At 39.1% G+C, this 121896-nt stretch overlaps 1 protein-coding gene across 1 annotated transcript; it reads right to left on the reverse strand.

Moving 5' to 3' along the window:
• Window positions 1–25512: 25512 nt before the first annotated feature.
• DTWD2 (DTW domain containing 2) lies at window positions 25513–120965 on the reverse strand. Its single transcript, XM_082497940.1, has 6 exons — window positions 120813–120965; window positions 92764–92854; window positions 84348–84442; window positions 63248–63437; window positions 31145–31273; window positions 25513–26757 (listed from the first exon to the last, which is right to left on the reverse strand). Exons 1-6 carry the CDS (start codon window positions 120938–120940, stop codon window positions 26587–26589), a joined length of 804 nt encoding a protein of 267 aa, XP_082354066.1. The 5' UTR covers window positions 120941–120965; the 3' UTR covers window positions 25513–26586.
• Window positions 120966–121896: the final 931 nt, after the last annotated feature.

The following is a 121896-nucleotide window of genomic DNA, read 5'->3' on the forward strand; positions in this document are numbered from 1 at the left end:
AGCTGTTGCATTGCAGGACAATGCATTGCATCATAAATGTCTACTTTAGCCTCTAAAATAGTAAATTCATGTTGCTACTCAGAAACTAGGTCATTTTCTTAACTAATCTCACACTACTTTTGCTCTGGGAACAAGACTTGTAAACACATATATGTATATATATTACTAAAACACAAAGTAGGATGTTGTAATTCCTCATCTTTTATTGAAACTAACACTCACGCTTCATCAGATGCAGGCTATTTACTATTTAGTCTAATTTTAAGTTCCTTTTCACGATTCTTGCTGTGGAATTACAGTCGTGCCTTACACTTGGATGTCTGAGCTTCAGAGTGGAAGTCAGACATGTGCACCAGCACATGAGCGTTTCAAAGCATCCCTATCAAAACTTGATTTTGGAACAGTCTCCTAGAATTGGTCATTCCCCCCAGCAACCACATTTATAACTTGGCATCAACCATAAGGCTGAGACTGATAAATATGCTGAAAAGGTCATGTCATGTAGCAGTTGCTAAAAGGATACTACAAAAGGACACAAGTAATAAGTCATGCAGGAAAAATTTACTCACTAATCTTAACACTCTTATGGTCTTTCTTTGCAGAAACACAAAATTTCTTGCTGGAACAGAGGATGCCCCTGTCTAGCTAACACTTTCAGCACCTTCCTTTTTAAAGTCTTCTACTGAGAGATACCATTTGATACACTTTCACTAAGTTGGGGCTTTTACAACTACAGAAGAAAAGAGGATGAGAATTGGTATAATGTGTTATACAGGTCCATTTCAGCACAATAATTACCTGGCTTTTCCAAATATAAATTGTGCATAAATTACCAGTGACACAATTCCAATGACTCTGACAATCTTCTCAGCATATGGGATGTCACAAATATACATGGCTTTGTTTTGTCAACAGTTCTAATTTATCCGTTTACTATTTTATTGCAACCCTATCACAGCACACGTAATGTCACAAACATCACAACTGTTTTTCTTTGTATTTCCCCTGACCTACTACAAAATAAAACTAAACAGAGATACCCCTCTTTCATATAAGGGTTAACCCAGAAATGAGTGCAATAGGCACTCTCAAAACATTTTTGTCTCTTGCAGCAAGGCAAGGCTATTGGAAACTCATCTTGGATACAGACTGTCTTTTTATGATAGAAAGAGTATTTAGAAACACAGTATATGGAACATCAGCTTACCTCACAAGATAAAATTATGGGAATATTTTTTTTGGCAGAACTCATAGGGAAATGGTTACTGTTTTGTAGGAAATTTTAAAAGATAAAATAAGGCTTGGCTCATCAAAAAAGTAAACTAAATTTCAACAGCAAGCAACCCAGGAAACTAAGTTTCTTCTTTTTTTTTTTTTTTTTGCTGTTGTTTTTCCACTCAGTGGCACAGATCATTTGAAATGATAACCAGTAGTTGAGCTAAAAGAAAGCTCCTGATAAAGAGCAGCTTTAGGACGGAAGGAAACTTTACGAGAAATATATTCTGCTGCTATAACCTTTCAAATGTAAATGACACGAAATCTGAGTATCTGGCTACAATAGTGCCCCCAGGTGACGTGCCCGTTTCTATCAGTTATTCCTGTGTGCTAATGCTCTAACAGCACTGAAAGGGACTCACTTGTATCAAGCTATTTAGGACACGTGTTTCCAGTGCTTTGGAGCTACAGCTCGCCCCATGACGCACATACAAATTCCACTTCGGCACCAGAAAAAAGCAGACTACAGAGGTTGTGAAGATCAGCCCAGGATTGTCTCTTACCCAGTCCAACAGCCTCGACGGGAAGGAAATCAGCTTCTATGTAAAGCACAGCTGACAGATGCTGCAGTGAGGCCTCATCCTGCTGGGACATCAGGACAGTTCCAGCAGCAAGGGGCAAGGATGGTGTTTGTGAAGGGGGCTTTTTTGTTTGTTTTACTGTTAGCCAGGAGAGTGGAGGAAACAAGGGATGAGTTTAGTGGAGAGGAAGACACTTCAAAGAAAGATCTGCTGAAAGTAAGTTTCGTGAATTTGCTAGAGTATAACACAGGTGCTCTTCTGTACATCTTCAATAGGTGTTTCACATAAAAGCATTTATTCTGCTACCAATATTTGCCAAGTAGAAAAATACTAAAAAAAAAAGTATGCTGGGAAGTGAATGGGAATTTGTAAGTGAGCAAGATGAACCAGGCTATTAGGCTGCAGATTGACTAGGTGTTTCTCAGCCTTTATTCTGAACCCTTGCATATCCTGGAGAAGAGCCAGACCTCTCTTTTGACCCAAAGAAAGGTTTAATCTAAGGCTGGAGATATACATGATGTTTCTGGCTCCATCACTCAGAGCCAAACAAGTCTACTCTTAGGCAGTGATAACAAGGATGGAGCACAGAAGACATAATCCCTCAGCTTCCCCGTAAATCCACCCTTGAAGTGCAGTCTTTGAAGTCACATAGCATCTAGGAGTAGACTCCACCCATTTCTGGTATCTATCTGCCAGGGGTCTCCCAAATCTGACCTAACAACGTACGTAAAGCCTAGGGAGGTCAGCAGGCATGCCTTGCACCCATGCTGTCTCTCCTGAACTGGCATCCAGAGTCTCACTTAAAGCCCATTTACACTGCTGCAGGCCCAGGTGTAACCAGGCCTTCATTGTATCTTTCACTGTAAGGGAAACCAAGAGGCATTTAAGGACTACTGTTCTCCCAAAGGTAGAGACTGTTCTTTAAAAATTAGCTATAAAGAGCTCTGAAAATTTAATAAAAGCTTGGCTGTCAAACCATCTGTTCTGGACCATGGATCATTCCCAGTTAGTTCATAAGGGTTTCTCTAAAAACACATGTAAATATCTGAGGTCAAGACAAGCATATCCTGCTCAGAACTGACTAAGAAACTTGGTGTGGAATGATTTACGTATTTGCTATTCATCCACCACTTCCTTTTAAGTACTAAAACAATACTGTTGTTGCCACCAAGACTTTGCTATTAAGAGATGCCTGACTGAGTACTACAGCTCTCCAAGTGCACACTGCTGTTTGTGCATCCGTTGCAGTGAAGTTATCACCCCATACAACAAGGCAGCTCAGATATGTCCCTGATGTGCAAGTATATGAGGCAGACACCTTATTCCACTCTAGACAATATTTAAACACATCTCTAGGCCTGTGTTCAAGGGCAGGCCTTGAAGCTTCAAGTGCTCAGGACCTTATAGGATAGAAGCCCTCTTCCCTAGAAGCTGTGTGATATCTTTGAGGCTGGTGAAGAAGTACAGATTCTACTTCAGACAGCAGTGTTTGGGTTTGTCTGGTTTTGCGTTTGGTTTTTTGGTGCTTTTGTTTTTTGGGTTGTTTTTTCTTTTTTTTTTTTTTTTTGTTGGTTTGAATTTAATAGGGAATACAAGTGTATTTTCACTTGCTGCCTGAGGGAGAAAAATAAACACCTGCCATTTTGGAAATTGTACAGTTGAAGTGCTGGCTGATCCAAATATTTAATCAAAAGCTAGGAATCACTAGCTAGCTGTTCCAGCTTATTAAGGGTGCAAATGTTTTAAACACCTACGTTTCTGGCTGTCTGTGCAATTTCTTTTCATACAAAGATGTCAGGCCAGCTGTAGCTTATTGTTTTGCAACCACTTAATGCAAGTGGCTGAAAGAGCCCCCTTCTTCATGACATTAATAGGCCAGTTGACAATGCCCTTTGCTATAAAGCTTCTGCTCAGTAAGGGATAACATAGTCAGGGGTTACCCACAGAGCTGTGCTTTGATTTCTCCTTACTCATGTTACCTTGCAGACTTAATAGGCATTTCCAGTCTATTTATTTATATACAGACTAGATTGTTAGTCAGTTGAAAGCTGTGTTGACACTACTTAAAACCAAATGGCAAGATTAAAGTCATTCCTATGATGAAAATTATATTCTGACTGCCTATGGGACTCCAAGTACAACAAGTTTGGACATTAGTCTCTGGAAAGAACACAGAAAAAAATGTACCAAAGAAATCTAAAACATGCTTCCCCCGCCCCCTGTCCAAAAAAAAAAACCAAACCCAACCAACGGCCAGAATTTATCTAGTGATTTTCAAGTCAGTCAAAAAAGAAAAGGCACAGGCATAAAACGGCAAACAAGCACTTTTTTCCTTTTTTCTAAGCTTTGAATTAATTCTGCGTATCACTGCACAATAATACCCAGAATTAATTCAAAGGCTGGGGTAGGTGCTTGAGGTGATAGGATAAAAGCACACATCCATTACGTCTTTTCTTTTTAGCACAGTGTTAACGAAGTACAGCCTTTTCGCTTGCAAAGAGGCAGAACCTGCGTCAGTTACAGGCTGGTTTTGTTTTTTGCTCTTACTGCAACGGAATAATTCAGCTGCCACCTCCTGGATAATCAACCCTACTGCACTGCATTGGGCTTGTTTCCCATCTGCTTTCCTAAACCCTGTGAATGCAAATGAAACTGGTTCTCTTTTAAGTGTATTCTTATCCCAATCCAAAGAGGTGCTTTACTTACTGTATTTTTCACCAGTAGTAAAGTGTGATAAACAACACTATTTTTTCAGCCTTGATCACAAGGCTGCATGCAGAAGACTAGAAAAGACTAGGAATTTGGATATAACATAGAAGGAAAGTGATAAGTCTAGTTGATGATGGGATAGGTACCACAGACCCACCTACCCAATAAGACAGCAGTACTGAACTAGAGGGATCTCTGTTCTGCCCAGATCTGCCAAGCCCTGTCAAGTCTAGTCTTCACGGGGATAATCAAGAAGCTAAAAGGAGAAATCCTTGATGATCAGTAGCAGCGCATCAGAGATTTTACCAGCCCAATAGGGTAAAACTGGTCATTAAACAACTAAGGTCAAATACAGGTTTGTGGTGAGAAAGAGAAAGATATTTACACATGTATTTCTTAATTTGATCACTATCATGACATCAGCTACCACATAAGTCAATGTAGCTTGGTCACGGGTGATATCTGAGCAGTGAATGACGTGAATGTCTCTGGGTGATCAGTGCATTACGGCACAGGAGCTGCAGCCTTTGAAATTCTGCATCTTGATCAAATGGGGATACCACACCAAAGTAAATATAAAAGAAGAGGAATTTGGGCCTCTTTGAACAGGAATTTTTAAGCTTGTTGCGTCTACCTATCTATCTGCTGCAATGCCCAAACTGAACTACAGAGAAAATGCTTCTGATTAATACAGGTACTTCATGCTGGTGACTCAGGCTAAAACTAAGAATTTTAAGATTCTACTCAGAAATCTGAAAAAAAGAGAGAAAAGCCATTCTGGACCTCTTAGACATTATGTCTCAGGGCACCCTTGTACTACAAGTCAACAGAAACTGTGAGAACATGACAACATACCTCCATACTCCTCAGCCCCATTTGACTCCGTTGGACAAGGCACAGGTCATAGTTGAACATTTGACCTAAACCAATCATCACACTTAGTTAAAAACAGGCCCACAGAGAGTGGAAAGTCACAGGTACAACAACCCCAGTAACCACAGCCATCAGCAGCATCCAGTTTCTCTCATCTCAGACTACCTTGCTTCCAGTGGTGTTCCACAGTCCCTGTTGGCTTTATTTCCTTAGTACAAGTCTCCAGCAGCTCGGGGTATTCTGACACTGTGAAACAAGTATATCACATGCTCAGGAAATGTGAGTTCTTCAGGAAAGGCCATGGCTGGATGCTCTATTCAAAACCTGTGTTCATGGATGAGAAGGCCAGAGAAACAGAGCAGTAGACTTAATCCCCAGGTTTATAAAGCAGCAGCACTATTTCATTGTACCATAACATATCACGTTTACTTCCAGCCAAGCAAGACACTTACATAAAAAAGGCCCTCTACAACAAAAATTGCTTGTATATTTGAAGTTTTCCTTTTACTCTTATAGTCTCCCTGCACGTTTTCAGTTGTTGGGCTTTTTTCTTTTCCAAAGTATGGTATTGACAGTGCTCTGCCTCAGTGTTTGTCTATATGTAAAAGAGGTTGATGATACCTGACATAGAAGCATAAAGATTATTAAAATACTAATTGTCTCCTGAAATTCCTAATAATCTAGACAATGAGAAAAGGTGGGGAATCAGCATAATCAACGTATCAACATAATGAGAATCAGAAAAGCAGGCTTAGGACATTTCTCTGTTTTGTGATTACTCTCTAATGGGATCTAGCAGCCTAATTATCAGGTTCTTCAAATAAGACAGTTTTTGCCCTTTTACTTGTAAATCTCAGAGAGGTTCTCCATGAACCTGCTAACACAATTTCCCACTTTTTTTTCATCCCATAATGCAGGACAGTGAATTCTTTCCCAGTGTTAAACAGCCCTGTTCACATGAAAGGAGCGCAGTGACTTACTCACACTAATATCACATCCTCTGGTGTTTCTAACACTAAATACCAGCTATTCATTCCTGATCAGTATTTCTTACCCACTAGTCCCCGTTCATAGACTTCTTCCTCCCAGTCCTGATGCCAGCCTCTCAAGAACCTCCTGAGTCCCAACTTCCAGCTGAGCTCTTCCCCTGGCCACTGCTGCCTTTGCCCCATGACCTAATAAAGCCAATTTTGCTTATCAGCAATTTCAAAGTAATTTTCTAAGATGGGCATTACACTCTTTTGGCCTCTGCTGTTCACTGCATAAGTTTATATATAAGCCACAGTCATTTGCAAAGCACTTTGAATTTATTCTTGATGAAAGGCACTGCATAAATAATGTATTATTTATTTACAATCTGTATCAATGTTATGCCCAGATCTCACACAACATTTCATAAGTTTAGGGGGTTGTGACAATTTTTACAAGCTGTAATTAGTCTTTTTTAAAAACGAAACAAAACTAAACAACACAACAAACCAACTCCCCTCAAATTATTTAGTCAGTCTTTGATCAAATCTTGGAAATATAGGCCAAATGGAATTAATCCAATTATCCCTCCCTCTCTCTCTTCTTCACCCTGTGTTTCAGTCACTTGTCACTAAGATGAAGCACGATTTAAAGGAAAAAAAGCTTTCCCTTCTGCCTGGGAATAAAGGGCTTGTTGAAACAGAATGCTTTTTCATTTTGGGGGCTGACTCTGCCTTCATTTCCCTTCACTCTTCATCTGCACATCACCACAACAATGTTACTGAGTCAGGGAGATAGATGTCATCTGGCTGGTGTAGGAAAATAGCATCCAAGAAAGTATGTGCAATTTATATATAACTGTTAGGACACAAACTTTTTGAGGATTTTCCTTCTTCCTACTAGCTGTACAAGGAAGTTACATCCTTCATGGCTGACCTTACCCCATCTCCTTGGCCTGCAGAGAACTGTGGGACACTTGCTTTTCTTTAGCACTCTTATAATGTGCAAATTTGGCACAGGACAGTATTTTACTGCAGTTTCCCAAGGGCACCAATTAGTTTCCTTTCTTTCATCTACAGTTTCCTGGTCGGCAGGACTGACGCTTTGTCACACTGAAGAGGAGATATCACCATTAGGGCTCTTAAACACACAAACAGTACTGTTCTCAAGAAAGCGATGCAAGGAATAAACACAAGCTTGAGCTCAAGGAAATGCAGTGTAACACAGCTGCAGGGTTAAATATGTGCACAGGTTTTTTTTCTGCTTCATCATCCAGATCTGCAAGTAAACCAGCTCAGAACTGATGTTGCGTCACCTTGAGGAATTCGCAGCTACGCAACATCAGTCAGAGCCAGATCAAAGATCCACTGCTAGAGGCAATAACTTTTTGGTCTCAGCTTGCCACATTTCAGAAATGCGGTTTCTCTGCAATAGCCAGACAAGTGAACTAGAAAATTCATCAAGCTGTTTCTTTCAATTAGTCATCACGACGTGCGGAATGAGTTTTAGCGCTGCTCAGCATTCTGTACAGGTTAGCACTGGTTTCTGAACATCATTTTGAAGTAGCAAGGCTGGAGGGAGGATCAGGTAGGTCACTGTCATTAAAAACACTTTCATCAGCTTTTGCCAAAGTGAAATTGCTGATCATCCATTAATACACTCACCATCTTTCCATACATTCAAGACTGCTTCACAACCAGACCTTGAAGCATCTATTCCCTTTGGTTTTTTACTTCTTGCTCAAATTAGAGTAAGAGAAAACACACTTACTTAGTATTCCCATTCACAAATTTTAGTAGGAAGAAAATGTGTCGATTTTATTCCTGATTGGTACTATGTCGATAGGGGTTATGAATGTGTACATGTATTGTTTTGAAAACAAGGAAGCTTTGGAATACAAACAACATACATTACAAATCAACCTGAAAAAAAAGTCAGACTAGAACCTCTGCATGCAAAATACTTCACAATACTGATACTTTAATGAAGCTGACTTTCACTTGGGACAACTCACTAGGTTATAGAGTAGGGGTGTAAAAAATTGTTTGGGTCCTCCACCTCATTACAGGACAGAGAAGAAGCAGTAATTCGCTAGCAAAGTGATAGCACCAAGACTTCTGGATATTCTTCTAGACAACTTACTGAAAAGCTTCAGACTGAGCAATATCAGCACAAGAGGCTACCAGACAAATTTTGGAAAAACTCTTAAAAGACTATCAATCATGTATGCCAGCTTAGCCAAGGTGAGGTAAGGGGAAAATAAATTAAGTGGATGCCAATACCCAACGGGAAGAAACATCAAAGGAAGTCTATAATCATTTGCTGAAACAGAAAGCTTGCTATGTTGAAAAAAGAGATTAAATTAAAATAAGGACATTTAATTTGGTTATTGCCAAAAATAGTTTGTGCTAAAATACATCAGGCTATGTTAAATATCACAAACAGAACTGAAACTTCATAAATATTTAGAGTAAGAAAAAAGCAATATTTTTATATACAATCATTCTGCAACAGAAATGAGATGATATAGAAACTACCAATTGACAGTGATCCTTCAGTACTTTTGTCACAATGTTTCTAACTAACAGAACTGCCAACTTGTTCAAAACCCACAAACGTTTAAATGATGCATTGGTGATAACACTAAATAACTATTTTCTTAAAACGTTGGAATCTTGGCAGGCCCTTGCAAACACTGATACATTTTTCCACTTCATGTAGACATATCCAAAACATTGAGAAACACAACTCCAGGGTATGTATGCAAACTCTCGGCGTAAAAGTTTCGGGCAGTCTTCTCTGGGTTTCAGCCTCCCCGCTGACACGCCAAAGGGAGAGAGTCCCACAGCAACCACAACAACAGGGTGTACACCTCCTGTGACACACCACCACACCACCCAGGGCAAACCCGTGCACCCTATATATTGAAGCACAGCCGCTTCCCCGGCGATGCCGCCCCCCTGCAGCGCTGTCGCAGCGTGGGGACTGTACCAGAAGAAACTCGCAAAGTTTTTAAATGATGCATAGCTATTTTCATTACTCGTTTCATTATTATTAAAACAGTGACAGTGTGACAAAGGCTGCAGATTTTCAGACAGATCTGCAGAACCACATGACAGAAAGCCCACAGCCTGGCTGTACGCACAATTAAAATGAACAGGCTACAGAGACAGATGCAGTCCCCCCTGACCTTAACGATGTTGATGTTTACATATGAACCTCCCCACTCGGCTGCAGATAAGGAATGACAGACAATACTACAAATTAGTGAAGGTCAATAGAGCAGGAGGCAGCAGTTAGTCAATTACAAAGGCAAACCCTCTGCTAAAGCACCAAGTCCTGTGTTTTCTCAGTATAATCAACTGCCTGAGACATGGAGTCTAATAAAATTGACCTGTTTTTCCTTTGTGTAATTGACTGATGCCTGGAATTGCATGAACTTTAGGTGTGCTAGAATTTAAGTCTTAATATCACATAGCAAAAGGCAGACATCTAATTAGTCTGTCTTCAGGTCTAATGGCTGCTTCCGCAATGTGCAGTTCCATCCGACCATAACAAAATCTTTGCTTTGAAAGTGTTTACAAAGACAAAAAAAATGTTTACAAGCTATGTATGAACTCTACTGGGTGCTAGTAAAGTTGCTATAGCAAACAGTTCTTGTGTGAAGAAGAAGGATTGAATTATAAACAAAAGAAAAAAAAAAAAACCAAACCCAAAACACTTTCCTCAGATGAGATGTGCTCTTTCTGTCAGAGAGATGAAGAAAATCATGAAGTTAGTTTTCTTGATATAGCAAGGTGTAATAATTCTCTTGATTCATTCCCCAGAACAAGTTGTTCAAAATCCTAAATAGCCTTACAGATCTGTTTTATCTCCTTAGCTCTGTGGGTCATCTACATAACTATTCAAGCCTTTTAAAAAGCTATATACAGCGTCAAGATTTTCACGTTTTATTTTGTTTTGTTTTCCACACAATGCCTATATATAGTGAGCTTAACTTAAAATGGTCTTCAGATGAAAAGTCTCAAAGCTTTTTCACTAGTGATAAGTAGCCACAACCGCTATTGCTGCTTCATGGCTCCTCCTTTAGCCAAGATACTTGTGTGTGTACTTGAGTTTAGACACCATTGCTGAGCTTTAACTGAAACAAAGTTGGACACTGGTCTCAAGCAGTATTTGACGCTTGGATTTTCAAAGGAATCCAAGGACACCCAAATCTCATTGCATGAATTGGTGTCCAACAAAATCTCAACCCAAATGAGAAGATATCTTACTGGTTTTTGGTGATGTCCCTGAGTAAAAAAGTAGTTGGACATGGAATGCCCACTAGGTTTACTTTTACTCAAGGCTCTGCGACGCTCGTCCCCTTGAACTACATTCACTGAAGCTAGAAACTGTAAAGGAGCTGTAAAATTCTGCTACTATGTCATTTGCAGTATGAGAAGACATGTATTGTTAAAAGTAACAATTAAAAAAAATATATATTGACACAAACTCCGAAAATGTACTTTCTGTGTACAATCCCCTATGCATTCACAACAATATCATGTAGTTTCTGCTTTGGACAAAGCAGTTGCCTAAAATTGTCTAACAACATTTTTCAACAGTCCATCTCTTTTGGCTGGGAAATTTCCTAGTTATTTTCCTTCTCTCCCAGCTGCACAGTTACCGATGCCTCCCTAACACATTTTCTTTGAACTAATATTGCTTGTCAACCATGTCTATGTTCCCCAGTGTCGTACTGCTATTTCTGGACTAAACAATGCATTCTATCACTACACAAGAGTCATTCCCTAAGAGGCAAATCAATTTATTTGCTATTACTCATTTCTTTTACCAAGGGGCTACTTAGTTGAAAAATCACTTTTTTTTTAACATTCTTAAAAACTGTAGAATTAAAACGCACACCATGAAACTCGAGTGTTTTAAACAACAACTTCGGTGCTTACACATGTTCAGAAGCAAATATCCAATGCTTCCAAAAAGTATTAAAACAATACTTCATATTGCCACACAAGGCTATCTAGATCTACGATAAAAGGCCAGGGAAAATGGAATCCCTTTAGTCACGGGCGTGAGCCTGTTACATTCATGAACTGCCACAGATAGATAGAAACATTGTAGAAACAGACAGAGAAAAGCGGAAAATAAGTAGACTTTACATCTCTTGTTTTCAGATTTAGTACTTTGTGTAGGTCCATTCAGTTCCAGCCACTTCCACTGACAAGTCTTAGAAACCTTTACAAATTTTAAAGGTTATCTTGAACTAACCCTCACGTAGCTTAAGGGAGTTCACAACAGCCACTGGTCTGACAATACTAGCATTGTCATAGATAGTCACCTTTTACATAAATATTTCCATTCCACTAAAAAATTGCTTATACAATAACATCAACAAAAACTGAGTAAACATCAGAAGCATATGCGCTTATTACCCACAGCCCCAAATTAAAACAAATGACTAGTATAAATGACTTTTAGCAGAATGAGAGCTCAAAAGTATGAGATTCTCTTGGGATCTTTGAGAAATCAGAGCCCAAAGTTTCATTTAATGAAACATGGTACTTAGGTACGAGACAGAATGTTAGCAAACAGTAAGGCAAAATTCGGAAGCGTTAAAAAAAAAAAATCCAGCTTCATTAATTACTAAATATTTACTGTGTTTAAACTCCTTCCCAAGGAAGGAATAACCTTGTTTTTGTGATATTTCAGTCACTTCTGATGCAGTAAAATTTTATGCAAAGTAAAATTTTGTTCAAGAGAGTGCCTTAACATGTCTTTCCTTTGGCCATCACAGTTTTTGTCGCATTGTCTAAAGAGGGATGGCAAAGGTACAGGGGGAAAGTTAATGGAAGATGAGAAACAAGTGTTCTCACACATCATCTGTGCCTTAAGGTACCTGGGTCCTGTGGCACATGTTGGCAGGATCAAGTATTTCCTACTCTACTGGGCACATGCATGCTCACTGAGTCCAGAGATGCAACACCAGGAGGGCTTATGCTTACACTGACCGCACTGAACAGACACAAATACTACCTTTAAAAGCCTTTGGTAAATATCTACACCTCTGTGCCTCAATTCACTGAGCACTGTGCATACCAGTTGCATCTCCATCACAATAGACTTGAGCCCCTTTTCGAGCACACCAGTCGTGTCCGCACTGGAAAAGGGAGGGCTTATTTCCAGTCTGTCTAGAGCTTGTGTCTACAAGATTCAGGGCACCTGTGGCATCTTCATGCTGCAAGGTCAGTGGGCAGGCACTCAGCCAAAATGGCACAGAGAAGCCCAGGCAAGGGACTGTGCTCAGTGTGGCCAAGGAAGGCAAAAAAAAAAACCCAGGAACCAGTGCCAGTCTGCCGGGGGGGAGGGGGAGGGGAAATTCCTGACCCCAGCCCAGGACACCAGTGGTATCTTCATGCTGCAAGAGCACTACAGACTCCTCACAAAGGGAAGTAGACTCAAACCAAAGCCAAGGCCTGATGACTCAAACCAAAGCCAATATACAGATGACCGAGAGTTTAAGTGAGAAGACAAAAGAGCACCAACATGACCTTACAAACTCAACCACAAGCATCTCCTACAACACAGTTAACAAATCTTGAGCTGGCTCTTGTATTTTATAGCAGAGTAAGTGCTCTATAGTAAGTTACGATCTGATAAAACGTCAGTTAACATACATGAAGGCCAAAGAGGTCCCAAATGGGAAAATTAGTGAGATCTTCCTGAAAAGCAAATTTAAAACATAAAAGCTTATAAAAAACAGATGCCATGGCAGCACACAATTGTATGTTGCAGTTTTAGTTTAAGATACAGCTTTATGAACCATAAAATGTTGTAATCTCATATTCAGATATGAGATCCTTGGAGCAAAGAAAATGGATTTTTGAAAGCAATGTTAATAGAAAGCCGTTAGCACACTACAGCAAATGAAAGAACTAATTTACATGCAATTAAACGCCACAGACTTGGAGAAGCAATTCTCAAGTCCGCCCAATCAAAACCTAGGCATATAAAAATAAGAGGAAAGGATCTGATAACTTATTCATTGGGATAACTGGTATTCTGGTTTTTAGCAACTTGTCAGACAAAAGCCAAAGGAAAGATATTTAAACACAGCCTTTCAGAGAGGTGGGTCAGCATACGCCCTAATTTAAGAAGAGGGCATGTCAAGAGAGACACCAAGGAGGTTAGAATATAATTCCTACCATAAATGAGGTGTTGAAAATCAAGGAAAAGACAACAGAGGAATTTGAAAGGCTCAGGAAACCGAAGCAGTCCTGAAGGGGTATCCACAGTATCTCATGGTTTTGTAAAGCATTAACTATGTTTGCAATTCATGAGAACTACAGTTTTGCTATGGATAAATTGTGGCTTGAGTGAGAAACCTGTAGCAAGGCTACAGACCTGATTTCTGTTTCAGAGAGAGAACAGAAAAAGGCACCAGTAAAAGATATGTTTTTAATGCTGAAGTTAGTTTGTTGTGGTTTTTTTCTTCCCTGAGTATTTTTGCGGCAACAAGCTTAAAGGTTAGTATGACCTACACTGCTCCACTGAGCATTTGTAGATAACTGGATAGATCACCAGCTTGAAAAACATGATCACATGATGCTAACATCATAACCGTGTTTAAATTTAACTTTAAAGTTAACTCTACATTGCAGCTTGTCTGAAGAACTCACAAGACCAGTTACCACATCTCACCCACCAAAAATACTATTAGTCTACAACACTATCTGAAATCTTTTTGCCCATATAATTAACTAAAAATCATGCTCAACCATGTACAGTCTGAGATTTAAGGACTAAAATATACTGACATATTTTGGTTTAGCCCATATTTCCTAGGTTTTATTTGCTGAAGTTGAACCTGACCTGTTATGTGGAATTAATATTTTTGAAGTTAATTTCCTGAAAGGAAATCAAAAGCTATAGGGAGTCTGAATTACTGTGACTCTTGCTAAAAATGTCAGTCATTACATTTCAGTGGGATCATATCTACTTTCCTGAAATCATGCCATACTGTTCCCTGCAGCCTTAAGAATCAATGACCTAGGTATCACAGCATCACAAATACTGTGTCATTTTCCATTAAAAGAGGCTTTTGATTCAAGGAACACTGGAATATAAACATGTCACAACAGTTCCATGTGTCGATGTGCTCTAAGTGCCATTAAATGTAAAATCTCTGGCATTACAGAGCACCATTAAAATAATTTTTGTCAAATTGAGTAGGTTTAGTTAAAACCTATTATATCCTGGAAGGCACACTACAAAAGACAAGGATAGTATGCAAGAACACAATTATTTCTATTCCTAACGAAAGTTGCCAAGAAGAAATTATCAGCTTGTTTAAAAATAGCAAGCTGTTAAGACTCCAAGTAACGGGGAAATAGTGCACAGTGGCATTTCAACCAGTTACCTTAGATGTGTAGCAGAAACATTGAATATCTCAAGTTTGAAGGGACCCATAAGGACCATCGAGTCCAACTCCCTGATCCTCGCAGGACTACCTAACATGAGACCACATGACTAAGAGCGTCGTCCAGACACTCCTGGACACTCCAGACATGGCTTGGTGCCATGACCACTTTCCTGGGGAGCCTGTTCTGATGACCGACCACCCTCTCAGTGAAGAACCTTTCTCTAGTGTACAATCTGAACTTCCCCTGATGCAGCTTCATGCCACTCCTTGTGTCCTATTGCTGGTCACCAGAGAGAGGAGATCAGCACCTCCCCCTCTATTGTCCCTCTTAAGGAAGTTGTAGACTGTGATGGGGTCACCCCTCAGCCTTCTCTTCTCCAAGCTGAACAAATCAAGTGACCTCAGCTGCTCCTCCTAAGTCTTGCCCTTGAGACCTTTCACTATCTTGGTCTCCCTGCTCTGGATGCACTCTAATAGTTTGATGTCCTTCTTATATTAAGGTGCCCAAAACTGCACACAGTGCTCAAGGAGAGGCCACACCAGTGCAGTGAGGAGTGTGACAATCACCTTCCTTGACCGCCTAACTATGTTGTGCTTGATGCACCCCAATACACAGATGGCCCTTTTGACTGCCAGGGTATAGTGTTGACTCATATACTTGCCTTAGTTACATACATTGATGAGATCCCTACTGAGCCTTCTCTTCTCTAGGTGGAACAGTTCCATCTCTCTCTGCCTTTCCTCACAGGAGAGATGCTCCAGTCCCAGACAGACTTCTCCAAGGGGCACCCCAGAGTTGGAGGACAGCTGTGAACTCAAAAAAGCTTAAAGAAAACCACTGCAGGCATGAAACAGGCTTTTCTAACTTCAGTGGACGACAGACTCTACTCCCAGAAGGAACAACTTGGCCTATCATACAATCTTCAAAGTCCGCTGCAAGGCAAAGTTGGCAAAGGGGCTGGCCTGCTTTCTTAGGCTGGCTTGTCCAAGTTATTGCCTGCTGCTCTTGCAGCATGAAGATGCCACTTGTGCCCTGGGTCTCGGGTCAGAAAGAACATTTTTCCTTGTGTGATTTTCACCTTCCTTGGACATATTAAGCAGAGCCCCTTGCCAGGGTTCCTCTGGGCCATTTTGGATAAGTTCTTGCCCGCTGCTCTTGCAGCAAGTAGATGCTGCTCTTGCAGCATGAAGATACCACTGGTGTTCTGGGCTGGGGTCAGGAAGGAATTTTTTCCCCTGGGCAGACTGGCACTGGTTCCTGGGGGGGGGGGGGGGGGGGGGGAGCCTTCCTTGGCCACACTGAGCACAGTCCCTTGCCTGGGCTTCTCTGTGCCATTTTGGCTGAGTGCCTGCCCACTGACCTTGCAGCATGAAGATGCCACAGGTGCCCTGAATCTCTCAGGATCTGCCACTTCTCAGCTGTCCCTGCATTCAATAAAAGTGCAGTTTTGTCCTTGATCTGCTGTTTGTGTCTTGGTCTGGGAACCTTGCCCAGCAGCTGTGCTGCCAGCAATGCACACACACCGTACCGAGTTTATGTGGCAAGTTTTGGGAGCCGGTGGTGATGGTGGTTGGGGAGTAAGGCTGCAGGGGTGGCTTCTGTGAGAAGATGCCAGAAGCTTCCCCCACATCTGATGTGGCAAATGCCAGCCAGCTCCAAGACGGACCAGCTGCTGGCCAAAGCTGAGCTCATCAGCGACAGTGGTAGCGCCCCTGTGAAAACATATGTAAGAAGGGGAAAAAAATGCTGCAGTAGTTATCCAGGTACTGCATTGAGCTTTGGAATGCCACTGTGCATTCACACACTTTTTCAGCTCTGGGATGTTGAAACAAATTTTACACGCTGCAGTGAAGTCCTTATGCCAGTGTACAAAGCCATGATGAAGGTAAGGCAGAAGCAAAAGTAGCAGCATCTAGCTGTACCTAAGAGGACGAATTCTAGCCTTACCAAACGGCACTAATGAAACAGATAAATAGAAACAGCATAATCGACCCATCAACTTTTCAAAAACTCCTTTCAAGCATAAAGCAAGCACGTTAGTGGGTTTTGGCACCACAATGAAAATACAGAAATTACACAACCTCTTTAAATTCCTCAAAGATTCTCAGATGACAGTTATTATCCTCCGTATAGCTCCAGCATCTACAGGCTGCACTCACCACTGGGGTATATTTGCACAACAAATGTATTTGTTTAATAAATATGGAAATTAAAATACAACAGTTGGTATTTACTGTGCATTTCTTACGTGAGCTACCATAGTTCATTTTTAAAAGCTACTAGATTTCTGTTAAAGCTTGCTTGTGTTCCTGATTAGACTATTTACACAAAGAAGTTTAACCATTCAGGAAGCAGAGCAACATAGAGTGGAGTACTGGCTTCTTCCCTATAGTTATTCCATACCCATCTGTAAAACTTTTTCACCATGTGCACTTTTAAAAGCCAGTTCAGCTTGACCTGAGAACTGAAGCCTGGTGCTACCTTAGGCAAGTGACCATTCACTTGGTTCCATATTAAAACAGAGCATTTGTTACAGTTTCAGAAGTGATATACACACTTGGGGTTTGGGGTTCAACCCTACTGCACCTCTGTCTATTCTACAGGACAAAACTTATTAATACTTAAACATCAGCATTAAGACTATCATGCATTTTACATAGGATGCTTCAGTTCTAACATGATTTCTTCATTGAGTCATTGGCCAGCAAGGCACTTGCTTCCATCTTACCTGAATTATTCATGAGGCATTCCCCTGTAGAAATCATCAACTTAACTGGAAGAATCATTCAACAGAACACTCCTGTCATATTTTATTTTTTCCCCTTTATTAAGTCCCAATGTTAATCAAAAGCACTACTTTTGTTTTTATTCCCCAAGAAAGAAACATTGTATGAAGCATTTATTCATGAACATCTATTACCTGCACACATCAGAAACAGCACCTTGGACTAAAAGGTAGGAAATCTGTTGTGTAGATGACAACGTTCCTAAAAATTACTGAATAAATACAAATAGGTAGATACTGATGACATTTTGATATAAACACAATTTGATATAAGTAACTACTTGCCAAACTTGTAGAAACTAATAGTTTTCTCAAATTAAAGGAACTAGTATGACTGTAACTTTGGATGTTGCCATTGAATAGACACAATTCATACAATTATTTCAGAAGGACATGTTCCATCATGAAAGCTGAAGACATATACAAGGTGCAACTAGGTTTCCATCTTCTATGGTTGCTTCAGTAATTTTAGAGGCAGAATATAGGCAGTATTTTACAGGCAAAAAATCAAAGCTAACTATAAAATTTGCAATGAATTCAATCCAAATCACCAAAATTTAATCCAAAGCTTCTCAAGGGTGAACTTCATACCTCTGCAAAGGGAAGCACAGGACCTTTTTATTATTATTTCAACAGAATATAAAGATGTAGACTGAGCTAGTTCTCTGAAACCTTATAGCATTCAGATTACATTTTTTTTCTGACTTGAAAGTGCTAGGAAGTCAGAGCGTATGCAAATTACAGGGTCTAAAGTCTCCTATTCTGTAACTCATACATCTCTCCACATCCAATCCAATTCCTCCAGCAATTTCTTCCACGATCCTGAATTTTAGAGCTACCTCAAAAAAAAACAACCAAACAACCAAACAACCAAAAAAAAAAAACCAAACAACCCCACAAACAAAACCAGAACCAACCAATTCCCTGTCCCCAAATTTTGTTATCACTTTGCATTAGGTATCATTTTCTCATATACACACTGGAAAACAACAGCAGTAATTCAGATCAGCTTATGTCTGAGGTAAACAGTGCTGCCAGGTAGGTGAATGTTTCTTGTTTGATTTTTAAAGACGTTTAACTTCCTCTTGATGTAAAGCCCTTAAAAACTTAAAAGAGTACATATCCTAAAGAAGAGACTGCATTCACCCACAGTTTCACTTTTATAGCAGCAATATACAGTGTTACAATTCTGAGCTACACAATAGCCATGCCCCTTTCCCTCTGTCTTTGAAGAGATACATGCCTCCAGAGATAGAAAGAAGGAACTGTTCTTCTATTCCCTTGAACAGAAGGGCTGCGATTTTCCTTGTGTCTGATGAAGGGCACATAAGCGAGGACCTCCCGTCACCTGCTCCTAGGCAAGGTGTAAAATCTGGTCCTTAAAAGTTTGCTTTCATATTTTGTCCTTTATATTTGGGCAAATATTGCCTTTTAATTTTTTTTTCCACGTCAGACAAACCCCTAGTAAACAGTAACTGCAACAGAAATTGATGTTCACACTGTGTTTCCCTTCCTCATATCAAAAGCACATAATGCCCCAACAGTGCCAGAACAGCTCTGCAAAACATCATCCGCAACTCCACAGCGACGATGGGGTCGAAAAGGAAACATGACTGATGGCTAAACAGAGAGGCAGGGATGAATTAGTTTTGCAACCAGAGGTGTAAGTTCAGCCTGCACGGCTAAAGAATGCGAAACTCTCGCTGATCACAGGGAGAGCAGCGGCACGATTCCCGGAGGGGCAAACTGCTGCTGCCTGTATAGGGGGAGACAGGTGAACAAAGCCAAGCAGAACAAGAATCTCACAACTGTTTCAAGATCAACTGAAGTATATGTTTGGTCTACTACAAAGGCCTGCTCAAAATAAAAAGAAAAAGAAAGTGTCTTTGAATAAGGCAAGGGTCACGAATTGTAAGTGTTCGATCGTTTTTGGCTAATACCTGACTACCAGCACTTTCCATTAACAAATCCATTATTTACACAATCCAGCATGAAACAAAATGACCAGTAAGATTCCAGCTCTGCATAACTCTATGACATTAAATCAGAAAAAACAAAAAAAAAAAAACAACCAAAAAAACCCCACACATCTCCATAGATACTCTCAGTGAAAAAGAAAATCCAGATAACCTTTCTAGTGAAAATTATATAAATTATCTTTTCATCTAAACTTAGTATTCCTCACAATACTAATTCCACATTTGGCACAGACCAGCACATCTAGCACTGACTCAAGACATCCTGTCTAATCCCTGAAAAGAATAGGGAACTCGATTTTGTGTAACGTTACAATCCCTTAGAGGACTACTTCAAGTATATTAAAGTACCGTAAGTTGATAAATTAATATACTACAACATCACTTCTTACTCACTACCTTCTGCTAGTAATTATGGAAGAGATTCAAATGTCATGTAAATGACCTCAATTCTGCAAAAGCTTAATCACAATCAGTATATGGCCCATTTCTCAACACATCCATTTAAAAATGTAAAAAAAAAAAGTATATAAAAAAAATCCACTGGAAATTTACTATTACTTTTATCTACACATCTGCTATACATATATATGACCCTTTTTGCAACAAAAGGAAAACAAGGAACTAGAGCCACTGGCATTTTTTATATAGAAATTTAATTTTACTTTTAAAACCTACTTAGAAGATGGTGATAACTTATAATAATTACTTCTGTATTTTGTAAACACACGGTATATATTTACATGCATGTATATAGGCAAATGGTTTATATATTAATTTACTAAATATTCTATGTTGCTCTGTTCCACTAACACAGAGTAAATATGTCTTTATATTTTTTAAATCTTTTTTTATACTCTTCGATACATCTCTTTATTGAGAGTGAATCCTAGTATTCCAGTGCAAAAGAGCATTTCATATGCCAGGTAAAAGTCCCAGTTTCAGTTCAGCTATAAAAGCTAAAATATGTTACCTGTCCTTACAGACACAGTAGGGCACAGTGTAGCATATGCTCTGTTACAGCTCCTGAGGTTTTTAATTATTACTTACATGGGCAAAGCTACTTCCAACTGAGCATCTGCTGCCTCTTACATCCACGACAGAAGATGTGCAGTATGCATGGTCCAACCAGATCCAGTGCTGTATATACATCAACTTAAGCCATAACCGTGCTGCAAGCATTGCTGCCCCATAGGTACAGCAAATTCTCTGTTGCTTAATGATAAAAGTACCTTCTCACACAGAAAACTAGTTAACATATTTTAGGAAACACAAAGTATCCAAAGAAATATTTAGTGAGTCTTAAACCAGCAAAATAAAGCAGCTGCTCCAGGATATACCTCACAAACAAGTCAAACAGGACAGTCCTGGTATTAAGCTAACACTAAGCCATCGTGACAAGTATTAAGCTTTATAGCAGCCGCACCGTAGCAACAGAAGCAACATTTATCCACGCCTTTTATTCAATATCTTAAATTGCAGACCTTTCTCTCCCTCTCCCCTCTTTACTTCCCCCTTTCACCTGCCCCCCACCACAAACGCAGCAGCCCTCGGGACATGAAGTGCTGGGGCTTTGGAGGCACTTGTGTCCCTTTGGACACAAGGAACAAGCCTGGTACCTAAGGGTGTATGGAAGTCCCTACAGCGCAGGTTTCGTAACAGGGAGATGAGGAATGGCTACATGAGAACAGAGCCAGCTTTTAACTTGTGTACAACAATTTGGGGAATGAAAAAATCTGGGTGAGATACAGGATGTTCACGTCATTACTGCTAGTAGGGCACTGAGCTGGAGATGCAGCGCTTGGGGGATGCCAGAGTGTGGGAAGATGTGCATGTTTGTGGGGTTGCGAACAGGAGTCGGCCGCTACTGCAGAAAGCGAGAAGAGAGCTCTGAATCTGAAATGCTTCAGAAACTGCCACAGCAATTTAGACTCCATGGAGGTTTCAGTGTATAACAAAGGAAACTTTTTCTTCAAATGGCACAGGAAAAGCCACATCTCTTCATTAATTGACTGAACGGTGTTAAAAAGGCACGAAGAAGGACAAGACATACCTCTTTGTGATACCAGCACATGCGAACAAATTCAGCTCTGTAGAAATGAAGTGATCACCGTAAATTAGATCTTTTATTGCTTCGAAGCAGAAACAGATATATAATTTACGTGCTTTCACATATGTAGGCATAATAAATACAAACCTCAGGAGGAATGCACAAACTACTATCCCTTTTAAAAAGTTCATTTTTTAATTAAATTTCAAAACAATCAGGGAAGTTGTAGAAAATCATAGAATCATAGAATGGTTTAGGCTGGAAAGGACCTTGAAGACCATCGAGTTCCAACCCCCCTGCCATAGGCAGGAACACCTCCCACTAGAACAGGTTGCCCAAGGCTACGTCCAGCCTGGCCTTGAACACCTCCAGGGATGGGGCCTCAACAACTTCTCTGAGCAACCTGTTCCAGTGCCTTGCCACCCTCACAGTGAAAACTTCTTCCTAATGTTCAATCTGAACCTGCCCTCTTCCAGTTTAAAGCCATTCCCCCTCGTCCTATCACTACATGCCCTTGTAAAAAGTCCTTCCCCAGCTCTCCTGTAGGCCCCTTTTAGGGACTGGAAGGCCGCAATAAGATCTCCCTGGAGCCTTCTCTTCTCCAGGCTGAACAGCCACAACTCTTGCAAACTCTCCTCAGGAGAGGTGCTCCAGCCCTCGGATCATCCTTGTGGCTCTCCTCTGGACATGCTCCAGCAGGTCCATGTCCTTCTTATGTTGGGAACTCCAGAGCTGGATGCAGTACTCCAAGTTGGGTCTCACAAGAGTGGAGTAGAGGGGCAGAATCACCCTGCTTGACCTGCTGGCCACACTTCTTTTGACGCAGCCCAGGATACGGTTGGCCTTCTGGGCTGCGATCACACACTGCTGGCTCATGTTGAGCTTCTCATCAGTCAGCACCCCCAGGTCCTTCTCCTCAGGGCTGCTCTCCAGCCATTCCCCGCTGCGCTTGTATTTGTGCTTGGGATTGCCTCCACCCAGATGTAGGACCTTGCACCTGGCCTTGTTGAACTGCGTGAGGTTGGCTTGGGCCCACCTCTGCAGCCTGTCCAGGTCCCTCTGGATGGCATCCCTCCCCTCCAGCGTGTCTACCTTGCCAAACAGCTTGGTATCATCAGCAACTTGCTGAGGGTGCACTCAACCCCACTGTCCATGTCGCCAACAACGACATTGAACAGTACAGGCCCCAGTACCGACCCCTGAGGAACGTCACTTGTCACTGCTCTCCACTTGGACATGGAGCCGTTGACTGCAACTCTTTGAGTGCGACCTTCCAGCCAGTTCTTTATCCACTGAGTGGTCCATTTGTCGAATCCATGTCTCTTCAATTTAGAGACCAGGAAATTGTGTGGGACAGCATCAAAATACTGCAGCATAAGCAATTTTTTATATAATGTAACAGTTGAGAAGAAAACACTGGGTCTTAAAAAAAATTTGCCCCTTTTGAAGTCAGTTAGAAAGTTTTCTTTTCATTTAAAGAAAAACTAATAAGTAGTTTATGGTAACACCATATGTATAGTATGGTAACACCATAGTATGGTAACACCATATACCAGAATTCCAATGGGGTTATGAGGCAATGAAAGTAAAATCTTGAAGAAAAATAAATTTATGTTTTTTCCTGAGTGTGCCAGGGGAGGTTTAAATTGTTTATTAGGAAAAAATTCTTCACTGAAAGGGTTATCAAGCACTGGAACAGGCTGCCAAGGGAACTGGTGGAGTGACCATCCCTGGAGATACTTAACAAACGTGCAGATGTGGCACTTAAGGACATGGTTTAGTGGTAACTTGGCAGTGCTAGGTTTATGGTTGGACTTGATGATCTTAAAGGTCTCTTCCAACCAAAACGATTCTATGATTCTACAGTTCTATGATTCTACTTCTAATTTGAAAGCTTTCTAAAAAAAAGGTGTGGTGGGGTTGTGTTCTTAATTTGAAAAATTTCTAGATTTGTCTTTTTTATTAAACTTTGTTTTACAGATTATGAAAATATGGAGACTTAACAGTGACCACCTTTGTAAAACTTTTACATGGGTTCATGTGTTCAAAAGCATGCTATCCATGTCACCAGCTCCCCAAAGCACGACATAGTGGCACACAGAAGGCAGATTTCATTTTGGTAGCAATATTTGGAAGTACAAAGTGGACAAGGACAAAGGACCAAACATTAGAAGCAAACACATTCCTTTCTTTTTAATCAATACCTTGTTAAACTGCTGTGTTTCACTCATTAATCTTTTGGTAAGTGAAAAATGAAACAGATTGACCATTAAAGCAAAAAATAAAATTGCAAATTAAACTCATTCTAATGAAATTGCTTGCAGAGAGTGCTACTGCATCACGCACAACTTCCATCAAAAGAGCTTGGACTTTGGAGTACCCATTTCTTTGAGGTATTTAGAGGTAAATTCTGAATCCAAAAGACCTGAAAACAAACTTTCTAAAGTCTTTCTCTTACATTGTGTATATTTTTAAAGCCATGCAAGTTCCACCAAAATATTTTTTTAAAGTACTGTATTTTGTGTTTAATAGCTTCAAACAAATCTGAAATTGAACTTCATGTGACTGCTGTGTTGCATCTAAGTGATCACTGTATCACTTAGACTGCTGAGATGGGGCATGCAAAAGCCTCAAAAATAAAATGCCTGGAGGTTTGCAATGAATTGTTTTTCATTTCTTCAGCAACTGCTGTATAGCGATTGATCTAGTATTGTACAACACAGGAAATCAGCAATTAAAGGCTTTCATTCATCCAGCATTAGATCCTACAAATCCTGTTAACCACAGAAGCAAAATTAAAAGAACAAGAGGAATGAACAAAACTAAAAAGTGCTTATTGTAAGCTGTGTGGAATTTGTCCTTTGCTGAAAAACATGAGAACTCTGCACAGACTGCACGCACAAGCGTATTTAATGTAGGATTATAACTCAATTAAAACAACTATTTCTCTGATCCTGTAATTCTAAGGCATTTTGCAGATGTCTGTGAATCCCAGGCTGTAACACAAATTTCTTTCTGTTCTCCATAATATAAACTCATATTTTATGAAAAGACACATTTAGTCCTCTGTCTAGGAAAACAATCTTCACAACGTAGGTCAAAAGATACACTACTGTTCTAGATGAATGTAAAATAAGATAAACTAAATGAACACATACAACATTAAATGTGAACATCATCCATATATATAAATATGGCATTAAACAACAAAGCCTAAATGATTCCCTTGTTTCCTTAAGGAATGCTTGGACCATGTCCCAGAGCATGGGGGAACCAGATTCCCAGCCCAGCACAAGCCATGCCAACCCCAGAATTGGAGGCAGCGTCACGCACAAGGCTGTGCACACAAGTTGCACAAGACTGCAACTTCAGACCCCAAGCTAGCCTGGAGATTGCTGCGCTGTGCTTTGCCATAGGAATAAACATGCCCTTTCTCTGTTCCAACATGAACAAAAGTGCATCTACACTATCATTAATCATATGAGACTGTTTTGCTTCAGATTTGTCAAAACTAATTCAGGTTTGCTGAATTTCATGACAGATACAGGATTTATCTATACCGGGACAAGAGAAAAAGGTTATATAAACTTTGCTAACATAGCCGGCCAATTAAATTGTTAATCCATGCCTAAACAAAAGGTCACCATTAGCTCAGGGTTAACTAAAACTTCTTAGGTAATCTCTGACCTAATTTTGACCTCTCTTGTTAATTGCAGATATGCTTTCAGTTAATATATTGGTTAGCTGAGTTTACACTCCCCACTTCTGTAGTTTCTTGCCTTGAAGCCCATAAATTAAAGACAAAATATCTTTTTCTAAGACTAATTAGTACCCAATTAGCTCCATGTTGTTATCTAGAGTAGAACCTATAGTAAAAACAAGAGTTAAGCATTTTAATCTATTTCATGAAGGAGGCAATTATGAACATGAAGAAAGGAACATCAAAACCTTTATTTCACTTTTCTTTCCTCCAGATCATAAAATATTAGTTCACAAAGCTTGTAAAAATACCCAATTCTTCCGCTTCTAGCGATTCCCATTAGAAAGAGATACAGTTATATCACTGTTAGAAAATGTAATTAAAGAACGCATGTAAATCTAACGAATCTGAAATCACTTTAGTAGGTTGCATCCAGACACAGTCATTTGTCATCGCATCATAATTCTGTACATAGGGCTTGTTTCATTCCTTTAGTATCAAAACCATTGTACATCAGGTATGATGCATCCATATCCATAAAATGTTCCCTTCTTCAGAAGAGTAGTTTTTGCTCAAGTAAAAGTGAAGCACCTGAGTTATAATTCCAAAAATCATTTCTCTACATTCACTTTTTTTTTAAAAAAATTGGAAGTGTTCAGGTTCTGGTAAAAACATAAGTGGGCTTAATTTACAATTAAGTCTGAGAGACGAACTAAACACTACTGCATTGTAAAATGTATGTACATTTATGAAAAGGAATTCTAATAACGTAAGAAATAAAAATCTCAAAGTTAAAAAGAACTATACAAACAGCATGCCTTATGTTCACCTGAACTAAGCAATATAGGAATTAGTTTGAAAACCTACTGTAATTAGATACTAAAGTTAAAATACTCAGCAGAAATTCAATATACTTCTAAATGCTGAAGCCTTACTGTTCCATCACATTCATATATCCCTGTCTTTTCGTACTGATAAAAGCTTCTCCAAAGTAAATTTATCCAGTCATATTGAGGATCATACTTGTCACCCAAGAGATAATATAACTCTAAATTATGCTCATAATTTTCTTCTTTTCTATAGGAAATGAGAATGATCTTCTATCATCTGAACAAAGGCACCTGGCCTACTGCAAAAATGAAAAAGTTTGATCATTATTGTTTGTCACATCGGTAGATAAAGTCTTGCCTATGAAGGGCCTAAAAGTTGTTTTATTACAGTACAGTCAACCGTTTGGATCAAATCCAGATTCATATTCATTTGTTAGCAGCAAATACATCCCACTGTACTGTCAGTACAGTTTTCTTATATTTTAACATTATTCACCAAAAGCTCCATTCTTCTGAGTTTGCGCTTATTCTTTGGCATTGGCTTGTCATATAAGCCATTTTTGAGAAGATGTTCCTTGCTGTGATGGATCTGGGCACCATGCTGAAGCTGGAAAGCGCATAAAGCTTGAAGTGGACGGAGTACAGTCTGCAGAAAGATGACAGGGTGGGGGGAGAGAAAAACCCAACCTTTTAGTAAGCTATTTTAGAGACATCAATTATTCCGGGTTTCATATTCAAGGACTACTTAAAAACGCTGACAAAATATAATTTGGATGATAAATTCTGATAAAATACAACCTTTGGAGACACAGAGGGCACAGCTGTATCAGGGATGTTCTAAAAAGCAGCCATATAACAGACATAGCCACATAGCACATAGCCACATATACATCCACCTGCGTGCTGCCATCCCTTACTCCTTCCTTGGACCCACTCAATCCTGACTTCAGCCCCAGCTACATTACTGCAAGTTATAGCTTGGACTTGACCGTAGCAATTAATTACTAGAATTAATTACTGTGGCTCTGCCAACAAGCTGTAATAAAATAAGTAACAATAACTAAGCTGTTTGTGCTTGCATGAAAATACCTTGAGGCAGGGCTTTAGAAAGAGAGGAGGGACTCATGATCAAGGCAGCTGGACTGCTGTCCTGGAGACTGGACTGTATTCCTGCTTCTTCCCAGCGATATTATGTAGGACTAATGAAGCCACACAAAACAAATTCATCTCAAGTGGTTCCTAATTGTAGGGTTTTCATTTTCCGGTTGCCTGACTCAGTATCACAGGGCCTTATGTGCAGATGTATAAAGCAATCACAAATGTAACTGCAGTCAGCAGGATCTGAGTTTCTACCAAGTGAAATGTGACTCTTCTGAGCACACAGGACAATCAAGTGACTTATACTGGACATCAAACGAAGTGCCCGTTTTTAACTTCCACGACTCTCGACTTCAGTTCACCATCTTATATGCTGGGAGTAGCACTCACTTAATTCAGAGAGGGTATAAAAAAGTGCATGAATGTTATGAACATCTTGGCTACCGCAACATTTATAGAAGCACCTTTGAGAAACCGGTAATTTTTTCTTTGAAAAGTAGTCTGGGCTAATTCTGAGCAGTAGGGATGAAACAATACAGGACTGGGAATTGTAGATACTAACAAAACACTCGCCCTGGATTTGATTAAGTCAGAAGTCCTAATGAAAGAAAAATGTGCCTACATTGTCCTAGCACACCAAAGGGTAAAGCAAATATACAAACCCACTTTAATTTAAGTATTTCTGATTATTCATGGGTTTAATTTCTACAACAAATAAGTACCTTCTTTTAGTATAAAAGCATATGACAGCCACACTGTCATAAAAGATAAACAAGTTTCTAGAAGAGTTTCTTCATGCAGAGTTCATATTTCTGAGCCGTATGTTTTTGTGTGGCAGCATACTTTGTCCTAGTCTGGTTCTGAATGCAATTGATTTAATGTCTAGTGTCACAGAAGTAGACACAGGGTTGGCATACTCTACACTATGCCAATTGCAGAAGGAATTTTTGGCCTGGGAATCCTTTTTAGTAGTTGTAGGTCAGGTACCAAAATATTCATTATCTGATAGAGAGCCCAGGGTGGACACTAGAATGTAGTGAATACATGGATGGATGAGCTTTAAATCTTTTTTCACACACCCTTCTGTACTACATTCTGGGCACACAATCAGATTGCAGACCTGGGTCTATGGTGAGACACTACTCGTAGGTCTTTTTCAAAAGGCTTATTAAATTGGTATCACTAATGTCAGCAACAAAAGATTAAGAACGACATTATCTTATAACCTCTTCCATCACAGACTAGTGGGATCACAAGATGCAAGGAAAAGGCTAATGTCCAATTAGTATTCTTTGACCTGGGATAAACTTAAATTCAAGATCTGTTAAGTCCCAAATTTCTCCAATGACACATAAGAGTTGTGAGCTGGCTGGCAGGAAGACATCACCCAGTGGGTTGCATTCCACTGCTGCAGGAGCGCGGGAGGTCAGTGGGACAGGCTCGCAAAAGCATTTTATCTTTGAGCTAGCTGTGAGAGGGCATTCAGATCATCTCTGCCATCTAGTTTTTGCAGAAAACAACTTACTACTTTCCATGCAATAATATACTCAATTGCTTGTCTCAAACTGGATCAGCTTTTGGGTTTTTGAGGGTCAAAGATCACCTTGATGTGCTTTCACTTCAGAGGATCATTTGAAAATACTGATATATTAAAAGAAGGATAACGGTTATTTGACTCCAGTAAATATTCCGAGACTAACACATGCTAAAAAGGAAGTTAATCCTACCTGACTGCTAACTAAATGAAACTTTTTAGAGTCTAGGATCAGTTATTCTGGATGACATTTGTCAACCCAGTAATTTTAAATTCAGACCCTAACTGAAGAAGTCAACCATAAATTTAAAGGTAGTTAAATATTTTATCATCCTATGTAAGAGAGACAGAAACTTTACTGATAATAATCTCCAAATTTTCTCAAGTTTTTCACATCTTGGAAATACTTCTCATTTTTAACAAGTTGTATCCAAAGGTATTTTACAAATTCCCAGAATCTTAGCCAAGAGTGCCTGAAGTAATACTATTACCCACTACTAGAATATGAAGAGACTGGTGAAAATATTGGAATGTTTCAATGACAACTGTGTTCTCAATTGAAGTAAATAAACATTTTCAGGCGTATATACACATACACTGCCTCCTAACTTCTATTATAGGACGTACAATTTAAAATTAATAAACTCTCCTGTTGTTAAGCAGCTTCAGGTTTTATCTGCTATCAGGAAAAGGCACAAGAAAGTCATGGGCACAAAGCCTTCAAGGCCCAGCACAAAAATTTAATTCCAAACACTGCTTGCCACATTATTCAGTACCAATGAATCACTAATCAACTAAATAATCATCATGCTTCTCTGGCTTCATGAAAATGAGACATCAGAGTGATTATAGGCTATAATCTCTGCCAAGTTTACTAATATCTTCCTTTGCTACAAAACACTGATCATACTTTAGAGTGAGTATAACTTTGCCAACATAAGAGTGCAACATGTAAATTCCATACATTACAGCAACTGAACAGTTATTAACAGTTAACTGTTAATTACAGTTATTGAACACAGTACATAAATAAAGTAGTTTTCAATACGCTATAGTTAAGAAATACCCAAAATAAAACTGTTTTTAAAATAATAAATCAATCTAGTATGTTACATTTTTACAATTTAGTACCCTACATGTGCCTGGTACACAGTCTATGTTTTGAAGGTTTGCAGTAAGAAATGCCAAGTGAACTCAGAAAAAGATCACAGGAAGCGATAACTACAACAGTCATCTCCGCACTATTTTCCCTGCAATATACACAGTAGTACTTCTATTCGTTTTGGGCTAAATCCACAACTGTCATCTCTACAGATTTTTATTCTGTATTTTGGCAAGCACAACATGTAGGCCTTATAAACCAGCTTTTTAAAGAAGTACAGGTGAAGATAATCTGAGTCACTCATCATATTTAGAATTACAGGAAGAAGTGTGCAATAAAGTAGTACAGGATGAAAGAATGTGATGGGAAAGAAGAATGAGGTAGAAGGAAAGAAAGAACTGGAAGACACGAGGGCTGATGAGTTAAAAATGCATAAAAGGTACAAGAGAGAAAGAGTAAACAGAAAAGACAAATGGACAAAAGAGGGAAGAAGAAAAGCTAGATGTTTGAGTAACAAATACAGGAAAAATTTCAAATCCTGAGACAAATTAACCTGAACACTGCCCAGTGAAAAATTGTAAGAGTGCAAGTACCTGCAGAAAGCACTATACAACTTAAGAAAAAGAAAAAGAACAAAAAAAAAAAAAAAACAAGGAAAAAAGAGAATTTGAGTACATGGGCTGGGAAGGTTGCAGTTGTTTTCAATAACCAATCTATTACTCCATAGACAAATGGGTGGCCGCTGTACAACTGGTCTGTAACATATGCAGTCCGCGTTCAGCCTTGAGGGACATTGCAACACCAAATAGAATCCGTTACAGTTCCAGTACTAACTGGTACTTTCAACATAATCAGAGCAAAATTTTTAGCCCTGAATCTTGCCCAGGTTTATCTTCAGAAAACTCTTTGTGGCAAATAAGCCAAGCTAATTCCATTATGGGGTAGAACAAAAAATACCGTACTAGAATTTAACATACTGAAAAGAGGAATAGCAAAACAATCATTCAAGACCTTCGCAACATAACAAGTACCCTCAGCAATCTGACAGCAATGTTGAATAAAGAACAGGAAAACTATAGAGACAAGAAAGAGTCACCGTAATCTGAACGTACTAGAGTTAATAAATATCTGAAGAAAAATAGTTTATATTGGTACATTCTTGTTTTAGTTTGCTATGCAACAAAACCATTACAATGTCGTTAAGATTTTTTACTGTCAAATTTGACATTACAAGCTAAGTACGTTCGCTGCCCCTCTACTGTTCATAAAAGAAAAACTCAGGTGTTTAAAATTACATACCTCTTGTATACTCTTATTTTTTTCCATGATAGTAAGAGCAACAGCTGCACATTCAAGTGTAGACAGACAGGTGTTTGTTGGCTGTGTACGAATTACGTATTGACTTGAAATGTTGGTTTTTAACTGCACCTGAAAAATAGCAAACTCTACTAAAATAAACAGGTCAGTATAGCAAACAAGATACTTCTTCCCTACACTAAGTAAAACACAGCCCCTTCCCCTCTGTGGTCAGTTGCCTTTTTCTCTTTTTGCTGTTTTGTCTCACAGTATCTAATGACCTTATGCTACTGTTAAGCATAATACTATCATACCTGTGAGTCACCATCAGAGACTGCACATTAGTTACTGTACAGACACGTAAAGAAAATACAATTATTTGTGAGAGAAAGACTGAGTGAAATTTTAGCAACCAATTTCAGTTGCCAAAGGTATCCTGTAAGAAAAATAAAATTATTCACCTATGCCTGTTTTATTACACACTCTAAACACACACACAATCCCAAACAATGTACAGTGACTGTATAGTCACTGACCCTATTTACCTTGGTTAAATATTATTTGTCGAATTCTGAATGAAAGAATTCTAGAAACTACTCTTATTCATATAATGTACTAGGTCACCGATTAGAAATATTTGCTTACCTAAACCATGTTTGAAAATGACTTATTGGTTGTGTCTCAAGTAATAACCACTCTATATTATGTCACAAGTTAAAGTTTTTTAAGAAAAAGAAATTTAATTCATCCACTACACTGCCTGTTTTATCAGCTCCAAAACCTTTTACTGAGTCTATAAAAAGCAGCTGAAACATCATAGAATTTACATTATTAGACTTTGTGTGAAAATTCAGATTTTATTCCTTTATTCCTAAAATTTCTATCTCATGTTTAAGATATAATTTGCAAGTTAATGTTTTAGCCAAAAACATTTGGTTTGTTCTTAACCAAAAACTATCAGTTCCTTTTCCAAAAAAAAATGTAGGACAGTGCAATAAACCCTAAGGAATTATTATAAAAAGAGGAATATTATTATAAAAGAGCAATTAATTTATTTATTTTTTTTAATCTCATCCCAACAATTGTCTTTTTATTTTTCCTTCTTCTCAAAAAAATGAGTGACCGTTCCCCATGGCGATCATAATATTGGTCCCATTCTGCTTGCCAAAGATTTTTCAGCATTCCTTACTTCATTCAGTATTTTCCCTTTTCACTTCTCCCATTTTTGCTTTTATTTGTAACGCTTCATTTTCCTTCATCTCCTTTACATGCAATCACCCATTCTTAAAAGCTCAAGATGCTCCCAATGTAGTGGGAATTAAAAATAAATAAATAAAAAGAAGAAGCACAAGAGAAGAGGAAAGCCGTGCTGGAGAGGATAAATAAATTAGCTATAAAAGCTCAATATACTCAAACATTGGAAAAGACCTATTGTACCTTTGTGACAGAAAGTCCTAATTTGTTTATTAAAGGAAACTTTTTTTTTTCAATGCTAATCCTGTTATTGGGTAAGCTTGAAGGACCAAAACATGCACATTTCAGAATGTTTTAAAAGTTTCCATCAATGATTGTTTAGATAGTTTGGAGAGATCACTTTCAACAGCCAAAGAATACATGCTTGGGTTGAGAAACTGAGAACATGAATGCATGTTAGTTATGTACAGAATACAGCATACCAGCATTATGATTTTTGCATTATATAAAAATACATTTGTATGCTTTTCACAACTGTAATATTGGAGGTGTCGTTTTAATCAACTAATTTTAAAATCACATCTTCCAAAATCCATTTTGCCCCCTTCAGTGAAGATCGATGCTTTTACTATTTTAAGGCTGCTTACCACAATAATTACCTGGAATGCATTGTATTTTTAATCAGGTCATAAAACTACCAACTGTCAATTGAACTGAAAATGCACTAGTGGTCTCAAAGCACATATAAATGTATCTTTCCTAAACATACTATTCTTAGATATTTGAAATTAATGGTTACGGGTGATGATACACAGAGTTATTTCCTGCAAATTCAATGGTCATCTCCACTTAAAACTCATTTTCATTTTCTGCAGCTATTCAGCATATTTCTGCAAATGAATTGGCATGATGTATGACAAATTATTCAATGAATGCCTATTACTTACTATAAAGTCGAACCTGATATTTTATATTTAAAGCTAAGATAGCTGAAGTAGTTGATTATTCCATGTCTGCAAACTCAGGGTCTTTAGTCTCTAGCTCTGTACTTTGACTGTCAAAAAAAAAAAAAAAAAATTATACCTAGCACCTCATTAGCAGATTATGCTTGCTATTACGCTATACTGGAAGCCTATCATACAATCCTTAATTTATAGTCATGCTGTAAAATTTTTATCTACTGTATGAAAGATGTTAACAGTTACTTGGATATTCAACAGCAAATTCAGTCCACATGCTGGGGAACAGATCCAGGGTAGATGCAAGAATGAAGCTAGTGGGTACATACTGGCCTTTATCAATTAGCTTTTTCAATTTATATTGAAAAATCAAAAGAGAATAAATTGATTTAGGAGAGAAAATGTAGAATTTGGACATCAGTGTATGTAATGAAATACAAAAGAAAATTAAAATTAAATTAGGATTTTCATTTTTTGTTCCTCAAGGTTTGCTTTGTTTTTATGCTCCCTTCACTGAGACTATTTATGGATCCACCTTAATGAGAGTAGGAAGGCGAGTTATTTCGAGCATACAGAGATCTATGCTGGAGGGAGCTTTTAGTCCCTACTTAGAAACTCCTAGGTATTAAAAACCAGGGTAAACTCAGTCCATTGATTCTCCAGCACGCATCCTGAGCAGCAGAGCAGGCACATATCCACACTTTTTCTCAACAGCGACAGCTACATACTTCACGGAGTCTCTCCACAGAGGCCAAAAGAAACCACCTCATGGACTACCTGCAGGGACACTGGCTTCCCCTTCCTCAGACACAGACACCACTGCCTGGAGACTGTTTTTTTTTTTAAGAGCTTGGAATAGTTCTGTCTATTGGTTTCTACACTTCAATTAGTGGGGCTCATGCTGAAAAGGTTTTAAGATCATCAGCATTCCAGAAAAAGGAAAATTATTCATGATCGCAAGACAACTTCTACAGAAGAAAAGCTGCCGGCACTCCACCTTACCCTGTGGAGCCAAGAAGTCTGTAAGCACAGCTCTCAAATGGCTGACAATGTACGAAAGGGCAACTCTCTATTTCTAACACCAACAGCAGCAGCAGCCAAATTTCTTCTTTCCTGGGAAGAGTGAGAGAGGATGGAAACAAGTGGTTCCCATCCATTTTTCTGAAAAATTACATATTGCCTGGGGTGAGATGACAATATGGACAGACAGCACAGTGCTGGGCATCACAGGAAGAACACCTGACCAGGACAACACCCTACTACAGTTTGTCTCTTAGGCTGCTTTCAACAACCATGCATTTTACCCTACTCTTTACTCCAGAGCAGCGCAGTATCTAAATAAGTGATCCTTAGTCACCTGAAATACAGTCAGGGTAGCCTTTGTCTGTCACAGATTGCATAGACTCACCAAAGGACTAATGGGCTATCAGAAAATAGGTACGCTCACTGACTGCATAAAAAACACAATAAGGAGTTTGTACCACCTTAGAGCTTAAACTGAATGGTAAGACAAAGCCAAAACAATATAGAAAACAAAACAAATTAATATAGTTAATATATACTTCAGACACAGGAAGAATATCTTCTTGAAAAAAAATTGCCTAGATATATGAAATATTTACTGTTCTCAAACATGATTGGGTAGGAGGATGACTTCTCTCATTTTCAGCCAACTGGTCTAAAACTTGCCTTACCTTTTGTGGAGTTAATAGTTTCAGGTAGGGTATCGCACCAGTCTTATCAAAGCTTCTCCACTACCTAGATAGATTCATTCTTTGTCTGTCACTTGCGTATCTCAAATCCAGCTGAACAAGCTTAATTCAAAATTACGGAAATGTTCCTCCCCAGTTAATGTAAACAAAATTAGATCGTCTACCCCTTACAGTACACTTTAAAAACTCAGAATGACTATACATAAATACCCTACTTAAGTACATTTCAAAACAGCAATCATGATATTTTATAACCACTTCTCCATAAAATGGTAAAGATACCATGATACAACAATTTGCGGGTTTTTTTAAGCTGTCAAAGTAATTTGCAAATCATATGCTTACTTTGGTATAATTTCAGTTACTAACAAAATACAGCAATGACAAGCTGAAAAAACAGCAGCCTATTTAACACCCCTCACCAGAATAAACAATAGCGTAAGACAGATGATGGAAACTACCTCAACCAATTCAAACTAGAGAGAGGAACTCAGATAAACTGACCACAATTACTCACTGGAAATTAGCCAAGACACTTAAATTAGTGTGTACGGGAGTTTGGGGACTTAGTCTCCAAGCTATCAGGAGCATTAAGCAACACATACAGTCAAGTTTCATTTCTATGTATAACTCAAGACGCAGGGTTTCCGAAAGCCTGAGTGTCAGCAATTCTCACAAACGGTTACACTAGCTAATAAACACTGACTTCTCTGCCAACACACCACCCTTTGAGCCTTTGAGCATTTACAAAGGATTTGAACCACAGTAAAAATAGTGACACTCCAGTATTTCTCAGGGCTGAGTTCTTCCTCCATCGCCCTCTTTGGAGATGCCCCAGGGAAGTGACAACCCAGCTGATCCTGTTCAGCTGTTCAGAACTGAGGGAAGCAAAATTGTTTCCTTGATGGGGTCAAAGACCTGCTGTTTGAAGTTTTAAAAGTTTAAGTCAGTAAAGACAGGCAACTGTTTTCTGCTCTTATTTTAAATACTGGGACTGGAGCTCTTGCAGAAAGCTCCAAGTGCCATCCTCAGTCCACTCCTCAATGTCAATATCTTTATCTTTTTACCTTTTCTATGCCAATTTCTTCATTATTACTCGTACTATCTTTACTCTCCAACTAAAATCCGGTATTATGCAAAATTATATTTGGAAAATAGTGCATCCCCAAGAACACAGAAAGGCTATAAAATTAGTACACTTTTCTCACAGGGCACACTCAACAACTCTTGGGTTTGTCTGTCCTAATTTCTGCAATTAAGACTACAGGCACCTCAAAACAGACATATGAACAACATATACTTCTGTGGCTTCTATGAAAAAAATAGTACTTATCTTAAGATGATCCCCTCCTCTTTTACTTATGTTGATAGTGTCCTTATAAAATATGAATATCTGTTTGGGAATTAATTTGCTCAACTCTCAAAGAATGAAGTACGCAAGTACCATCCATCATTCTGCTTAACATAGGCAGTAGTTATTGTACATAGTATTACTTTAATATCTTCCAGAAAAAAAATACCCTAAGGAACTCAAAAGGCAGAAAAAAACCCAGAAAGAGTATAACCACATCCTGCCATCTCATCCATCATTCTAGACACTAAGAAAAAAATTGCTTTTAAGGTACTGAAGAGGAATAGCGTTCTCTGTGTGCTACTACACCAACAACCTCAGACAGAAAAGGGAGAAAGCACAGGAAAACTCTTTCACTCAGTATCCAGTTGGCATAAGCACCTTTTACCTGTAAGCCAAAACAAACTATTTTCTATCATCTCTTATAGAAATTTCATGCAGTTAAATGAAATTACCGTTGTGACAGAGAAGATAGCCCGAGTAAATTAGTCTCAGCATGCTACTGAAATTTAAATCAAGAATATAAATAAATGATTTTGTTCAAAATCTTGGCTTTAATTTAAAGTGACATCTTAAGAGCACACTCTTCCTAAATACTGGAGGGAATAACTGCCATGCAACTGTCACAAATGGACAGCCTGAAAAAGTACATAGATGTCAAAAAACCCTCTGTCCACTTTGCATGTTTTTTGATCGAATATTTAGGCATATCCATGACATTCCTGTGTATGTTCCATGTAAAATAGTGAAACAAGCCATAGATTTTATTCCAACTTTCAGGGAAACTTGAAGAAATTTGTTCAATTTATATAAATTAGAGAATATTTTGCACATTGTCTTCAACAATTTCCAATGAATTCCAAAACCTTTCTCCTTGGGTATCCCACAAACCCTTCTTCTCAGGCAATTTATGGTGTCAGGTTAGACTCCAGCCTCAGGGTATCTCACTGCTGCTGTAATAGGAACTGTGGTAAATATATAATATTCCGTCTTTGCAAAAGAAGCATAATTGCTTCTGCTGAACAGTGGCAGTATGTAGTCCTACCTCAGACTGTGCAGAAGAATTTGTATTCAGACTTGCAGTTCAGATTAGCCCTTTTGCAGGTCAAAACCAGCAGCTTTCTTACACCCTTATAAAACATCCCTGTGTAAGAGCAGTGCCCAGAATTTCTTTCAACAAATATGTTATTAATGTATGAAAATCCATTAAACTTCTGTGGACTTTCAAGAATGCCCTTTCTTTGCTTTCTGGAACCAAAACAATTTAAGAACCAGATTTTATTGCTGTGGGGTATTATACGCTAAAGATAAATTGTCCAGAAGAAATCAGTAGAGCTACTCACTGAACAACTTAAAGCTCATCATCTGAATGTAGTCCTACACGATGTATCTTTGTTCCACGACTATGTCAAATGACACCTCTTTTAAAAACATTACCTCTGTATTTCTTTATGTCTCTTTCCTGTTATTGTATAAACAAGTTTGAAAGACAATAAATATACTGTAATTTGGTATATAGAAAAATATTTAAGAATGCCACAAGTATATTCTGGCAAAAAAAAATTTTTAGTGTTTCACAATATTCTGACCTTTCTTTTAAAAGAACTTTTTAATGAGGATAACTCAGATTGTAGAGTTTTTCTCTACTGTGTTCCTTGCTTTCATTTTTAGACATTTTAGACATAGCTGACTGACAAGAAGAGAAATTAAATTGCAAAAGGAATGTGTGCTTCACAGACAGAGATACTTACATCCCATTCCTACAGATTTGGGGGGCGGGGGGGAGGAGAAATTTAGAAAAAAAAACCCACAAGTATATTCACTTTCTCCATTCTACCCTTGCCAAACTCTTAAGTTTTTAGAGTGCTCTTACAGTGTTTCAGCCAAATTTGTTCAATAGATTCTTTCCCAAGAGCTGAACATAAAAAGGAAATACTGCCTTTAAAAAGTAAATCAGGATAAATGCAAAACTCTTATGACCGTGCAAGATAACATTACATTTTCCACACATAAGGAATTGTGCTAAATGAACCAGGGCAGAAAAAGCACTGTAAACCAAAAACATTACTGATAGCATCATTTAACTGTGTAAGACAAGTTTCTTACATAGCAAGCAACTTTGTAATTTAACAAATAAGCACTTTGTAATTTAGCTTGAGTAAAGACTGAAGAATTTGATACATAAACATGAAACTTCCATTTAACAGATAGTTGGAAGAACTGCAAGGTAAATACCTACTAAAGTTTAAAAAGAGCAACGAAAATAGATACCTCACTTTTCTAAATATATCCGTAATCTAATTTATATATCTATATTGATCATCTTTACACATGATACTGTACAAAGTTAAGGTAAAACTCAGGTTTCAAAGCACAGTTTTCTTGCAGGAGAACCTGGTAATTCAAAATACTTAGTAACATGTATGCAGATTGTTTTGAGAAAGTCCAACAACTACCTAATAATTCCTTAGGCTACATATTTCTCTCTTTAATGCACTATGAAATCAACAATCTGCACAAAAACATGGAATAGTTTGCCGTGGCCTCCTTAGCACTTCATTTGTTTTACAAAACTACTTACAACAGGCCCTTCTTCTGCTTATGCAATCATTTTTGAAGTGTTTTTACCATGATCCTGTTGATACAGCTTTTGTAAGAACTCAAGTTTTTAGCATGTTCTCAAAGACACTAAGACAATTCAACAGCTTAGCACTTGTCATAACTTCCAAAGCCAAATAAAATTGTCTCCTCTTTAGATTGCCAGATAAGGTAGCAGGAACACGTGTGAACTTTAGTAGGTTAAAAGTATTGCCAAAATAAATGATGGTTTTCGAAGTTTCCGATGTTTACGCCCATCTGCATATTTTGAAGCCTTGATGTTGCATACAATACGGAAGGGGTAAAATTACAGAATCACAATGTTTCAAACTACTTCCCATGATCTTTGTCATCACTTACACTAGGCGTGGAAAATGTATAGTATGAAATAAGTCTACATCCCAAAAGAATTTTGGAAAAGAAATCTATGCCTACCCAAGGACCTCTTTGTTTTCAAAGAAGTAAACAGGATATTCTGGCCTACACTTAAACAAATAAGATGTAAACAGTAAGTAAATATAAAAAAATAAGTCATCTCTTCAGTATTGCTGCTCTGCAGAAAGTATGTAACTTACTAGAAAAGTAACACGAGCTTTTGCATCAATTAAAATCTTCGTCATTAGAAGTTATCTAAAATGGCACTTTTTAAGGCGTCGAGACCAGGCTGCTGACAATGACAGGAAAGTATCAGCCTCCAGTGCTGGAAGGAGACTGAAGGAAGTTTGTATGCACGTCTCCTGCTTCTCTGGAAGACAAGACATCAGACTTGATGTCAAGGAACAGCCTGAGCTCACTAAATCACAGTGCAACTTTAGGGAAGCCACCTTCCTTCTCTGAGCTCCAAGGTCTCTGTCTGTAAGATGATATTTACCCAATGCTGTAAAGCACTTTGAAGGCTGAGGGAAGGAATAATGGAGAAGTCGGAGACAAATCAGAAACAGTAAGTGCTGTTACTGGAGATAAGAGCATCTTCCTTCTGATATTTTTGTGCAATATACTTCTAAAAAAAAGCTATGGCTATGGCAAGGAGAAAAAAGCAAACAAAAATTATGCCAATCTTTCTTACATACAGGGATAAAAGAAATTGAAGGTTCAATTCACTATTTCCCCTGTGTTTCTTGTATGCATATTTACAAGCACAAGAAGCACTGAAAAAAAAACCAAACCAAAAAAAACCAAACAAACAAACAAAAACAAACCCAGAAGGCCTTGCTATCCTTAAAGAAAGCAAAATAGTATGGGCTTCAGTTAAAACAGATAACTGAAATAAAGTCCAAGTTCAGGCAAGCTCTAGTAGTAATTTAAAAGTAATAGTTCAAATTCGTGTAAAAGGTGGCAGCCTGAGGCTGACCCAAATGGCTTACACAAAATTAAGAGCTAACAGACAGTGAAGTTGTAAGGAAAGGAAATTCCTCACAGCTAAGGCAAAACAGAAGATATGATTGAGCTAGTAGTATTTGGACTATATATTTTCAACAAATAACTGAAATCCCATCTGGTTATGGTCTCGGGTTCTGAAACTGCAGGTTTTACCTATCACTATGGAATGGAATAACTTAATACTGTCATTATGTTATGTAAAAATAATTATATTTAAGTGCAAGTCATACAGGGCATGCCTGGCATTTCATAAAATGACTATGCATTTTTAGTTAATTTCCATGCACTGTAATTTTTTGTATTTAGAGAAAGAAAGATCCAGAAATTATTTCTGGTAATATCTCTCTTGCTCTGCTTACATTTAAAAAATTAATGTCAGGCAACAGATCAATATTTTATGCAGCGCTATTCTTTTAATAATTAATACAACAGGAAAGTGCTGCAAGTAAATTCAGTCAGTGAGCAGAGTACAGATCTAGAGAATGGGGTCATGAAACGAAGGAAGAAAATTTAATTACATGTATTGTCACAGCCATTTAACTTTAATTACCTGCAAATATCAGAAAATTGAAAAGGAAAATTAAATACCTCAGTGTCAAAAAGTAGCATCAATGCAATGACATTGTTCTTTGGAATGTACTAATTACTTTTGCTTTCTCTGATTTCTTTTTTTCTTATTATAGCTGAATAATAATAAGCAATTCCTTGGACAGGGAAAAAGCAGTCAAAGAAGCTCCTGAGAAGAACTTTGGCAAGGGCACAAGGGAACATGTAAAGACTAAAAGAAGGAAAAAGCCTTCAATTAATCTAGTTATTTGAAAGCAAGCTCAATCAAAACAAAAATATTTCTAGATTCCTTTTTACAAAGTGTTCATATGCCAAGAGAACTTCAGCATGGGTACTATGGTACAAAACCTGCAATTGCTCCTGAATTGTTCTAGCAGCAGGATATTCAGATATTCAGCTAACAGTTCAATAATAATTACGAAAGAAATGGCAAAGAAATAAATTAAAAGCAAAGTTTCTGCCCAAGAGTGAAAATAGCGTACACTTCTGACATCTGGAAAATTACCTGAGACCTTGGAGTCACAAAGAAAATGTCACTGTACTGAGAGGTAATAAATACATACTTATGACCAGAAAAATGTCAAAGTGGACCAATGTCATTCAAATTAACGTAAATATCAAAAGTACAGATTCCTGTTGATTGCTAAGCATCATATCTCAACTGTGCATGAAGTCGTGACCCAAAGTAATTCCCAGTTCTCTCCCTCTGATCTCCGTCTTCTCAAACAGCAATTTCTGACAGTCCTAGCATAAAACACTTTGTTCTTTAGGGTCCAAAATATTTTTCTGAATGTTTCAGTTGTAATTAGACAGCAGCTAAAACCTGAGCACTTCAAACATTTCAGAATACGTAACAAATTTTAATGATTACCTTTGAAGTAAGATACGAGCTACTTACTTAATGGAAACAAGTTTTCTTACTGCATCAAAAATTAAACAATTTAAAAACAGCAACATAACTCACAAACAAAAACTTAGTATCAGAGCTCACAGACTTTTACAGTCTCCAGATAACTAGGCTTTCCCGTGAGATTATCAGTAAAATCACCAGTGTCACACACATGTAGATAAAAAATGTTTCTAGAACACATCAGTGAAAACAAGGTATTTTTATTCCATTAGTATGAGGATGCATGGATGAATGCATACCACTTTCTGGGACCTACATTACTACAGTTTTCCCCACTGCAACCATTGTTGACTACTATTGTTGCCTTGGGTTCTGATCTGCCTCCTGCACCTGCACCCCTTATTCTTCACCATACCTCTTTCCCTTGCAGAATTAAACTGGGCATTGTCTATTTACTTAGGTTCTATGGCAAAATTTGGTATTTAATATCTCTGTCTTGTGCAAACTGGAAATTGTGACAAATGAAAACAGAGATAGGAAAACTGAAATCTAAAAGGGAGGATAAAAGGGCACTGTATTAAAATGTATTTACTACCTGGCACTATTTATTATTTGGTCCTCATATATTCACTTGCCCAAGTCCCATAACTGTGGGGGATGAAAGAGCATATTTTTCTCTGCATCTCTGCAGCTCAGTGAATAGGAGATTTTATAACAATAATTCAGAGAGCAAACACTAGAAAAGGCATAAACTAAGATATAGCCAGATGACAATAGTGATTCTTGCTGTTTTGCTTCTCTTTTGTTCTGGGTGTTTTCTGCATGCAATGAATGGATGTTTTTATACTTCTATTTTTACATTAAATGTAATCTTCTCTCAAGGTGTTCAGAAAGTTGCTTATACATCTTAAACTGTATTACACTCATGTCTGTGAGTACTAACCATATTAGAAGGAAGTGTTTAACGTGCTTTAGAAGGAATTTATCTAAATGCAGATTACATTTTAGAATAGCTGCTTGACCCAGAAGATAAATTCTTCTGATTTTCGGACATGCTTTCAGAAACAGACTGCTACTCTTTCTTTAATCCTCTAGGCTTGAAAATGCAAATCCCCAAATAAAGTTTTATTATCTAAACATACCAGAAGGCTAGATGACAAAAAACACTTTCTGTTAAAAAACACATCAATATAACTATTCACACACCTTTAACCATTACACTTTGTCTATCAACTCATTCGTGACTTTACCCATCATTACTGGAAAAATAACATAATTAATTTCAGCTTTTGCTCAACTATGCATGCTGCCTATTTTGTATTGACAATTCTGGCATTGCTGCAAGTTGAATTGCTGGAAGAAGACCCTACTGCCAACTACGATTCGATGTCCTACACCTGTTGACACTTTTGTATTTTATCCTATCTGCCACACACTTTGCCTTAAACCAGATGGCATTTCATGACTTTCTGTCTAGCATTTAATTCCTTATTTTTCTGCATGGGCTTCTCCTACCTAGTAACTCCAGTGGCACCACTAGAATTGAAAAGCAGGTGGATCCCTATAGGAAAAGATGTTTTAACTTTGTTTTTCTTTTCTTTTAAACAAAAAGAGTGGCAAGAGTGTTTTGAGCCAGATTGTTTGAATGAAGATCCTTCAGCTTGCTTTCCATACTCCAAGCGCGGTGTCTTTATTTCTTACTGCTGATACAGTGCGCAGTGAGGTCCTGCTTCACTTTGAGCATCCCTTGAGCATCCCTTCACTGACTCCTACAGAAGAAGGATGAAAATGCTTTTCTGTAGAGTCCCTAGCATGAGAGCATTTCAAGTAAGCTGCTTGATAAGGCTTACTCTGAGGCACCCCTAAGCAGCTGTGAACCAGTGCCCACCCAGCAGAGGCAGCACAGAAACCGTGAAGTCAATCCATTATTAAGTGCTATTCACTTTGCACAGCATGAAGTTTTGACGTGAGCAACAGGTAAACTGGCAAAGAATTCTTAAAGCAGATGTTGATGTGACTGACTTCGGTGAAAGATCAAAACTCTGGAAACTCGGGCAGCAGTCTGTGTTGGCAACTGCCCAGGCATCTTACAAGATGGTCAGTGAACAATGGGAAAGAAACAGAAATGCACAAGTGTTCAATAAATACTTCATCACATTGTCTTCCAAATTGTAACATACAGATGTGGGTCATGTTTCTCAGAACTTGAGAGTAAGGAAAAGTTCCCCCTGCCCGATACATGGCCAAAATTCTCCTTCATTGACTGGAGTTCAAGATAGCATATAACCTTGACATTGCAATTTTCTGGGGCCTTTTTAGAAGACAGCACATTAACTATGAACTGGAAGTAACACTTTTAATTAACCAGTTTATGAGGTCAAAGATCATAGGTTCCTGTCATTGGTAACACCTTTTGTAAACCGCTCCTTTCTATTGAAGACAACGAAGTATTTTGAAGGGTTTTTTTGAGTCCTATAGTATTTTAAATTACCAACAAGCATTCTTAACAACCTGATTATATTGCTTGCAAATTAAAGCATGTTTAGCAGACGGTGCCCATCTTGTGCATGGTGTGGGAATGTTACACAAAGGTCACACAGAAGGGAGTAAACAAACTCAGCAGGAATGATCCTTTTATAAATGCAGTGCTGAGTAAGAATATTTGTGTGGTACCTTGAAACTTTGTGGCTTATTGCCAAAAAACAAGTTCCTAAACAAATTGCCCTGAAGGTCTTGACGCAAAACCATTATGTTTACCTAAAAATGTGCAACCTATTTTAATAGCATCATGATGATGCATTTTACCACAGGATTCCTAAGATCTCATATGAATAACTGGCTATAAAAAAATAAGGTTTAAAAAAGAAAGCATATGTTAGCATTTACCTCACCTTCTAGTAGGTCACTTTCTTTCCTAGTTCATTTAACAGTTCATTTCAAGCCCATAAAGCTGTGTAACAAAGAACACTTAATTCAATTGGAAAAATGGGGAAAATTGAATTTAAGAGAATGTTTAATTACTCTGGGAAGAATTTGGCTAGGATGCCTGAGCTGACAGCCCATCACTTGTGGGAAGACATCATAAAAACCGCAGAGGTTGTTTTTGTTTTGTTTAAATGAAAGCACTTCAGCAAAACAGCATTTCCAGCAACAGGGGCTCCCTAAACTCATCTTCCCTTGTACAGAAGTGAGAATGTGTGCATGGAACTAAAAACCTGGATGATTTGACAGCAACCTGCTGACTGTTCCCATGCAGTCAGCACCGGCCATTTGGAACATCCTTTCTCAAAGGGAAAACCTTATGCCCCACAGCTTGCCACCTGTCTCAGGTGTCTCCTCAGTCATTCCCACCTTAGTTGCCTGGAGCAGTCCAATGAAGTCGGGAAGGCACCTTCCTGCTTCACCCACAGGACAAAGGGACACCCTTGCACTGCTCCCTCAGCCTTTCTGAGCCTGTCCAGGAGTCCTTACAAGGTGAGGTCCCAGCACAGAGATGAAGACCTAGGACTTGTGCATTGTGCATTAATTGCTAGGGTTTTGGTAGTGGGGGACAGCAGGGCAGACCTTGGTGGAACAAGGTGCCTTGTGCCAGACACAGACGATTCCAGACAGCTCCACAGTGGATAGGTCCTGCTTCAAGCCCATACCCTGGTGGTGGCTTGGAGCCTGGACCATCACTATAGGAAGACCAAGACTGTTTAGGAGAGCTGGGGAGTCCAATCAACACTCTGTATTGGAACAGCAGGGCACTAGCGAGTGCTCAGTTCAGAAGGGAGCCAGGAGCCAGCGGTGCTGAGGTGCCTGTGTGGGAAGCTGCTGCCCAGGCTGTGGAGGGAGGGAGCACATTGCCAGAGAGTAGGGAGCGACTGTCCCAGATGGGCATTCCAACATCTGGGCCAGGAAAACAGAGGAGCCCAACATGATGAATTAACAACACAGACCGATCAGACCATTCCAGTTACAGTTCTTCCTCAGAAGAGTGAAATTATCTAAATGAGGGAGGCCCACAGCCATTGCCCCAGTGAGACGCCTCTACAATGGTGTATTGGGTTTCCATGACTAGGTTTGGGGTTTTTTTTGTGGTCAGAGAGGGCTGCAGGGGTGGCTTCAGTGAGAAGACACTGGGAGCTGCTCCCATGTTGGACAGAGCCAGTTCCACCCGGCTCCAAGACAGACCTGCTGCTGGACAAAGCTGAGACTGTCAGTGATGTTGGTAGAACCTCTGGGATAACCTATTTAAGAAGGGGTGAAAAAACCCGCGCAACAGCAGCTGGGAGAGAGGAGTGAAAGTATGTGAAAGAAACAGCCCTGCAGACATCAAGGTCAGCGAAGAAAGATGGGGAGGAGGTGCTCCAAGTACTGGAGTAGATTCCCCTGCAGCCTGTGGTGAAGACCACGGTGATGTAGGTTGTCACCGTGCAGCCCGTGGAGAACCACAGTGGAGCATATCTCCATGCAGCCCCTGGAGGACATCCACTGCACCAGGTGGATGTGCTCTGAAGGAAGCTGTGACCCTTCTGCACAGGAGCAGGAATTGAAGCTTGTGGATAAGAGTCCATGCAGGATCAGGTCTTCTGGCAGAACCTGTGACCCCATGGGGGACCCATGCTGGAGCAGTCTGTTCCTGGACATGGAAAAGACCCATGAAGAACTGCAGCCTGTGAGAATGACCCACATTGGAGAAGTTTGTGAAAAACTGTATCCCATGGGTGGGACACCACACTGGAGCAGGGGAAGAGCATGAGGAGGAAACAGCAGCAGAGATAAAGCATTAGGAACTGACCACAACCCCTGTCCCCCATCCTCCTGCACTGCTTCAGAGGGAGAAGGCAGAAGAATTGGGAGCATAGTTCAGCCTGGGAAAGAGGGGTGGGCATTATCTAAAAATAAATTAATGGCAATCGACCTGCAGTTCATATCAGGGTCATTGAAACGAAGTTGGAAACTATTTTAAAATCCTTTTTTTTTTTTGAGTTTAAATTATAAGAGGTTCCTTTTATTAGTAGTATGGTTCTGTATTTTAGTGAAGAAATCTGTATTAAGAAAAATTACTTTTCCAAGACAACAAAACCTTCTAGACAACCACAGACCACCAAATAGTTTTTTTCTTTCGATCCCATATGCACCTGTCTATTAGGACTTATGAAAATCTGCTGTAATAAAAATAAAATTCCCCATACATAATTTTGTGTACATACTAAAGAAAGAAAACACTAGTGATAGTCACTTACTCCCTTTTTCAGAACTATAAGCACTTCTTGTCCAATGGACTTCAGCATTTCAGCTCCAAATTTATCTGTTTCACTCACAATTAAGTGTATATCTAGCTGTAAAAAATGCTTCTATAAAAATGCAAATGCTTAACTAATGGCAAACAATGAAGCTGAGAGATGTATGAATTGACAGATGGATAAAACATAAGATTTACAAAGTTCTTCAATCCAGTTTATCCACTCCTCTGCTTTCTTCTGACCTTGCTTAAGGTCAGAAGAATGTAAGTCCCTTACATTCCATATAATTTTTTTCCCCAGCCTATGCAGTGACACTGTCTCCCTCCTACTTAGAAACAATGAGCTGTTTGGACAGAAAGCAATGTCTGGAAGCTCACAGGCAATGTAGGACCTGATCCTCTGTAACAAGAATTTTGCTTTGGGGTTCAGGACTTAATCACATCTTCTCCCACTGCCTTTGGCACAAAAAACTAAGAATTGTTGCTGCCCCTAAATTCATGCATCATCACAAAAAACATTATGTTTCAGGATTTGCAAGAGAAATTTTTGTATATGTTGTAGAAGACCTGGAACTAGTTACCAAGGCTGTAAAATGCAAACAGGTAAGATTTATAGCTGAGCAGGATAAAGGGACCATTCAGCTGGAACAGACTCAAGTACAAATAAATGCTGGACAGGATATTACATTACATGTCATGGAAGTACGTCTACAAAGACTGCATGTTAAGAGCCTTGTATAAAGTTCATCTATCATTGCATTTGATTGCTACTACTTAACAGAATGTCAACTAATTGAAATCCCACTACTAATTAACTTCAAAAGGGGTAAAATCTAGGATTTTTGCACTGGACCTACAAACATTTTTTTTTTTTTTTTAATTTGTAGTAAAGAAGTGTTCCAGATGTCTTTGGTGAAAAGATTTCAAAGCAGAAAATATCTCATTCACAATGGTATTGCCCAGGGACGTGTCAATTTAACCGTTCCAAATCTGGTCCTGAATTTGGTAAAGTCCAAAACATATGCAGATAATGTAGTTAGATACTTGGGTTCTGCCCTTAAATAAGAATACCTTTTTTAGTAAATGACAGAATTACAATTAAATGCTCAAGTTCACAGGCTCAAGGACTGGAAGAAGCTAATATTACACTACTGAGCAGTTTCTCACATGAATATTTAGTAATTGCTCAGTGGTGTGAGAAAGACTGTGGAATGAAATTTTAAAACTAAGGACTAAATTCTGCTATTCTTTATTTGCACAGTAAAATACTAAGTACACTCAAATTAATATAACTGATTTGTCATATGAATAAGAGAAGCAAACTCTGGTCCTAATTTTTGTTCTTAAATGTGGACACCTAATTTTAAAATTTTACTTTTAAAAATAAAGCACATCTAGTTTCCCCACTGATTCATAATTAACCCTGCAGAACCACCACTACTTCAGAATGGCTGCAAAGTGTCTTTAGCAATAGCAATAGCTTTCATGAAAACATGTGAAACAAAAAAAAAATCTGTAAAAGATATTGGCCTTATAAACTTTCAGGTAATGAGGTTAAAAATAGTTGGCTTCAGCTTTCTCATAAGCTGAAGATAAAAGACTTTAATAAAAGAAATAGTTATTTTAAAAATAAAGTGATATGGAGAAAGCTGGTGAAACATAGTTTGCACTGGAGTGGAAATCTAAAAAAGAGGAATGTGATGAAGTACAGAATTTGGGAAATCACAGAAATTACTTTTTAAGTCAAATAGTAATCAAATAGTAATCAAATCAAAACAAAACATCAAAAAAAAAAAAAACCCCACACACAAAAAAGCCAGGAGACCAAATAATGCAAAAGACCACTGAGAAGGTTAAAAAAAAGAAAGCCTGATTAAGAAAAGTCAAAAGCAGCTGTACAGATAGGAAACTAAAAAGAGCAAAATACTGGCTTTCTGTCTTTTTCGAAGTAGTTTATACCAAACATATCAGGAAAACGATAAAACAGAAACACGACAGAAGCTGCAAGTAAATCAGTGAATCTGCAGAAGAGAGGTGAGCATTACTATGCAGAAAATAACTAAAAACAAATAAAAAATGACAACAGTGTCAATTTTAACAAGTTTTAATAGTGAAGGAACCAAGTTACATTAGCATGCCAAAAATTATGTGATTGGAGGCTCCTGGAAAAATGACTTCTTGTCTCTCCAACAAGTCCAATGACTTCTTGTCTCTCTCAACAGGTTTGGGTTGTACTGTTCTCACTATCAGTTGCTGCTTCTTATTTTTACTGCCACCACTCACTTAAGGCCCCATCAACTTTCAGGGCCTCAGTGTGAATCTCCTCCTGGCTCACTGTCCCCAGCATTATTTCATCCTTTTACCCTATTTGTTTTTTCTACTTCCTCTTTTGGGGGAGGGACAGGGCAACAGGACATTTAATTTGCCAAGTCTGGGTTTATATCTCCCCCTAATGGGAAAAAAACAACACGAACAGCAGAAGCCTATAATAACGCACACATAGAAATACTTCCTCTGAATGTTTTTCTAGCCTCCAACAGCTCAACCATGTCACAGGCGGGAAGCAATGCCTTGGCATTTAACAACAATTTAGTCCTTAATGGATTTTTCTTCTGTGGTTTAGTCCAGTTACTTTCCAAACTTTGAAAATACACAAATTCCCACTGTAAAGAATTCCACTGCTTTGACACACATGTCGAACTACCAAACTACCAAAAGCTATCATTTTTTCATCTGAATTTCTCACTGCTTATTTCTTTTGATGCCTTTTATTTATTTGCAAGAATAGTCAACAATTGATGCATATTTACCCTTTGTGTGTAACTTGTGCATTTAGATCTCTTTACCATGCTGGACCAGTTGTCTTTCCAGCTAAATAGCCCATTTTGCTGTTTCTTATATGCAACCCATCCTATAATTTGATCACTTGTTAGCTTTTTTTGAGTATCTTCTAGGTGTTTGTGAATTTTTAAACAGGAAGTCTGTGGGCCTGAAGGAGACAGCATACATGCAAGCAAGCAAATGCGCATCTAACACTAAACTTAACTTTTCAATGTTTTGGGGCACTGAACTGAGGTTTTCATGGAACTTGTCATTATAATCTCAAAATCTCATTGCTGATGAGTAAAGTGCCCAGTTAAGAGCTTGTTTATTTTTTAAAGTAAAGTTAGGATAATTTTTGGTGTATGCTTTCATTACCATTTATCTAAAGTGAATTTCCTGCCCTATGTTAATATCCAGTTACTGAGTTTCATAGTCCTTCTACAACTATTCACAGCTGTCCCTTCTCATTGCCACTCTAAACTTAGTATCATGACAAAATTTTATCACTCAACTAGTAAACACTCCTCTGTATTACTTCAGAATATGCTGCATAGCATGGATTCACTGGGGGCTCCACTGACGACATCTGTACAAACCATAAAATAAAAGAACAATCACTATGAAAACAGGCCCGTTACTGCTACCCTGTTTAATAGTTTTACATGACACGGTTTTTCTTCTTATGACACACAGTTTTATTGAGGGTATTTGGTGAGGGCACCTGCCAAAAGTGACATACACACGCTGCTTCAGTCAGACTGCTTCTGGAGAAGCCATGAAGCAGGTGAGTAAGGAGTTCCAGTAACTTGTGCGGTATGTAATCTTTTTTCAAAAGCTGCATTGGGCTAGCCCCATACTGCATATTTATCCATGGATCTTCTAATTCTATTTTTTATCATCTCTTCCATTAATTTATTTGGTACAGGTATTACTGCAGCCTCCCTAGATATGTGGAAGGATAAGCAGAAACACAGCCAATGGCATGCAGTACTAGACAAATAATCAGGGACTGTGATAATCAGACTGTGGAGACTTCCTGACATCTACACTCTCCGAGTCTTCACTGTTGACTGGGTGAGATGGTAATGAGGCACGATTGTCCTCAGAAAATTAATGACTCTAGAGCTGAACATGAATTTTGTGGCCAAAGCATCATTCTGGGATACTTCACCTTTCTTTCGAGAACTTCCTTTCCACCAAAAGGGCCCTAGAAGATTAAAGCACCAGTGGGAATGACTTTGGGTCCTTAGAAGGAGCTGCATGTCCTTATATCCACATCACTATGCCCAAACACACAGGAGATTAGCACCTTTTCTGACACATATTTTATTTGTGTGCCAAATGTTGATAGGCATATAGATCAATTAAATTATAATTAGGATTTTAAATTACATTGGCCATTAACAAAAATGCTCATACAGAGAGTCTATTTTGTGTCAGTGGAAATAACTTCTAACTATTAAATGTTGTTCTTTGTCAAGGGTTACTGCAGATGCTCTCAAGACTGATCAAAAACTCCAGCCTCCAAAATCCCTATAAATATTCACTAAAATTACTGCAGACAGTGTTTGCCAAAACCTCTGAATAACAATCAAAGTCTGTACACATACATTCTTACCATTTCTGGGTGCTTCTGCCATATATTCTCAAGCTGGGTTTGGTACTCTCACTTCTCTTGCAGAAGAAGAAATACATAAATCATTTTCAGCTGTTAAAATACTAGTTAAAATAAGTCAGAATTACTGATGATTCCCTGACCTCAAAGCTACCTCTCATTTTTTAAAACCTCAAGCAACACTACATGCAGATCTGTTAAAAGTCTTTAAAAGTAACATCCTGGGCTCCAAGGAAGCTGGTTAGGAAAATAAATCCCATCTCAGGGATGGAAGGGTGAAGAGGGAGAGAGAAGAACAGCAAGAGAGATCACAACCATAATCTTAACTCAGACGTCAAAATATCAGCTCACTTGAGGACTAGTGCTTGGATCAGTACAAGCATATGCTCACAAATGCTAGTCAAGCAGATTTAAGCATACCGTGCAAGATGAATTGAACAGTAACCTCAAGGGTTAAAAATCTGCTGTAAGAAACCAGATTTTAGCTGATAATACCAATTTTCATATAACAAAGGAGGCATAAGGAAAACAAAATAGATGTGTCAGAAATTGTGAAGGCATGATGGGAAAAGAAAATAAGGTGTTGAATATTTGAATAACAGCAATGCTGCGATGAATGTATAAATAGACAGGATGATTTGTTGCCATTATGCAGCTGACATTATTATGCCCATTAAGTAGCAGAGGAGTGCATCAACAAAGAATTATAGAGTCAAAGTGAATATGAAGCTACCCGCTGCCTCAAACCATGCCCACTCACGCACAAGAAGGCACACCATCCAGATTTACAGTGAATTAAGCTAGAAGCAAAAAGTCACACAACCTGTGCAAATGGTAACACTACAACTGGAATACTCTAATTTGTAACATGAAAACATACTGTGCTCTTCTGAGATGTTTAGAAGTACTTTGTGACTACAAAATGTCAAGGAATTACAGATTCTTAAATATTAATGTTACACATAACAACACAGGAAGAAAAAGCAAAGTAATTAAAAGTGAACTACACTTTACACCCCTTTCCTGACTGTCTGAAATCATATTTCTATTGACTGTTGGCTAGATTAATGTCAACTTAAAATTACAGGGAAATACTCACAGTTTTCATACATCATTGTACAATCATATGGTTTACATATTTTTTGATACCTGAATACCAGTATATAAATTCCTCCCCCACCCCAATTCTCAAAATCAAGCATGTAGCTCTTTTCAACATTTTTAAGGCATGGATAATTCTTTTTTTTTTCTACAACTATACAGCATAAGCTTAATGATCTCAAAGAGATTTTCATTGGCTGTTTAAAAAAGGAAACTAAGGAATCAGGTAATAGAAATAATCCATTCAGGTTTTGGATAGCAGATGCTTGGATTTACGAGCGGCCTAGAAACACTTACACATAAATAAAACTGATTCATGTATTACCTACTTCTGATAAGACAGTAAGTACTTGGAATAGCCTGCCTATATTTTTATACGTGTGCTTGTCACTAGGTTAATTTTCCAGCCTTTTTTTTGGTGCTGAAGGAGTAGAAGGTCAAATGGGTTTTTTTAGCCATCTGTTCCCACTATGCTATGCTTATCTCCTCATAAACAGAAGCAGCTTCCCCCACAGTGCTCTGTGATTGCTTTGCATAATATACCACCAGCCTAACTGTGCCAAGCATGCCTGCTGTGCAAACCAGCTCGTTCTTCCCACTGAACTAATTGCATCCACTGGTCCAAGTTAACAGAATACTTTTTCTGTATCACCTTTGCAAACCACAACAGCTGTTGCAAGAAAGCCTGCAGTGCATTACTCTAACGCTTGTGGCCTCTTCCTCGGTTGTGGCTATGCAAAACATCCTGGGATAATGTGCTTCTCTAGAGGGTGCCAGCTCATGTAGTACAAGACACAATCAATGTAATCATATTAAAAACTAAAAAAGTCACCTTAAGCCATGCATCTCATAAGTTTCTGCTATAAAGTTTGTCCAAGCTCACTCTGATAAAGTTAAATATGTTAGATTCACAAATATATCTCCTCTGGGACTGTCTGGAAGAGCTCAATTGAAATTTCTTCAAAGATTCTTTACAAAGAAAAAACCTCTGTTGACTAAGCTGTTCATTAAAAGAACTTTTCATTGGAGATCTTTAGATTTTAAGACTAATTTAAAACAACAACAAAGTCTATTAAAGTATCCTACAGTATCTTTAAAATCATTCAATATAGTAATCCGTATGACCCAAAATCAGTGAAGCTCTGAAGGAACACAATTAAATGTGATCTTCTAATGCCTTCAATTTATTGTCTTAGTAGCATATCTTGCAATTAGGAATTGTTAATCTCTTCCATTACTAAAATAGCTCTTTCCTACCTACAGAACATTGATTAAAAGCTCAAATCACCATTTGTTGAATAATTTTAGTTAAAACAGTTTCTTTTTCATTTACAGATAATGCCTGCAGGAATCTTATCCTCTTTACCTTTCTTTAGATATTGTCAAATCTACCTCATTCTCATTCTGGGACAAAAACCTGCCTTCTTAAATTCCAAATATAATGATATTCTACTCATTTTAATCTTGCAAAACTGCATTATCAACCCAAAGTTTCAAAACACGAAACAAAAACTCCTTCTTCAGATACAGAACCATTTACAGAGTACATAAATACACAAATACAGCAAGTACAGCACCAGGAACAGAAGTTCATAGGAAAATCATGCTTAGAGTTAGAGAAGACCTTGAAGATCATCCAGTTCCAATCCCCCTGCCACAGGCAAGGACAATTCCCACTAGAGCAGGTTGCTCAAAGCCCCGTCCAACCTGGCCCTGAACACCTCCAGGGATGAGGCATCCACAACTTCTCTGGGAACCCTGTGCCAGTAGCTCACCACCCTCAGAGTAAAGAATTTCTTCCTAATATCCAAGCTAAATCTACCCTCTTTTAGTTTAAAATTATTAGCCCTTGTCCCATCGCTACACTCCCTAATAAAGAGTCCCTCTCCAGCTTTCCTGAAGGCCCCCTTTAGGTATTGGAAGGCCGCAATAAGGTCTCCCCAGGAGTCTTCTCTTCTCCAGGCTGAAAAACCCCAGTTCTCTCAGCCTGTCCACACAGGACAGGTGCTCCAGCCCTAGCTTTGTGGCCCTCTTCTGGACTTGGCCCAACAGGTCCATGCACTTCTTATGTTGAGGGCTCCAGCGATGGATGCAGTACTCCAGGTGGGGTCTCACAAAAGCAGAGGGGCAGAAACACCTCCCTTGACCTGCTGGCCACACTACTTTTGATGCAGCTCAGGATGTGATTGGCTTTCTGGGCTGCGAGCACACATTGACAGCTCCTCTTGAGCTTCTCATCAACCAAACCCCCAAGTCCTTCTCCTCAGGGCTGCTCTCAATCCATTCTCCACCCAGCCTGTGTTTGTGCATGGAATTGCCCTGACCCACATGCAGGACCTTGCACTTGGCCTAGTTGAACTTCACGAGGTTTGCACAAGCCCACCTCTCAAGCCTGTTCAGGTCCCTCTGGATGGCAGCACTTCCCTCCAGCATGTCGACCGCTCCACACAGCTTGGTGTCATTGGTAAACATGCTGAGGGTGCACTCAATCCCACTCTCCATGTCACCAACAAAGATGTTAAACAGCACTGGTCCCAGTACCAACCCCTGAGGAACACCACTCATCACTGGTTGCCACTTGGACATGGAGCTGTTGACCACAACTCTTTCAGTGTGAGCATCCAGCCGGTTCCTTATCCAACGAGTGGTCCGTCCATCAAATCCATGTCTCTCCAATTTAGAGACAAGGATGTTGTGTGGGACAGCATCAAATGCTTTGCACAAGTCCAGGCTGATGATGTCAGTTGCTCTTACCCTACATTTCCATAATGTAGGAAAACAGGAAACAATGTAGAAATAAGAAAAAGCCAGAAAAAACCCTACCGTGTTCACCATGGTGTTTAGCTCAATAAGAAGGATGAAACAGAACACAGTCAGAGGGTGAACAAAATTTAATCCATAAGAGTGCTGGTGTTTGCTTACAGACAGTTTTATTATAATCTTTTACCACCTTACTGCTAATTTTATCTATTTAGGAGTTATAGTGGATTGCACAAGTACCTCTAGTTCATTTCAGCACAAAACGCACAAACTTAGTTTAATACACAGTTGTGTACACAACACTTACATGTAGCCTTTGCACTGGTACATGCTCAACTGGTGTCTTCACTGAGCACTACCTGTCTTATAGATGACTGCTGCAATTACAGCTCAAATTCTGAATCAGCACTGTACTACCAGGACAGCACAAGCAAAGCTGAAATAACACTCAAACCACTGAATACAACCTTTAAACTTGACCTAAGAGACTAAAGCCAGTTAGGTCACACTTCAACATGGGAAAACATTTTTTTTTTCCTGCAGGAAGCTATTTCTGCATTTGAGAACTCCAACAATGTCAATAAAACAGTTCTATGTGATTTGAATAATAGCAAGTATCAGCTAGCATATAAAATAAAAATCAATTCAAATATTGATTTTACCTCTGATATATTTAGTAACAATCAAACTATCCATCATAGTTTAAAAAAATATTTAATACACTTATTAACATAATACTTCAAGAGCCGTATTTTTCATTTTCACTAAGAATATTTAAACCCATTAAAACAAATGTTGCAATGCAATTCCAATGGAAAGAAGGCGAGGGACAGCAGAATATTCTTTTCCTTTAAAAAAGATCAGATTAAAAGTAGAGAGTGTTAATTCAGACAGTCTGTAACTGCAACTGTTAAAGGCTATGATCCATGCAATGCAGAATTGAAGTATGCACAAAGAAGCAAATCTGCTAGGCACGTTTTTGATATTCCTGCTGTCTGCTCATATTTTTCCCCAAGAGCTTAGAGTACAATCATTTGCATCATTGCTCCATAAGTCAGTGCCTAGGAACTTTGTCAGAAAGAAAGTCTGTGACTCAGTCCAGTGATAAACCATATCCATTAGTTCACTTCTGCAAAGTCTTAAGCCCTCTATATAGGTGCACACTACAAGGGAGTGAAGGTACACAGTACCCTGGTAACAATTAGCATCTGAAGACTGATTCTTGAACTTTCAGGGCTATCACATAGCTCCACGTTTTTATCCATGTTCATGTACAGAGCACTCCAGATTAACACTGCCACACCTACTTTTGCTCCTACATCTATACAATTTTGTACAAAACAAAACATCTTAAAATCCAGAAAACTGGTACAGGCAAATTAAGTTTCTACAAAAGTCACATGTAGATGTGATTTATACCTAGTCTTTCCGGTGTAATAACCTCCTACAGTAAGAGCAGATTTGTTTGTAAACAGCCAATGTTTTTTCATTTCCTGTAGTACACAAACACATTTTAATATCTTAGTGAAATCTAAAGTAATAGTAAAGTAAATCTAAAATAAAGTAAGAAAGTGGTTCCTAGTGGATTTTTTTTAATACTTATTAAATATCACTAGTTCTTATGAAATTATGAACATTTTGGAAAAACACATTTCACTCAAAATCACAGAACCAAAGAAGAAAGCTTAAGAAGAATATTAATTCTAATTGGACTTTTTCAGAATACCAATTCTAAGCATATAAAATACTAACTGTCTCTCTCTGCCTGTCATTTAATATCACTCCATCCTTAAAAAGCTATTTGTAGTATTTAACGAAGAAATACTATTATTATGTATCACTGTTTTAGAAAAAAATATGTATCCAGACAGATTTGTAGAGACAAGTATAAGTATCAACTGCAGTCGGAACAATCCGAATATCCAGCAAATGCTTAGTATTTTGGTTTTGCATAATGAAACTCATCTCTATCACCATTTAGTGGTACTATCTCAAAAAAAGAAAAACATTTTGTGCAGCTTAGTCAATATTTTTCCAAGAGTTTCTTGGCATAGTATCTTATTTCACTTTCATTAAATTATTTTTATTCGTCCTACTACTTCAAAGTCTTTTTCAGTTCCATTTTACATTAGGCAGGATTTCAAAATTTTAAACCAATCACTTGTATGTTAAACGATCCATAATTTTTCTGTCCATTATTTTAACAAAGCAAACATTTTTACAGCCTCAAGAATAATTATATTTTATGCTCCACTACAATGACTAAAAAAATTTAGGCTGGTAAAATGCCAAAATACAGATGTGTTTAGTCCACATCCCTTTGACTTTCAGTAAATGCTGAGACCAGATAAGCATTTATAAAGCTAGGTTCAATTCAGCTAGTACTTAACAGCATTGGCTTAAGCCACTGTTTACCAGGATCATAACCACACTTATACAGCACATCCTGCGACCACACACTGCTGTGGTAAGATTGCTACTGTGATCTATATAAACCAGATGAGTTTAAACGAATTGCTTCAAAACTATCTCAAGGACACATGCACAATCAGGAAAACAACCCTCTCAAGTGTAATGAAGATATAATTCTAAGACTCAAAGTGTCAACACTTGAAGATGGAATTAAACACTGGAGTCTCTTCAGACTTGAAGGGTGCATCATCTTCAATATTTGACTGCTATCTCACCTAGCACTGCAATAGTTCTTGTCTCTTTTCCCTGGAGAAGAGAAGGCTTAGGGGGGACCTCATCACAGTATTCCAGTACTTAAAGGGCAGCTACATAGAGGACAGAGGCTCTCTCTTCACAAGGAGCCACATGGAGCCACCAAGGGCAACAGGTACAAGTTGCACTGGGAGGGCTTTCATCTCAATAAAATTTTTTACAGTGAGGACAAACAAGCACTGGAACAACCTCCCCAGGGACACGTTGAAGTCCCTGTCATTGGAGGTTTTCAAGATGTCACCAGACTAGGTGCTAGACAATCTGATCCAGGCTTCCTTTCCCACCAGGCTGGACCAGATGATCTTTGGAGGTTCCTTCCAACCTGGGCCGTTCTATGACTCTATGATTCTGGTCCAGTAGACTTTTGCAGGGGGTCTTGTGTGAACAAAAAAAACACGTAGCATGAAGAAGTGGTCCCACATAGAGAACTGAAGAAGTTAATTATAAAACATAAGAAAAAGTCTGAAAGGAACACAATAAATTCTAAAATGTAAGGCAAGGCCTGAGTATTAGAGACGTGGTCATTTTCAGAGTCTCTGTGGACCTCTGCTCTCAATAATTATCTTTTACAACCCCTAAAATTTCACCCATAGATTCTTGCCATAAGATCAAATCACTCAGATAACCCAAAAGGCCCAACAGAACATTCTGTACTTCTGACAAAAATCAGTAAGTTGAAACCATTTGGATTTTGAAAAGAAAATAATTTTAAGGAATTTATTTTTAAGATTGAGTTCTTCCATAATGGTAATATACGGACCTGATTAATAACTTCACTCCTGTCCTCTCAGACATTTGCTGCAATCAGAAATAGGTGAGACAGAATTTGGATGATTAGTACATCAGCAGGTTGTACTTTTTTCATAGATATGTTTCTTGTCAGGTGTTTCTGACAGGTACCTCAGGTGATGGTCTAGTTACATCAGTGTGACCAAATTAATTTATTTGTAATACAGAAGGTTAAGTAAAAGAAGAACTTATCCTGAGGTATTATTCATTTTCTGCACCTTATTTACTCAATGCAATGCGTGGCAAGTTTAAATAAATATTTTAGTTCTATGCATAATACAGATTCTTTTTATGCCCTTGCATTTACATTATGAATACATAAAATTTTACTCTTTAGAACAGTGCAGGTTAGAGCTTAAAGAACTTTTCATCTATTGGACAAAACTGGATCAACTGTCTCTCTTTTCATTTTTTTACTGCTCAATGAATTCTGCTGGTTTGTGCATGACTGACTATCTTCTTAACACTCATTTAAATAAGAGTATGGTTCATAGGCAAAAAACTGTAACACATGGAACAAAATTCCAGAATAAAGTTGTTTAAAGAAGGTATCTGGAAAATACTTTATTTCCAATATCTTGCCTGTGGAAATAGGACTTCACCCCATGTTACCTAGCTGCATTGATTATTCTCAAGAGTTATCTGTTGTAATCAACAATTGTTTCACTAGCTGGTTAACTCCTGATTTGTTTTTCTCAGCAATACCATGCAAGAGTGAAGCAGAGAGAAATAAGTGTTAATAAAGAATACAGTGAAATGAGTCAAACATCATTACCAAAAAAATCCAGGTAGTACAGTAAAATTATATGCAAAATACTAGCTTTTTTCAAAACAAAGAAATATTGTCAATTTCTTTCAAGTTCAGCTATTTTTATTTCAATAGGTCATTAGAATCTAAATTTAGCTTACATGTTAACAATTGATTAGAGAAAAATCATATCTTATAGGTTACAATAAAGGATAAGAAACAGGTTCTACCACAGCAATTACTATCATGAAATAGCAGTACTCTAAGGTCAGTAAGTAGCAGCTGAGAAGCTGCTCTCAACACCATAATGAAAGAGAAATTGAAGACAATGCTGTCTTGAAGAGACAGTTAACAAAATAGATTATCTACACACAGTCCTCTCTTATATCATAATGCTCCTATGGATCGGACCTGCCAAAAACACTGACTGTGGGCAGACAGAGGTAGTAGTTATGTACCACAAAGCAGAAATCACCTGGGATATGCTCAAATAACTGACCTTCCAAAACTCAAAATTCACTACTGAAGAAAAAAACAAAAAACCCAAAACAAAAAACCTACAACAATTATCAGGTTTCAGCTTTATAGAGGAAGGTAGCATGAACTTCAAACAAAGCTGAATTACACACAACAGAAGTATATAACATAAGTCAGTTTTAAAATGACTGGACAAAAAAACACCTTTAGAAAACGTGCAACACACTTCTCTTTGTTCCAGGTTTTGCAGACATTACCTGTCTTACATGTAGCCAGGCAGAGGAAGTTCTGTCAGTAGCAAGTACATAAGAGAACTGAAGCAAAAAGGAAAGCCATTTAGAACACCTAAGCTACTCCTCAAGCTACTTTTCAAGAGAGGAACGCTAATCACAGGACAAATTAATAGAAAAGGGCTGCTGTGGAATAGTGGGCTGTAGTTTAGCTGCAAACATTGGATTTTAACTTTATTAATCTGTTTCTCCCAGTCAAAAAACCAAACCAAAACAACAACAACAAAAAAACCCCAACCAACAAAACCAAAGGGAAGCTGCAAAAGAACAGGAATAATTAGTGGCTTTGGCAAACAAAGCTAAAACTACTTTTGCAAGTTTTCAAAGGAACAGACAAAAATGATGACCAATTCTTTTCCTTTATCAACCCCTCCCTCTAAGTGAATAGATTAGGAAAGAGTGTTTTCTTCTGCTTTTTATAACTCAGGAATACACTCTGCAACTAAAAATAGTTAGTTTACAGAATTTGTGATTTTTTACTTTTGCTGGCAAATTTGGTAGGGCTCAACTAAACAGATTATGAATGTAAACACTTTTTCACTTAAGGGCAAGTCATGTATCGGTGGTCAGGTGCCTCAGCGTATGGCAAATGTTCTGCAGAATTTGAAATGGATTGCAGTGAAATAAAGTCCATAAAATCTATTCAGAAAGTTGCAGTTAAATTGAAATACATTGAAATGAATCTCATAAGTTCCTAGATGCAAATTTCATCTGTTTCACTATCTTTCTCTGAAGGCCAAAATAATTTGACTAAAACCGAGAATCTACTCTTCCATTTCACCAATATAACCTAATTGCTATACTATCATAAGAGCCTAAAAGCAACTCCCAGTTTTGACACAAAACAGGTTTCATCCCCCTAATGCAAATTACTTATAAGACTTACAGTAGCTCTTTTTCTGAATTAGCAGCATGGTGACTAACAGTACTCAATTGAAACTATTCTACCATCATAGTCATAAGGGTTTGGTTTTTAACTTTGCAAATCACCATCTCCTTTCCCCTCCTGAAGGGGCAGTCATCTTTTCACTGATCAAAAGATGACCCAACGATAAAGAGCAGTTTTTCTGTGAGTCATAACTGTTGGTATTAATGCTTTTTCTCCAATATACTTTCAATAATGCCCCTGAATGAAAAGTGACAGCTTTGTGAACAAATTACACCTGGACAAATAACTCTAGTCTTATGGAAATACTTAAGAAATGGAATCCTTGTTTATACCACCCAGTGCACAGTATTTTTTATACATGTTGAAAAACTTCCCTCTAAGACACATTATGGGCAGAAATATCTTATAAGCACCACGCCATCTACAAGAACCCATGTGATCAGGACAAAATTCTGCCCCATTTTGATCTGTAGCAAAACTGCTCCTATATGTGATTTTGGACAGCCAAATCAAGCTAGCTGATGGAAACAAGTATTTCAGAACACTTACATATTTGTGAATTCACACCAAAAGCCTGCAGTCCCCAGAAGTTTCAAAACAGCACAATAAATGAGGAATTGCAAACTAGTCATAAACTAGAACAAAGACTGGGGTTAAGACAGCTACTTACACAAGAGCTGTGTTCATTGCATTTGACATTTCAAGGAGGTGCACACCTTTTCTTTCAAAAGAGCCAGAGGCACTTCACCCCTCCAGGAGCTGTGTGCTCTGCCACATCCCAGCTCCCTACCAGTATGACCATTGGGTAACTGGTCAGGAGCAAAATCAAGGCTCTCATTGTAAGAACCAACACAAGAGGAAACCTAAAGCAATGGCAGCACTAAACTTCAGACAGCAATTTGACTTCCAAGCATATGACAAAACTACAAAAACAAAAAGTTCCAACTAGTAACATTTTCCAACTTCTGGATTTAGAAGAAGTTGGTTATGAATGATGCATAATGCAGATACACAACTGTAGTGTGCGAAATTAGAGCCTTTCCTAGAAAAAACGTAATTTGAGCATTTTACTCAGGCACACCATTGTAGTTCAGAAAGAAACACCACCTGGTGTGTTTATGACATAAACATAAATGAGTTCAATCTAATAACAGGAGAAAAACTTGCTTAATAACAGCAATAGAGTCACAGGAGATTAAATTTTACCTTCAAAACTTAAATTCAAGACTCCTGTGCCAAAGCAACATTCAATTATCCACTAAAAAATTCCTGGAAAAGTAGTGTTGTACCATTCACAATGCAGCAACAGAAACCTATGTCCACTAATGTTATTAACATTGTATTACAATCTAGAGTATTTTCATTAGGGCAGGGACAGCTGTAGTAATTGTATAACCGCAGCTTAACCCTTATTGACAGCTGATGTTCCTAAGGGGAAAAACAAAACAAAACAAAACAAACAAACAAAAAAAAAAAAAAAACAAAAAAAAACCATCAAAACCCCCAAACCACATGTGGCCAATATCTGTTCTACTTAAATTATAAGGAACATTTGCCAAAAGTCAGAAAGTTTTTAATATGGTGGAGGCCAAATATGCAGGAAAGAGTGTGACACTTTCATAAGAGGCCACAATATTCTACTTTCAGCTTTCCTGTCACTGCAATGCAAAATACATACACAGGGGAAAAAAAGCTGCTTATTTCATTGTATATGTTCTAACGTCTTAGGCAACAGGCAAAAATTTTCTACGCAAACCCGTTTTCAATTTTGCAAAACAATGAAGTCAGATGCATTGACTCAAAACAAACAAAAAGAAATTGCAAGTGACGAAGTGAAAACCCCCAATATTTACAGTCATCTTTCTCACAATCTTATAGGTTCTTTTATTTAATTGTTCAAGTTTTCCTTATCTCTCAGCTTGTTACAGCTGAGAAGGAAAAAAGATTTTCATTATGTTCATCCTCACGAAAACACTCCCTTCTAGCTGGTCAGAAAGTAAGAATCTATTAGACACACTTAAAATTTTTATTTTACATATTATAACTCACCTGCTTGGGAAGCCGGAAGAGAGAATTTTTGTAAAATATATCTTTAGCCTGACTCCATGTTCCATCAATTATGATCATGACAGATGGATTAGCAGACATCACAGCCACTTCTTCCAAATTGGTTGCTTCAGCTCCAGGATACAAAATTAGAGTACTGGGACTTCTGCACACAGTTGCTAATTCAGGGTACCTTCAATGCACAGACGCACAAAATGAAAATAATTATTAAAAATTTTTCTGACAAATATATACTTCCACAGAATCACAGAATGGTCAGGGTTGGAAGGGACCTCTGGAGATCATCCAGTCCAACCCCCCTAACTGAGCAGGGTCACCTACAGCAGGTTGCACAGGACAGCATCCAGGTGGGTGTTGAATGTCTCCAGTGTGGGAGACTCCACAACCTCTCTGGGCAGCCTGTGCCAGTGCTCTGCCACCCTCAGAGTAAAGAAGTTCCTCCTCATGTTTAGATGGAACTTCCTATGTTCAAGTTTGTGCCCATTACCTCTTGTTCTATCACTGGCCACCACTGAAAAAAGACTGTTCCCATCCCCCTGGCACCCTCCCTTTAAGTATTTATCATCATTGGCAAGATCCCCCCCTCAGTCTTCTGGTTCTCTAGACTAAAAAGACCCAAGTCTTTAAAGGGTGCCTACAGTAGAGCTGGGGAGGGACTTTTTACTAGGGGAAATAGTGATAGGACAAGGGGGAATGGCTTTAAACTGGAAGAGGGCAGGTTCAGATTGAGCAGTAGGAAGAAGTTTTTCACTCTGAGGGTGGTAAGGCACTGGAACAGGTTGCCCAGAGAAGTTGTTGAGGCCCCATCCCTAGAGGTGTTCAAGGCCAGGCTGGACGTGGCCTTGGGCAACCTGGTCTAGTGGGAGGTGTCCCTGCCTATGGCAGGGAGGTTGGAGCTCGATGACCTTCAAGGTCCTTTCCAACCTCAACCGTTCTATGATTCTATGATTCTAAGTCCCTCAGTCTTTCCTCGTAAGAAAGGTGCTCCAATCCCCTAATCACCTTTGTAGCCCTTTGCTGGACCCCCTCCAGCAGTTCCCTGTCCTTCTTGAACTGGGGAACCCAGAACTGGACACAATACTCCAGATGCGGCCTCACCAGGGCAAAGTAGAGGGGGAGGATGACCTCCCTCGACCTGCTGGCCACACTCTTCTTGATGCACTCCAGGATGCCATTGGCCTTCTTGGCCACCATGGCACACTGCTGGCTCATGGTCATCCTGTTGTCCACCAGGACTCCCAGGTCCCTTTCCACACAGCTGGTCTCCAGGAAGTCTGCACCCAACCTGTACTGATGCGTGGGGTTATTCCTCCCCAGATACTGTACCCTACACTTGCCTTTGTTAAATTTCATTAGGTTTCTCCCTGCCCAACTCTCCAGCCTGTCCAGGTCACGCTGTATGGCAGCACAGCCTTCCGGTGTGTCAGCCACCCCTCCCAGTTCTGTGTCATCAGCAAACTTCCTGGTGGTACACTCTATCCCTTCATCCAGGTCATTGATGAATACACTGAACAGGACCAGACCAATATTCCAGATATTCCAAGTTACTAACTTGCACTCATCTTCTCCAAATTTTACTTAAGTTTCAAAAAAACTCTGTCGCTCAGCTACCACCTTCTCTTTCAAGCACCTCAAAAGCTGGTTCTCCCTCAGCTCCTAAGGGGGGAGGAGAAAGCTACCCACAAAAGTAATCAATGAAAGCTTGTTGAAGCAATAGATTGGGAACATTTTATGATGCTTTAATCATTAAGTTTCTAATGTCTATTTGAAACAAAGATGTTTTGAATCATTTACCAAAATTTAACATATGTATTCTAGAAAAATTTGTTCGAGCACCTGGCACAAAAACACTACAATCATCCTATTTTGCACCTTGTCTATATAAAGAACATAAGCAATCCATGGTCCACACCTACAGGACACTTTTGAAAAATTTTACCATCTCTACTTTTTTTTAATTACTACTTTTACAGTTAAGAGTCCTTCAACTTGTACATTCTCTTTTTCCTTCCTGTTGGCTTCTACACTTGGCAATGGTACCAGAGCAATCACTACTATCTATTACATGTTCACTTAATGCGCACAGAAATTCCTGAAGTTTTTGCAGGCCACCACTTTAAGTTTGTTTCTAAAAATCTATGACAGGCATTGTCATTTAAGTAGTATTGGAAGCCTCAAAAACCACCTAATCAAGTAGGCTGGTAAGGGAGAATCTGAGAAAGAGCTGGCCTTATAACAAAGACTGCATTACTTGTCTTGAATCAACTAAGATGATTAAGGGCTTGGAGCATCTGCCTTATGAGGAAAGGCTGAGAGAGATGGGACTCTTTAGCCTGGAGAAGAGAAGGCTGAGGGGAGACCTTATTATGGCGCACAAGTATCTAAAGGGTGGGTTGAAGGAGGATGGAGCCAGGCTCTTTCCAATGGTTCCAAGTGACAGGACAAGGGGTAATGGGCACAAGTTGGAACACAGGAAGTTCCGTTCAAATACACGGAAACACTTCTTTACGGTGAGGGTGACAGAGCACTGGCACAGGCTGCCCAGGGAGGTTGTGGAGTCCCCTTCTCTGGAGATTTTCAAGACCCGCCTGGATGCAGTCCTGAGTAATGTGCTCTGGGCACTCCTGCTTTGGCAGGGGAGTTGGACTAGATGATCTCTAGAGGTCCCTTCCAACTCTGAAAATTCTGTGATTCTGTAATTTCAGCAGTATCATCACGTAGTCTTCAGAACTGCCTCAGTCAGAAAGCAGGAGAAAATACAAAGCAAGGGCTGTGTAAAGCATGTGACAAAGAATAAGAGATTCATTCTGCATAGTACCTCAGAAGTTATAAAGAGTAGCTGATGTGGTAGGAGGACAAAAGCACTATGTAGCTGAAATAGCGTATAAGTATTTGTACTCTGGAGTGGAAAATGAAGCCAGTACAGCTTATCAGAGAAAACAGGGTGTTATCAGAACAAGGTTAACAATAGCCAGCACATATAACGGGCTCTTCATGCTACCTATCAAGAACCACTAGGTGGAAGAGTATGGTCACAGGCAGGATGCAGATTTGGATGTTCATACAGAGAAATTCTTAGTGCCACTGTGACCTCAGAGCTTTTAAGCCCCAGGAGCTGGGCACCTGCACCACTCCTCCAAAATCAAGGAAGAAGGGGAAAAAAAAAAAAAAAGAAAAAAAAAAGATTTAGGGAAGAAAGAAATGGTTAATAATGGGGGTTTAGTTGATGTATACTAGGTGTACTTCAAATCTATATATTCCATTATCACTCCCTGCAGATATAGATGAAAACACAATCCTATCGGTGCTAGGTTCAGGCAGAATAGCAGTGCCCGAGACATTGAGATCCTGAACTTAAGAACCATACGGGACCATATATGAAACATCTGAAATGAAAGAGGAACTGAATTCAGCGTACCAATAAGCCCAGAGCTAGGATTCCAATATTTGATCATCCTCGCCCCCCAGGCAAACAGTCCAGACTGATTCAACACTATGTGGTTCATTACTGTCAACATTATTTACTGAAAAAAAGAATCATGATCTTTCCTTCCAAAATGAACAGTAAAAGAAGTGCCAATAGAGACAGGAAATCTGAAAGATAAGTATGTGCCAAATAGAAGTACGTGGAAACTCCACCCACTATTTTTTTAAACCTTACTTACATTATGGTAATTTGGTATCAATTTAGTTTAACCAAGAATCATCCTACACAAAACCAAAAGCAAGGAAGTATCTCACTACAAACTACAAGGCACTCAAGGTTTAAATCTAGAAAATTGGTCATTATTTTCAGATGTTTGTCTTGAGAACCCAGTTTCTCAGAGACCAAAGCACCTTAGCTGTGGGATAGCAGAGCTTTCAAATCATTAACATCTCTTAGAGGATTAAAAAAAAAAATTCTTAAAACTATTCCAAACCCATAATGATTATGAAGCACTACAAGTTCATGTTATGAACACTACAACTGAAGTCTTAGTCTTTGAAATACAATTCAGTTGAAAACAATGGTTTTCAATGCATACTCATCAAAGAACTCCGGTCATTTCAGTTTTCACCAGTTTATGTGCAAAAGCAAAGGCAGGGGGGTGGTTCAAACAAATTTTGTAAATTTATCCCACAAATTTAACCTAGGGTTTGAGGGCTGATTATGCATATATTGCCATAAGAACTCTTTCCAAAATTGTAGGAGTTGCTGCTATATTCAAAGACTTCACTATCCACACACTTAATCCTAGAGTGACACTAAGCACATGCAGAGAGCTCTTTAGTACTCTTTCCTTTCATAGGAACAGGTGCTCAGAAATATATGCTGTACAATCCCTTCTAGGTTATGGTTCACACTGACAGTCACAGTCCATGCCAGTAGCTTTATTAAAACATGTCTTCCATTCATAAAACGCGCTTGTTCTTCCCTCCTTAGAACAGCACAAGAGGAATGAGCTAAACACAAACACTTAATGATTTGTTTAGAAAGGGATATAGTTTGTATAAAAAAATTTTGTTTGTATTTCTATACAGGTATATCCTGTTAATTCCACTACAGGTTTAGTATTTGCTGGGATCTAAGTGTTTGCTTCCTGTTAGTTTGTTGCTGATACACAGTGGAATCAGACTTTTTCTACTCACATACTACCACCATTACAAATTTCTCCCCCAAAAGAGTTTTTACATACATCCTTCAGCTGCATTTAATTAGGTCTGAGAAAGAAATGAAAAGTCTCAGTAAAAGACTGAATTTGTATCTGGTAAATAAAAATAAATCTGTTAACAAATTTATACAGCATTCAAAAGGCAAGTACATATCAACAATACCACTTTTCACAGCCAGTTAGCAAGAATATGCTTCTGACATGGTTGCTTTGGGTAAACACTGTAATACAGTGCATTTAATCACACACTACTGCTGAAACACTGCTATAGGGCAGGATTATCTCCGCAAGAGTCAGATGTTTTTAAAGGAAACTTATGCAAAACAATTATGAAAAATTAGCCATTTCACTATAATAGTGCGATAGAGCTGTTGCCCGCTGAGCTCTTCTGAAAACCTGATCCACAACCTATGGTACAACTTTTTTTTCCGTATAAGCTTTCACTTACACACTTAAGCTTACTACAGAATTTAAGTAAAAGGATGAGGAATTACATGTCATCTTCAAAAAGCTTTACTTCCAAAACTAAGTGCATATAATCCTGCTATAAAAACACATTCAAAGTTAATATTGATATTATTTTTAACACCAATAATTTATTCCATTGTTTAAGTACAAGAGTGATTTGAGACAAATAGTATAGCTTATTAAAAATATGGGAGACAATTTCATTAAGGCTTTATTCATGACAACTCATGAAATTATGAATCAAAAACTCAGTACCAGGTGAGTTGGAAGTCCAGACTGCCTTGTTTAGATTGACTAGACAGAAATTTCAGCCCACATATTAGATCACTGCACTGGGAGGTAGATAAGCAACTTCTTAGCAAGACAGGTCTCTGATCCGAAGTCCTTCAAACTGCTAAAAGCTGAGAAAGGAACTGGGTAAGTCTCACCAGGCTTGTACCCACTCTACCGTGAGTGGTGGGTTGGGGTTTTTTTGTTAATTTTAAATTTAAAAGACTTAAGAGTACCATGGGATAAAGGCCTTGAGGGAAGAGGGGCCCAAGAAAGCTGGCTATTATTCAAGGATCACCTACTCCACACTCAATAGCAATGCATCGCAAAAAAGAGGAAGTCGGCCAAAAATGCAAGAAGGCCTGCATGGATGAACAAGGAGCTGTTGGACAATCTCCAACAGAAAAAGGGAGCCTAGAGAGGGTGGAAACAAGGCCAGGTAGCCTGGGAGGTATACAGAGAAATTGTCCCAGCAGCCAGGGATCAGGTTACGCAAGCTAAAGCCCAGACAGGAGTAAAACTGGCCCGGGGTGTCAGGGGCAACAAAGAAAGCTTCTACAGGTATGTCGGTGACAAAAGGAAAACTAGGGAAAATGTGGGCCCTTCCCAGAAGGAAACAGGAGACCTGATCACTTGGGACATGGAAAAGTCTGAGGTACTTAACGACTTTTTTGCCTTGGTCTTCACCAGCAAGGGCTCTAGCCACATTGCCTGAGCAGAAGGCAAAGGCAGGGACCAGGAGAATGAGGAACAGCCCACTGTAGGAGAAGACCAGATTCAAGACCATCTGAAGAACCTGAAGGTGGATAAGTCCATGGGACCTGATAAGATTCATCCATGGGTCCTGAGGGAACTTGCAGACAAAGTTGCCAAGCCATCATATTTGCCAGCTATCATATTTGAGAAGTTGCGGCAGTCCAGTGAAGTTCCTCGCTGACTGGAAAAGGGGAAAAGTAACCCCCATTTTTAAAAAGGGAAAAAAGGATGACCTGGGGAACTACAGGCCAGTCAGTCTCACCTCCATGCCCAGCAAGATCATGGAGCAGATCCTCCTGGAAACTCTGCTAAGGCACATGGAAAATAAGGAGGTGACTGGTGACAGCCAACATGGCTTCACTAAGGGTAAATCATGCCTAACAATTTTGGTGGCCTTCTATGATGGCATTCTAGCGTTGGTGGATATGGGGAGAGCAACTGACATCATCTACCTGGACTTGTATAAAGCATTTGACGCTGTCCCACACAACATCCTTGTCTCTAAATTGGAGAGACATGGATTTGATGGACGGACCACTCGTTGGATAAGGAACCGGCTGGATGCTCACACTGAAAGAGTTGTGGTCAACAGCTCCATGTCCAAGTGGCAACCAGTGATGAGTGGTGTTCCTCAGGGGTTGGTACTGGGACCAGTGCTGTTTAACATCTTTGTTGGTGACATGGAGAGTAGGATTGAGTGCACCCTCAGCATGTTTACCAATGACACCAAGCTGTGTGGAGCGGTCGACATGCTGGAGGGAAGTGCTGCCATCCAGAGGGACCTGAACAGGCTTGAGAGGTGGGCTTGTGCAAACCTCGTGAAGTTCAACTAGGCCAAGTGCAAGGTCCTGCATGTGGGTCAGGGCAATTCCATGCACAAACACAGGCTGGGTGGAGAATGGATTGAGAGCAGCCCTGAGGAGAAGGACTTGGGGGTTTGGTTGATGAGAAGCTCAAGAGGAGCTGTCAATGTGTGCTCGCAGCCCCGAAAGCCAATCGCATCCTGGGCTACATAAAAGAAGCGTGGCCAGCAGGTCAAGGGAGGCAATTCTGCCCCTCTGTTCCCCTCTCATGAGACCCCACCTGAAGTACTGCATCCAGCACCAAGAAGTACATGAACATGTTGGACCAAGTCCATAGGAGGCCACAAAGCTGAACACAAAGCACCTCTCCTGTGTGGACAGGCTGAGAGAACTGGGGGTTTTCAGCCTGGAGAAGAGAAGGCTTTGGGGAAACCTTATTGCGGCCTTCCAACATGAGGATTAACTTCTTTACTTTGAGGGTAGCAGAGCACTGGAACAGGCTGCCCAGAGAGGTTGTGGAGTCTCCCACTCTGGAGACATTCAAAACCCTCTTGGGCCCCATCCTGTGCAACTTGCTGTAGGTGACCCTGCTCGGGCAGAGGGGTTGGACTAGATGATCTCCAGAGGTCCCTTCCAACCCTGACCATTCTGTGATTCTGTGTAATACCTAAAGGGGACCTACAGGAAAGATGGAGAGGGAGTCTTTATCAGGGAGTTTAGTGATAGGACAAGGGGCAATGATCTTAAACTAATAGAGGGTAGATTTAGAATGGATATTAGGAAGAAATTTACTCTGAGGGTGGTGAGACACTGGCACAGATTGCTCAGAGAAGTTGTGGATGCCCCGTCCCTGGAAGTGTTCAATGCCAGGCTGGATGGAGCTTTGAGCAACCTTGTCTAGCGGAAGGTGCCCCTGCCTGTGTGAGGGAGGTTGGAACTGGATGATCTTTAAGGTCCCTTCCAACTCTAACCATGATTTTCCTATGAACTTCTGTTCCTGGTGCTGCACCTGATCTATTTGTATATATTACTAACTTTGAGTTTTCATTAACAGTTTTTGGACTCTAGAAAATGCTGCATTATTTACCATTGCATTATTCCACTTTGATCCAGGTAACATTGTATTGCAATAATTAAAAATAAGATCAGTCTGAAGATAAACACTTTCTCTTTCTATAAATACATCAGTATAAAATTTCTTATCTGTTACCCATCTTTTCATCACTGACAACTAATGTAGAGCTCAAAAAGATAATGGGATTTAAAAGATCTGTTTTAAGGTGAAACTACGGTCTTGAACTCTGTAAGAGAAATACTTGCAGTACTTGCTTCTCATATAAACCACTGTTCAACCTTGATTTTGGTATGCAGCAGGCATTACAGGCCTGGACAATCCATTTATTCTTACAACAATCTCCGCTAAAACTATTGAGATCTTTCATTCGTGCCTGAATTGTATCCAACCACTTTGTCATAGCAGATTCATACATCTTCATGATCATACTTAAGACAAGTGGCAATTAATTTTTTCTGGGATGCATGCTCTTGAGATGTGTAATTTAAACACTATCTTATCTCATTATAATCCAGTTTTTATATCATAAACATTTCTATTACACATCTACATGCAGCTTCTTTCAAACTCTCTAAGCAGTTTTAATTCAACAGGAATCTATTAAACTTTACCAGTGCAAAAGGCAAGTGTTCAAATTTTAAAAATCCAACATTGCCATTTACCAGCAAACAGTACTAATATTATAGAACAGATGCTAATTTATTATCTGTGGAAAACGATCAGGTTAATGGGAACTTCTCAGCTTTTCTCATGATTTTTACTATTTCATCTTGGTCATAAGCAGGTGCCTTTGCCTCTCTTGGTATTCTTGCACTTGGAAGACTGTAGGAATATTCATCCCCTAATTCCCAGAAGGGAATAAAAATAAAGGCAACAACCCTCTATCATCTCCACACTCAGAAATAGCCCCTTAGGGTCAGGACTGAAGCATAAGAGATACTCAATAAGAGAAAAAACTATGTTTTCATATTAGATAATCTACTTTTTTGTGGATAATGACATGTAGGCTCTAATACAATCTGGATTTTTTTTCTTCCCTTTTAAACGGATCAATTGTATAAACAAATTATCTTCTCAAGTAATGAGAAATACTTTTAAGGTTTGGAAACCTGTAATTTTACAAATAAATACTTCACCATTTACTAGGGAAAACGGTCATAAATACAGCTTATTAAATAACCCTTTTTAATCTATGAAAATCTGTATATAAAATACTTCTTTAGCAAAACATCTGGTAAATTCCACAGTGAAAAGCCATCATTGCCCATACCTCTAGCATTAGCTTTTACAGCATAGACATGTAAATAAAATAAAGGTGAGTTTGTTTGTACTGGGACCATAGTACATGATACCAAGTTTCTTATTACTATCACAAGTGGAGTTGACCTGCAACATTTAATATATTAGAACAAAAAGAACTAATGGGCAATAATGGGTTGTTTTTATTGTGTCTTCTCTTATTCCAATTTCAGTTTACTTCTCCTTTCTCATGTACTGTGCTTAAATTAAAACAAAAAAAGAACACATGCTAGTAATAAAAGGAAAACTACTTCCTGTCTGTACTACTAGACTACTAACAGTTTTTTCTAGAAAAATGGTTTTCAACTGATCTCAACATTTAAAAACCTGACGCTGCTAACGAATATGCCAAGAGTCATATTTGTAACATGAGCAGATTAGTTTTGAAAATGAATGCAATCGCAGCCAACAGTACAGTCCCGTCAAGAAATTAAAAGCAGAGCCATTATCTTGGCAAGTTTTTGCTTTGTTAGTGTACCTCAATACTAATTCCCTCAAATATTTAATAACTTTCTCAATGAAAAGGGTTTATTACAAACCTCTCCCCCTGCCAAAAAAAAGAGTATTTAAAAAAAAATAACAAAAATCCAAACCCAACAGATTCTTATGCACTAAAACACACATCTTCACATTCTACTGAAGGAGACTTTTTCCCCTTTACACTGCATCCAGTAACCTCTTCCTACCTACTGCTCAAACAACTTACCAAAAAAATTTCATGGCTTATCTAGCATCATGGAAAAAAGTAAGAAAACCAACTTAGAGTTTTATTACAAAAAAAAATAATATTCTTTCTACAGAAGAGCATTAACAATCATTTGGTTAAGTTATACCCAGCTTTTTTAAGCAATTAACAGCAGAGAAACTTAGGCAGCAGTACTTAGTAATACCTAGAAGCCATAATCATAGGCTAAACCACTTCTCCTCTACATAACAAATACACCCAGGCTAGGTAGTCTAATCCTCTCTCAAGCAGCATGTAGGACTCATACAGAAAGGAAGCCAGAAAAACTGCAGTAATTCTAATAGACTTTTATAGATCTTATTACTGAGTCTTACGATGCCTTTTATGTAACACAAGCTAGTCACCCATTAACATCTCTAAACATCTTAAAACTTTTATTTCAATAAAAAGATTCCTCCCCCCCCCGCCAAGTCTGTAAAACTTCACTGAAAAATTTGTTTTCTGCATTGCAGAATATCTGTATCGCATTATACTTTCTTGATATAATTTAGGACGTTAACCGCATGTATTCTAAAAGCCAGTACTTCTTCAAAGTGCTTGTTTTGAAAAAAAGGGGCACAAAATTGAAATAGAAGCCAGGAAACTGATGAAGAATTCTTTAAGTGTCACCAACAGAGACAAACAATAATCTTCCACTCCTCATAGAAAAGAAAAAATTCTCCAAACATACCCTAAGCCCAAACAGAAGGCGGGGGGGAGGGAAAAGAATTTCTAAAGCTACAGTCCCAGAATAGTAGGAAAAAGTCATAGCATATTTAATTCTAGCTCAAGGTGTAACAAGAAAACAAAGCAGAGAATTGTACAGAGAAAAGACTTCATAACAAAAATTTTAAATACAGCAAAATTACCCAAGCAAGTTAGAAATGAAAGACCAGGAAATAAAGCACATATTTGAAATGGCAGCAGCAATTAGTATATTTAGAAATGCTGCATCCCTTTAAAATATATGACATCCACTACTGTTGGTCCAAAAAAGTTGCGAGTTTTGCTTCAAGAAAGTAATGCACCCGTTTCTTATCGGTAGCTTGGGCTAATGCAATTAATTGCACTATTAAAACGAAGTATTCACAACAAATGATTTCCTAGTGAAACAAAGGAAAAAAATTACTAGTGCCAGAAAACTTCTACTTTTTACTCAGTGTGAAGAAAGAAGAAAGTTCTGTGCAAATTTTGGCACTAGTTCACTAAACTGTTGCTGGAGATGAGCCCAGAGGCACCATCCTGCTAAGGCAAATCCAGACCACCTCATTATTCTCACACAGCACCTGCTGAACAGCAGCTGATGCTCACTACATTCACTTGCACAGTTCTTTCCCTGCACAAAGCAACAGTGTGCATTTGGAAAGAAGAAAAAAAAAAAAAAAGGAAGGAGCTGCAGGTGTCTTCCCTGTGGATACGCCCTGAAGGGAGCTGCAGCCAGTGGAGAGGACCCACGCTAAAGGAAAAAGAGAGAGGAACTGCTATAGACTGAGCACAAAGGTGAAAATTGCAATACTGAAAGAAAGGCTACCCAGAGAAAATGTTATCCTAATTATATTGAGGAATCTGGAATTTGATATGGTAAAGTACACTTTCAGATGTAAATGAGCACACGTTCGGTCAGTCAGCATTAATTTCACAACCAACAAAAGCTGTAACAGACTGATCTCTGGCTGCATCTACACATGGTTGATCGAGATACGGAGTAAAAAGGTGCAAATTTAGTTCAATAAACATAATACCACTGAAGCACATGAAAAAAAACTTACAAGAAAGTTACCTGAATAAAGAACCATATCCTGTAAATAGTTTTAAATTATTTGGGAAGTAGTAAGACTCGATCAGTTGCTATTTGATCCAGTAAGAATATTTTTATTTGTGAACAAGCACTAGAGAAGTGCCATACTCACAGTATGTAATTACCACAAACAGCTTTATAAAATTAACAGAAATAAATTGTTCAAAACTGGTTGATATAACAAATTTTCCCAAGTGCCTGAATTAATTTCTGATCTAAACTATTGAACTATAGCTGGCAACTATACTGTACAGAATGTATTGGAGATTTGTGTAGCTTGATTTCAGAGATATATGCAAATAAACTTGTAATTGCCTCCTCACTGTCCTAAGTAACAGGGTGATGGATGCAGAGATATTTGCATCTGTTTTCCTGATTCATTACCGTATATAATTTTATCAGAGTGCATAGAATTAGCAAACTACAGAAGTGTGAATATCTGCAAAGAGGGAAGGTTTGAGAATGAGATTACCTTTTCAGGAAAAAAAAAGGCAAAACCACTCCTCCCAAACTGTCACAAAGTATACAATGAAACTTAAAAGCAATAGTGACAAGGCTGTTTATATACCTATGATATCAAATTACAGTAATTCAAATTTTTGACATGGTGACAGATATTATCTCTGTTCGATATATGCTAGAAATTCTTGTTGAGCAGAACAAATGGTATTATTCAAAAACAATTGCCTGCAAAAAGTTTACTAGCAGCCTAACAAGAACATGAATCCCATAAGTTATATTTTATTGATTAATATGAGACTATATTTTTATTTCCCCTAATATTTCCATAGTGAATAGCAAAACTACTGCTCAAAGAATGTACTGCAATTGTTAGATAGGGTCCTATCAACAATGCTAGGAAAAGACATTAGTACACTTTTCCCTGCCCCCCAATTGCCTTTTTTTAAGTATCAACTCTTTACAAAGAGTATCTTAATAGACATCCTTCAAATGTAAATGCCTCTGTAACTGCACATTGAAAACCATACTGCACATTGTATGGCCAGCTATATAAACTACACCTTAAGTCTGTATTCAGGAAAGAATAATTACCTAGAAAATTGAGACAACAGATGCCCTAGCTACCCCTCTTTCTCCCCCTGCACTTTGTAATTTTTTAGTTGCCCTTGCTCAGTGTATCTTGTGTACCAACAATAAGATTTCATTTTTAGTGCAGGGCTTGAATTTTAGATCATATAAAACAAACTTGTTGTTGAATATATTTCACTGGGTGGCCTTTTGGATTTGATCTTTCTTTCAAGTGTGCCAGTATCTTGACCAAATGAGCATCTTGGTTCCCATTTATCACCTTAAACATTGCTTCTATGCAACCTTCATAATCCATGGGGAGTTCAGTAAACTTTCTTTCCTGGAGTACTCTCAGTGCAAACGTAACAAGAAACAGGCTCTGCCAAAAGGGGTTGCATACACTTAAACTTAATGCTGGCAATGTCCAAAGTCAGATCTAGACGGAAAGTGTAAGTCAGCCCTCTCTCACAGGGCATTTAACAAAAAGTTCAGTGAAATATTTCCGAAGTGTCATAGTTTGAATACCATTCATTTTTAAACAGTTCTCTTTAAAAGCACAAATTTAGCTGGTGGAGTAAAAGGAAGAAGAAAAGGACAGACATTCAGTGTTCCCATGCCAACATGATCATGAAATGGGAAATGGGTTCAAGTTATGTCAGACAAGGTTTAGATTAGATATTAGGAACAAATTTTTCACTGAAAGGGTTATTAAACATTGGAATAGGCTGCCCAGGGAGGTGATGGATTCACCATCCTTGGAGGTGTCTAAAAAAAGGGTAGATGTGGTTCTTAGGGACATGATTTAGAAATGGTTTTGTCAGGGTAGGTTAATGGTTGGACTGGATGATCTTAAAGGTCCCTTTCAACTTCAGCAATTCTATGATTCTATGATTCTATGACCAAACTAGATTTAGGCTATGTCTGTTCCTGTGATGTAATCACACACTAATGGGCTTAGAAAGCCTCAAACATGTGATATAGTAAAAATAATACTCTGTACCTTAGCATAAAAAATACCTAATTAATACTACAACTGCATATGCAAGTTGCATGCACAAATTCTAATGCATTAATTTGCATTATTCAAGCACTGAAGACCCTAACTTTTTGAGTCCAGACATCAGTTCACCGAGGAACTGTAAAACAAAACATAACAAAAGTATCTAGTCCCTATCAAGTATTTAAGAAACTAGATGTAAAATAGATCAAGTAAAGGAATAAGAAACCTATAATAAGAATAATGGGGAGCACAAGTCTCAAGTATTTTCAGTATATCGGGATCCTGACATGAATCTGCATGCACATATTCAAATTTACATTAAATTGAGTTTTTCAGACAGATAAAACAGAGACTAATTACCTCTACAAGTGTTTCCAGGACAATCAACCAAGCCTGAACAGCCACATGGAACAAATTCAACAATCAAAAAGAAACAGTCATCTTTGAGTAACAGGAGGTAAAAGTAGACATTTCAAGAGTGGGATGACAGGACACCAGGCAAAGAAAAGCTCAAAAAATGACATACTTATTTTCAGTATGACAAGAAGAAATATCATTCTGACTTGTCAAACAATCAGGACAAAGCAGTTCAATAGGCTGAGAAAACAATTGTTCAACAAGATTTCAGATGGACCTCCATGGGAAAAGACTGTTACGTTTATCAAGGCCAAAGAAAAGCACGCTATAACATCTGAAACAGATGAAAGCCAAGACAAGAATTGTAAGCTTAATCTTAATAGTCACCAGAATACATCAAAGAATTAGGATGTTTCTTTCTATTCCAAAAGAACATAGATTTGCAAGTTTTTACCATTTGCAAAAGGTATGACCACATGTCTGTATATAATCAGTACAAATCAAATGCAGAGAAAAGAAGTAGGCCTCTATGAAACCGATACACAAAACTGAACCAGAGAACAGCATTCTGAAGCCAAAATGATAGAGGGACAGAAACTAAATAGTACAAGAATATCAAAACGTAGAAGATATGCCAAGATTAAAACAAAGTTTTGAAAGATGGGTAATAGAGGAGATGAGACTCTGGGCCAAGAGAAATCAGAAGATAAAGTGTCACTAGCTGAAATACTCAAGCTACAAGAAAGGAAGGGATGAGAAAAATATCTTCTTTTGCCAGTGCAGAGCAGAAGGAAAACCAACAAGGCAAGAACAGACCCCACAGTACTGCATTCTGTCAATATTATCCTAGAAAAATCATCAGTACTGAGGAAAGACAGCAAAAGAGTTGCAGGAAGATCTGCAAGTTTCAAGAAATTAAGTCTTGATGGTGGCAATGTAGGTTGCAAAATACACTGGATTAACTTAGATGGAAATTTAGAATTGCTTAGCCACAAAGATAGCGGAACCGAAGAAGGAGAGAATAAGGTGAGCGCAGAAAGTAAGTCCTGTCATGGAAAGGAATGTCAGTAGTACCAATGGAGAACAGGAAGCAGCTTTGGGGCTGATAATCTCAGCAATGAACAGTGATAAACTGGAAAACACCAGACGACTCAGAACAAGCAGAAAGAGGAAGCTGCCGGAAATTACTGAGAGGAACGTGGAAGTATTTAGAAATCTAAAAGAACATTATGTTTGAAGAACTATATATGCCTTTGATAAGCAGAAGCACTGAACCAGAGACAGTGATTCAATATAGATTTTGATCAAGAACTATGAAGCAGAAGTTATCCTAATGTCCTGGTTTGAGGTAAAACAGAACCAATTTTGTTCAGTAACTTCGCTTCTTAGCTGGGCCTCTTCTAACTACTGAAATTAACTGCATGTTGTGCAGACAGTGTTCACTCTCTCAGAGTGATAAGGCCAATTGTTTATAGCTGATGCCCAGGCATGGTATGCAGAGAGGCTCCTGCTTACACTTATTGCTATAACCCCCAAGGCCGACCAACTTTGTTATTTGCCCCGTTGGAGGGTCGGAAGTGGAAAAGCATAGTGGGGTCCCACCTGCAGGGAGGAGCGGACAGGACAGGTGACCCAAAACTCACCAACAGGGTATTCCATCCCATCTGCCTCATGTTCAGTATAAAAGCTGAGGGATCAAAGGGTCACGGGCTCTTCCTTCAATGGCCAACGTCTGAGGAGGACTCTGTTCATCTGCTTGTGATCCCGATCCTGAATCCAGATCCGGAATCCAGTTCCCGTCCATCACTGAGTCCAGCCTGGGACTGCCCCAGTGCCAGCCGCTGACGTGATTGTCATCTCGGGAGCTTGATAAGGTTTTGTATATTTTTCATTATTTCTTTTTATTTTATTATTAATATTTCATTAAAGTAGTTTAGTTCCTTCTAAACTCATAAGTCTCTTTTTCCTCCTCTGCCTCTCTCTTTGAAGAGGTGTAGAGGGGAGCATCTGTCAGTCCCATCTGGGGTCCCTCGGGTCCCCAGTAGTGGATTTTGGCCTAAACCGCGACACCTAACTAGTGCTAGAGAATTTCAGATACCATCAACTAAGACTGGCATAGAAATCTTAAGTCAAACGTGAAGGGCTTGGATAGGTGGTAGCTAATGAAAACAATTAGGGATTTTTAAAATAATCGGATGAAATAATACTACAAGATGGAAAAAATTAGGAAATGCTATCTGGATTTGTGCTGCTAGAAGACTTGGAAAAGAATAGAAAAACAGACAAAAGACATCTGTATTTTCTAACATGAACATACCAAAGAAGGCAGGGGAAAATGGAAAGGAAATTATGGATAAGTTACAGACATGGGAATGCTGACAAGGAACATTATGAATGGCATGAGTTGTCAGTACAAAGAAATACTATTAAAAAAAGAAGACATAAAGCAAACAGCAACTACAGTCATGAGAAGAGCAGTGGTTTTAACCGAGACAGGAACAAAATAAAATGGATACAAGGGTAAAAAAATGCATACAAACATTTTAATGACCTTCATTAGGAACACTAAAAAGTTACACACATTACAATTATTACAAACTGTTAAAAATTATTTTTTTTCATGAATACAGGATAAAAATATTCTGAGATATCAATATAAACTTTTGCATACTCCTTTCTAGAACATTCAAAAATCTAAGGTACAGGCTGTTAGAAGAGTCTTTAGTCAAATTTACTGGTAAAACATATTTTGTAAAAGTTATAATTATTCTATATACTCCTGTTTTGCAGTAACAACACCACAAAAACAACAGCCTTGTAACAGAAATGAATAGAAATATCTGAAATTACTGCCAATTTAGAAATTAACCAGAGTCCCACTACACCCTTTTGGTAGGTCTGGCTATTCGTTATCAGTTTTTTAGTGTCTGCAAGATGATATGTGGTCACTTCACAAAGTCAGAAGTGAAAACTCCAGTTACCATGGAATTGGCCTTACCCCGTGCAAGTACAGAAGCTTGCTTTGCATAAAAATTTTGAAAATTTCAGTACCAGTGATTTGAGTCCTCTGCTTGCATAGGCTGTCCTTCTAGACGATGTCTAAAAGGCACCTATATTTAACAGGCTCACCATCTATACTAACAAGGTATGTCAGATTCACAAAGAATTATTTTACACTTTTACATAAAATTCAGGCTGCAATCTGGTAGTGATGCTAACCTCACCCACCCACCCCCCTGCCTGCCATACTACTATGATACTCAGTTCATTGTAAATCTATAAAAAGAATTGAACGGAAAATATTAACAATTCACAAAAGTGCTATTTTTACAAACACCACTGTTCAGTAAGTATTCCTGCCAGACTGTTCACTTTTAGCTTGATCATTTTAGCACATCAAAGATTAACCCTAATATCTGATAATAATGTAACCAATAAAAAAGTCAGAAGTTGAAGTTTTTGAGTACTTGGGGAAAAACAGAACTCATCTTTTAATTCAGAAATGCCATCTGATGAGTCAAGTCACCATGCAAACATTATGTAGTTTCAGTAGAATTAAAATGCCAGATTGCAAGAAGAATGGACAAGACTGGGAAAACTTAGAAATTACCACTTAAAAACAATTGGATTAATCACTTCTCATCTCTACCATTACTGTGTCAATTATATGTTGAAGATCGCAACTTCAAAAAGGTTTGACTAGCTGTTTACTTCTGGAAAGACTTCTGAAAGTTGGTTCTTTAGCTTTTCTGCAAGATAAGTCAATCAAGAATAAGGTAAATCTAATCTACATAAATTGTGTATCATTTTTCTACCACAAGAAAAGGTGACCCACCTTTTGTGGAAGTGGGCAGAGGAAATGCTAAAAAGATGTGCTTTATGTTTACTCTTTCACCTAAGCTTAAGTTAAAAGAATAAATAAGTCCTGATTTTCAGTCTTACTGTCATAAACATCAGAGGCCTAAATGTTAAGCTTTCAAGTCATTCCAGTTACTCTCTAATACCAAATTCTATGTGGAGCTCCTTATGAAATCCCTCTGTGCTCCTCGTTAGTTGTGGATGCTGATTACAAAGCATAGGAAAAATGTAATTTTGTAGTGCTAGGATAAATGAGGAACAATAACCTACTAACACTTGGGTAACAAACCTGCCTTCCCTTTCAAGAGAATGGCACTGAAGACTGAAAGAGCTACCCAGATCAGACGGGATGTTTGTTCTCACCTCAAAGCAGACATCTTCCAACAGCTACAGATTAACAACTATTAGTTTGCTGGTTGGTATGCCATTGCTAAAGAAAGCTGTAGTATTAGAGACTTTAAAAAACAAAACAAAACAAAACAAAACAAAACGCAAAACAGCTGCTGTATTTGCCTTAATTTTCACTCAAATCCATAATGACAATTATTTATACTCCAAAAGGCTACCTTGAAGTGTCCAAAGTTTTCAGAGCTGTTGCCAAGAGCTGCTGAATCCTGTGATAACACAAATACACCCACTACCATTCTATACTGATAATTTGCAAATGTATGGGCAGCCATCAAGGACATCACTTTTGAGGTCTGATGCATTGTAAGGCTTCTGTATGTACGCAGACAAAGAACATGTGCACCATATTACTCCTCCATCTGCGGGCACTGTTCACATGCAAGCTCAGTGCAAGCACAGATTTAGAGTTATTCTGTTTCTATTCCCTTCCAAACCATTCACTTCTGGTGGAAGCTGCAAAGGACATAAATAATATCACCACACAACTTCAAAAAAAGAAATGGTATGGCCTTAATGTGCTTCAAAACAATGATACTTATTAAATGTATCAACAAGCATTCTTTTAACAATTTTTTTCTTCAAAGTAACAAAGGCAGAAGTCTTCCTCTCTCATGGGGCAAGGTTGATTAAGTTGCTGGTACAGCAGCTACCAAATTGCTTACAGACAGCATGGCTTTTAAGAAAAGCAGAAAAAAAACAAGCCCTTGTTTAGTTTAATATGCCATAAAACATGAGCTGAACAACTGCAATTTATGAGGCTTTAAAAGTCCCATTAGCAGAGATTCTCACCCTAAGAGGAGGGCAGAGACCAGTACAGCCCTCCCCATCCACAGTAACACTGGTATGTTTCCACCCCTGCCTGCGGATGCCTGTTCCTAGAACATACCACAACAGGGAAGGAACTTAAGTCAGTCCAGATGACTAATGTGAGCTCTCTGAACCCATCTACCCAGTTTATGGCCTGAAATGATGCTAGAAGTCCCAAATAACGCTGATATGATCCTCTAACTAGCTACTAAAGTACCAAGTGCTAGTTACAAGTAAGGAATATGAATTAAAGCATTGGCAGGATGCATATATAGCTAGGAAAAAAAAAAAAAAAAAAAAAAATCAACAAAACAACAAACTGTGTAGAAATAACACTTTGCAAAACTGGAAAGTAACTTTTCTCCCCTTCTCATCCTTCATCCTCCCAGGAAGGCGGGAATGAACTCCATGACTCAGTGCTCCTGATTTCTGCAGTCTCACTTAAATCTACAGTACAGTAGGCATACTGTAGGTACTTAGAGTGGAAATAAGACTACTGCTACCTAATTACTTTCAGCCCTGCATCCATGTAAGTCAGATCACCAAAATTCATATTAACCTAAGGGAAACTTTCATTTCTTTCACTTCCTCCAGTATGTTTTATGGCAAAAAAACCCTCATAGGAACTAGGTAATTATGAATCTATTTAAGCTATTTTGAGGCTGAGATGTTCCACAACTGGTTTTGACCTAAAGAGGATCCTTTAGGTTAGAGAAATATCTCTGGATTCAATCTTGAAGAAGGATTAATAGTGTAATCATCACTTCTAAAAAAATTCTAAGGAGATTTACTAGAAGCAGACTGTATTGACAGTGTTCTACCCTGTGCACATCAGTATGAAAAGTTGCTTCATTTTCAGGTTTAACAGGAAGACAGTACAATTTCCCTGTAGCCTGGAGCTTCTTACATAATTATTATAGTTATTATCATAGATGACTAATAGAAAAGCAATGTATTTCTAATGTGCTTTAGTTACTATACAGGCAGCACAAAGGTGTGGGAGCACCATCCTGAATCACCTTCTGACATTTTTGTTCACTGAACACTACAAAAAGTTTTCTCTGAAGATTAAACTCCATTTTAGAATTAATTTTCTTCATCAGTATTCATGATTTTTATTTGCTTTTATTGAAGATGTATGTAATAAAGTTTCATTGGCATTTGCACCAAGAACTGGTTTCTAAGACTTAGCTTCATCTAATGAAGATTAAAGATATTATGTGGGAGGCCAATATTGTCCACGGTCTCAGAATAATAAAAAAAAAGAATTAAAAAAACCCTGAAAGCTATGCTTTCTTATAATTAATTTTAAGAGAAAGAGGAAGGGATTTGAAAAAATATATTCTCTAAGAGTTTTTCACCACTGGACTCCCTTCTCAAGTACAATCTTCCACACTCAAGTAGAAACTATTACTTATATTTCAGTAATGCCAAATGGTTTGTCAGACAAAAGAAATATGAAAAGAACCATGGAGAATAGTACAAAAAACCTAGCACCAGGTAAGAACAAAAAGCTAAGAACTGCAGAGTAACCACCTGAACTTTCCAAGAGCACAAAATTGAGACAGTAAAAGTTATAACCTAGCGGAAGACATATCAAGTGTTTCTGGCCATTATACATAATTTATCGTTGCTGGAAATCAAAAGCTTACATCAAAAGTGAATGCGCACATTTGAAATAAAAATCAAGAACACTGTTGGCTATTAATAAAGACACTGAAAAAAAACATCTCCATAATTTACAGATGACCAGAAAATGCATAGGCAATCCCACTCACCTGTCTTCACTAAAACGTCGACCAACCAAAATTTTACATTTGTCTGGAGGGAGACAAGCTGCTAGCAAAGGTACCGTCCTTAACACTCGACTTTCCTGTAAAAAAGAAAAGTTACTTTTGAATAAAATCAAGAAAGCCTCCTACGAATTGTGTTTCCATTTACTTTCAAGTTCTTTTGACAAAGTCCCTTGGCAGGCAGTCCTGAAGGGCAAAGGAGTCCGGGAAGCCTGGATGTTTTTCAAGAAGGAAGTCTTAAAGGCACAGGAGCATGCTGTCCCCATGTACCAAAAGACAAGCCATCAGGGAAAAAGACCAGCCTGGCTGAACAGGGAGCTAGGGTTGCAACTTAGGGAGAAAAAGAGGATTTATGGCCTTTGGAAGGAAAGGCAGGCCACTCACGAGGACTACAAGGAGGTAGTGAGGCTACGTAGGGAAAAATTTAGGAGGGCCAAAGCCCAGCTAGAACTAAACCTGGCTTCTGTTGTCAAGGACAACAAAAAAAGTTTCTATAAATATATTAGCAATAAAAAGAGGACTAAGGATAACCTCTGTCCTCTAGTAGACGGGGCCGGTAACATAGTGACCAAGGATGAGCAAAAGGCTGAGGTACTTAATGCTGTCTTTGCCTCAGTCTTCAGCAGTAGGACCAGTTGTTCCCTGAGTATCCAGACCCCTGAGCTAGAAGACAGGGATGGGGAGCAGAATGAAGCCCCTGTAATTCAAGGGGAAATGGTGAGGGACCTGCTTCAGCACCTGGAGGTACATAAATCTATGGAGCCAGATGGGATCCACCCAAAGGTACTGAAGGAGCTGGCGGAAGTGCTCACCAGGCCACTTTGCATCATCTATGAAGAGTCCTGGATAACCGGGGCGGTCCCACCTGACTGGAGGTTGGCAAATGTAACACCCATCCACAAGAAGGGCCGGAAGGAGGATCCAGGGAACTACAGGCCAGTCAGTCTGACATCGGTGCCTGGGAAGGTCATGGAACAGATCATCCTCAGTGCCATTACACGGCACATGCAGGAGAACAGGGTGATCAGGCCCAGTCAGCATGAGTTTGTGAAAGGCAGGTCATGCCTTACAAACCTGATCTCCTTCTATGACAAGGTGAACAGCTTAGTGGATGAGGGAAAAGCTGGGGATGTTATCCACTTGGATTTTAGCAAAGTTTTTTACACCATTTCCCACAGCATTCTCCTAGAGAAACTGGCTGCTCATGGCCTGGACAGGTGTACTCTTTGCTGGGCAAAAAACTGGCTGGATGGCTGTGCCCAGAGAGTGGTGGTGAACGGAGTTAAATCCAGTTGGTGTCCAGTCATGAGTGGTGTTCACCAGGGCTTGGTGCTGGGGACTGTTCTCTTTAATATCTTTATCAATGATCTGGATGAGGGGATCGAATGCACCCTCAGTAAGTTCACAGAGGACACTAAGCTAGGTGGGTGTGTGGATCTGCTTGAGGGTAGGATCTCTCTACAGAGGGATCTGGACAGACTGGACCAATGGGCGAAGGCCAATGGTATGAGGTTCAAGAAGGCCAAGTGCCGGGTCCTGCACTTGGGTCACAACAACCCCATGCAGCGCCACAGGATTGGGGTGGAGGGGCTGGAAAGCTGCCCGGAAGAAAAGGAACTGGGGGTGTTGGTGGACGGCCAGCTGAATATGAGCCCAGGTGTGGCCAGGTGGCCAAGAAGGCCAACGGCATCCTGGCCTGTATCAGGAATAGTGTGGCCAGCAGGACTAGGGAAGTGATCATCCCCCTGTACTCAGCACTGGTGAGGCCCCACCTCAAGTACTGTGCTCAGTTTTGGGCCCCTCACTACAAGAAGGACATTGAGGTGTTGAAGCGTGTCCAGAGAAGGGCTACAAAGCTGGTGAGGGGTCTGGAGGACAAGTCTGATGAGGAACGACTGAGGGAACTGGGGTTGTTTAGCCTCGAGAAGAGGAGGCTGTGGGGAGACCTTATCACTCTCTACAACTACCTGAAAGGAGGTTGTAGAGAGGTGGGGGCTGACCTCTTCTCCCTGGTGACAAGTGACAGGACAAAAGGAAATGGATTCAAGTTTTGTCAGGGAAGGTTTAGTTTGGATATTAGGAAACATTTTTTCACTGAAAGGGTTATTAAACATTGGAATAGGCTGCCCAGGAAGGTGGTGGATTTGCCATCCCTGGAGGTGTTTAAAAAAAGGGTAGATGTGGTACTTAGGGACATGGTTTAGAAATGGTTTTGTCAGGGTAGGCTAATCGTTGGACTTGATGATCTTAAAGGTCCTTTCCAACCTCAGCAATTCTATGATTTTATGACTGCAGACACAGAAAAGATCTTACCAGATAACAGGAAAAAAAAAGATCTACAAGAAAAAATACCTTTTTTTGAGCATTCTGATCATATTGTTTTGATTGACAATATTAAACTTAGTCTTAACTAACGTATGATCATCAGCATAAATCTGAACTAGGCTTTCAGTATCAAAAACAACAATAAAACTTCACAGAATAATAAACAGTAGGCAAAACCCAGCATTAGCTGGGCAGCTAATGTTTCTATAATGGAAAATGAGGGAAGGGCTTGATTTCCACAAACAGGTGCTAAAAATAAAAGGACTGGGTGTATCAGAACACACAGTGTGAAATACAAACATCTCCACTCTGCTGTGAGAGTAACCAGGACAACAGTACCAACACTGCCATGAGTACTCCATCTCGTGCCATTCAGGCTGTGTTGACCAGGTATCTGCCTACATCTTTGTGCCACAGATGAGGAAGGTGACTGCCATGCCTGGGTGGGGAGAAGGGGCTCTTCAGATCTCAAAGAGCATTAAAGAGAGCTGGGCTAGAACAAGGCTTCAGAAAGTGGAGGACGGGGGAAGCACAGCCAGCTGAAGCAAATCATCTACTTATCAAACACAGCAATTTGTTTCTATCCTTTATTTAACACAGCTGGGAGCACACTCATTTTTGTCTAGACAAGAATTATTGAAACTGAACTTGAATATATACAATGCCAATTTTTGTTTTCCCATCAAGAAGAGGGAACATAGGTTTATCTTGCATTTAATGAACACAGAAAGCCAACACCAGAACCTGAATGAAAGTTTCAGTTTATTTATTTATCACAAAAGGCACAAAGGTTATTAGCTGAATCTAGCAGAAGGCAAAACACTAGAAGTCAGGTGAGGATTATGAAAGCCCTAAACCCAGTGAGAAATTAGTTCTTACAATATTCTCAACCTGAATGTCTCATGATTCAGACAATGAAAATCCAAAGATCAGTCCCTAAACCACAGGATTAATTAATGAAAACCCGGGGGGGGGGGGGGGGGGGGGGGTCCGTCTTTTGATTTATAAGCTGCATATCAACAATGCAGTATTTGTGAACATGTAATGCCTTGATTAGCTCTCTCTGGGTATCTCCACAAGTATCAATGTGTAGCTGCCTACAGCTCTCACACTGCCTTGCTACCAAATTGCTGTTAAATTAGTTCTGTGAAGACTTTTATCACTGTTACCTAAAATCTTTATTAATTTGGCTTTTTCTGATCCATATCTACTGATCTACATATGGAGCTAAAGGAATAAGTTATCCTGCTACATCGCCCACCACTTTGCAAGGCAGCAGCAGCATGATGTCTCTCCTAGGGATAGATGAAGATGAAAGTACCTGAGGAGTGAAGTGCTATCAAGGGGAGGGAGAAATATCATTCAAACTGCTATTGATTTCTTCTATCTCAGCAAAGCGGAATAAGCCATCAATGGTGGTACAGTATTATTGGTCTTTATTTCATCCTAATTAAATAACACTCCAATTCACTAGTCAGAAGACTTTCTTCTTCATAAGAATGTAAGAAGTGGCAATAAAGGAACTGGAAGAAAATCAATTATTTGTCTCTGATAAGCAAAAACCAAAAGAGCTATCATCAGTCAAGGGAAAGCCATTCAACTGTTCCCTCCAATGCCGTATCATTACTCTAGAATTACCTTTCATATCAAATAAATACATTCTCTTACCAACAGGAAAAATGGAATTTTCTAATCTAAAAACCAATTCATGTTTACAGGAAGATATAACATAAAATTAAAAACTGAAAGCAATTGTTTGAGAACAGGAGCTTAAGAACAGCTAAATCAAACTAACATCAAAAATAGGTTTCATTTGTTTATAATTTTCTTCATTAAAACCCACTTGTATTTAACTAGACTACATACAACCTATTTGTTAACGTATCGGCTATTGTCTATTTGCTAGTTTGAAAGTGAGCAGTTACGCTCTCCTTTTTTCTTCTCAGTGTTCTAATAGTCATTTGCAACTCTTTGTTTATTCATTATTTGGTCACTGAAGTTCTTGAATAGAAATAGGATTGGAGGATTTATATGGTGAGGTGGCTTTAGTTGCCTTCCAGGTGCCCACCAAGTCGCTCTCTATCACTCCCCCTCCACAGCAGGACAGGGAGGAGAAAATAAGATGAAAATGAACTCGTGGGTCGAGATAAAGGCAGTTTAACAAAGAAAAGCAAAGGCTGTGTGTGGAAGCAAGGGAAAACAAAAAGATTTTACTCTCTACTTCCCACCAGTAGGCGATGTTCAGCCACTTCCTGGGAAGTAGGGCCTTAGCAAGTGTAGCAGTTACTCAGCAAGATAGACGCCTTAATAACAAATGCTGCCCCCTACTCCCCAGCTTTTATTGCATCATATGGTACGGAATATCCCTTTGGTTAGTTTGGGTCAGCTGTCCTGGCTATGTCCCCTCCCAATCTCTTGCCCACCCCTAGGCTTACTGGCCTTTGGAGGGGGTGTGGAAGGACAGTCCTGATGCTGCGTGAGCACTGCTCAGCAGTAGCTCAAACACTGGTGTGTTATTAACATCGTTCTAGCCACAAATACAAAGCACAGCACTATGAGGGATGCTGTGTCGAAAGTGAACTCCATTCCAGCCAGATCCAATACAACCTAACTTCACATTCGTTTGGTTTTTTTCTTTTCTGGGAATTAGTGGTACAGCATTGCCCATCTATAATGCACAGGACAGTTGTAACTAATAAAAATATTTATTAAAGTCAGCAGATATACATTTCCTCCTTTTTTGTTTATGAATTGTTAGGACAATTAAAAATTTTGCCCTTATATTTGATTCTTACTGTTCAATAAGGAATACTATACAGAAGACATATTGAGCAAGTCAAAGCTAATTACTGGCATTAGATCAATATATAAATTCATTAAATCCACACAATCTAAGTTTTCTTCTCAGTCGCTTAACATTGAAAATTCTTACACTTATAAAGTAAAGAAGGCAGGGAAGCAGAACAACCTAAACAGATACCTTCTGCTATGCTTTAAGGTTTCTGTCCTGAGTTATACCTGTCACTCAGGTTTTGAAAAGCACATAATGGCCTACACTCTGTTGGAGATCTCTCCAAGGATGGTAAAAGGCAAAAGTAAGACAAATGTGTACAGGGGTTTGTATACCTAGCGATGCCACTGACTCAACATAAGACTCATAACAGTAGGCGTGAGAAGGGAAAAAAGAAAAAATACTTTATTTACTTTTGTATATTTTTATCTACATGCAAAAAGAAAAATAAATTAGGCTAGGTAAATAACTCCACCTTTCCACTAGTCCCGGTGCCAGGTTTGAGATGCTGGGTTTCTATATACTTAATTTTTAAATTACTCTTATTATGAACAATGGTACACTAACATTATTCAGAAAACAAGTATTTACCCCTTGACATTGAATGCTGAATTCTCCTTTAATTCCTTCACGAATAAAAATTTAATTAATTCATGGACCTATTACGCAAAATGGAAGCTGGATGGCAGGATAACTCACCTGGGATCCACTGCTCTGCAATAAGTGATTCCTCTCTGTCCTGGTTTGAGGTAAAACAGAACCAATTCTCTTTTCAGTAATTTTACTTTTCAGTTAAGTCTCTATAACTAACTGCACTCTCTGAAATTAATGGTGCATTTTTCAGGGAGTGAGTCTCTGCTTCTAGCAGATAAGCTCTGATGTTTATAGTTGATGCCAAAGAACGGCATGCAGAGAGTCTCTTGCTTATACTAACTGCTGTAACACCCAAGGCAGCTAACTTTATTTGCCCTGTTGGAGTGTCGGAAGTGGAAAAGTGTAAAGGGGTCCCACCTGCAGGGAGGAGCAGACAAGACAGGTGACTCAAAACTGTCCAACGGGATATTCCATCCCATCTGCCTCATGCTCAGTATAAAAGCTGAGGGATCAAAGGATCAGCCCTCTTTCTTCAACAGCCGGCATGCCAGGAGGACTCTGTCTGTTCATCTGCCCTTGATCCGTGTGTTCCTGCATCCAGATCCAGAACCCAGTTCCTGTCCATCACCGACTCCAGTCTAGGGTTTTCCTAGTGCCTGCTGGTGATGTGGTCATCATCCTAGGAGCTTGATACGGTTCTGTATATATTCCATTATTTTCTTAGTAATATTATTATCTTTTCTTTTTATTACTAATATTTCATTAACGTAGTTTAGTTTCTTTTCAACCCATAAGTCTGTATCTCTCCTATTCTCTCTCCCCTCTGTTCTGGGAAGGGAGAGAGAGGATAAAAAGAGCATCTGTCACTCGTTTAGTGGCCATGACACTCTCTTTCACAGTACCTGATACCTGCACAGGTCTATCTGGCAGCATGGCCTCTGGATAGTAAGAATGTAGAGTCGTAGTCCCATTAATCAGAGCACAGGAAATGTTGTTCCTGACTTCCTACTATTCACTATTTCACCTGAATACAAGTCTCAATAGCATCATTTGACCATAGTTGGTGGCATACTTCACTGTGCTGCAGACTTCCAAAGCCAGTAAATAACGAAGCATATGGAGGATGACAGTCAGCACTGATGTGCCTATGGGGAAAGACATTCACTATCTGGTTAGGTAAATGAGATACTTTTGAAACAGACTATGAGAGTGTATCTGTAGTGAAATGGCAGGCTGAAGGATCAGATACAGTCCAGACGGCTTATCTGCCTTCAAGACTGATTGTATTTTGAGTATGAGCAGCTACAGCAAAGGAAACTTATCTTTTGTCAGGTATGCCTCTGCTGTTCTGGAGTCAAAAGCACCACCTGTAACCATCTAAGACACTTTCAAATATCACTGTAAGGTATTCTTAGCTTCCCACCATTTGTTTGGACTGATCTGATAAGCCAAGTGTCCTCATATAGTCAGATAGTTAAGTTTTTCCTTTCATATGGATTGCCTTCAAATACAGTGGTCTTCCAAAACGATCATGAATTATCATTACGTAACATATACTAATACAAAAGTTGCATCCCTTTGTAACTGATTGTTGTTGTCATTGCTGTTTAATAAAAATGTAGATAGCCTTTCAGAAGGACACAGGAATAGTGTATGAAATCTAAAAAGAATCTGCAAACTTATTTCTAATACCTTCCACCAAGAATAAGAAATTCAACACAATTCAAATGTCACATCAAAGTTCTCTCGCACATTTTTAAACCTCTTTTTCCAGCAAGCAACTTAATAATAACTTAATACCTAAGTATTTTTGAAATAATTGTTTGAAGTAACACAAAACAGTATTCTTCTTATAATCTAATTATGATTAAAAATCACAGCTTTCCCATTCAGAGACTAAATATGTCACAGCTTCTGCTTTGTTCCTCTGAGAGAAAACACTTTTCTCTAACTTGCTTTTTTACATCCTGCTTAAGTTTCTTCGGGCAAAGACCCTCTGCGTGCTGACTGAGCTACTGTATAATGCTCAGTAAGCAGCTGGAGTAGAAGAGCACAGGTTTCTGAAATTCATAGTCTAATTTGTAGACAGAACATCTACCTGCATCTCTGTAACTACAGTCTAACTTCTAAAACCCTTACGATCCACCACCATACTCCATAGCTAACAGACAATGAAATGTCAACATAAATTCTCCTATTAGGTAAACCAAAACATACTGTTCTGAATCTAAACTATAGGTTTTCATTGGCTAAACAGCTAAGGTCATCACTAAGACGAATTGCTTAATTCATATTTTTAACAGAACACTAACATGAATAAAAGACCACTGCTATAATCAAAATACATTCCTCCCTGGATCAACCCTGAGCACCTCTGTGAGAGACCGTGTCAAGATCAACTCTTGCAATTTGCACCAAGGCAAGTAAACTTCAGATTCTAGCAGGACAATTCAGATAAGAAAAGATGTCTAACATGCACGGAAGTTGCAGAAGTAAGATGCAATTTCAGGAGAAACAATAATTCAGAAGAACTGAATAAAAGATAAAATAACTCAGGTGAAATGACATTTCAGTCATCAAGTTTAAAAGGAAAAATTGTGTGATGTTAACAGTGCAGATGTTTCCTCTTGCCTACGATTTGCTGAATTAAGATTCTAGTCAAACTCCAACAATTACCATAGCCTTACTCACCTCTGCTGGATGCTGAATTATATACAAGCAGGTGGAGACCTTTAATGGATGTATTGGCAGAAATGGACATAAACACACCTTCTGAGGACGCCTACATGACAGAAAGGAGTGAGAGAACAATAAAAGTAATCAGCAATTTATGAAAGATGGCATAAATAAAAAATAAAGCAGCAAGGTTGTCACTGAAATAGAGTTTTGAGAACACTGTTCAGACCTGTCTTGTGGTCTGGTTAGGATTAAAGCACTCTAAAAATCCTTTCATCATCTTCAAGAGAAGCAACTCACTAGTATCCACACCCCAATCAGAGAAGCCTGTTACTGCTTTTCATACCTAGTAGAGTTTCAGCAATTTGATAAAATATTATAAAAGCATATATATTTATAATTGATCTAATATTTATAGTACAATAATTACAACAGAAAATTTTAGAAGTATATACGCACAAAATCCCAGACATGCTATGTTTATGATTAGGTTAATTTTCTACAGTTCTGTCTACGCTGAAATATGCAGTAGACATGTAGTATGAAAACAAAAAATCCTTATCAGGAACTTCTAATTTAAGTCTGAAAAAAAGAAAATAAAAAATCTTAAAATTCTTTGCCATACTCCACATAGCTGTTAAAATGACTAGCAGGAGAATTGTATCTAAAGAAATGAAATTAAATATTGCTTGGCATGAAACTAATATACTGAATGACCAAGAATAAACAGAAGCAAAGAGTTAAGCTTGAATTTATACACAGCGTAATTGAAGTTGTTACACCAAAACCACACATACACACACGCATTTGCATACACAGAAGTCACTATATCTACTCACATATGTTATTCAATAACTCAGAAAAAATTAAGAATTTTCTTAACAGTGAAGCTATTACCAGCATTCGCCACTTAAAATCATACCATCCCTGCAAATGCAGCTCTCTGAGCTTAAAAAATACTGCATAAATTTGGCATACTCTGTTGTATTAATGGACGGGCTTTGAGCCTAAATTAAGTACTCACTGATTTCCCCATTCAGTGGGCTATTCCGGGGACCTTCACTGTGAATGAACTGAAACCAACCTCACTTCCAGGTCTGGTGGGTCTAATTTCAGAAAATCTCCAGTGCTGTACCACTGCCCTTTTTCCATAATTTTCTCAGGTGTAACCAATTTAAATAGAAATTTCTGAAAACAGTTTTGTTAACAATCTGGAAGCAGCAAATACCCCTGGAGGCTGTTTGTTGCCTGTGACCTGATTGTTAAGTTACTCATCCTCTTTTTGATCACCAGATTTAGTGGAAACTCAATTTTGTACAAAGTGCGATTCCTTAGTTTCTCCCTGTTATTAAATGGCTGGCTTCACTAACAAAGAAAGTGTTATCGTTCTCCCCAATGTGGCATTTTCTATGGAAGAGAGATTAAGGCACAAAAATCTACTACACAAAGCTGTTCCAAAACAGTTAGCTTGTGACTTCAATCCAAAGAGCTGCATTGCTCACTAGCTTTTATAAGCAGACGGAAACAGTTTCCGGTGATTTCTGACCTCAAGGTGTTTAACTATAACAAAGTCAGCTAGATTTAACTTGCTTATTTTCAAGTCTCTCTTTTTTATATGCTTTGTGTATTTTCCACACTGCCTTGGATTTTTCACAGGTAGTTTTTTAAGCTTTGTTAACGTCACAAAGAAAAAAAAAACAACTCCAAATCCCAAACTGAAAAAGGAAATTACCCAGAAAAGAAGTATTTTCAAATAGTTACAGAATAAACTCTACCTATAATTTGATTTGTAGGGAGCAGAGCACAAACCATGACAAATAAAATACTTTCCAATATAATTTAATTACTTACACATGTATGTACGTTACTTTACTTTAAGCACCCAGTTAGGTACCTAATTATGTTGAATACATACTTTTACAACCCCACCCTGGGAGCACAAGACTTATTTCTGTACTTTCACTTTGGTACCAAACAGTTACTGTGCCGAGACAAGAAAAACATTATTCCTATGTGAAGCTGACACTACCAACCTACAGCAGTCAGATAAGAAGCACTGCAGAACAAGAGAAGTTCTATTCCATCACCAAAAGAGCTGCCCTTGCTCTGAGAAAGGCCACCTAGGCAGAAAACGCTTTTTGTCTTTTTCTTTGTTTAAAGATTCTGCTGCAATCTTGCCCTACATACGCAGCTGATGTTACAGAAGAGTACAGGCAGCACCAGGGGACTTATTTAATGATGATCAATAGTTTTCTCCCATTTGAAATTAAAGTAGCAATCTGCCCCAGGCAGGAACTGTAGTATTCAGAATATTAAGGAAAAGGTTTGTGGGTGGGGATTAGGATTTGAAGGAGGATAATTTTTACAGTATTATTCACCTGCATACAATCTCACTACAGATCAAAGCTATTCAGTGGGTTCTTACCCGTTTTTCAATACAGCATTTCTGGTTTAAAAACTTACGACAAAGTAACTGGTAATATTTGTGGGATTAAAAAACAAACAAACAAATAAAACCAAAAACATTCTGTGTCTTGCAAAAGTACTCCATATACAAAAGACACATGCACAGACTTCTTAGCTTTCCTTCTGTTATTCAGATCGAAATTAAAGATGTTCAGATTAAGAATAACATGTAGTCTGTTCTTCCAGAAGAACTGAATCTGGACAGTGGACTGTGCTGTACTGTGGTGTCAGGTTTAGTGTGATTACTAGTTTCTGGGCAGACATACTCTGAAAGTGAATACACAGAAGCCTAGAAAACAGTGAGCTAATTCTGAAACTCCTTTCAAATCTCTGTATGATTTTCCTACAAATATAAATGTCCTCACTTGCTTCAGAACTAACTCTTTCCTTGTTACATGTCCAAAGGGCTTCTGAAAACAGACACCGTTCTGGGAATGCAAATGAGTGTACTCTTACACCCATATACAGAAAACTAAAGGGAGGTAATTCAAGGATTTAAACCCAGAGGAAAGAATAACAATGTTACAATTTTATGCTCACCATTTGTAGATGTTTCTAGGGAAAGATATAAAGAGGTTAAGCATGCCAAACGCATGTTCTAGAAACAATGCTTGCAATATTAAAATAAAGAGGAAGCCGATGTTTTTACACCACTATCACTTGTGGCAACATTGTCATGTTCCAACACACATTGCCAAGGTCAGGCCTCAGACTGTATTTTCAAAGAAACATGCCTGCCCAAACAGAAAGCCTGCTTCAAGTAAATTAGATTTCCCTACTGTTTAGGTCAAAACACCAAGGGTTCCAAGGTCAAAACCCACCTGAGAAGTCTGGAGAAAAGCCAGAAAGTTACCATATGTTTGTTTTATACTAATGTTTTAATACATGCTTTGTACCAACACAAGTCCATTACACACATGCATTAAAACAACATTCAGGAGTTTTACAAGGCTGTATTGCAAGTTTAAAGGCACAAGCCCATACATTTTATGAAATTTGAGAAAAAAAAATGTTATTTTTGCTGCTTTTATGTTAGAGGACAAACACAAATTAAAAATGGTTTTAAGATTACATTTTGTATCCTCCACCTTAACCACTACAGCTATAGAAGGACCTTAAAAGAATGAGTGGATTAAGTTAAACATAGATAAACATAAAATGATGCAGTTAGGAAGAAACAATCCTAACCCAACATACAGAAAAAAACCCCAGGGTCTGAGGTTAATACGGTATGACATTCAGGAGTAAGACCTTATGATAAACAGTTCTGTGAAAATGGCAGTTTAATGCCTGGCAGTTCTCAAAAATGCAAATCAGATGTTAAGTGTTACTTGGAAAGAATAAAAGAATTAAACAGGGAACATTATTATGCCACTAAATAAACTCTGTTTTAGCCCCATTTTGCACTCTGAGTGCAAAAAAAGGCTGGAGAAGCCAGGTCAAAAACAAACACAAGGAGTAATTCCTTATGCCAAGGGCCACAGCTCTCCCTCCTGACCATTGCTGTGGATATAAGAACTTTACATGGTTTCAAGGGAAACTGGAAAAACTTGCAAAATAAAAATCCATCAGATATGGACGCACCACCAATGAAGGTACAAAGCCACAGCCAACTCAAAGTCCCCTGCGCTAAAGGCAGTTGGAGAAAGAAGTACCAGCATATGGTTACCTTTTATACTTTAGATATAGGCATACACTCATTACTACATCTGTTCATGGCTGGTGACAGAATGCTGTGCAAATGGACCTTTGATAGGCTCTAGTATGGCCATTCTTCTACACTCTGTCATTCTGTGTGATTTCAAATGAATGTATACAATGCCATTGCAGTCACTTGAGATCACCTAGCTGTAATTTTTTACTTTTTGTATTTTAGCTCTAAAATCTGCCTGTATGTACTCCTGCATTTCTCTGAGCAAAATCTTACAGCTCCTTTGGGGCAGCCTTCCATAATTGACAGGACTTACTGCCATCTTAAAAACAATCTACTGAGCATATTATGTTTCTGCTTTCCCTCACCCTATAGCTACACAGTATGTGAGCTGATGCAATTGCCACAACTTTCACGGAAGATAAGACGCCATCCCTGTTAAATGAAAACCTCTCTTTTCTGCACTGAACAGAAGTGAAATAATGGATCACCTGATCCTCTACGTGGCCGAGGCCCATCTGGCAAACCCAGGGCCAGTGCAGCCAGGAGGAGGATTTGGTATTCCCTGTAGCTCTGCTGATAATAAGCGTAGGTCCTGCAAGAACAGCCAAACTTCCATGGTCACCAGCTGAACAGTACATTATAGACAGGCCTAAAGTCCACTCCAGCTAAGTCTACATGGTAGACTTGAGATCTCTGAAAAATTGCCCGTCCTCTGCTCTAATAAATATGAGTCAGATTTAAACTAGAAGCTCCACAGCTGATGTCCCAAATATACAAACTCTGCTGATCTGCTTTGTTAACGGAAGCTCACACATACTTTTAAACTACTGAGTTAAGAGGGAAATTGTGAACTACAATACTGCAATGATAAATGAAGTAATTGCTTGGAGTTCTCCCTCTTCTTTTGTTTTCAAATTGAACAGGATGAGCCAATTCAATCATTACCGCTACTTCAATTATTATGAGCTGCCCTTATTTTCTCAGTAGCAGGTAGTTTGTAGGTAACATGGCCGAGTGATTTTAAGGCACTACAAGAGGGCTGTGTAACATTACCATGTAAATATTTCTCACAGTTGCCATGTTAGTGGTCCTTCAATCTCATACTCAGTTACACTGGAGCACAGAAACAACAAAATATCATCTCTTCCACACTTCAGATTTAATTATGAAATTCATGGTCATCATATTTTGTTTTAATGCTCCTACTTGCATTACTGTACTTTTAAGAGATCTACTACTATCCTCATAAGCATTCAAATCAACTGGCCTACAGAAGACTGACTCCCACACCCAAGATTGAGAAATAAAAACGTACCAGAAGTAAAATGTGATAGAAGCTCATCCTATTTTAGCCTCAGATTTCTAATTACATGCTACCAGCTCTTCAATTTCTCTTTACATTAAGTTTTGGTAAGCCATCTTTCTGAGAAGTGCTCTAGCTCTCATGAAATGCAGAGAAACTCAAGGGGCCATTAGCACTGTTTAGGTTTCCTCTAGGCTCATTTTGAACATTCCTTACTCAAGGAAAACTTCCAAGCCTTAGTTTAATGGTGTTTCTTGAGAAAAATCAGGCATAGAAGATATTCTGACTCCATCGTGTTCCAGCTTCCATCTTTTCCTACAGTCTCTTTACAGAGACTTTGTAACTCACTGGTCACGAGGCATACAAATTTAAAACTAAGTTCTTACAAACTTCATTAAGAGTCATCAGCCACATAAATTAAAATCACAGCATCAGAAACACAGGTGGAGAGAGTATTAAAAACAATCAACAAAGCACTTCCTTTTCCACTTGGTAACCTGCATAGCACCACTTCCTGGCAAGAAAAAAGGAAAAGGGGAAAAAAAAAAAAAAAAAAAGGCATATTGCTGAGGTTTTGCTTCCCACGAGAAGTTAAAAATAATAAAAACAGGTGTATGGTTTTGGATTGGTTTGTGGTTGGTTTTTTGTTGGTTTTTTTTTTTAAATGGTGCAGCCAGTGAATTTAATGGAACATATCCCAGTTTCCCATTTAAATGGAGAACCATCTAGTACAAATCATACTGAAAATTATTTGTGCCTTTTGAATTTCAAATTTATAGCTTAAAGAGTGATTAATTATATATCTATATTAATTAATAGAATGCAACTTTCAAAACCGATGATGATATCTACTGATTAGTCAACCTGCATTCCTGGACAAATCACACAAATACTCCTTCTCATCCCAAGCTCTTCAACCTCCTCATCAGCTCTAGAAGCATTTAGAGAGCACAAGACCAATTATTCTGCTAACCTCCTCTGTAAAAACGTGCACAGAAAAGATATTCTATCCAAAGAAAAAAACCACACATAATAGGGAAAAGCTTATTTCCATGTTATCCACCAATATGCATCAACTACTTTGCAAACAAACTGCCTTTAGGTGCCAAGAGGTAAATATTTCAAGAAAATTTACGGTTATCCTGCACAAAGGCTTTTGTACCCTTTTCAACACAATTAGGGACAGAAACTTCAAGCAATCTGACACAGGAATAAATTAATTCCACTGATCAGAAATCTGGAATAGTTGTTATAATTCATACAAAAGCTCTACAACTATACCATGAGAGAGCTATGAAGCCATTTGGTGTCTTTACACTTTGTGGAAGACCATTTTCTGATGCACAGGGAATGTGAACTGTGCTAATGAGCTAGATGCACTGAGTTTGAATGTCAAGACTCTGTATAAGGTCTACAGATATCAGGTTCCTTCTTTCATGGCTCTGGAGTGCCAGGCAGAAACAGAGAAGCATCCTCCTAGAAACACACATTTAGGGCATTATTGGACTGGACCAATTCAAACCTGCAATGTATTCTGTTGCAAGCTTCAAAACTTTTCCATCTAGTTCCAGGAAAAGCCACCACAACACTACATTTTAAATTTATTAAAATATACCAGACTAAGTTTAGCATTTTGTACCAGAAGAGATTCAAGACAGTACCATGACTTTCCAAAGCAACATGACCATAAAAGTGTCCAATTAAATACAGGTTACCATTGCATTTGACAAATTAGTTTCCAGATGGTTGTACAGTTGACACAACACAGCATCTTTTCTTCTTGCCACAAGATACTACCAACATAGAAAGCCTGGTCAGAGTATAAAGAGGCATGTTATACAACAGAAGCACCAAAAAAGTAATACAATATTTTTAGAGAAAGACTGCCTTTGAACCAACCTAGTATTCCACCACTGGAACTATCAGGGGCAGGGGATGCAGCAATGGGAGAAAGCAATGTGATAGGGTCAAAGATATGTCAAAGAAAAGGTACAGAAAGAGGTTCAGAAAGGAGGACAGGGAGACAGAGCCATCTCCTTGCCTCTCAACAAGGTACGCACGACTAGTGAGCAGCTAAGAGATCACAACACTATTTCCTAGCATTCAGATTCCCTTGGCACCCACTCTCAGCAGTTCTCCTGCTCCTACATGCTATGGTGAGAAGATACGTTCCTTGCTTCTTTCCATTTTCTACTCTATCCTCAGCAATACGGGCTACAGCTCTCCTAACCAAAACCCTGATTATATTTTCCATCATATTCAATCAAGATTTCTCCATCAATTTGAAAACTACTGCTCTCTTGCAAATTTGAAACAATCCTGGGCCTTTCCCCAGAGCAACGGATTTCAAAAAAAAAAAAGAAAGAATAAGGCAATTAACTGACAGAGGCATCAAGCAATACCAGCAGAGAGTGAGTTCAAAAGGAAACACCTATTTGCATGTTTCATGATGAACTTGTACATCTTATCACATGATCAAGGGAACAAAAAATTCACAGCAGGAAAACCAGCATATATCATTAAGAGTTATTAAAGCATGAAGATATGCTTTTTGGTTCAGAAAATCCCAGAATCACTACTCCTATCAGCCACGAAATATCACTCCACAGTTGCCGTGTATTTATGCTGATCCCAGGCACCTGTTCTTCACCACTGTTCAACTATCCACCCTGCAAACCTCAGGTCTGACCCATTTGTCCTGAATATGGTCCCACTGTTTAAAAGAATACAGCTGCAAGGCCATGCGCAGGCAACTCCGGTCTTTCAGTCTTGATCAGCATGCTAAGCACGAGTGCATGTTTTACTGTTACTGAACAACAATACAAAGAAGTTCTTCAGCCACAGATCTCAAAAAAAAATTGAAGGAATAGACCATATCAAGCTCCTACACCCAATAGAAAAAAATAAAGTTCAGCAAAATAAGCGTCCAGAACAAGAGCACAGACCATATGTGGTCCTATTTTAACATTCAGAATAACCCAAAACACATCAGGAAGTATGTCCTGAGCTCTTACTGAAAACAAGCAACAAAACATATCTCAAAAAGCATCAAAACTACCCTCAGTGCAAGCCTTCAAGAAGCTGTTGTGTTAGTGCTGATTTTGATCTTGGAGTTTCCTACTGTTGCCACCCAGCCACTGGAAATGGGATTTACATCACCAACTCATTTCTTTTTCAGCACCAAAAAGCTATCAGTTTGCAATGATTTTCAGTCAAAACTCAACTGGCCTGGATTTGAACAACTGCAGCAAAACACATGAAAAACTTTACTTACAAAGATTACAAGATGTCTTTCTTCCTAGATTTAAGACTAAAAGTGGACAAAAAAAGCAACTCTCCGGAGGTAAGGGATGGAAGCAGTCATTTACTTCATAACAGGCTCAGAGTTCTCATTAAAGATAACATCTTGGAAAATTACATCAGCTAGTGCATTTTCTTCAAAAATTAGGCAAATAAGTAAACACATGCATATATATTTCTCTCCAGAAAATGTGTATTTGTAAAAGTATCTAAATTTAGTAAAGAAAAAAACTTCCCTTTCAAGTATTTGGTAGTTTATGTATAATTCCAAACTTCCCTTCTATTCTGCATTGTCATATTTTCACAGTGGCTTTGAATACTAAGTAAATAGTACAACAGTTTTTTTTTTTTGTTATTATTATTATGTATTTAAGAGATAGTTGTGCCTAGAGAATTACCACTGAAGGGTGAAGAGGCTTTTACAGAGAAGTTATAACACTGCAATGACAGGCAACTACATTAGAAGTATTTTAGATTAATTTGGGCATTTCCTTTAAACTTAGACATTACAACAGAAGGTAACAGGTAACCCAACAAAATTAGTAGATTCATTCGTACAGCATCTGTATGAATGCTGTATGTTGTGTAAGCTGCCCTCAAAGAGTGTTCTTTTACATATTTTCATGCTGAAGGTACATAGACAAAAATCAAAATATTTCAGAAATGTGGACAAGGTTCATGCTGCCTTTATTAAAAACTCTAAGTTGTGCAGTGCTTTCATGTGACCATTTCCCAAAGCAAATAACCTTTCTGCTTGACCAATTAAATCATAAATAAAGGACAAACAAGTAAGTTTGGGGATTTTTTAGTTTAGAATGTTCACAGCATCTTTAAAAGGCTAATCTGAACATATTAAAAACAACAAATACCTTCCAATGCTATAAAAGAGAAAAGATACAATGAAGAAAAGAACAAAATATCCACCCTGTATATTTTCCTAACTTAAGATATGGAAGCAGACCTTGGAAGGCAGCTTTCCTTGCAAATAACTGAAATTAACAAATCAATAGGAGAATGCACTTTCAACTGTTTCCACTGTTTACATTAAAGTTGGCTGTGGTTTCCACTGTAACTAACAGGAGTAAATAAAAAAAATAGCATTTAGCTTATGCAGCACTGCAGTCATTACAGAAAGGCCAGGAAAGCCAAAACCTAATGAGCCTGAGATTGTTGACATTTTCATGCATCTTGGCTCTACAGTCTGGCAAAATAGCTGGCACTCTGACAAGCCTGATGCCAGACAGTTAGCAGAGCTTTAAATTTGTTGAAGAAGGTGACGCAGTAATGGCATTTAAAGCAAGCCATTGAGACATTAAGATTAAGAAGTTAAACTGAAGTTTTACATTGCCAGCTTTATAATTCCCAATCTCAGAAGTTTAGAGGCTGTCACAAGAAAAGACAAACCCAAAAAATTTTGTAACCAAAAAAGTCTTGTGGAAAAAAGCTCAGAATTTCCCAGGCTACAAAGAAACCCACCAATCCAAGAAAGAAAAAGAAAAAAAAAAAATTCCAACAATACAGAATCAGCATCTTGATTCTTTCATCTATTTGTATATATGCAGAGAACATTCCAGTTAACAGCATAAAGTAAGAACAGAAGTATATTTTTAAAGAGCACATGAAGTTTCTAAGTTAATGCTTCTCCACCCTACTCAGCCTGTGTTCAGCAGAATAACAGGGTTCTTCCAAAGCTATAACAGCCACCAGACACAGAACTCAATGCTGATCCTCTGCTAGCACCAAGCTTTCATTACAATCCATATGCAGAGCAAAAATATATTGCACGTGGAACTTGGACTTCTGTACAGCAGATGACCTCTTCTGACCTGCCAGGACTAGCAGGCAGGGTCTTCTCTTCAGCCTGGGGTCTGGTAGGCTTGCTAGCCCCCTGCATGCCTGCCCAAAGGGCCTTCCCACAGAGGACTCTCAGAAATTTTGTTTAATCACCCCTTCACCCCCTCTCCTTCTCAGTCTGGTACCTTGGCATGAGGGAACACAGGCTGTTTTGCACCCCATGTGGTATGACAGGTCATAGTGTACTTTGCAGAGAGCCAGGGGAAAGGCAGCTTAAGAAGCTGGGGCATTAAGACACTGCTAGCTGGAGCTAGTGACAGTACAAGTCTGCATCCAGCAGTTCAACCAGCAACTAAAGCTGTGTAAATGTGGTCTACAAATCTGAAGTTAAATTACCTAAAAGCTTCATGCATTGTTGTTTTGTTATTGTTAGTTTCTTGATTAAAAAATGAGAATTACAACTTGTCATTAAGGGTTACCTTGCAAGAATCTATGCAAGAATAAAAACTTCTAACACTAACTTTCCATGTCACGGTTTATGAAGTTTTTCAGTTTTGATCTGACGATAGTTTGTTACTTCAACAGCATTCTCTTGTTCCAAAAACACAGACCAAGTATCAACAAAACTGACCTTTCTATCTCCACTTAAGCAATAGGTCTTTTAATACTTGAAATTTAGGTCTAAGTATGCAACTTTACCTTATTTAATATAGTATTTTAAAGACAGCCTATTGGCATGTACACTTTATTTGCTATTAGCAAGAGTTAAATTAAAAGCTCAGTTCTGCACCAAATGAAGTCAGAAGTGAATTATGCCATTGGTTTTTAATGAAAGCAGGGTCAGTACCCACACATCTTTCAGAACTTAAAAGAAGAGCTAAGTTTTTATATCTCTGAATCCATGCAACTATGCCATATCCTGTCACTTAGAGCTATGAATTTAAATTCTCTTCCTTTCACAAATAACAAAACAAACAAACAAACAAACAAAAAAATGCAACAACAACAACAAACAAAGAAATATGCAGTAAAATGAAGGTATCGCTACACTTTATTTTGGTAAAACAGACAAATACACAACAGAGAACCCATTCTAATCTATATTTAACATTAACATAAAAGTGGATGCCTCCTGTCAGACAAAACTTCTTTAAAGAGTACATACTCCTGTTAAAAGGTAAATCTACCATTCTCTGCAGTTCATCTTCAACTGAATCTAAGCAAAAACCACAGCTAACAGAGCTTCATATGATGAATAACCAACGTTAGGAAAATGGTTAAATATTAAATGCAATCTAGTATTCCAGTGTACTATTCACTTCTTCTGCCATAGATGGTCAAATAACAGAGTTGTATTTATACACGTAGAGAACTTCAGGATAACTCAACATTATAACACCATATGAAAAAAAGGCAGCATGCAAGCAATTTTCTGTTCAGACTTCCTGATACCCCTTAGCTGTGAGTACTATAAATGCTACACTACACTCTAGCGTCCTTTTTCTGAATAGCAGGCACTTCTGCCGAACACACTTTCACTTTGATTTTGATCTAGCATCAATCTTATTAAAAAGCAGTCAACCGGTTTCCTGGTATAATGCAATTAAATAACGTATTTTATAATAGCATACCTGTTATTAAACAGTTATATTTCATTAAAATGTGTTCATTTTTGCTGAATACAGAATATTTTATTTATTTAATCAGGAATCTTGTTTATTAAGTTATTCTGCCTTTTTGGGGACACTGTAAGATGCTGCTTTTAAGCTATACAACCAATTAAACTCAAGTGCTTTTAAATGCTGAATATAGCAGTCACCACATCAAACCCTAGAACCATATTGATTTGTACCTAACGACCACTCAAAGTGCTTTGCAGGCAGAATTTCTTAGGAAAAATACCTTACAATACTACTTTCTTCTGACTAAGAAAGCTAGAAGTCTGTTGCACAGATAAAACTTTCTTGTGTAACTTGGAAACTCTACTTTTATAACTAATGTAGTATATTTGGCAAGCATGCTCATAAAAGTTAACAAAAACAAAGTTAGACTGCACCTGAGTGCTTCATTAAGAGGCTGACAGGAATGAGGTGGACCACAACAGTAAGATCTTTTGCTGAGAAAATTAGCATTGCCTGGTCTGAGAGGCCACTGTTATTAACTCAGAGCACCACAGTACAAAGCTATAAACAGACTCATAAAATAATTCAGATTGGAAGTGACCTCTGGAGGTCACCTAGGCCAGCTTTTCACTCAAAGCAGGAATAATTTCAAAGGCCTTGAGCAACCTGATCTGAGCACTTCCAAGGATGGAGACTCCAATCTCACCAGGCAACCAACTCTAGCATTTAACCACTCTCACTAAGAGTAATTTTTTTTTTCTTAAGTTGAAACGCAGCTACACTCTCATTGACACAGCCAGGATACACTGGACGTCTTCTGCCACCAGGGCACACTGCTGGCCCCCGCTCAGCCTGCTGCCCACCTCAGTGCCCTGACTCTTTCCTGCAAGAGTGGTTCCTTCAGCAGACAGTACGCAGGCTTGCAATGCTGCCAGCACTTGTTCAGCCCTGGGTGCAGGGCTTTGAATTTGCTGAATTTTGTGAGGTTCCTAATAACATGACAGTTTGTCAATGTGTCTCTGAATGGCAGCTCTATCCTCCCACAGTACAGCAACTGCTCCCCCCATGTTGATGTCACCTGCAAGCTTGGTGTGCATACCTTCTACCCCACCAACCTGGTCACTAGCAAAATGTTCACCAGCTTTGACACAACATAAACCCACACGAAAACCTCTCCTAAGCAACTGTCTCGCAGACTTTCAACTGTCAATCACTTGAGCTCAACAGTTCAGCCACCTCGTTGTTCATTTTGTAGCCACATTCATCTAGTCCATATCTTCTCAGCTTGACTACCAGGATACTGTGAAGAATTGTCAAATGCCTCCCTAATATTTTCATCCACTTGGACAAATGTAACTACCACTATTTCAAAACCTGTAATCATGGTTAGATGCTATTAAATCCATCAACCAGAATGCTGCATGCCATTTTTCTTTCTCTCCCCTACCACCACTTTTTTTTGTGGTACATGAGTTCATTAGTCCTCTAATAGTGCTGTTATTAAATTTCTCGCCTGACCCCCCTCAAAACTGCTACATAATCTATATTTGCAAACATTAACAGAACATGAAACCAAAGCAATAGCTCGTAACAGAAAGATATTAACGGATAACTAACTTAATAGGGCTTGATGGATTATATCCACTGTACTGTTAAAAATGTCAAAGACATTACCAAAGTAGTTTTAGAGACTGACGGTCTAAGATATTTAGGTGTCTTGATCCCTTTGAAACTACTTGAGTTTAAAACACGCACATATCTGCCATCTGTCATGAATCTCTGTTTCAGTTTCGTAAGGCATGAAGGGGCTACACACATAAGAAAGTTTGTACTCAATGGGGGTTTTTTTTGTCTACTTGGAGATGACACATTCTAAAAGGCACTTAAAATCAACTTAATGCATTGCACTGGCTGCTTGCTTTTGCAAACACTAGGGTTTTCAAAAGACTTAGATGTTCATGGAGAATTAGATGTAGGTCTCCAAGAGAAACAGCCCATCTGGATTTAATTGCTCATCTCTCTCGTATTTTAATGAGGAAATTCCCTATTAGAGGCTACAATTAACAAGCCCTTCTATTAAAAATGGCAAAACACATTTAAACCCCAATGATTTTACAGGGTCAAAATTCTATTCAATGAAAACAGCAATAAAGAGAGAGAAGTTATCAAGTTTCTAAATCAAATCCTAATAGACACTGAGGAAAAAATTAAAGGGATTATACCCAAATTCCGTAAGTGTAATACTGAATTCAGAACTATCAGGAAAAACAAGTTCCATACATTATAAAACTGAAATGGTCCACTACTGTTGTCTCATACAAGTAACAAATCATAAGAACCCCCAAAATCACCCTTCTTTATGAAATACCACTCTCTCAATTTACCATTCTCTAGCACTTAAGAATACAAACCAGTGTTAATAAAACTAGCCATTGCTAGTCACTGTTGCCTCACAACAGTCTGACCTTATCTCTGATTAACTTCTCTGGCAGTGGATTTCTCCAGACTGTCTGGCTTCCTTAATAAACCCACAAACTGTAGGTGCTTTATTTAAGGTATGGAGCATTTTCTTTCCACTATCTGAGGTGGGCATCAAAATACATAATTCCTGAACAATTCATATTCATTCCAGTTTGCTCCATTTATTCTCTCCCTAGTGCATGATTCACATATTTTCAATTTAATTAAACTGGACTTTTGAAATAAATAGAAATGTTGAACTGTTAGTACTAAACAGAAGTATAGGGAAGAATGCCTATTCCGTGACACCAAAAGAAAATTAAAATATTTTATAACAAACATTGTAAGGTTGTATAAGCAGATATTGTCAATTCATACAAAAAGTGTGCCTTTCCAGGTGCTCCTTCCAAAACCCAAGGAGCATGCACACTCAATTTTATTTAAAATTTCTAGCATTCAGGTTAATAGTTGATTAGCTGCTTAAAAAACGCCAACAAACTCAGAAAATTGTATTATTGATCACTAATACAGACACAATTAACAAAAACATGTAGAAAAAAAGATCAGCCACAGCAAGTATTTGACTACTCTTTAGGCAAGAAAAAATTCCAGTTACATTTACAACATAAATCATCTACTGTTTACTATAGTTGTGCCAGAAGAGCCATAGAATGAGGCCTCTAGGACTTATTTTGTGTGTTTTCTTTACACAGTGCCCAGCAAGGCAAAAATTAAGTGCAGCAAGGACACGTTCTCCTTTACGTGACTAAGCTTATATAGCTGGGCATTCATGGGAAGACAAATTTGAGATTAAACTAAAACCATCTGTTACAGACAGTTTGCAGGTCTTTAATATTGACATAGAAGTTTAATAGCTTTAGGAATGAAGGACAAGAATTTAAAAAGAAGCTCTTACCAGAAATGACAGGTGTAACTGGTATAACTCAGAAGTGGTACATAGAAAGATGGAGGAAAAAACAGCTGAGGACTATGTCTTAGATGCCAAAGTAGAGCTACGCTTCCAGTAACAACACAGGCAACTACCAAGCTGACATATCCAGGAGTCTGAAGTTGGATTATTTCTTCCAAGCAGAAAGCATTACAAACTTTGCCAAAAAACATTTCAGCAGAGTCAGTGGAGCAAAAGTACAAACCTGGTAAAGCTATAAAAGAGCCAAGAGAAAACTGAATCCAGTGCTTAGAAGACAGTATTTGACTTAGAAAATTAGAAAGTGACACACAGGTGCATTGAAGGGATAAATCTGGACGGGAGATCAGACGGTGGTATAAAATACAGATACTAAAAGGAGGAGAGAAGACTGCAACAACCACCTTCCACAGCTGATATGGAAGTAAAAAAAGAAATATTCATAAATGAAAGACAGCTAAAAAACCTACAGGTGGAAGAAGTCAGATGAGCCTGATAATTCATTTGTGGGGATGGCAGAAAAAAAAAAAAAAACAAACCCCCAAAAAAACAAAAAACCACTAAGAAATTCCAGGCATAGATTTAAGAAGTGAAGGAAGTTTGAGTGGTGCATTTGAAGTGACAGGAAAGCTCAGTTTTGTAAAAATGAAACTCAATTAGGCTGGGGGGGGGGGGGGGGGGGCAGAAAGGAAGGAAAAAAAACAAACCACAGGGTAACTGAAGAAGAATGGGACTACATCAGTCACAGGACGTTCGGATAGGCTCTACAGTACTTGAATGTCATAAGCAATTCTGGGATATGTCAGAGCTGGATTACCTCAAAAGAAAACACTGTTCTGTTTCATAGCACCACATTCCAGGGGAAATGCCTAATTTGTTTTCTTTAGGATTTTGCTTTGTGGTATGTTTATAAAAATCAATAGCAATTCTTGTAAAGGAACCATTTGTATTTTTAGTATTCCTTATGATTAAATTAGGAAGACTTGATCAACGTTGAAACATCTTTGGCTTCTCTTACAATAAACTACCATCCCCAAGGTAAAGTTGCACTTGGTGTAATTACAGAAAAGCAGATCAAAGGTACTAAAGTTGCTTTAATTAACAAGATTATTCTCTGCTGCAGTTCTTGTCTCTGGTTGTGCTCCTACTAGCCTGTAGTTATCCATATTCAAAGGCATGTGGCCAGCCTGACATCCCTTTTTTTTTCCTTTTCTTTTCCTTGTTTTCTTATTTTAATGTCAGCAGATCAAAAAGGATGCTAACCAAGTCGGCCAAGCACAAAATAAGTGGCCTAAAAAGGTCACTACTCATTAATCTGATCACAGTATAATAGGAAATGAATAAATGCCATGGAAATTTAGCCCAGCAGAAAGCAGTAACATTCAAGTCACTAACATTTTTAATTCATCAACAGTTCTGGCACCACTCATTATTGGTGACACAGGCGACAGAAACAACAGCATGAGAAATTACTCTGGATATAGTAACTGCTAAATGCAGAAAAAAATAACCTGAAACCCACTGACCAATGTTTAGCTTGATATTTACAATTCTAATCAACAGAAGCCACAGACTTTAATGTATAAATTACAATAATTTAAAGCAACATTGATAAAAGTGTGCTAAGATTATATGATGCACTGAACTTGAGAACTCTTCTAATGCTTGGTCATTTTTCCACTTACCTTTAGCTTCTCTTCCTAAAATGTGGTACAGATTACATATATCTTAGTTCATTGATTTCAAACAAGTTACAGTTTCATCTGTAGTTGGTAAATTCTACATCTATTTTACTATTAGTATATAATTTCAAGAGTCCCTCCTAACATCCTTTGAAATTCCTTGAGAATCTTCTACTAAAAATCAATTAAAAACTCAAAAGACATATATGTCTACAAAGAAAAAAGGTAATTCTTGAACAGTAGAGTCTTTCAGGCTTGTGTACTCTTGCTTTTCACACTCCCAGCCCAATTAAAATTTCTTAGCCTCTTCAGAAAAGCTGACATATTAGTGCATAAATATCTCTGCTGCTCCAATGACAGGAAAATCTACATGACTCTCAATGCTGAAATAAACTTTCATGCTTTGTAAAATAACTTTTTGCAGTTACAAAAATAAGCATTTATTGATAAATAATTCTGCATGAGGCTGTAAAACTGTTAGGGAATGTTTTCCCCTTAATGCGCGTGTACTTAAATGCAAAATTCACAACAGTAATTTGTTCTGTTGTCTTGTGGCTGGATTCTCTGCTGGCCAGTAAAGTACAATCAACTCAAAGTCTGGGGGCAGGGAGGCCAATAGCACCTCCTTGCTTAAGAACTTAGCTCACCTTCTAGCTTTCTAAGGGCACTGCTTCAGATCTCTCTATGTGACTATTCAGATACCCTATGACTGCATAAATCAGGCATCCAAAAGAGTATAGTCATGGCAACAGAGCTCTTCTTGCCACTTGTGTTTGCTGCAGGGTTGACAAAGCCCCAAAGCAAGGTCAGACACCTGATTTACACCAAGCTTTCTCTTACCTTCTCAGTTGCCTATATGCTTATGCTTATTGAAACTGAAATACATTTACATCTCTACCTTTCAGTATTACATCACATACATGCTGAAATTATTTATAAAAAAATCACTAAATGTCAGGAATAAACTTATTTTATATTCACAGTAAGGCGATGAGAAATCTTTGCCAATACTTCTAGTTACTTTTTTAAGAAATACAACACAGAGGTGACCTGACCTGTAACTATTGTATCAGGCTCATCTGTGTTGAAACTAGCTTACAAAAGTCTCATCAATTTACCAGTTCAGGGAATTGTGTCCCCCTGATTGGATGACACTTTCAAAGTTATGAATACAATTACTAGGCCAACACTAGGGTACAACAGAATTGCAAACGCACCATGTTTTTCAAAAAGTAATAAATGAAAAAAGTTACAAGAAATAAAATTCAGTTCCATAGGCCAAAAAAATCCATTAAGAGATAAATCATTTCTGATTCCTTCAGCTATATTGCAACACACAGAATAATTTACCCAGTTCATTATTAACAGCAACAGCTGAAGACAACTCTTTTAAAAAACATAATTTCTTTCCCCTGTGGGTACTCACAATCCCTGCTCAGGATGGTGCTAATTCACCAGGTGGTGAGAGTGACTTGGGACATTATTATTATTATTGTTACTAGTATTGTCCTTTTCCTTTTCTAATACTGCTTTCTCTCCCCTCTTTTTCTCCCTCTTCTTCCTACCCTTTTTTGTGGGGAGGGAGGGGATGAACAACGGCTGCATGGTCCTAGCTGCTGGGTTAAACCACAACACCAGCCTAAAACTAGAGTTGTGTCACTGACAAAGCCCTTCCACACAAATCCAAGGGCAGAACTACGATTTAATTTCTTCAACATAATCACTCTTCACACATGCTTTGTTAGACATACCTGCAAAATACTGAATACCACCTACCAAAATATCTTCCTCATCAAATGCTGATGGTGCAGACACCCTTGAGGTACTGCCATGCAAACTACAATATGTAGCATCTTCATAATGCAGCTTTTCACTGTGACTAAGAACTGAAAAGCCAGTTTGATGTTTACAAAAGGTGACTATTTGTAAGAGGTTTTTGCCTCATCTGAGAATTAAATTTTATTTCCAGGTACTTGTGCTCTTCTAGGAGATCTCAAATCAGCCATGTTCTCATTACTATCCTACAATTTTGCCGAGACCAACTACTCTGTTGAAGGCACTATTTCTTTCTGCCAGCTTTTGGTCAAAGAGTCAGGAATGACAGTATTAATATAACTTCATCATCAATGGTTACATTATTATCTTCTGTATCTGACAAGAAAGACATATATAATAAATTTTAATTATTTTGAATGGGGATACTTTTGATTTAGTAGCATTAAGTTATATCAGTGCTCTTTCACAGCAGTTTAAACTTATCCAAGTCAAGCTTCCACAGTTCCATCTTCTACCTCCAGTATGATAACCCCATCCACAGCAGGCAGAAACCTGGTAAAAGCCTGTCCAGCAGAAAACTCACTCAGCAGAAGAGCTAATTAACCTACATTGGATTAGACCATTGCTGTCAGCAATGGTGATCACAAGGTACGGTTCTCAGGCATCACTGGAGTAACCATTCCTTTGCTATTAGAGTCTAAGACCCAGAGGGAGCTTCAGGAGGACACAGCTCTGGAAGTCTCAGGCTGCAGTGAGTGCATGGCACCTATCACTGGGGCATGTGGTCTTCTAGCCTGCAGGAAGCATGCAGTTGTACAGGAGCTGTTCTTCAAAGTGAAAATGCTGCAGGAGGACATCAACCTGCACAGCATCAAAGAGGATAAGAGAGATCAGCTGAACCTCTTCTGACACCCTGAACCTTCAGCTGCAGCACAGGGGCACGAAGAACTTGTGCCCATGAAGCTGATAAGATAGAACTCCTATTATAATAAAGGGCGGAAGGTGGTGACCTCTCACATCAAGAGGAAGTCTCCTGCCCCACACAATGACTTGAGTTACACAATAGGTTCACTGTCTTCATAGCTGGGAGTGCTGTCCAATGGAGCATCTCTGATGGCTTGGCACAACCCACTCAGGACCACTAGAAGGAAGCAGCAAGTGATAGTGGTAGAAGACTCCCTGCTGCAGGGGATGGAGGGCCCCCCTTGATCTGTCTTCTAGGGAATTTTGCTGCTCACTGGGAGCCCTCATTTGGGATATTGTGGAAAAGTAACCAAGGCTCATCTGGCCTACTGACTACTACCCTCTCCTGCTCTTCCATGTGGGCACCAATGACGTTGTGGTGACCTGAGAAGTATCAAGCATGACTACTGGGCTCTGGGGGAGTGGTCTAGTGAACAGTTAAGTGTTCTTGTCAATCCTGCTGATGAGGGGGAAGGATCTCAGAAGGGCTCGATGGACCCTGTAGGTTAACAACTGGCTGTCCAGCTGGTGTCAGCAGCGGGGGTTTAGTTTCTACAACCATGAGATCCTCTTTGAGGGTCAATAGCTACTTGAAAGAAATGGTATGCATTTACTAAATGGGGTAAAACTACCTTTGCCAACAGGCTGCCCAACCCATTGTTAGGGAAGTCTTTTAACTAGATTAACTATGGGGTAGGGACAAGTAAGGAAGTTGGATAGGCAAGCCTCACGGTGATGTGAATAAAAGGGATATAGCAACCAAAAAAAAACAGAGGTGAGGTTAAGCACAGGCATGCGAAGAAGGAGGTGCCTGCAGAACAGCCTAATGGGGAAAGGTCCCATGTACTGGGAAACTGGCACACTTGGGTGCCCCTCTGAAATGCTTCTAGACTCAGATGGGAACAAACATCACCAGTGGTGAGCAGAGAAGGATCACCTCCCTCGACCTGCTGGCAGTGCTGGCAGGAGAGGAGAGAAGTATGCGTGCAGCTACAGACCTACAACCTCAATGGGATCACGGAGACATGGTGGGATATCTTAACATAACTGGCATGCTGTCACAGAGAAATATAGGCTTTTTAGGAAGGACAGGCTGTGAAGGCAAGGAGGGAAAGTTGCCCTTTATGTGAGAAACCAGCCGAAGTCCCTGGAGCTCAGCCCTGGGACAGGTCAAGAGTCAGCTGAGAGCATATGGGTCAAGATTAGCAGGCAGACCTATACTGGTGTTTTGTAGTGGATATCTGCTCTAGACCTCCTGATCAGGTAGAACTAGATCAGGCTTTCCCCAAACAACTGTAAGAAGCCTTACATTTACAGGCCTGGGTCCTCATGGGCAGCTTTAACCATCCTGATATCTGCTGGAAGGACAATATAGCAGTGCTCAAACAATCTAGGAAATCTGAGTACACCAATAACAAATTCCTGGCACAGCTGAATGAGGGGCCCACAAGGAAAGTTGCTCTGTTGAATGCGATACTTATGAACAAGGGAGAGGCAGCCTTGCCATGACCATGAGATGGTAGAGTTCAGCATCCTAAGAAGAAAGAGCAGAGCAAAAAGTAGAACCATTGCCCTGCATTTCTGGAGAGCAGACTTCAACCTCTTCAGGGATCTGCTTGGAATAATCCCATGGCAAATGGTCCCGAAGAGAAAAGTGGCTCCGGGAGAGTTGGCTGATATTCAAGGATCACTCTGGCACAGCTGGGAGGAGTGGTGGGTACATGGGTGTGCTGCCATCCAGAGTTGTGACCAACAGATGAACCTTGTCAAGAAAAGAAGGCTCAGAAAATAATGTCACCACAGCTATCATAAAGGAAACTGGACTTATTTCAACACAAAGGGGACTGGAGGGTGCTTTAGCTAGACTGCTCTGTCAGTTAAATGGGTCAACTGTTTGTGTAAATGGCCTCCCCTGAGACAATCAACAGAGAGTATTATCTTCCTAACCCAGACAGGCCAGCATCGGGAAATTATTTATGTGGCTCAGCTCAGCACAGTATAAAAGCTGAACAAACATCAAATGTACTCTGAAGAGAGCAATGGGCTTGAGCTGGGTTCAACCCATGCATTCCTTCCTGGCAACTGAAGATGCACAGCGTAGTGATGGCTAGTACGTAGAGACCAATAATCACATTTCTATTGTGATCCAATATCCACTGTAAAATGCAATTGCCATATTGTGCTTCTATTATGATTTCAGTATATTGCTGTATCACTCTGCTAAATCAAAATTTACATAATGTCAGATATGTTCAAATAAGTAAACTTGCTATTAAACTTTCAACCTTTCGCCATGTGGAATATCTAGAAGCAGCTCATTAGGGAACACTGGACTCTGACAAGAGGGACCTTCACAGGCTAGAGAAATGGGCTGCCAGGAACCTTATGAAGTTTCAACAATTGGAAATGCAAAGTCCTGGATATGGGGAAGAATAACCCCAGGCACCAGTACACACTTTGGGACCAAATGGCTGGAAAGCATTTGGATCTGGTAGACAACAAGCTAATCATGAGCCAGCAAAGTGTCCTTGCCCTTGCCAGTGAGAAGCCAACAGCACCTCGGGCTGCATTAAGAACACTGCCAGCAGGTCAAGGGAGGCGATCCTTCCTCTCTACTCAGCACTGGTAAGGCCATGTCTGGAGCGTCAGGTCCAATTCTGGGCTTCTCAGTACAAGACAGACAGACTTACTGGAGCATGTCCAGCACAGGGTCAAAGATAATTAAGGGACTAAAGCATCTTTTATATGAGGAGAGGCTGAGAAAGCTGGGACTCTTCAGCCTGTAAAAGAGAAGGCTAAGGAAGATCTTATTCATGTGTATAAATACCTGATGGGAGTGAATGAAGACAAAGGAGCCAGACTCTCCTCAGTAGCGCCCACTATCAGGGCAAGAGGCAAAAGTAAACCACATGAAACTCCATCTGAACACAGGAAAACACTTTTTTACTACTCAAACAGTGGATGAGGTTCCAAGGGAGGCTGTGGAGTTTCCATCCTCGGAGATATTCAAAACCCAACTGGACGCAGTCCTATGCAACCTGCTTGAGCAGGGTTCTGGAGTAGATGACATCAAGAGGTCTCTGCCAACCTCAACCACTATGTGATGTAAACAACAGTGACATGACAGAGTGATCATACTACAACTACAGCTGAGAACTCTAACCCTGCTGGCCTGTGAGACTGGTCATTGACAATTATGTCTTGAAAGGAAGTGAGTGTTCCCCTTCACACAACAAAAGGGAAAGTGCCTAAAATACCCTAGAGTATCAGATGGTAACACTTCTTTTCACTATTATTTGGAGAAGGACCTATAATATTAGTATCTTGTTATCACTGCTGCACTAACCACATATAACAGAGATCCCCAGAGACTAGATGATAGTTATCTCCTTCACAGTAGCACTGTACATACACACACTAGTACCAAACAACAAGATACAACAACTGCCTCCTGAAATCCTACAAGAGTCCTTCCAATCCCACCTCTGGTGAACCCACCTCTCCTGATGAAGAAAAATAATTACTGGCACAACCTGGCTTTTAGTTGCTGCCAAATTTAACATGCATGTGAATGGATCTCACTTTTGTTTCATCTGCTCAGCCTTTTCCTTTCTGCCTCCTGATAATGCACAAATTCAGCTCTATCCAAACTCTGCAGAATCACCTTACTCAGATACACTTGTAAATCCGCTTTATGAATTTAATTACAGGAAAATGAGTAAATTCAGCAAAAATATTGCTCTGATATAGGAGTCTTTAAAACTGCTAATAGCTGTTTTTAAAAAATTGCCTTTGATACACCACCTAAGAACCTGACATAATAAAACTCACTCAAGTTATACCTGTATCCTAGCCATGCGTATTTTTTTTTCTTTTTCAATGCAAACATAATAGAAAACGCATGAAACTTTAAAAAAAATATCCTACAGCACAGCAAGTCATCTCTTACAAGTCATGAACCATGGGGAAACATACCGTTACAGCCACATAAGAAGTTTATTTAAGCAGTGATAAGGAATCAATACTTTCAGGGAATGAAAAATTGCAATAAACTTAGAGCAGTGAAAATAAATGCCTGGAGCTCTCTTTTAAGAACATCAAAGAAATCAAGGGCTATGAAGCTGTTTTCTTGCAGCAGGCATTGCTAAAAGAATTAATGCATGCTTATTTCACTTTCTCTGTTATTGTTATTTAAACTTTAAAATTCACATTTATACTTAAATAACATACCAGTGCGCTATAAAGCAACTGCATATATTTATTGTGTTGAAGAAAGACCGTGTTGCTTCTTCACACTCAGCTTTTATATGACTTAACAGGCTTATTAATAAGTACAGGATACTTAAGTAAGAACATTATCTTTTTCCTCAAAATATGAAGCACCACTATGATATCACATGTCATTATCAGTCTATAAATCTTATCAAATTAAAAGCATTCATATGGTATCCAGATTAAGTAAAGTGTCATTTTTTAGATAGAGGGAAAGGGATCATTTGTATTAAGGGATTAAAGTTATTCCTTCTCATTTTTTTTCTCCCCTCTTGAAATACAAATACTGCATAACAGCATATATCATAGCAGACCTTGAGAAAACACCAGTGGTTGTTATTCTAACTCTACAACATAAACTATTCCTGCAAACAGAGGACTGTTTCTAGCGGGGATTTGTGATCGCCCAGAAAGAGAGACCTAGCAATACCCATATATCATAAATGATACTCACAGTTTAAAATCTTACAGTTTTTCCTGAAAACATTCCTCTGAAGTTCTCCTACTACAGCAAAATTCTGCACATGCACAGTCAATATCTGTGGTAACAAGTCATTGCGCATTTATTGCTTTTGCACTACAAAAAGGTTTTTTCCTTAACAGCTTATCAGGCATCTAGAAAGAAGAGTGCACTCTGACCCATGCAAGGACACAATTTCAAAATGTTACATTACTCTCAAAGTGTCACACCACAAAGTCTCTAATTCTTGCCTTATATGTCTTCAATTGTAGGGCTTGCTCATTTTGTTTTACGTGCTAACAGCAACTTGGAAACTATATTGAACTTATTCTCCAATTTGAACATTTGGGTGTTGGGCTTCAACTTCTGCTAGCAAGTTGAACATTTACATTGGCTGAGAAAGCCTTAAGAAGTGATCATACAACCATCAGTCAATCAAAATTTATCATCGTTCACCTTTTGGTTTTGGTAGAATACATATTAGTTGTAGCCTCAAGAATAAAACAGCATAAAGTCAACTGCATATATTTCATTTGCACCAGCCATTTGCCATCTCAAAAACCAGCTACGAGAGGATCATTTCCTAGAATCTTTTTTTTTCTTTTTAAAATAGCACTTACACACACACAAAACCTTTAAAACGTAAAATTTCATCATATGACTTAATTCAAATTCTGCACCATAAGCTACTGCAAATGCTAGCATTCTCTCCACAACCACCATAGGCAATAGAAAGCCTCAAACCCACAATATTTAGAAACATTCTGTTCCTTCAGGACACTCAAGTCATTCACATTATCCAAAATGAAAAGTTACCTACCTTACTCCTACATTTCCATTTCACATCTTGACTGATTGGTACTCATTAGAAAGCTGTCAGTCTGCTGTCATGCCATAAAAAAAAACACACCTAAACCTTAAGTCAGTCCCATGAGGAATCACCAGATTATGCTAAAGAGAATGCATTCTTCTGTGCTTTTGTACCGAATTCAGACCATCATCACTATAAACACTGATTCCAAATACTCCTAAATCACATTCATTAAGTGTTTTGCAGGAAAAATCTACTCTAAAGTTTAGAAAATTGCAAGATTCAGTTAAAGATACCTGCAATGATGACCATTACCATCATGACAACGGTCAGGGTAGTAACCAATTCCTGATATTCCTTCCCATGATGTACGTTAAGTGACTGGGTTACTCACTTTTAGTCCAGCTTACGCCGCAGAATGCTGTGCTTGATTACAAGCATAATTTAGTTATATTCCTGAGGAAGAGGATGGAGATACACTGCAAAAATAGACTGAGTGCACAATTCAGTCTTGCATCAGAATTTCCATCAAAACCTTAGTTTTAAAAAAAGTGCTATTTTCTTTTTTCTTATAAAAGCAAGCAGCTCTGTGGTCTTTTTATCCTCCTCAGGCTCTTTCCCTCTGCATCTCTTTCAGTGTCTGTCCTCATTGTGCCCATGCTCTTCAGAGCAAGTGTAATTCATTTAGAGCCATTTAGGAAGCTGGTGTTTTAATATGACATGGCAATGAGAAGCTGAGTAAATACTTTCCATCAGGTTTTACTATGGAAGAAAACAGGTAGATATCTATTCTGGAAACCATTTTTGTAGGTGACTCAAAAGCGACTCAGAGAATGTGTCCAAAACTGGAGAAACTAGAGCAGAGATTACAAAACACACTGACAAAACAAACAACAATAATCAACAGCACCCCACAGGCATCCTAAAATAACTCAAGGTTAAATGGCTTTTGCAAAAGTAAATCCTGCTTTTCAGAAATATTTAAGATCTTTGAAAGATTCAACCAACATGTGGGTGACGGTGCTGTAGCTGTCAAAAATCAACTTTGACGTTCCAAAAGGCTTTTAACAAAGTCCCTTACCAACAGGTTACTAGGAAACTAAGCTGCCGTGGCATGAGGAAGGGTCCTTATAAGAATAAGCAGAAACACATTACGCAAGGTATATATCTCTGGCTTGTTCACACTCTGAATACGGTGTGCAAAAGAGGAAGGTAGAAGCTAGAACCAAAATAAATAAATAGGTAATTATTCCCACCCAGGGTTTGTAAGCCTGAGGTGTCTTCTTGCCTGCCAGATGTTGTGGACACAAGAACTGTACAGGGCTTCAAGGAGGACCGGAGAAATTCACAGAAGGAAAAAAAAAAATAAAATCTACTGGGGCATATCAAATAAACACAAAACAACATCTGTGTCAAGAAGTCCCTTGAGCTAAAACTCACTGGAAAAAAGCAGCAAAAGGGAAGTGTCATGCACCTGCTCAGTTTTCACCTTTGATCATTAGCTATCGCCTGTGTTTGTTTTTTTTATAGTTAACATTTACAGATATTATGACTCACACAACATATATTTTTTATGAAGTCAAACTTGGATATCAGAATTTTTACAAAACAGCTCTGCTAATAAACCTCATCAACTTTTTAAAGAGTACTTAAAACACTTGCTTACAGGAACCTCACAAAAAAAAAAAAAAAAAGAAAAAAAAGCTGCTGAACTCCGAAGCTTTAAAGTGACTACAACTACACTGTTAGCAAAATTAGATGCCTTTCCACTCGTTTTACCAATTAATAGAAAGATATGAAATCAGTACGGGTACTGGAAATTTTTTTTCTTTGACGGTTTTGCACAGTTCCGAAACAAGTGACGTACTGCCAACACACTCCGTTAAAAGTACACGTACACACAGAGGTAGAATCGGGTTACAAAGTGGTGCCACAGACGCCAGGGACCATTTTCGACCTTGTCCCGCTGCCACAGAGGCAGCCCGTGCTTGGGAAGAGAGATTGGGGTCTAACCCAGGACAGACATACTTACACGCCTAGTGAGAACCAGAGACTTCTTTTAAAAACTACGTATGAATAAATAAAATTAAAAAGGTTTACACCAGCTCGTGGCCAGCCCCTCTGAAGCCCCCCCAGGAGACGGGGGGGAGGAGGGGGTGCCCACCCCCTTCAGCGACGGCGGCCCCGCAGGGAAGGCGGTTTCTGAGGTGAAAGGGCTGGCGGGTGGCCCGAAACCCCCACCCACCGCCAGCCCCGCTGCCCACGGGCGGACATACACCCGCCTCCATGCGGGACGTCCCTACGCTGCCACAGGGAGACGGGCCCGTCTCACACAGAGACGTGACAGACGCCGGTTAAACCCCAGCCCGCCTGTCCGTGCGCGAAGACGACTTCTTCCCGGCCCCCCGCCCGCCCCCTTGCTAAGGAACCAAACCCCATTTGCCCCGACCTCCGCGCCGCCAGGACGCACCGCCCCGGGGCCTCAGCGCAGCCTCCCCAAGACCGGGGCGGGGCGAGGGCCGGACGGGCCCGCCAACCCCGCGGGTCACCCGCGGCCCTGCCCCGCGCGTCACCTGCAGCGCCCGCACTCCGGCCGCCTCTCGCAGCGCTCCACCGGCAGCTCCCACAGGCCGGCGCAGCCCTCGCCCTCCTCGGCCAGGGCTGGGGCCGTTGCCGGGGCCGCCGTGCTGCCCCGTTCCATGCCGGCGCGGCGGGAGGCGCCGGCAGCCGCCAGGGGGCGCCGGCGGGCAGGAAAGGGCGTCCGGTCCGCTCACGTGAGGCGGCCCCGCCCCTTGGCGGGGGCTCGTCCAATCGGCGCGCGGGGAGCCTTTCTCCTGGAGCGTTGGGGAGCGGCGCGACCGGTAGGGGGCGCCGTTGACCCGCGTCACCGCTGCGGGCCGGCTCGCCGCCGCCGCTGCCGCCCGGGGCGAGCGCGCCCGGCGTGGCTCCGGCCGGGGGATGGGAGCTGCTCCTGCAGGGTGTCCGCGGCCCCTGCCGCACCTGGCAGCGTGTCGGCGCCTGCGGGCGACGAGAGCGGCGCTAACATCCCGCCCGTCACAGCGGCGGAGCCGGCGGGGCCGGGCCTAGCGCCTGCCGGCAGGCCTCGCTCTTGCCCGCCGCGCCGCCGGGGTCCGGCGACGGGCGCTGCCACCCGCTGAGTCTCCTTCAAGCGCGAATTGCAGCTTAGGCTGTGCCTCTCAGCCTGTCCGAGCAGCGGCGGTACCGGGGTTGGGCGGGGGGCAGGCTGCGGGACGGCGGGCCAGGCCGGAGGCCGGCTCGGGGCCTGTGTGGGTGACGGCCGCTCTGCGGACAGCCCGGTGCGAGAATACCCAGCCAAGGGCCTGGAGCGCTCGGCGTGCGTACGTGTAGGAAACTCTTCTGGCGCTAGTGACAGCGGTGCTGGAGATAGAAAGTGATACTATTAAAAAAAAAAAAATAGTTAACTGCTGGTCCTTAAATAGATACCTGTGCGTTTTAATGGATGTTTTATTTGAAGTGCTTCAGAGTAGATGTTTGGGCCTTCCCATGTCTATAGGTATGCTTTATAGTCTTGAGTTCGCACTGCTCTAGGAGAGATGCTGCAGCACAAGCTAGGCTAGCAGGAGGCTGGGAAAGTAACAAGTAAGTTCTGACTGTCTTTTCCAACCTTAGTAGTAC

This window comes from Vanellus vanellus (assembly GCF_965231255.1).
Source record: "Vanellus vanellus genome assembly, chromosome: Z".
Lineage (NCBI taxonomy): Eukaryota > Metazoa > Chordata > Aves > Charadriiformes > Charadriidae > Vanellus > Vanellus vanellus.

Excerpts from the sequence above, each read along its gene's own strand:
- DTWD2 (XM_082497940.1), bottom strand. The coding sequence starts at position 120,940 with ATGGAACGGGGCAGCACGGCGGCCCCGGCAACGGCCCCAGCCCTGGCC. Across the intron at positions 92,855-120,812 it reads CCGGAGTGCGGGCGCTGCAG|GCGTCCTCAGAAGGTGTGTT; the intron begins GTGACGCGCGGG and ends TCTGTCATGTAG. Across the intron at positions 63,438-84,347 it reads CGACGTTTTAGTGAAGACAG|GTACCCTGAATTAGCAACTG; the intron begins GTGAGTGGGATT and ends TGTGCATTGAAG.